The sequence below is a fragment of the Astatotilapia calliptera genome, chromosome 18 (assembly GCF_964374335.1).
Source record: "Astatotilapia calliptera chromosome 18, fAstCal68.1, whole genome shotgun sequence".
NCBI lineage: Eukaryota > Metazoa > Chordata > Actinopteri > Cichliformes > Cichlidae > Astatotilapia > Astatotilapia calliptera.
Window position 1 is genome coordinate 26,228,812 of NC_137439.1, and position 121,896 is coordinate 26,350,707.

General features: G+C 40.9%; 10 protein-coding genes and 1 long non-coding RNA gene across 22 annotated transcripts; 7 read left to right on the forward strand and 4 right to left on the reverse strand.

Annotated features, from left to right (window-relative positions):
- The first annotated feature begins 12,634 nt into the window (after positions 1 to 12,634).
- Positions 12,635 to 14,277, forward strand: rgs5b (regulator of G protein signaling 5b). 2 transcript variants are annotated; one of them, XM_026149838.2, is made up of 5 exons: positions 12,635 to 12,790; positions 12,913 to 12,999; positions 13,105 to 13,166; positions 13,263 to 13,426; positions 13,538 to 14,277. In XM_026149838.2, the coding sequence occupies exons 1-5, from the start codon at positions 12,747 to 12,749 to the stop codon at positions 13,712 to 13,714; spliced, it is 534 nt and encodes a 177-aa protein (XP_026005623.1). In that variant the 5' UTR covers positions 12,635 to 12,746; the 3' UTR covers positions 13,715 to 14,277. The 2 variants fall into 2 exon arrangements, with proteins under 2 accessions (XP_026005623.1, XP_080148658.1); XM_080292532.1 differs by having other exon boundaries at positions 12,681 to 12,799.
- Positions 14,278 to 24,639: 10,362 nt separating this feature from the next.
- On the forward strand, positions 24,640 to 47,038 carry LOC113010595 (carboxyl-terminal PDZ ligand of neuronal nitric oxide synthase protein-like). 2 transcript variants are annotated; one of them, XR_013903226.1, is made up of 11 exons: positions 24,640 to 25,183; positions 25,893 to 25,964; positions 28,097 to 28,189; positions 28,309 to 28,367; positions 29,642 to 29,750; positions 33,941 to 34,070; positions 34,513 to 34,640; positions 41,655 to 41,816; positions 42,792 to 42,960; positions 43,414 to 45,754; positions 45,802 to 47,038. XR_013903226.1 is itself a non-coding variant. In XM_026149736.2 (10 exons), exons 1-10 carry the CDS (start codon positions 25,079 to 25,081, stop codon positions 43,944 to 43,946), a joined length of 1,560 nt encoding a protein of 519 aa, XP_026005521.2. In that variant the 5' UTR covers positions 24,640 to 25,078; the 3' UTR covers positions 43,947 to 47,038. The 2 variants fall into 2 exon arrangements, 1 of the variants encoding a protein (XP_026005521.2); XM_026149736.2 differs by having other exon boundaries at positions 43,414 to 47,038.
- A 4,074-nt stretch (positions 47,039 to 51,112) lies between these two features.
- Positions 51,113 to 62,013, forward strand: LOC113010576 (discoidin domain-containing receptor 2-like). 2 transcript variants are annotated; one of them, XM_080292748.1, is made up of 17 exons: positions 51,113 to 51,726; positions 52,497 to 52,589; positions 53,756 to 53,858; positions 56,005 to 56,242; positions 56,594 to 56,741; positions 56,874 to 56,976; positions 57,077 to 57,284; positions 57,756 to 57,996; positions 58,113 to 58,178; positions 58,596 to 58,732; positions 59,199 to 59,409; positions 59,498 to 59,721; positions 59,977 to 60,104; positions 60,195 to 60,410; positions 60,501 to 60,735; positions 60,997 to 61,146; positions 61,301 to 62,013. In XM_080292748.1, exons 1-17 carry the CDS (start codon positions 51,339 to 51,341, stop codon positions 61,433 to 61,435), a joined length of 3,024 nt encoding a protein of 1,007 aa, XP_080148874.1. In that variant the 5' UTR covers positions 51,113 to 51,338; the 3' UTR covers positions 61,436 to 62,013. The 2 variants fall into 2 exon arrangements, with proteins under 2 accessions (XP_080148874.1, XP_026005484.2); XM_026149699.2 differs by having other exon boundaries at positions 51,114 to 51,726; positions 52,486 to 52,589.
- A 184-nt stretch (positions 62,014 to 62,197) lies between these two features.
- Positions 62,198 to 68,325, forward strand: LOC113010628 (3-keto-steroid reductase/17-beta-hydroxysteroid dehydrogenase 7-like). Its single transcript, XM_026149799.2, has 9 exons — positions 62,198 to 62,361; positions 64,834 to 65,037; positions 65,158 to 65,250; positions 65,358 to 65,472; positions 66,270 to 66,464; positions 66,572 to 66,676; positions 66,772 to 66,828; positions 66,923 to 67,021; positions 67,165 to 68,325. Exons 1-9 carry the CDS (start codon positions 62,327 to 62,329, stop codon positions 67,297 to 67,299), a joined length of 1,038 nt encoding a protein of 345 aa, XP_026005584.2. The 5' UTR covers positions 62,198 to 62,326; the 3' UTR covers positions 67,300 to 68,325.
- Positions 68,326 to 70,189: 1,864 nt separating this feature from the next.
- On the forward strand, positions 70,190 to 83,254 carry serbp1b (SERPINE1 mRNA binding protein 1b). Of its 2 annotated transcripts, none has more exons than XM_026149778.2 (9): positions 70,190 to 70,640; positions 71,375 to 71,555; positions 71,737 to 71,877; positions 72,520 to 72,591; positions 72,883 to 72,957; positions 73,201 to 73,378; positions 74,731 to 74,796; positions 75,010 to 75,198; positions 81,479 to 83,254. In XM_026149778.2, exons 1-9 carry the CDS (start codon positions 70,385 to 70,387, stop codon positions 81,536 to 81,538), a joined length of 1,218 nt encoding a protein of 405 aa, XP_026005563.1. In that variant the 5' UTR covers positions 70,190 to 70,384; the 3' UTR covers positions 81,539 to 83,254. The 2 variants fall into 2 exon arrangements, with proteins under 2 accessions (XP_026005563.1, XP_026005564.1); XM_026149779.2 differs by having other exon boundaries at positions 75,013 to 75,198.
- Positions 83,255 to 84,219: 965 nt separating this feature from the next.
- On the forward strand, positions 84,220 to 88,095 carry LOC113010618 (nucleotide sugar transporter SLC35D2-like). The gene is made up of 13 exons (XM_026149785.2): positions 84,220 to 84,546; positions 84,935 to 84,968; positions 85,046 to 85,132; positions 85,213 to 85,280; positions 85,366 to 85,437; positions 85,520 to 85,588; positions 85,698 to 85,800; positions 85,886 to 85,978; positions 86,094 to 86,161; positions 86,249 to 86,327; positions 86,411 to 86,493; positions 87,531 to 87,583; positions 87,761 to 88,095. The coding sequence occupies exons 1-13, from the start codon at positions 84,353 to 84,355 to the stop codon at positions 87,769 to 87,771; spliced, it is 1,014 nt and encodes a 337-aa protein (XP_026005570.1). The 5' UTR covers positions 84,220 to 84,352; the 3' UTR covers positions 87,772 to 88,095.
- A 74-nt stretch (positions 88,096 to 88,169) lies between these two features.
- mier1b (mesoderm induction early response 1b, transcriptional regulator) lies at positions 88,170 to 100,077 on the reverse strand. 5 transcript variants are annotated; one of them, XM_026149747.2, is made up of 13 exons: positions 99,968 to 100,077; positions 99,118 to 99,142; positions 97,521 to 97,669; positions 95,816 to 95,998; positions 94,845 to 94,974; positions 94,672 to 94,739; positions 94,261 to 94,333; positions 93,986 to 94,137; positions 93,795 to 93,876; positions 93,569 to 93,663; positions 93,142 to 93,188; positions 92,481 to 92,608; positions 88,170 to 89,933 (listed from the first exon to the last, which is right to left on the reverse strand). In XM_026149747.2, exons 1-13 carry the CDS (start codon positions 99,974 to 99,976, stop codon positions 89,638 to 89,640), a joined length of 1,437 nt encoding a protein of 478 aa, XP_026005532.1. In that variant the 5' UTR covers positions 99,977 to 100,077; the 3' UTR covers positions 88,170 to 89,637. The 5 variants fall into 5 exon arrangements, with proteins under 5 accessions (XP_026005532.1, XP_026005531.1, XP_080148876.1 ...); XM_026149746.2 differs by having other exon boundaries at positions 93,142 to 93,269; XM_080292750.1 differs by lacking the exon at positions 99,968 to 100,077 and adding an exon at positions 99,812 to 99,865.
- Positions 100,078 to 102,529: 2,452 nt separating this feature from the next.
- LOC113010670 (relaxin-3-like) lies at positions 102,530 to 103,086 on the forward strand. The gene is made up of 2 exons (XM_026149852.2): positions 102,530 to 102,710; positions 102,803 to 103,086. The coding sequence occupies exons 1-2, from the start codon at positions 102,530 to 102,532 to the stop codon at positions 102,937 to 102,939; spliced, it is 318 nt and encodes a 105-aa protein (XP_026005637.2). The 3' UTR covers positions 102,940 to 103,086.
- Positions 103,087 to 103,099: 13 nt separating this feature from the next.
- dynlt5 (dynein light chain Tctex-type family member 5) lies at positions 103,100 to 104,590 on the reverse strand. The gene is made up of 5 exons (XM_026149841.2): positions 104,435 to 104,590; positions 104,152 to 104,300; positions 103,880 to 103,971; positions 103,444 to 103,568; positions 103,100 to 103,368 (listed from the first exon to the last, which is right to left on the reverse strand). Exons 2-5 carry the CDS (start codon positions 104,244 to 104,246, stop codon positions 103,165 to 103,167), a joined length of 516 nt encoding a protein of 171 aa, XP_026005626.1. The 5' UTR covers positions 104,247 to 104,300; positions 104,435 to 104,590; the 3' UTR covers positions 103,100 to 103,164.
- Positions 104,591 to 105,604: 1,014 nt separating this feature from the next.
- On the reverse strand, positions 105,605 to 115,706 carry LOC113010575 (SH3-containing GRB2-like protein 3-interacting protein 1). 4 transcript variants are annotated; one of them, XM_080292754.1, is made up of 19 exons: positions 115,619 to 115,689; positions 115,439 to 115,450; positions 114,876 to 114,919; positions 114,081 to 114,099; positions 113,633 to 113,696; positions 113,427 to 113,497; positions 113,261 to 113,335; positions 113,104 to 113,172; positions 112,275 to 113,021; positions 111,505 to 111,626; positions 111,237 to 111,387; positions 111,031 to 111,087; positions 110,631 to 110,742; positions 110,248 to 110,403; positions 109,988 to 110,120; positions 109,693 to 109,895; positions 109,326 to 109,390; positions 109,035 to 109,199; positions 105,605 to 108,923 (listed from the first exon to the last, which is right to left on the reverse strand). In XM_080292754.1, exons 4-19 carry the CDS (start codon positions 114,097 to 114,099, stop codon positions 108,901 to 108,903), a joined length of 2,232 nt encoding a protein of 743 aa, XP_080148880.1. In that variant the 5' UTR covers positions 114,876 to 114,919; positions 115,439 to 115,450; positions 115,619 to 115,689; the 3' UTR covers positions 105,605 to 108,900. The 4 variants fall into 4 exon arrangements, 3 of the variants coding, with proteins under 3 accessions (XP_080148880.1, XP_080148878.1, XP_080148881.1); XM_080292752.1 differs by lacking the exon at positions 115,439 to 115,450 and having other exon boundaries at positions 115,619 to 115,706; XR_013903227.1 differs by lacking the exons at positions 114,876 to 114,919; positions 115,439 to 115,450; positions 115,619 to 115,689 and having other exon boundaries at positions 105,605 to 108,759; positions 108,832 to 108,923; positions 114,081 to 114,836.
- Positions 115,707 to 116,725: 1,019 nt separating this feature from the next.
- On the reverse strand, positions 116,726 to 118,322 carry LOC145421856 (uncharacterized). The gene is made up of 4 exons (XR_013903228.1): positions 117,915 to 118,322; positions 117,618 to 117,681; positions 117,228 to 117,273; positions 116,726 to 116,750 (listed from the first exon to the last, which is right to left on the reverse strand). It is a non-coding gene; the product is annotated as an uncharacterized LOC145421856 (long non-coding RNA).
- Between the last annotated feature and the right edge of the window lie 3,574 nt (positions 118,323 to 121,896).

The following is a 121,896-nucleotide window of genomic DNA, read 5'->3' on the forward strand; positions in this document are numbered from 1 at the left end:
TAAGGTGAGCAGAGTGAGCAGAGCCTCACAGAAAGAATTCAGTTTTCCTGTGAATTGTTGGAGAGGGCAACCGGCTGCGTTACATTCCAGGGAAGACGCTTTGTGATACAGTGATGATTGTGTAGCTTTTCTTGAGAATTCCTCCAATAATATGTTGCAACACTTTGATAAGTTCTTATTTTTTACAACTTGATTTAAGACTGAGCACCACATGGATACAATCATGTATTACACAACAGGGGCTGAATCACTTCAGGAGAAACTCTGGGATTAAGCTCTACATTCCTAGTTTTGCTGTGCCTTCTCTCTCTTTTTAACTCATGCACAACATTTTCACCTCTTTAACTTAGATCAAAGGCTTTTCCTGTTTGAGTGTTACATATCAGTGAGATTAACCTTAAACTCATTGGGTCATTTTAGGTCTTGTGTTTCCCACCAGCAAAATTCACATCTTAGTTTTGTGTTGCAGCTAAAGAAACAATCGTCCTGCATAATAATTCTCTTGAACTCTCTCCAGGACTTCCTGCAGTCATCTAACAAGTCGTCATAGATATCTGACTGTTGCATAATCTGTCTACAACATCTGATCCCTTGAGGAATGAGCAATGCTCGCAGGGATCACTTGTGCAGAGGACGTCGCATGAAAACAGAGGGCAAAAATGAATCAGGATTATGGACAGAAGCCATGGGATTCAATCCACATATTCATTTTCAAACCATCAGCAGGCAATTCGTCCCTTTTTGCACACTGCTGTGTGCTGTACGTCCAAAGAAAATGTAGATTTAGCAACAGTTTTCTTTCTATTTAACTTTAAAAATGAGGCATGTGTATCTACAGATAGGTGACAAAATAAAGAGCCTGCATTAAGAGTTTCATTAAGATGTTAGCCCACTATGTGCCACCAGAGCAGCTTCCATTTGCCTTGTTTTTTCAGTCTATAAGTCCCTGTGACCCTATCAAGCATATCTTCTAAAAGATGTTCTGTCATTTGGTGTTTTGATGACCGAACAAGAATTAAACCTGAAGTTTGAAAATCTCACAAATGCTGGGCTGAAATCTTGCTTCAGGGAAGACCATACCATCAGATTCACATTGGCTTCATACTAGAGGTGGGCAGATCTATCCGAATATGGATACTGTCAACACCAACACTGGTATTAGTTTCAGATGGATACTAGCGCAACATAATCGATACTTTGTACAGCCTCCAAAGTTGTTTAGAGACAGGCACATTCTAGCCCCCCAAAAAAGTTTAAAAATACATGAAAAGCTTCACAATATGTTTTGTTGTTTGCTAGTTGTGGAAAGTAAAAATCATGGTGATTCAGTGGTAATTAGTCTCATGAGTCATGAGCTGCTTTTATAGGATAAAAGAATCAGTATTGGTATTGGCAATAAGGGCCCAACCACTACTTCATACTTATCAAACCCTTCAGTGAGCGCTCCTCCCGCCCTATTGATTGGGCATTGTCATTTTGATAGAGACCCCTGCCGTTAGCAAAGAAATGTTTCATCAGAGGGTGAACGTGACCACTCAGAGCAACTGTGTATTGATTTGCACTGAACATTGCTTTGCTTGAATGTGCTAGAAAGAGCGTATTTATCGAATTGGCCACATAGAGCTGATTAGCTCTCAAGTGACCAAGCAACTTTAGCAACAGGAATCATGGTGATGATATAAGAATACATTTCTTTCCCCAAATATGATAAAATCCTGTAAATAATCTTTTTTATTATTATTATTATTATATTGAAACAAAAAAAAAAAAGATTTATCCCAATACTGTTTTTGTCATCACTTTGTGCATTGAGTATCTGCCTCAGGGATTCTGCAGCAGGAAATTGAACTATACTAGGACCAGTGGATTCACAGATTCATGGTAGGAGACATTTTTATAATGAGAAATATCCCAGCGGTATCTTTAAATATGAGGCTCTACTCAGTCACCTGAAGGTTAATCTTTAACTCTCCCCGCAATGGGTTTAGTAGCTTGGATTTTAACTCTAATGGAGAGAAATGAAGAACTCACTGTCACAACAATACAGGCTTTCCCAGTGCTTGAGAAGGAGCCTCATATCCCACCTTTGATTTTGTCTAGTAATGACAATATCTAGACATATCTCAGTACCTTACAGATGGACTTCCATGGATGGATTTCTGAATGTCTCAGATACACAAACACTTTAATGTTTCTGATAGGAGAGCGCGTGGCACTAAAGTAATCCCCTTCTTTTTTCGCAAAGTACCATCCTAAGTTTCACTTAGGTTTGTAGGTCGATACCAGGAAAATCTGATGTGCTCTAACAGCCCTGTTTGTCCATGTGTTTAGTGCTAAGTAGCAAATGTCAGTGTGCCAAATTACATAAGATGGTAAATATTATTCTTGACAAGCATTAGCAGGTTAGTGTGAGCATTTTAGCGACCTGATGTTAGATCGTACTAATGATCCACATTCACTGTTTATTTCCGGAAAGCGCTCAGCTCTTATTTCCCCACTCAAGTGTTGCCAAGCAGACCGAGCTCTCAGCGATGTGCTTGCCTAGATACATTTAACAGGCCTTTACCAGAATAGGCTTTACCCGACCCCAAAAACAGCACATGAGCACTTAAAAGCGGTCAAACATTTACTTGCTGTTGCAATGGAAGGAGAGGGGAAAACCCGAAATGCTACTGGTTAAAACTATATTAACAATGAGTGTTATTTTTATAACTCTGCGTACAAAGTGGGGGGTTTTCTCATTTTTTTCTTTTGTTTTTTTGTTCATTCATTTTTAATGTCTTTAATGTATTATGATGACAAGATAACGCTGACACGTTGCCAGACCCATTGACTTGCATGGTCTGAATTTAGCAAATTAAATGATAAATGTGGACTAGACAGCAATGAACAAATCGGGCTGACGTGACATGGATGTCTTGTTTCCAGGAACCTTGTGAACCTGCTGTTCCCGCTCACCAAGTTGTCCTAAAATACAGCCATATTTCAGAATTAGAGATGGCACATTAGCACTTGATATTGTTGCTTCTCACTTCCTATAAAAATGATTTTCTCTTGCCTGCATCTAATTTTTTGGCAATGTACCCAGTTAGCCATGTGTCTTCCCGACCTCCCGGGGGGGGTTTGTTAGCTTTGGAGCAGGAGGATATGTTTCAGTGCCAGCAAGTGCAGATTCATTAACCTCCTGCAGAGACTTCTTTGGAAAACTCCTTTTCTGCCTGTGACTATTCCAGGAAAAAGATGAAGCTCTGCATGACTTAAAAAAAAGGTCATGTGCATGATCAGGGGGTTCATAATTAAGCTAACCTAGTTAATTGAAGCAAGAGTGTATCAACAAAGTATGATGTTTTCTTAAATATGCTCATGAAGCTTGATACCAGATGGGTGAAAAATAGCTTGTGCATGTATTAATAAAAAAAAAATAGTGTGTCAGGATTGGAAATATGCTCAGTTTTATGAGCTGGTTGCAAGAGAAAGTTAATGAGAGACGTGTTTCTGGCACTGGATACTGTGACTCTTCTTTCACATGTGCAGTCACTGATGTTCCACTGAATCTGAGGCTAGTTAACACTGATTCGCTGCTTTATCTCCAGCTGTTCAATGGCCACTTGACATTTTGATAATACATAGATAGGATCACGTGCACCACTTGTGGCCAGTGGCAGTCTTAGTTGGAATGCATTAGGTAAGCCTCCACCTGCGTTGTCAGCTGAGTGAATATGCAGATCATGACTTCTCTGTCCACTGCCAGATGGTATCTCTCAAAAAAAAAGTAAATACATTTTTTTTAAAAACAAGATTTGCCCACAGTTTCTGTTGTTGTGTATTCCATCTTTGACTTGTTCTGCCTGCAAGCTCAAAATTTTTAAATATAAACATGCGGACCCAAGAGGAGAGAATAAGTTGGTGTGGTTGTTGGAAGTCTTCCAAATAGAGGCCAGGGTCACATCGACTGGGAAATGGCCAGAGTAGCTGGGAATTCCACGGTGCTGGTTACTTCCCGCAGTCGAAAACAAAGCTTCCAGAAAACACAGTGCGACAGGATGCAGAGTCAGTCTCCTCCTTACATCATGATAAGTCTGATTACAACACAATTTTTATTGTGAATTTATCCCAGATTAATCAGCTTAGAGTAAATTGAGGGTGAATCCACATAAATTTGGCATATTTATACTAGACTCAACAGATGAGCATGGGAACCTTCTTAACAGTGGAGTTATATTTGCATTCTCTGACAGTTAAAAGCTTTGGGGTGATTTATTTTTATTGATCTTAAAGGGAAATTAGCATTTTTTTCACCAAAATATACAAGTCTATGACAGAAGTTCAAAGGAGGAGCATACATTTAACTCTCATTTTCACCAAACTACACTGACAGTCACTAATATACAGTATATTAGTAATTTAGGCCGGTGTCAAGTCAGCAATGCTGTACATAGGTGCAAGTCCATCTTTGGATATTAAGAAGAAATTAACTGCATATAGAATCTATTTACGCTAAAATGCTGTTTAACAAGGATGTTGTCTGTGAAGGTTCTCAGTCATCCAGGTCATCATAGTCTGAGGAGCTTAGAAAGAAAAGCTCTTTCGAGAAGCTTCTTCAGTTGTTTAACGAGGATGTTGTACATATAGTGAGGGGCTATAAAGTGCAGATAGGCAAGCAGAAAGTACAACAAAGCTTCACAACAACATGACAGATGTGATTAATCTTAGAAAATAAATGCTTTAGAAAACAAAGCAAGCCTGATATGGTGAGGGAGGAAATGAAAAATAAAGCGAGACAGAGATTAACATAAAACCAAACCGTCAGTTTGACACAGAATGCATTTCTTATTATCATTCTAGACTTTTTTCTTTAGTAAATCCTCTTCTTCTGACACTTCTTTATGTGTCTGATATTTGTACAACCACTTATTTTTTATCTCCAAAGTCTTTTTGCTTGTAGAGTTGACAGCTCCTGTTACTTATGTACACGAGTTTTCTGTTAAGCAGTTTCTCTTGTTTGTGTCTCCAGAAGTGGACTTGTCAAATGAGATGGATTTTGTCTTCTTCTACTTCCACAATAAACGTGTAAATTTCACACTGCTTACTGCTGCAAACAACCCATTTTGTTTTTTCTAAAAGTTAGTCGTCTCCGATTTGCGTTGGACCCTTAAGTTTCTCAACTGCTTACAGAGAAGTGTGCAACTGTTCGCAGATGAGTCGATGCATAACAGGTGACAGTGCGGCCTCTTTACAATCGATCCCACGCCAGCAACTACCAGCGACCTCCAGCAACCTGCTAACTTTTCCCTAGTGAAGATGGTTGCCAGGGGGGTTCACTAAAGCCGGTTGACTGGGGCCTTAATTACAGAAGGTCAGTGTGTATGAATGATCTTGTAAATTTCATATATATATCAAATAGTATTTAGCATTTATTATCTCTACACTCTGATAAGAATGTACCATAGCAAGGCGTCCGCTCGTCTGTCCGCAATACACACAAATTGTGCTGAAGATCAGCTCAAAATGAGCTCGTCTGTCACTGTTGTTCTGGTTGAACGGCTTTGCATTCTGGGACCTGCAGCTTAAAGCATCAGCTGCACAGATAACCAGTAGGTGTTACCAGAATCATCCAGAGTATATGGAGCTGGGATAGTAGACTGGTTCGCAAACAGTTACACTTTAAATTAAAATGCACTTATTTGACATTACGGTGGTGCCCACCTGAGGACCATCCAGTGTTTACCTTTCTGTGACTTTCGTGTTTGGTTTCCTTCAGCTCTGAAGAAAAACATCTGCTGTGAACACTCTACACTATGTGTTGCTGTGTTTCGGGTAGGTAGTAGTAGTAGTATTTATTTATTGTCATTGTCAAGAACTCACATAACTCATATGAATGGTTTTAAAGGTTTTATAGTGAAACAATGAGTACTATTTATGTCATATGCTGATTTATCTTACTGGGAAATTTGCTGAACTGGCGTCTAATACATGCAAAATAAAGTGCATTTTGTCTAAAATTTCAATCATTAATAAGTGTGTCATATTATTTTAGTCTGCCAGTAAATTGACACACTCAGATAGTCTCCTCATCTTGCCTTGACCAGAATATTCTTATTATATTTTTCAAGCACAAAGGCTTTAATATTGCACCAAATCATATGCTTTTCTTCCTAAACAATAGACCTAACTGGGGCAGAGTTGCTGACTGTGAAAGATGAATGGTGAGGAACAAGACAGGTTTCATAAAATCAAATATTCTTTAAATGACCCAGTTTTTGCACAAGTTTATGGCCCATTAATTTTATCACGCTGTTGACTGTAATATCTTTGTGCCACTTTCTATCATCCTGTGTGTGTGTGTGTGTGTGTGTGTGTGTGTGTGTGTGTGTGTGTGTGTGTGTGTGCCACCGTTGTTTGACCCACACAACATCAACAGCAGTAATCACAACACGACGCGCATAAAGATGCAAGAAGTTCAGATCAGATCAGGCCCTCTGTGTGTCTGAGTCACTGGACTTTAATAGGTGCAGGGACACATCCAGGCCTTGTATAACTTCTGAATTTTCAGTGATATAACATCAATTGTATCATCTCTTGTGTCACTGATGCAGAATCATTTCATATCGTGAACTGTCTGTTTACAAAAAGGAGAGACACAGAAGGATGCAAAAGGTTACATAAGGATATACATGTAAGGCAGGTAACATTAAAGAGTAATCACTACCTTGAACTAAGGTAACACAAAGCACATTGTAGATCCAATACTGCTGAATGTATTTGATGCATTTTGAAAAGTCTTCTAAGCTACAGTACCATATATCACCACTGCATCACATCACATACAAAAGGCTCCAGCAGGTCAGCTAAAGAACATGATGAAACCACTGACCCAAGAGTGAGACTGCGAGGCACTGAGCTCCACCTCAGCGCTGTGTATTTAAGACAAGTTCACAGTGACTGAAAAGGCTTAATTCAGTTCAGTTCAATTTTATTTATATAGCGCAACATCAGTCGCTTCAAGACTCTTTATATTGTTAGCTAAAGATCGTTGGCGAAGCACTTGGTGAGAGTGGAAGGAAAAACTCCCTTTCAACAGAAAGAGTAACTTTCAGTTCATTATTATCTCTCTGCCTTTAAGTCTCTACTTCACTGTATTTATTCTCATTAGATTCCTCCTGGGCTAAAAGAGAAAGGGAGAAGTATGTGGAAAAAAGTTATTACTTGTAACCAAGCATACTCTCTAGTAGTAACTGCAACACTTGATACATTTTTGCACTCGTTCTTAAAGATGACTAAATGCTGCTTTCCTACAGCACCAAAAAGGAGATGAAGCAGTCGCTCTGCCTTATCTTTGTACGTTTTCCTTGCAGGAATGTAGCTTGTATTTCACTGGAACAAGCAGAAGAGAAGCTCATTAGTGTAGGCCCGTTACAGGGAAAGTATTGTTTGTGGCTGCCGCCAGAGGAAGGTGGCTCAGACACTATCAGTGAACTTTCTGCCTTCATGTCCGGCTGGCTGCTTTCCCCTTCCTGTCCATTTAGTTAAACTCAATGAGAAATGAGCTATTAGTGGAGTTTACTGTTTGCTGGCTCCCTTACCAGTCCAAAAATAGATTTCTCGGATTGAATAACCAACCTTTTTCTCGACCCTGGGGCTAAATATGGAGACAATTACCTCTGTTTAGTCAGGTCCTGGTAAGAAAAGACAGGCAAGGCTGGAAGTGCAGACGGCGTGTTTTTTCTATGACACAGGCTGAAGCTAAATGATTTCTCCATCGAGAAAAGATAATGAAGTGCATAAAGACATACATATGGGACTTTTGGTCCCAAGGAACAATTGCTGTTATTTTATATAACTGTGAGGAGAAATCTTTTGCTTTTTGTTTTTTGTATTTTTAGTACTGAAACCATTTACACGTTTTTTATTATACGCTTTAGTTTGTTTTTCCTGTTTTATAATTGATTCTTTATCTATTTTCCCATTAATAATCAAAAGCCTAACCCTCACCTGGCAGACACTATAGGTACTTGTCTTGGTCTTCTTTTACTTGCCTCCAATTATTGGGGTCATTTCACTCAGTTATACTCTATACTGATATCTGACAAAACAATTCCCTCCCAATTCTATCCTGGACAGAGAACGTATCACATGTATGTTTAAAAAGCTTAGAAAGCTAAAGTCAAAGCATAAACTATGAGAGTAATTAATTGGGGGGGAGGTCCTTATTTATCTCATATAGTGTACTTTTTACTTATTTTACTTGCAGTCCGCTTATATTTGATATCTAGATACTGAATATTTTGTATATGTAAACATTAGGGGTGCAACGATACACAAAATTCACGGTTCGGTTCGGTTCGATACTTTGGTGTCACGGTTCGATATTTTTTCGATACAAAATAAAATGTTCATGCCTTTTTAATTTGTCATTTATTAAAATTATAAATATATATTTTAACTCAAAAGTACAGTTTTTAAATTTAACCCTAACCCTTGTGCGTGTTTTTTATTTTGACAGCAAATGCGCACCTGCGGACCACTTATGTGCAGCCCTGGTTATTTAGCTCGTCATATTGCAGCCACAGAAATTCTTTTGTCCATGAAACCATAAAGCTGCACTTTCTTTTTGCCTTATAGTCTGATTTGTCATAACTTCTCCATTTTGTGGTAAGCTTTTCTTTGGCTGTCACTTCTTCACCCTGACCTGTCTTATTTGGCTCAGCAGAACTGAAATGTATATCTGTCTGTGAAGGTCATCGTAGTCAAATATATATCCTGCTGCTTTTACACACGCACTCAAATAAGCTCAGCGATTCTCTGCGCGATCAACCTCTCACATGTTTAAGCTTGCTGCGGGAGATTTCACTTGTCATGTTTGCATAGTAAGCTAACGATTAATAAGACGATGTCAGAGGAATTGGTGCACAAATTATCATCACTCACAGATCAGTGCTGTCATTGCAAAGTGAAAGCAAAAAAACAAGCGCAAATTCAAACGCGATTTCAATATGTCACATATTGACAGTGGCTCACCGATGCCAATGACATAATTACCCAGCTACATTTCTGAAAGAATGCAAAAGCATTGACATATATTTTTCCTACAATAGCCCGACGGGCAGGGCAGAGATAGATTTTGGTAGCCCGACTGAAAAGATCGCTAGCTCCGGACGTCGGGCTAGCGATATTGCAAGCCCTGTATCTGATTGAGGAATCACTCATCTTTGGAAAAGAGAGTTTATTACAGAGAAATGGCTCTTTCCAAAATAAAAGCTATACTATCCGCTTCTTCTGGGCTATATTCTCAGCAGCATATTAAACATATAAGGAGAATCATGTGCTAACAGCTGTCTAAATGACTCGGCTAAAGTTTGTAGCATGCATGCTTGTTGTTTTTGTCTTTGCACTAGGATGATGTCAGCATAAATGTGCAGTCATATTCATTGTGTTCCCACTAGTGCTTTCAGGTTAATCTCGTTGAAATGACCTTAACGCCACAACACGGCAAATCTCCGTTAACGAGCTACCGCCGATCGCCCGTGCATGGGGCTAGACAGCCAACACGTTAACGAGCTAACTGCGCTAACACACTAGTTCCCACCCATGTAATTGAGCATTGCATGGCACATCCAACATACTGTTTTACTTTAGTCCATGACTCGCTTACCTTCAGGGTCATACGTCACATGAAAACCAAAATAATTCCAAATGCCAGATCTGAATGAGGGTGGGGGAGGTCCATGTTGCAAGGAGAGCTTAACTTCTGTCTCGCTAGCTTGCCCTGCACTCTTCCTTCTGACTATGCTGTCTGTGTTGAGCGCTCAGTGGATCTGCGCTCGACTACTCCGCCTAGGCGGAGTAGTCGAACGCAGATTCACTGAGCGCTCAACACTGAGCGCTCAACACAGACAGCATCATCAGAAGGAAAGTTGATAAAATAAATTAAAAATTTTGTATTGTTCGATACATATGCGTACCGAACCGAAAGCACTGTATCGAATGGTTCAATATCGATACGAATATCGTTGCACCCCTAGTAAACATATACTTATTTGCCACTTCATTAGGTACAGCTGTTCAACTGCTTGTTACCAGTTACCAATCACCAGTCACTAGACAAAAACTGAGCATCAGAATGGGCTAGGGTTGCCAACCGTCCCTTAAAATACGGAATCGTCCCGTATTTAGAAACAAAAGTACACGTCCCGTATTGAGCTAATAAGGGACGCACTTTGTCCCGTAATACAGTGAGAATCAAAAGTAGTCTATAAATGTTTATGGAATTAACGCTTTGTTTGAAAACATAATTCCCAGCCCCTCTCCTGCTTTGTGACCAATGAGCTGACAGCACACTTATGACAATTCGAGTATGACAATTCAGATTACCGCTCATCTCATTGGTCGAGGAAAGGTCGCTTACGGAGAAAATACCGGAAGACAACAGATGACCACAACAAGAAGCATGGCCAACAGGGAAACAAACGCCGTCACTGCGGTGCAAGTCTCGGACGACAGTACACCTAAAGCTGGGCAAACACTGTGCGATTTTTTCAGTCGCGTTATTCAGCTCCTGCTCAAACTGCACGATTGACTCGCAGGGGTTAGAAGTTGGTAGGTCACGATGCAGGTCTCACACTATACCGCCCGATGCTCTGATGCGACCTGAGTGCTCACACTGTGCCTCCATAAAATGAAGGTTATAACAGAAAATCTGTCGCTCGCTCTCTCTGTCTCTCACTCACACAGACACACCACCATCAACTTTGCTAAATTGCAAATGAAAAACATGATCAGGCAGCTGTGATTTAGCAGCGATGTAGATCCAACTATTTTCACGGTTGTTGTGGTCGTGATAATTTTGTGAGGCCACATCGAAAAGGCTCGGATGAGCTTTTCAAAGTTCTACAAGTTGTGCCTCCATCGCTTGTGTCCAGATCACACGCTGCACAGCCGTGCTGCTCCGTCTTTTTCACGGCGTTTACGTGTTTGCGCGCGAGCAGTGTGAGCGGCTCACGAGCGATTGATGATCGGGAGCTGGTCGTGAGGTGTTAATCACTTCTCGTTACCCCACGTATACTACACGATGCACGATGAAGGCCAAAATCGGTCCGATCACTCAAAAATCGGCTCAAAATGGGCCTAAAACCGCACAGTGTGAGCCCAGCGTTAGAGCAGCAATGTTTGTTCCCCTCAGAGAAAGGGAAGAATGGGAAAAGGAAAACACCTGGCTGGAAAAAGTTAATATGGGCATGTGCAATGAATATCAGCGCTATGTGGCCAGAAGTGTGATAATATAATTTATTTTGTGTAATAAACGACTGCAAGGATAGATGATTACAACAAATAGATGACTAATACATAAAAGTAATACACAGATGAATAATGATGATGAGTTATGATGCGTAATCATGGGAACAAGCGGGTTTACAAACAGGAGCAGCTGATTAGCATTAGAAAAGCTGAAATAATACCTCAGCTGAAGCCAATTGTACTAAATGCACTAAATGTGCACTGTTACAAGAATATTTTTCTTTCTATTGTTTTCTATTATTTTAAGTTAAGCAGGACAGAGTTCTTTTAAAGAAAGATTTACTTATATTCTCAAAAGTTAAGCATGACAGGCTTCTGTTTAAGAAAGAGACCTGTTTTATGTGTTAATGTTGTCATTTTGAGCTAAAAATAAATGGCTAAATGATCATTTGTTTCACATGTGTTCATATCACAAAGAATACACATCTACTTAAATCAAATTCAAGTCAAAGGGTTAAAAAAAATAATTTCACACACAAAAAAAGAGCTAGAAAATTCACCACACTGGGAAGGGTGAAGACAACTGGGTCGCCCGGCCCTGGCCACGAGGTGTCCCTTATTTATTTTTCAGGGAGTTGGCAACCCTAGAATGGGCAAGAAAGGCGAGTTGGGTGACTCTGAATGTGGCATGGTTGTTTGTGCTAAATGCGCTGTTCTTGAGCATCTCAGAAACTGTTGATCTCCTGTGATGTTTACACACAACCGTCTCTAGTTTATCTTAACAAATCTGCAGTAACAGCAGCCAAGTGTACCTAATAAACTGGTTCACAAGACGCAGTAATAAAAGCTAAAAATTAGTAGTCATGAAAAAGAATTTCAATTATGCATAAGTAATTTTTGATGAAAATATTGCTGTATACTTTTTGTCTCTAATAAACAGACAAAGCTAATATTGTTCTGTAAAAACCTGTAAAATTAGATTATAAATAAACAAGCCTGTTTTTTCACTGATAATAAGCCGATATATTGTTTTGTACCTTACTCAAGTAACGGACACGAATTCAGTCCAGATTTTGGAAAGCACCGAAGGGCAGCCTTTTACGTATGGAGGGCCTGTTGACCCAAAAATCAACACTGTCAAAATGTTCTCACTTTAGGGGATCTTCTGTCCTTGTGAGAATGTCTGGTTCTCCTTTACAACCATTGAAATGCATTAACACACTGCCCTTCACCCCACGCAGACGCATTCTCACACCCTGGATGACCACGGAGTGTTGGGCAGTAATTCAGTCACAAACGTTGCTCATTTCTGAGGAAGTAAAGCCAGGAGGAAAAATCTGAGTGGAGGAGTCTCCTCATCTACCCACATCTCATTTCATTGGCTAAGAGGCATGATGTCACAGAGTGGAAAAACCTATAAGAAGTCACACTCCCACACAGACAGCAGACAAGCTGAGAGCTCATTCACTTAGAACAAGGAAGACGGCTCTGTGAACCACATACGACTCATCATGTGCAGAGGACGCGACTCGCTGCCTATCACCTGCCTCGAAAGGTGAGATATGTGAGGATGTTATATCAGATTTTTCTTTTTTAAACAAGAGATTATGATGTTGTCATCTGTAGAAAATACAGGACGGATTAATCTCACTGTAACTTTTCCTCCTTTTTTAACAGGGCAAAAGAGCTGAAAGCTCTGTTTGGGAGTTTGCTACAGAAGTCAGACAGCATCACTGGGCACTCAAAGAAAAGCGACAAACTGAGGTAAGACATTCATTCAGCATCTCTTTTTCGGCATTTCAGTTGAGTTCATGTGAATCCTGGATACTGTAGGAACATTTCCTAACTACTTTGTCTCTGCTTCTGCAGGTTTAATGTTGAGGAGCCTCTTAAATGGAAGGAATCATTTGACAATCTGTTGACCAGCCCAAGTAAGTCCACCAGATCACTCACAGAAGTAAATGTAAATAAGTTTTGAGCTTTCTATGAGATGTTAACTCTTTCTCTTCTCTTTCTCCTTTCTCCAGATGGGCTGTGTCTTTTCAGAGCATTCCTGGTGACAGAGTTCAGTGAGGAAAATGTTGCCTTTTACTTGGCATGTGAAGACTACAAAACAACTAAGCCTTCAAAACTAGCTAGCAAGGCAAAGAAAATCTATGATGAGTTCATTGGCTCCGACGCACCCCGTGAGGTAAATATCTGATAAGCAGAACTAGACACACTCTATCAAACTGCTGGTTTCTCTTATCTTGTTGTTAACTATTGATAATCAATTGACTGTTTTCCCTTGTCCCGTCTACAGGTAAATCTCGACCATGAAACCAAAGCGATCACCAAAGAGAACATGAAGCAGCCCAGCCAGTCCTGTTTCAATGTGGCCCAATCCAAAATCTACACCCTGATGGAGAAAGACTGCTACCCTCGCTTCCTCAAATCCTCAACATACCTGGAGCTCACCAGGAAAACCAAGACGGGCTAAAAGACTGGAAGATAAAAAATGATAAAACACTGCCCTACAATGCAATGACTCTTCAAAAGGACATAAGCTGACAGACACGCAGTGGAAACTGTCAAGTTTTGGACGGAATAAATACCTCAGTCCGAGGAGTTTTCATGCCCGGTTGTGGAATAACTTTAGAGACCGGAGACGTCCAGAGATTCCACATCGGAGTGAGAGGCGGAAGTTGCGAGGCTGTGAGGATGAACTGACCTGCAGGCAATGTCTGCCTCATAAGGGCAAACGTGTACTGTGCATAAAAGACTGGATGAAAGACAGCATGAAGGCGATACTAAAAAAATTCTGATATGAGTTGCACAACAAAAGTACCACTAGGAGAGATACTGCTGTGTAGCATGAATGCTTATTTATTCGTTATTTATTGAAAATAAATGTTTACGAAGCTAAAGTTTGCTGATTATTGAAAATTGTATGTTTTGTATTTATTTGCCTATTTTATTTTTTACATTGTATTTTTTTGAAGTATCTGGAGTACTGTATGGAAAAGTAAATGCATTGAATAAAAAAATCATGAGAGAAAGGAACTTGTTCCAGAGGAAATTCATTTGTAGAGATGGTGGAGTTTGTTAGTCACAGTAGGAAAAAGAGAGTAGAAGGCTAGTTCGTGCTTACTGTAATCTTAATGACTTACAGTTGCCTTGTTCCACTTCACAGATAGGTGGCAAGATGACCCCTCATTTTCTCTGAGGTAACAGTTAATAGATGATATGTAAAAAGCGTATGTTTGTGTAAAATCAGAATCAGAATCAGAATACTTCATTGATCCCTGGGGGAAATTATTTTTTGTTACAGTGCTCCATTATAAACCAACATTAAGACAAGACAGACAATACGCTAACTAAGAATAGTACAATATATACATATATATACATACATACATAAGTCACTCATAAATAAATAGCTGGAAAAGAAACATGTGCAGTTGTAGCAGCAAACAGTGTGTTAAGTGGATGCGTTGTACAGGGAGATGACCACAGGCAGGAATGATTTCCTGTGTCGTTCAGTGGTGCTTTTCGGTAATCTCAGTCTCTCACTGAACGAGCTCCTGTGACTGACCAGCATGTCATGGAGTGGGTGGGAGGTGTTATCCAACATTGTCTTTATCTTGGACAGCATCCGCCTCTCCGACACCACCTTGAGGGAGTCCAGCTCCATCCCCACAACATTGCTGGCCTTACGGATCAGTTTATTAAGTCTGTTGGCATCTGCGACCCTCAGCCTGCTCCCCCAGCATGCAACAGCATAGAGGATCGCACTGGCCACAACAGACTCATAGAAAATCCTCAGCATTTTCTGGCAGATGTTGAAGGACCTCAGTCGCCTCAAAAAATAGAGACGACTCTGGCCCTTCCTGTAAAGTGCTGTGGTGTTTTTAGCCCAGTCCAGTTTATTGTCAATGTGTACTCCAAGGTATTTATAGTCCTCCACAATGTCAACACTGACCCCCTGGATTGAAACAGGGGTCAAGTGTTTCCTGGTCTTCCTGAAGTCCACGATCAGTTCCTTAAAACCAGACTAAAGGTGGATAGATGCATAAATACATTCATTAATCACCAGAGGAAATGTCAGATCTAGTCACAAACACAAGAGTCAGATTAAAGGTCCAAGTGGCACATAAAAGGCAGACAGTATTAGCAGTATGCACAGACATGTAAAACACATACAACTGAAATATTTTTGTCCTAAATCCACTGACGTCCACAGTATAATTCAAATCCATTACATTTTTTTTCCATACAAAGTTCGAGGCTACATCCAGGTTTTTCAAAAGAGGTTTTCATTTTATATTTAAAAAAAAAACACACACACACAATCAAAGTTTCCTATGACCACTTTTTCAAAATTGGCCTGAACTTGAAATAGACTCAAGAACCTGGAAATTAAAAATAAGAAGAATGGCAGCTAAACAGCTGTTTTTAATGTATTTTTATGAGGTTTATTCCCACCAGTTAACCTCTGTTTCATTTTCTGTTGCCACGGCCACGTACACAGGAGACTCTAAGAACTGAAAGCCTTTTCTGGGAAAACTGGGAAAACTCCAAAACCGTAGAAAACGTAGCTGCAGGCAGCAGCCGGTTTGCTTTAGTTCTTCCCACCTTGCCAGGGAGAGAAATTGCCTCACACAAAATGTCACCTTGTGTTTTATTTTACATTTTGCTTCCTTTGTGAATCTTTAAAAATGGATTAAAGTACTTTAATGAACTTTGGAGGTTCTACAAGGTGGATTTTGCTGTTTAAACAGAGGCTAGCTGTTTATGTTCCTATGCTAGGCTACCCAGCTGTACGTTGCAGTTTATAGTTAGAATACCCATATGAAAGTAGCATTAAACTTCTTGTCTATGTGAATCTAAAAAATATACACTCCTATTTTGAGATGTGACCATCATCCTATCTGATGGATATAGCTATATCCAGTGGCCAGTTAGCTTAGCATAAAGGCTAGAAAGACAAAAAACTGCAAGCCAGGCTCATTCAAAATATACTAAATGAACACGTACACATACAGTTACTGTTTAAAGATTAAACAATCATGTAGTGCTATGTTTGCCATTCAAGAGAGTGGCATCAACAGACATTACAGGAAATATCAGATTTCAGCATCTATTTTGGTAGCATCTCTGGAAGTCATGTCAAGCTAACCTATTTACATACACGAGACAAAAGCTTTGATTTAAATTTTAAAGATCAGGAAATTTCTTGTATAAAGTCAACAATCCAATAAGCTCTAGTGTTATCCTAAAATGTTAGACTGTTGTTTAAAGATTAATAGATTTACAAGTGTGTCAACAGGCAGATTAGGCTTTCATAAAAGGTTTGAAGCTAAATGTTGTAAAATGCTAAGCCCATAACGGGCGGCAAATGTGTTTGTGTCCAAAACATGAGTTCATTTTCCCGGGAAACATCTGAGTGTGAAGGATGGTCACCATGGATACAGCAGCTACCTACCATGCACCTCCACTGGCAGGTTTGTTTACTAGCTCTACCTTAGGGCCCTGTGAGTCACAAAAGCCTCCCCTCCCTTCGGTAAATCAGGCTCATCCTTTCATACTGCCGCCATCCATCAGCGCCACCTCCTCGTTGCTCTCCCCTTCCTACACTGTCCTGCTGAAACAAATGACTCCTGTTCAAACACTTGGCAACTAAAACGCAGAGGGTGAAGTCATTAGCACCACTCTGACACTGACGGAAAAAGACAGTGGCTATCTCTCCACTCCATCCCTCTTTTTCTGTGTCACTTCCACACAGAAGTGATGAGTAAAAAGGGCCTCTTCTGAGCCTCGACGTACGGTAATTGAGATTAAGTGGAGAAAAACTCATTTGTTTTTCGGTCACTGTAAACTCAAACACTGCCATCTTAATTTCAGGGAACAGATGGACTTAATTTTTAACTGTTGCTCATGCTGTAACACATCATCTTACCCACATACAGTATTCAGCAGTATTGAATTTGAATTCCACCCTGTGGACGATATTTTGCTGGGTGGACATTCATGATTTATATCTAATTTAATTTAGTCAAAAAAGTATATAGAGATCCAATAAAGTAGATACATATGGGCCAACGGGACTTCTGTGGAAAATGAATGAATGAAAAAATCTGTTATCAAAACAGAGAGAGAGGTTTACTTTGTTTTTAACGTATTAGGATCAATATTTGGTGCACAAAATAAGAGATACAAAAAAACTAGAACTTTAAGTAACAAATTTCTGGCTATAACCGATATGGTGTGGAATACGTGTGCATTGTGACCCAAACAATACAATTTTTTGCCATGTGTTTGACTGCATGCAGATGGGTGGACAAAGAAAGTTAAGATGAATCATGATGTATTAAATGAAAGCCAGAAATACCTTCATGCCTCAATTTTTTTTTCTTTAGTGACGATAAATGAGTAATCGTCAGTGATACTGAAAGTTGTAGGGCCTGTTTCAGTAACTCTAGATTATGCTGGGTAGCATTAATCTGATAGTAATCTTTTACGCAGAGTGCTATAGAGTGTGTGTGTGTGTGTGTGTGTGTGTGTGTGTGTGTGTGTGTGTGTGTGTGTGTGTGTGTGTGTGTGTGTGTGTGTGTGTGTGTGTGTGTGTGTGTGTGTGTGTGGTATTTCTTTGCTTGTTCCTGTGTTTGTTTCTTTCTGCTCGTCTGTGGTCAGATTTTGACAGATTACGATTGCGTCACAAGTTTGCAAGAAGCATTTAGGAAACTTTACAGCTGCGGTTGTCAAGATTTTAAAAAAATTAGAGCTGATGATGAAGATGGGTGTAGTCTCAGAAATCATTATGTGGTGTCATCTGTACTTAATTTCTAGTTTAGAAATCTGAAACTAACTAAAGCTGTTCAATAAATGTAAAATAAATCATTAGATATTAGAAGTAGAAGAGCAAAGAAGCTTAAAATATTACTGATAGACATCAAATCAAATATCAATAGTATCGACATTAATGCTGGTATTGATATCAGATTAGTGCGATAGGATCGATACTTTGTTTCTAGTTGCTTTCAGCGTGTTTAAAAAAAAAGTTGAAAAAGAAAGCAAAATCCTCTTTATTATTTGATTAGCAATTTGATAAAACAGTTTCTTTGCCTGGTTAGAAAGACATCTACCATTCATCAAAGAAATGGTATTAATTGTAAAAAGTCCATCCTCAGCTAAGCTAAAACACTCAAAGATGAGCCACTCAGATTTAAGAGAAGCTCGGAAAATCATTTTCAGTGTAATAATGTAAAAAGCATGTCCAAATCTGATTTATCATTCTCCACAACCCATAATCGATCCATCCATCATCCATTTTATTCCGCTTCTCAATTTCAGGGCCGTAATGGGTGGGGCCGGGCGGAGGGGGCTCAGGCCTATCCCAGCTGTCATCGGGGAGAGGCAGGATACACCCCGGACAGGTCACCAATGTGGCGAGGGAAGCGACCTTGACCGAAAACATGGAGTGCAGGGCTAAATCTTTCTTTGATGACAGAGATCACAAATGTGAAAGAAAACACTGCTGAAATTCATAGTGACGCATCTAGTTTTGAAATAAATCCCCCAACCAGTTTACAATAAAACACATCATCTGAATAACACAGAAGGTGCAAAGATGGTAAATGGTTCTTAAATAGTGCTTTATACAACATGCATCATGCATCCATTCACACCAATTCACACAAGACAACATTCACACAGACTCATACTCTGATGAAGGCATAGGTGAGCAACTCAGAATCTTATCCCAGGAATACTCAAGCATGCAGACTGGAGACTGGAGGCAAACTCGGGGATTAAACCACCAATATTCCAAGTAGCATATGCCCTGCTCTACCTCCTGAACTGCAGCTGCGGGACATCAGTGAAAACAACACAGCTCATCAGTGCACAGATAGAGATGCTATCAATATTTAGACAAATATTTGGTTCACTTACTTTAAAGACATAAAAACCTGATCTTAGACTAATCATCAAATGGGTAAAAACTCTGCTTAAACTTCTTAAGCTTTTGGTATTCTTCTCCTTCACTTTTCTTCGTCTGCTTGATTTTAGGTGGGAAAAAGTTGTTTTGGCCGTCAGCGGATTCATAAGTAAAGACTAACATGAGTATTTACCGCAAGTGAGTAACAAAACTCTGCAATGACGAATGCCATATGCACTGGCTGGGCCCTTTGACCACTGTTAAGAGAGAACTTGAGGGATTTGAGGAATTTGGACTGAGTGCAAACTTGCTGGCCTCAAATTATGTCAGTGGTATCTTCAACGCATTTTAATTCCCGACATGAAGCGTCTTTACTTGGTGGAAACTCACTGGTTTTGTGACCAGAAGTACCCTGGCTGTAATGATGCAATGCATATATGATCAAACAGACACAACAGGCTCAGTTTATATGTCTGCAATCTGTTCACTAAGCATGCAGGATTATTCATTATTACAGACTGTTGACACATATAGATCCCACACCTGGATGAGCTGGCACGGGAGAGGCTTCACCAGGTATTTTCTGTATGAGTGTCTCCAAAGCACGGATCGTTTTAAGTGGACAGCTTTTAATGTCAGGAAGGTGAAACATAGTTCAGAACAAAAGAGGTGGAGCTCTGCTAGAGCATGGAACCGGATTATTAGAGCGCTGAGTGCTGTACTGGAAGTGAGTCAGCATGCTGATTCTAAAACATACTTGCTGTGTGAGTGGTGATTAATGGCTCTGCCATCAGAGGTTGAACCCGCTGGAGTGGTGTAAAAACAAAGAGCTGCAGGCATGGTTATCAGGTTACCAAGGTGACCAACCCAGCACAATATTCTTCTTTTTTTTTTTCATTTATTTGGTTTGTAAAGTAGGAGAAAATAGGCTACTGCAAATAAACTGCTTTGTACTTTGTGGCCACTTGTTAAATCATCATAAACACTTATGGACTCTTAGACTGAGACATGAGACCATAATTCAACATGTGTTCTGCATTATTTCATGTGACATACATAAAGCCAGCAGGAACTTAAAGCACAGAGGTCATTAGCAATAATAATGCTGACTTATCTAAGTGAGGTAAACCCCCATGTGGTTCTTTTACCATTACATTTCCAAGAAAACCGACTCCTCAGTGTTTCATGGCATTGTTGGTATGGTCCAAAGTTGCAAATTAGTCACACTGGAGACCTAAACTTGCTACACGTATGAGTGTCAGAGTATCCGGCATGCTGTTGGTAGCATTCCCCTTTTTACTGAAATGCTAATAAAATCAAAATGAAAGCAGTTTTAGGCAAAAACAGCAGAAAATACAAATCATAAACAAGGTGTGCTGTAAGCCTGGGTTATACTTCCTCTGTGGTTTTTACCATAAACTGAACGGATGCTTGGTTTTTCTGATTTATCAGAGAATATGGAGTTTTCACCAAACATCCTGACAGCACCTCATGATTCACTCCTTGCAGTGGAGATGAGACAAATTACTATCACAACACTTTTTGTGACTTGAAAGTTTTGTTCTTCTCTTCTTCTTCTTTGTCATCTTCTTCTTCTTATCATTATTTGTTTCCCACGATCTTATTAAAAAGATAATAAAAAGATTTACTTTGTTCGTTATTCCTTCATTTGTTCCGTGAGCTAGGCGCATTATTTTGATTTCAATTTCATCACTGACATGAAAATGATAAACCACACCACCTTTGTCACGTACACTTATTTTTGCAAGTAATAATAGTAATAATAATATTTTTGTATCTGACGCAGTTCTCACTTTTGCAATGCGAAACATCCGCACACATGCATGCCGTCACCGTTGTGACATCGTGTTGTTGTTGTGATACTAAACCAGATGTCTGACTGGAGAAACTGCACGTTCACATGGAGGCAGCATTGGTCATTAAACACGTCCTACATTATCATGTATTTGACTCTAAATGGCAGACATGATAAACTTTTTTGAAATACTAAACTTCTCAGACTTTGATCAAATCTAAACTGGCCCTCGCTGACCATGAGAAAGAATCCAGTTTTAAAGCATTTCTTCACTGGCTTCCCTTTCTGACCCAGTAGCTATGACCGTGTGTCACATATCATTGGTTGGCTGTTGTGCTTGTGCTTATTCACCACAAGGATGGAAGTCTTAAGAGTGTGTATCACAAGTTTACCATGAAAAATTCAAAGAGGAACGTAAAAATGAATAAGCAGTTTGAATGAAATCTACCTGAAGTGATGAAAAACGTAACTGATTGTTGCAGCTTTCTATAATCACAGCATGCAGCTATTATAGCAATTCTCCGAGGCTGTTTCCCCGTGGAGCACGACAAAGACACGGGAAGCGCTGTGACGTATAGCCTCACGACTGTGAACCTCATCCACAGAAACGCTGGCAAATGCGTGTGTCAATAACTATCTAGAGTGGCTTCCACGGTGACAAGGTAATTGGGTTTGTGGGAATGTCGGCTTTGAGCTCAGCTGCTTTGACAAACGCCGCAGGCTTGTGTGCTTATTGATCTATGAAGAGCAGCGAATGTGCCTAAGCAGATGATCTCGTGTCAGTCTGCACGTCGAGCAGCAGTTTGTAGATAACACAACAGCTGATTCCTTTTTACCCATGTGACACGGTATACTAGTAAAACTGCCCAGTGCAAGGTTAAAAAAAATGTCACCAGCAATCAGGACAATGACAGAGATTCAGAGAAAGCCTGCTTTCTTCCTCTGTTTGCTTGTGCACTCACAGCATGACTCAGTAGAACTAAACTGCAGTTAAATTCTTGCTTTCCAGGGAATTAATACTGATCACTAGTTTAGCTACCTGAAACTCATTATCAGTCTTTACTAATCCACCGTTTGGCCTCTAATGATTCAGAAAAAAGTAAAAACACCACCAAAGGCTCAGAGATTTGAAGACAAAAAAGCACCAATGTTCACATTTGAGAAGCTGGTATCAGTTATTATTTATCAGTTATTATCTTCAAATGAATACACAGAATATGTGAGCAGGGGATAAGATTTTATCAATGGGGATCTTACAAATTTCCATATCATTTAGTACTCTGAGTAGTGTATACCTAGTATGTCTGGCCTTTGGCTGCATGCAGGTCTGTGCAGGGAGTAATCTTGAAACCACTAACTCTTGTCTGATTTTATCTACATTCGTATTTGGACTGTAAAAGATCAGTGCTCTGTGGAGTCTTGCCCCAGATATCTGTTATCTGGACACCCGCAGGCCACCCCAGAAACCCTGATACATTAGAAGTTACCCCAAGAGGCTAACTTATCAGACCACATCTGATGAATTCCCTGATTGTTAGCTTTTTTCCTTTGGGATCCCTCAGAAGAATTCCCACTAAATACAGCCTCACAGAGGTTGGTTTCCAGCTCTTTCCATGTATTATTTTTTTTATTAAAATGTAAATCGGTAAACAGACATTGACGTCACATGAGAAAGAAAATCCTACTGCACCCACATATGACATAAAAGAAACGTAAGAAGAAGAAGAATGCACCTGCATCTTATCTCTTACCCATGTTGCATCTCATCTGAACAAAGCTGCTTTGGTTGTTTACCTGCAGCACCAGATTGAACCCTTGTGACATGAAAACACGTGAGGGCCATGTCACCGGCCACGGTAAGGGCTTAGAAAAGATGGCAGGTGCACAAAACTAGTTATCATCTCTGGAGGAGACGCTGATCTTAAATACCTGAAATGAGGCAATTTAAAGACAACAACCTCAAATGCCACAACAAATAGTCCCCAGAAAACAGCAGTCAGACGCTGGCATTGTGGAAAAAATGTTTGTGTGTGTGTAGTGAGAGTTAGTGTGTGCCTTACACTGACACAGAGAGCACAACAGTTACACAGTGTCTTCTGTCACAGGTCAGTGAAAGACAAGCTGCATACAGATGGATATGGAGAACGTGTGTGCCTGGTATTTATTGGGAGCGTTTGACTCCTCCTGAGCGTGTAAAGAGCTCTGTTGCCCCCTGCTGGGGAAATGGTGTGACTGAATTCAAAACAGAACTAGTTGAGGGCAAAGCACATCTGCACAGTTCACTTCAGAATATCTCAAATCTGTGGAGAAGGCTTGTCACACTGTATAAGGTGCATGTGAGGACATGAAAGCTTTTTAGGTGATGGCAAAAAGCTGTGGATTCAGGCGAGTTATCTCCTCCTGCTGTGAAAGGACGAGCAGCTCCACTCACCTTTTCCAACTGTCAGTATTCATTCGTTCATTCTAAAATTATCAATTTCAGCTCATCTAAAAAAAAAAAACACTCATCACATATTTTTTTCATTTCATCAGGTTTGACTCCCCTTTGCTTCAGAACTGCCTTCATTCTTCATCACATAAATCCAACAAGTTCCTGGAAACATTCCTCAGACTTTGGTTTATATTGATATGACAGCATCACACAGCTGATCCACAGATTAGTCAGCTCCACCACACCTGTGACATGAATCTCCTGTGACTGTGGAGACCGCCTTGAACTCCAGGCCGCCATCAGGAGATGGGTACAGTGTGGTCATAAAAGGATGGACATGGTCAGCAACATTACTCAGGGAGGCTTTGGTGTTTAAATAACGCTCATTTTGTACTAAGAAAATAAGAAAAGATCATTACACCCACACAAACAGCCTGAATCACTGGTATGAGGCAGGATGGAGCCACACTTCCATGTTGTTTACATCAAATTCTGTCCCTACCATCCAAATGTGGCAACAAAAATTAAGATTCATCAGACCGGGCAATAATTTTAGTATCTTCTGTTGTCTGACTTTGGTGAGCCTTTGTGCTCTGCTGCTGCTAGCTGCTCTTCTGCATGCCATACCTCAGTTGTATGAGAGGTAATTTGAGTTAATGCTTTCTGTTTATTTAAATTAATATCTGCTGGGACATCATAAGTTGTTGTTGTTGTTTTTTGTTTTGTTTTTTACAAAAAACGAAACAGGTCGGTCTAATTTATTCAGCAAATATTGTTGTTTTTCACCCAAGAATGTTTGTCTCTATGTGGCAAAATTTGAATTCCTGAATTCTGAAACTGCATAGTGAGAATTTTTATGTATTTTTACTTACTTACTTTGTCTAATCTATGTCCACATGGAAAATCATATATGTACATTTAACCCAAAAAAATATCCAGCTGGTCTCCTTAATAATCATGCTCTTTATAAGGGTAAGAGTTAACTGATAAATAAATATCAACAGTGTGTCACCAGACGGTTAAAGGCATGTGTCGGGTTATTGATTGATTGATTGATTTTTCTGTAGGTGTTTGAGCTTCTCTGAAAATGCTGGCGACATGAATTGTCACTCTGAGGAGGCCACACAGCCCTGGATAATCTCGAATCCACTAAACTGTCTTCAGGGTTTTGTTTGTTCCCTGTGATGCCGCTAGATGTCACACAACCAAACACCAGCAGCAGCTGCTGATATAACCTACACACCACTGAGTATTTCTCCATCTATTAGGTGTCATGCATCCCGTTTAATAGCTAGTACACGTGCAGACAGTGAGTCATTAATTAATTCTGAGGGAACTTGAAGAAGAAAACGATCCAGTGTTGAGATCCGTGCGTCACCGGGTCCCCGGCGGTGGCGACGCGTACTGCTCCTCAGTCGTGCTTCGCTTCAACCCGGCTTTAAAAAAAAAAACGGGCCAGTGAGACCGCTCACCGATCGCCGATTAACACATTAATTGAGCCCATCAACCAATCGTTCGGTCGCGACCGTGGCGCCTCGCCCACGGCATGACCTCCGGAGTGACGCGTCTCTCCGATGAGAGGGCGGAGGGAAGAGCGCCGGAGGAGATGCGCATATCTGCAGGTCTCTAGCGCTGTCGTAAAACAAGTGTCGGGAGCAAGTGAGCTAAAATTAAAGCGATGCCAGGAGTAACCAAGTACAATTTAGTGGATGACGCGCAAGATTTGAGGATCCCCATGCACAACGAGGAGGTGTTTAAGCATGGGGTGTGCTTCGAGGCAAAGGTAAGAAGCCTCTGCAACAGATTGTACTTTCTGGGCAGCATTTCAGGCTTGAAGACCAGCGAGTCCTAATATGCTAAACACTGTTATGTGGGCTTCTTGGGTTTCAGATGTCGTCTTATTTTTCTTTTTTCTTTTTTTTCTTGCATAATTGTGTGTGTTAGTTTATTGTTGCGTCTTCTGATCATGCAATAATTTTATATTTTATATTAAATTTCCCTTTATGACTTTATCATTTTTAAAATTCATTTTCATAATCTTGTTTCAAGGATAATACAAAGTTTTGGTTTAGTGCAGATGAATGAGACTGACTGCACTGTGGGAATTATGAACAGTTCTTTAAGTTTTACTGTTTTGTCTCTGGTCTGCACTAATAACATCTGTAAAAAAATCCACATAGTTTGTTCGGATGTGTTGTCCTCTTTGACCAACACTTATATAGCCAAATTCATAATTTTATGTAATGTAAGACAGATTAAAAACTGCAAATTGCCAAATCTGAGAAGGTAGAATCGTCTATATTTGATATTTGCTTGAAAAAATAATGTGCAGTGTAATTACAATTTTATACGTAGTTGTCTGCTTATCCAAAACTGTAAAAAAAAAATCTGCTGACACAATCTAAAGAGGAGACAGTGTGTCATCCCAGCACTCCCCAAGTATTCACTTCCTTAACAATCCCGTCTTTAAACATTTCTCTTATGTTTTGCAGTACATAGGCAGTTTGGAGGTGGGCCGCCCCGGGAGTCGAATGGAGATAGTTGCAGCAATGAGGAGAATCAGAGTAAGATTTCCCTGAAGCACACACACTTTGCCTCTTTGACAAAACCCACTTTGAAACACTGGTGACGTTCGCTGCACGTCTTTGTGCACGTTCCTCACAAGTTCCTTTCTCTGTGCTCGGCGTCCCCTCTTTACACATAAATGACCTGTCTGTGTAAAACTACACAGTGGGCAGATTCAGTGGGCCGTCAGGAGCAGTTTAAATCAGGGCAGGATTCATAGGGCAGCTTGGATTTTCTGGCTGAGGAGAGACACGGCGCACAGGGATATGTTTGATGCCATCAGGGGGAAAAAAACAACATCCTTCAAGCCTCCTTTTGTTACGATCATGCAAGGCCGCTGGAAACAACACGCGGCCTTGTCATTAAACATCACTGCAGTGTGACAGAGACACTCGGGGAGGAAAGGATTTAGCTGCTTGTCAGCTGTTGCATCTAATCTAACAACCAAGTTTATGGTGTCACTCGGAGATCGGCCGCCTCCCCAGTGACACCCAAGGAAAGACTTAATCCTGATCCAGCATCCCATACAGTGGGCGATGCTGGACATTTGATCACACTGGCAAAGATGTAGGGATGCTGTGTGTGTTTGGATTCCCCTTGTATTTTCAGGCATCCCAGTAGTGTGTGTGTGTGTGTGTGTGTGTGTGTGTGTGTGTGTGTGTGTGTGTGTGTGTGTGTGTGTGTTTGCACATTTTTAGAAAGTAGATTCTAAACTTGCTTTTATGCATTTTGGAGAAAATGACAGACACGTTCAACAGAGCAGCTCAAATGGAGAAAGAAGAGAGAGAAACCCACACAATGCACAAAGCAATCCAACCGCTGAAGGCTTTTCTCCTGCATTTTAGCTTTTATTTATCTGTGCTTAAGCAGACAATGTTAATTTACTACAAAGCTCCTATCTAAAAGACTGTGAAATGCTTTGCTCTAAGTCTTTGAAACAAACTGATAATAAGAAGGCAAACGAGGCAAAAAGAGACAAATGATGAAAATACAATAAAACTGGGAAAAAAAAAGATTGTAAATGTGTGTGGGATTAAGATGGATAACATAAAAGCAGGTTTGTAAAATGCTCGGGCTGTTTTTGAACTCTGTTATCACACAGTAATTAATAGTCTCTGCTTCTGGGGGAGACAGACTGTGAATATTCAAAAGCTAACTTGTAAAGCACTCGCAGTGGCTCAGGGGGTAAGACGAGAGGTGAGCTTCCACAACCTGTAGCATTATTTTGTTCGGGGGCGGTTTCAGCGTGAATTAGTTTCAGGCTCATGTGCGTGAAAACGTGGCGCGAACGCTTCATCTCCCTCTGACAGCAGCGTGTGCGGAGATGGATGGTCCTGGTTTATGCAGAGCTGCATTAGCCTGGATTGCACACACACACACACCACAGAGATCAATGTCCTTCACCTGAGCACCTGCATCCAGCCTGCATGTGGGGAAAAAACTCACACAGCAACAACCAGATGCATTAACGGGACAAGACCAGATGACAAGGACACAGGTCGCAGGCTCGCATGGTCAAACCTCTCTGGACTAAAATCAGCTCCGCCTCCAGTTTCTGATGAAACTAAGAGAAAGCTCTGTGTTCTCATATTTACACAAACCAAAGGAAACTTGACAGAGAATATCCAAGCCTGCTGCACACGCTGGGCAACTGTGTGTGTGCTGGAGAGTGATTTCATCAAACCTTATCTGATCAATTAATAATCTGATGTTGGACTTTGTGTTTTCAAAGCCAAACATGTTATTTCATACAAATCTTTCTGTTTTTTGTTTTTTACCCTACATCCTATGACTGTAAGATTTGGAGGACACACTGTTAATCAAGCAGAGGGATGAAAGCGTCCCACACATGTCCGCCTCCCTCTGGGAAGTCAGCCTTTGAAAACTTAAAAAGCTCCCAGAAAGAGAAACTGACAGTTTCTCGATGTTTACGCCATCCCAGTTTTCCTCCGGGGAAGAAGACAGTGAAAAAAGATAGCTCCTGTCTGTGTGATCCCTCCGCTTCATCGAGCTCCATCTCTGCAGGACCATAAATATATTTAATGCGAGTCAGACCGGGTAGTACTGTAATCAGTTTGCTTTGATTCAACTTTTGGATATGTTGTTTATTCTATCTATTCTTCCTTCACAGTATGAATTCAAGTTGAAGAACATAAAGAAAAAGAAGGTCAACATTGTCGTATCTACTGACTTCGTCAAAGTGATTTTGCGCAAAAAGAGGAAGGTCGGTCTTGCACAACCACATATGATTTTTCCATTTACTTGTTTTCGCACCTTGAATGACATCTTTGTTTTAAGTCACAGTTGTCAGCGTGAACCTGTGTGATTTTTGTCTTGCAACAGAGAAAAGGGTGGTCGTGGGACGACAACACCATCTTGGTGACACAGGATCCTATCCACAGGTGGGCCCTCTCGACTGTAACAACGTGTACATGTCGCTCTGCTGGAATATGTTTACATGCATCCAAAACACAACCTCCCTGTCAGGCTGTGCAACGAAAAGCTTCATTTTAGTACCCATCTCTCGAAAAGTCCAGACGTCTCATTCCTCATTTGATGTGACAAAAGCTAAGAAACGCAGGCTCATATTTTAAGAGCTGCCATCATAAAACTTTGGTGAAAATGAAGTCTGCGTGTGGCTTTTAACTTTTCTCTCAGTGATCATTTTACTTGTCAGATCCTAAATCAGCATAAGCGATTTAACTTTATGTGATTTTTGATAGGGTTAAAAAATAAATCAGGTCATTAGCAGGGCAGAGCAGCTGGTTCATACATATCTCAGGTTTATGTGGAAACTTTAAAGTTAAACTACAGTAAGCGGTGTAGCGCTTCATACATTTGCTTGCATATGAAAAATTCTCTGTTCGAGACCAGGAGGAAACACAAGGTGTCGCGGATAAATAAAACAAAATAAAAGTAGTACCGGTACCGAAAAAAATAAGATTTATTCATAACACACGTGAAAAGACCCAGGAAAACCAAGTTAACAATAAAAACGATAACAAAATAACGCTGAAAACCGATAAAAACCCTGAAAACCATACATTTCACACCTGAGCCTCAACTCTCGCGGCCCGGTACCAAACGACTCACGGACCAGTACCGGTCTGAGGCCCGGGGGTTGGGGACCGCTGCTCTATGTGACCCATATCCGATCATGGTATGACAGTGTGAACGGCGCAAATCCGATATTTTCAAATCCAATCTGGGTCACTTTCATATGTGGTACTGAATCCGATACATATCCGATGTTTTTGAAAGCGACTGCTGTTTGAACAGTCATGTCACATTAAATCCGTCTTTTACGTCACTGACACAAGACAGTGCGACGTCTTCTTTTGCGCATGCGGGCCGCTTTGAGCATTCACACAAGAGCGCGTTTGCTGTCGCATTTTATTTGTAGTGTGAACGAGCAGACAAAAAAATTGGATTTGATCAAAAAATCTGAATTAAGCATTAAGACCTGCAGTGTGAACGTAGCCATAGTGACCTAAATAAGTCCCAGAAGAAAGGCCTGGATTACAAAACAAGGTCTTGGAGGCTGTTTAGTGGCAGCGTTTTCTACTGAGGAAAAAAAGCTACATAGCAGGGAGAAAAATGAGCACTTTACATTAAAAACCAGCTCAATCAAACACCCAATTTACAAAAAAATTGACATGTTTTCTTGCCTCAACAGGATCTTTTACGTCTCACATGATGCTCAAGACTTAAAGATATTCAGTTATATAGCCAGAGACGGACAGAGCAACATTTTCCGCTGCAACGTGTTTAAGTCTAAGAGAAAGGTAAGCCTCACTGCTCACAGATCCCAAAACTACTGCAAACATAAATGACACATTACCTTTCATTACAATTTAGCCCTCTCCTCTCCTCTCTGGAGATAATGGTAATGTTAGCGACATTAACCAGGCATCTTAATATTTCTACTCCTGTTAACAGACGTTACTTTCAAAAATGACAATTAGCCACCGAGTCTCCATTTCCTTCATTTTCCTCACAAATGCACAAAAAGGGTTAGTTTGCATTATTTAAAGGCTGCTTTCAGAATATCTTCACCAGTTTACCTTGTTAGCAAATAGCTCTCTATGCTAACAATTTGGTCATTTTAGGAGGCTCCTAAACTCTCTGGCTCACAGTCTGATGAGGGCAAAGATACCATTTACCTGAAGATAGAGCTTCACAGAAATAAGGGAAGCAGCAAGCCAAACTCTATTCAGTGGAAACAGAATTAACCCTGCCAGGATCTCTGAAGCTCGCTAATTGGCGTGCTGTTTGTTTACTCCAGAGATAAATGAAATGTTAACTTGACAGCTGCCGTTCGTTTGGACTTTTTTTTTTTTTTGGCTGTTGGGCTTGCTCGTCTTGTGGGCGCTGTGACGTCACGCGCTGAGTTTTGTGCTGATTAAACAAGATACAAACAGAATGTGTTAATCAGAGCACTGCTCAGAGGCTTGTAGGGTTTTTTTTCCCCTTTTTGTTAGAGGCAACATGTCGACTCTCTTTTTCCCAGTCTTCAATCTCTGTGAAAGGCTAAGTTGACGTGAAAAAAACTGGATGGTTCTGTCCGTCTTCCCATCTAAAACCACCTCTGAGCGAATGACTGAAAGTATATTTTCCAGTGTTTTACTGTTTTAGCGATTCAGAAATAGACAAACATCTTTTGCAGATTTTTTTTTCTTTTTTAACATCAACAAAAGCACATTTATTTGCATTTCCAGTTCAGCTTCTGAAGCATCTGTTAATAGCGTTCATGTCTGTAATCTCAGGGATGTATAGCCATAGCGCGCACTTCTAGAATCAGACCCCAATGGCTGTGCTAGTAAATAACTTATAAAAAATGAGAGGCGTGTTCTTCTCCACATATCTGCATATCAAGCAGTGTCAATTTTTCCTCCACGACAAAGACTGAGCATCACTGAGGTTGACTCCCATCCCTTCACCATGGATACCAGACAGACAGTGGCTTAGTGAAGCTGAATACTAATCGTTCTGGTGGGAAGCGAAAAGAAAAAGGGGCATTTTCGCTCCGCGCTTAAAGACATTTTCACTACAGCTGAACCAAATACACATCACAATGTTAGAGACATGGTCTGTGGTGCTTCTCTACCTCCTTGGGGCTGTTGAGCCTTATCTGGTTGTTGCAGGCCAAGCATGTGTGCTGAGTAGGAGGAGATGGACCAGCTGATAAGAGGAGATTTGATTTATTTTCGTCACGGCATGTTGCAGCGTAGCAAAGCTTCGATGTCAGCTCGGTACACCAACACAGCCTTTTGTGCTCAGCCCTCGGAGGCCTGTCAGTTTAACCTGACAATTTTAAAGAAGAATTAAATTCTGTATCGATTGAGAAATATGACAAATTTTCTTACAGTGTTTTTGCTTTTGCTGTTTTATATTGCTATTTCACTTGATTGAACTACTTTCAAGCTCGAGTTGCCTTGAAATTTAAAATGAATGCCTGGAGGCAGGATGGTCCTCTAGAGGCAGATATCAATAAATGCATTTCTGTGCCACTGTTCAATATGGAAAGCGTCACCTGTAATGAGACTGGGGAAGGATATGGTGGATAAAGTTTAACTCCGGTGGTTTAAGGTTGCTGCCTCTGGACTGCATATTAAGGCTTTATGGAAAAAGAAATGCGAGGTTGAGCTGTAGATAGATAGATCTCCAGGCTTTCCAAAGGCTGCTTTTTCACTTGTTTTCACTCAGAGAAGTGTTGTTTTTTTGGTTTGTTGAGCCATCCAAAAATTAAAAAGACACATAGCTCAAAGGATGAACCACTTTGTTATTAGCAGCCAGTTGCAAAACCCAAAACTTTAGCTTTAGCACCCATTTCTTTAGCTGAATCTACTTAAAATACCAAACATAGCACAGTTTGACAGGCATGAAATAGTATTTTTGAAAAAAAGCTTTCAAAGACCTATTAGTTGAAAACTTGTTATCTTGATATCTTGGCATGAGGAAAAAATCTTTAGTAGAACAACATCTGAAAGTCATGTCTTTAAGAAATAGAGAAAAAAACCAGGACAGGCCTGACAGAGGACCTGAGAGATGCATCTGCACAGATGAGGTCAGGAGAGTGGTGTAGCCAGTGAGTGTCTACAGCAGTCTGTAAAACACGGTGGAGGCTCTGTCACAGTTTGTGACTGTGCTGTTGGAGAGCATGTCAAAACTGATGGATTTATGAATGCAGAACAGCGCCATCGGGTGTCATTTTTCAACATGACACTGATCCCAAACGTACTGCCAATGCAGCAAAAGAATGAATGGAAATACATGTTGAGGCCAATCCATCAGTTATGGATTGGCCTCAACAGACTAACGAAGCAGTGTGAGAGCATGTTGACAGAGAACAGAACAAAAGGCAGAAACATCCAAAGAAGAGCTTTGAATGTCTGAAGAATACTTAAGGCAATTACAAGAAAGCTGCCTAAGAGAGTCCAGAGTTGTACAAACTCTTTTCGCCTTTTATATCGTATTGCCATATATGGTTGCATTTTTGAAACACTGATGATGTAGAAGTCTGGAAAACTCATGAATCAAATATTGACACATGACACTTGTTGCAGTTCTCCTCTTGTTGAGCTAAACCACTTTGCAACCATTTGGGTTTTTTTTATTAAAACACTAAAACAGACAAATATGGACAGATGACAAATGCAGATCTGGCTCTGACAACCTAAAAAAAATCAAGAAAAAGAAGCATTAAGCTGTTTGTTCTTAAGACTAAAAACAACATGTAAACTAACTATTTATTTAACTTGATGCTTTCCTCCGTGTTCGATGTTTCACCATACAACAGATTTTGATCTGAATGTGCATCAGTGAAAACAGTTATACACAAGAAATCGTGAATATGACCATTTATCAGTTAATAATTAACTGAGAATAATATTCCTAATCATGGGCAGCGCGGTGATGAGCACTGCTGGGTTCTTTCCGTGTACTCTCTTCCAGCTTCCTCCCACTCTCCATGCTTACCCTAACAAGGATAAGCGGAAGAGAATGGATGGATGGAATTTCTTTCGTTTTTGATGCCAGCATGTACATTTGTACTTGCTTGATTTTTATTTTTCTATTCAAAGAGGCTTATTGTAGGCCAGTCATTTCACTTCCCACATTCGTGGCGTTTCACATCATTCAGAGCTAAGTGTGTTATATTTCAATTGTTTCAATATGCAACCCTTTCCAGCTAACTGTGGAGATAAAACAAAGAGATTACAGTAAAATAGTCGACATTTTTCAACCGAGGGTTAATACTGTGTAATTTTTTCTGTAACTCTCTGGGCGTCTCTCCTCCTGTGTATAATTAGGGTTTGTAATTAGTGGAAAATCAAGTTTTAGGACATGCTTGTAAATGTCAGGGTTAATCTCTAATGGCTTTTTCTTCAGATCAGATCCTAACCCTAGCACAGTTACCAAACATTTAAGATGAGTTGTAGTCCTTACTGTAGCGCCATTCCTGCGACCCAACTAAAAAGATCTTAGTAGTTAATATTTGTGTCTAATTCAAATTAAATTGAACCTCCTATACTAAAAATGGCTTAATCTTCACTCTGCCATCAAATTTACTTGCTCCTGAACTACACCAATCATCGCTGTGACAGCAGCATGTATACAAAAGAGATACACAAGGACAAGCAGCTCAAGTCCTCCCAGCATTTGCTGTCCTAATTTGTTTTCTTTCTCCTCCCTCCGTTTCCGTCTGCCTTCACCTCCTGCTTTGCCCCAATATTCCCTTTCCTCCTCCTGCTTGCATTTTTCATCTTCTCTCTCGTTACCTGTGCACAATGTTCATACACTCGCTCTCTCTGTATTCGCTTTTCTTCCTGTGCAACTCCTCTGGGGCCTCATTTTCTCCCCAACTGTGTACTTTCATTTGTGCATCCACCCTCGTTGGCCTCCTGCTGCTGTTCTCTCAAAACTTCAACACACACACACCATCTTCTTGGTGTCTCCACCCCACCCCCTCTCACAGTCTCAGGCCATGAGGATTGTGCGGACAGTGGGTCAGGCGTTTGATGTGTGTCACCAGCTGACCCTGCAACAGAAAGACGACGAGCAGGAGGATGAGGAGGGGAAGGCGGAGGAGCTGCAGGCGGTGCCAGGTGACTCACACCGACAAACGCAAACACACAAATCTGCATCCGCAAAACCACTCCCTTCTCTCTCACGTCTTCCCGTTCTGCTTCTGTCACACAACACAACGCACACAGGCCTGCGACTCCTGTTTCTCTCGCTTTCTCTGTTATACAAGCTAAAACTCGGAGTGAGGCAGAATCAAACAGTGGCAGTTGAGCACACCTCTGTGTGAAAAGATGTCATTATCCTCCTCCATTTTTTTTTCAACTTGCCACGTTGAATGTTGAAGCTGCAAATTGGTTTTGGTTAGTTGTGCGAGCCCACTGATCAAAGCCCTTTTTTGTGTGGGCTGCTGCCAGCCGACACTGTTGCTGTCACTGCCTCTAGATATGTTGCGAACTTTAAAGCACAATTTATTTATTTTTTTATAAAGCATGACAATCCATCCTGTGCATCTGGTCTCTGCAGCAAAGAAGAGGTTTGCATTGTCAGAGGAGACAGACCTTGAAGCCACTACAGAGGAGAGCATTGAGTGCGTCTCATCATCAGACCCGGAGAAGAGTAAAAAGGACGAGGCTCTTGGTAATGATGGAAAGGTACTGTTGCCCTTCATCATTTCAGCATCGCTGTTATGAAACATGGAAACACAGAAATCCTGCAGGGAGATGATATAGGCACACTTACATTTTATTTATGGATGGATATGGCACATGGGTGGGTTTCCCATGATGCACTGACCGTTTCTCCTTCAGTCATCTCCTGTATTTATACACCAAGTTGCATTTAGTCCATTTAATTTTTAGTAATTAATTTTAAACTCTGGCTCTTTCCCAATGTGTGTCTTTTGCTGTCTTCCTCCTCTCATCCCCAACCGGTCATGGTAGATGCCCCCCTCCCTGAGTCTGGTTGTGCTGGGGGTTTCTTCCTGTTAAAATGAAGGTTTTGTCATGGACTGGCCGTGTAAAGCAGGCAAGATAGGACCCAAACGTAGACTCACAGAGGCAAAACAGAACTCAAAAACACAGCAGAAAATGCAAAACTAACTAAACTTAGAATATGCATGAGACTAAAGAGGCAGGTAGGCAGAGCACACGGCAGGGAATGAGGGAGAACATGACACTGAACAGAGGGAAGGCTTAAATACACAGGGAATGACGAGGGAACAGAAAACACATGGGAAACTCAGCTGAGACGAATTAGACACAACGAGACCAGGAAAGCAAAAACTAAACACACTGAACATGGAACGCACGTCTTTTACAATAAAACAGGAAACATGAGCTTGACAGAGGTGTGGAGGAAAGGCAGACAAGAGGTAGCGAGGGAACACGAGAGCGATATGACGAGCTGGAGAAACACGGATAAACATGATAAGCGGGGGGAACATAGAATAAAACACAAGGAGGGAAACCAGACACACAGTGGACAAAGACACAAGGGGGAATCTAATAATCAAGGAACTAAACAGGGAATATGAGAAAATATAAAACAGACTAAGACTACTATTGAACCTAAAACATAATACAAAATATCACTAAAACAAAAGAAACTCAAAATGCTGGGTCAAAGGGACCCAGAACCATGACAGGTTTTCCTTCACGCTCATAGACAGCTGAGGTGTTCTCTTTTCTCTTTTTATGGTCTCTGCCTTGCAGTGTAAAGCATCTTTAGGTGAGAGTTTAGGAGATGTATAAATAAAATTGAAATGACTATAATAAAGAACTATAAATGAGTCAGTTTTACTATTAATAAACAATTATTTTGTCTTGTAAGCATTTCATTAGGATTACTGTTAGAAAAATAACCAAGGGCAAGTTACCTATAGTAATCTACACTATACTACTATTATAATAATGCTATAATAATGTGGGTGGAGCTTTCTCAAATTTCTGAATATAGCCCAGGATGTTATAGGAAGTCATGTTTAGATATGACACATTTAAAACAGTATGTAGTATCATATTGTATTTGTAGGCAGTGTTTTTCACAGATCTTATACTCTTGAAGTCAGGTAACCACAAAATATGATCTTTAAATCAGAATGTGCAGAACAAAAAAGGGACTTTTTCTCCTATTTTGTACCTTAGTTTAGTTAAAATACGTCAAGCACGTTCCCATCCTTCAAGTTTCATTGTTAAAAATACCAACATATCTTTAATTTTTCACAGAGGTATACCTCTGGTTTTTGGCTCCATTGTCTATAGCTTTAAATGCCAATGAGCTGATTCAGGCCATGACATATTCTAGAAAACCGCTCTCCTGTTTTTTTCTGTAAAACCTTTTTTCATTGATACCAACGGGGCATTTTCATCTCTTGAAAAATCAAGCCAACTGCAGTTCCTCTTGGTGCCACTGGAGGCTACCTCCAAAGGGAGTGAGCCCCCGATCCTGCCATGTTGAAATAACAGCTTTACAGCATAAAAAAACATGTTTACAGACTGGTACAGCGTGTTTTGTCCCTGGATAGTTTCCCCCTGAATAGAAAGTGTGAGTGTGGTAAAAAAAAAAAATAAAAAAATTGTGACTCATTCGCCTTGATTATTGATTTGGACTATTCCGATATTAATATTATGCCTTGCTGTGTGATAGCAACCATCCGATACGTTTGTGCTTCTGTTTTGGAGAATAAAAGTCTAATATTTCATTAGTCTATTACATAGCACTAATTAACAGATATGTGGGGGACACACATGTGTCCCAGCAGACTAAACCACAAACTGAGCCTCCAAACTAGATAGTTATACAAGCAAGGTATCTATTTACAGTTAAATATTTACGGTTAATTTAAAGCATGAAAGTAAATACAAGGGAATTATATGAAAGGAAGCAAATTTGACATCAGTATCTCAAAGACAAAAGTAAAAGCAGATATTTGTGTCTCTGCATTGCAGCCATACAGTTTATGAATATGGCTTACTACCCAAGGAAAGGTAAATGTACATTTTTAGCTGGTAAATTTGCACTGCACCCTCTCATATAAGGTAAAATAAAAGAAAAAACAACTGGACAATGGCCAAAACGCCAACAAAATAAAGCTTCAAAATGTATCCAGTACCAAAGTGTGACGTCACTGTGGTTACATCCATGTTTTAGAAGAACTGGTCTGAGATATTTAGGAGTGAGCAGAAGCAACTTGTGCATGTTAACTATGGGTAGGAGTGGCTGTAACTCTGGTTTCCTCCAGAAATGTTGATTAGTTAATCGGCTATAAATTATCCTTAAGTTTGAATATGAATGCAAATTAACTGATGACCAGAGTCGACGCCACCTCAAGCCCAGTGTCCATCCACCCATTTGTTAATCCTGAATTAGGTTACCAAAATATATAGATGATGGATGGGATTTTAAAAAAAGTCAAAAATATTGTATTATTCAGTGCTTCCTGGAGTCCCACAGCTCACAGATGGGTAGTTTGCTAATTTTAAAGTTTGTCCTCATAAAAGCTCAAAAGAAGATCAGAAAACGGCTCAGAGCTCAGAGGGATGTGCGGTCTTGTAAGCAATCATGTCTTTAAGGGTTGCTTGTGAAGACGGGCTCTTCAATATTGATAGGATCATATGGTTTATTGATGAAATCACAGCCAGGATTTCTAAGTGCTGCTCTGCTCGTCCTGTGATGTCGGACAAGCCGCTCTCTGCTATCTGCCTGTCTGCTCATTTTCCCACCGAGTCTCTGAGGAACTGTCAGCTTTATTACTCACAAGAGAGAAAACCGGTGTTGTTCTGATGAGGTGTTAATTGGTTCGAATCGAACAGTTATTAAGTCTCATTGCACAATGACCCAAGAACAAGGGAATTTAAGCGTCATAGTTTTTGCGTTATTCATTTTCCTGCAGCATTTCATCAGGTCTCACGTGCAACCTGTCTCAGTCCTGTGTTTGTAATCTGAAGGTCAAGTGTCCTTCACAGTGAAGTGTTAATGACAATGGAGTCCAACATATTGATTTCCCATCTTTTTCTTGACAGATGAGACTTTCATGTCAACAATTCCTGCTGTAGCACTCCAGCATAATTGTGTGAGTCATTCACCCCAGCAGCAGCGGCCCATACAGTCAATACACATCTATTTATAGAAACCCTAATTAAAGCACTGCTTTCACATTTTTTTTATTCTTATTGGACTAAGGTCATTTCTTTACAGTATAATTATCATGCTTATGTTAAAAATAATGCCAGTCTAAATATTAGACTTTGATTTATCACAGTGCCTCACACACTTCAAGATAATTCAATCTTCAGCTCTAAAATGTTGGTAAATTTCATGCCTGTCGTCAGGACCTCAAAGAAAAAATCAAACACCAAGTAGTAGAGAGTTTACAGAAGAACAGCCAACACTACAGAATTCTCCATCAGCAGCAACTTCAACAGAATAGCAGCGTTTATTGATTTTTATTTGCTGTGAAATACAGTTCCCACTTTGATATTTTCTTCATTTATGCAACTTGGCGTGGTAGATATTGCATTGATCGCTTTCTCGCTCGCTCCAGGCTTGCTGCACTTCACTCTACCTGCCTGCACTTCAGCAGCATTGAGCAGTAAAAGTGGATTCACATTATACACACATTTTAAGAGATCATCACAAAATTCCTTGTAGACACCCTAAGCATCAAGCAGTGAGGATATCTAAGAAACCATCTGCGGATTTCTCCATTGGGATGAAAGCACACAGGCTCCTTGCTGTCAGTGCAGCATCTCTTTGCATTTTCCTCCCTGAGGAGCTCAGACTGGCAAAGAGAGGCTTTCAAACCACTGCTGTAGACATGCTTTTACACATACAAACTTTCATATATTTTTTCTTTCTGCTATTAGTCACGTAGGATTGTGGGTTTTGCTGCCTTATACTTTGTTCTCTGTCTGTGGCCAAGCTCTGTTTCTTCCTGATGTCAGGGACTAATGCCGACTTCAGCCTACAGCATATCAGCTTAACACAGGTTGGTTATTCGTGTCCGGAAAGAAACCAGAGTGTAAACTTGGGGCTGCACGATTAATCGTTAGAAAATCGCGATCTCGATTCATACTTATGTGCGATCTCATTTCCAAATGACAACGATTTTAAAAAAAAAAAGAAAACAAAAAAAGACGACGACGATTGGACCGCATTTTGATTCGGGACGTACTCTGCATGAAAACAAGCGCTCACTCTTCTTGCTCAACAAATGACAAGGGCGGAGCCTTATACCACGTGATACAGAAAAAACAACGGAGAGCACGTCAGGGATGACGAGAAAGTGACAGGAGAAAATCCGTCCCGGTCAACCACCCAAACATCAATAACGGGAACCTTATACAGCGCTTCCCTATAACCGTCGAACTCCTGCAGGCATAAAGAAATTACGGAGGCTATTACTTATCACCTGACCAAAGATAACACTGTGCAAAACGAGGGATTTAGGAAAATGATCAACACCCTAGACAAACGCTACACAGTGCCGTCCCGCAACTATTTTTCTATTGTTGCACTACCTGCTCTATACACGCAGCGTCGAGCAACGGTGGAGACAGAATTTCAAGCAGTACAACATTTTGCGGCAACAACAAAACGTGAGACATTTGTTGTTTTTATGTTTATTTATTGTTTTTATGTTCAGTCTCAACTGTTACGAAGTTGATGTGCAGTTAATAAGTGCAATAAATATTTATACTGGAAAAGAAAATCGTGAGAGAATCGTGATCTCAATTCTAAGCCAAAAAATCGTGATTCTCATTTTATGCAAAATCGTGCAGCCCTATGTCAACTTACCAGTGTGCCTCGTATAATGTGGCATAATGGATAAAAGCTAAAGCCAATTCATGGGCAGACCAATATTATCGGCTGATATCCGATGTTTAAGTCTGATGTCATTACCCGTTTTCGGGTCCAAACTCTGCTTCAGGTCCCAAAGTCAAACAAACACTGTGGCATCACTGAGAGTTACAAACTGTATAAATTCTTTCATCTTTAATAAAATAATCAGTGTTGCTGCTTTACCAGGTGTAACAATTAAGTTTAAAATCCAGGCATCCATGAAAACAGAATTTATGAAGTTTAGTGGAGTTAGATGTTAGCAGGGCGTTAGCTCGCTAGTTTCCACCTAAACATAATATACTATTGTCTGACTGAGTGATTTCTGAAAAAATTTAAACGTACAGCTCTGCTATCACTTCCAACATAAATGAAGACAGGAAACTAAACAGCAGTGACGTTTGGAGGGTTACTGAAGTTGGGCTAGCTGGTATATAATGATGTGCTACGTGGTGGCTAGCACAGTGAAGCTGGAGGATGAACGCTAACTTTGTTTCCACTAAACGGTCCAATCTTCAGTCAGGAGAACAACTGAGATAATTCATCCACAATACAAGGTTAGTCGTCAATATATTGCTGCCTGGGCTGGGCTGTAGTTATTTGTCTGTGAAGGTTCTCAGTCATCCAGGTCATCGTTCAAAGATGGTTGTTTACAGTGGACATTGATAGCTTCTTTCACTCCTCTTTCAAAGGTTTTAAAAACACAACCGCTTTAATAACCGAAGAGTAGTTCCAGACAATTACACTGTTGTCTAACTATCTCTCTTCTATTAATGCATTAGTGTAATACAACCAAGGTATGTGGGATCCACTTGGACAGGCAACCAGGTAGCAAACTGGACATTGTCTAAAACATCATTGATAAGATAACCTTTATTAGTTCCACACGTGGGAAATTTGTTTTGTTACAGCAGAAAGTGGACAGTGCAAAGTTATATAGCAAAAATTAGTGAACACTGGAATAGAATAAGAATAAGATACTCTACACAACTGTAATTGAAGACAGTATATAGCGTAAACAAAGCAAGCATAATGAAAGAGCTGTCCCCAACACACACGGGGGTGTTGAGGTGGCAGATTTTTAAATCACCAAATATTGTTTCGCTGTCGGTTTTAAAACTCCTACATCAGTCAGATTCTGACAGATTCAGTAATTTAAAAGCAATCTCACTTAAATGTGATGTATAACACTGCTGGATCATTTGTCCATGATTTTGTTAAAACCTACTGCTCTATTCCACGATCTCAGATAAGCATAACAGCGTTTACTTATTTCAGGAGTCCTCTTCACGCCCTTCAGGTTTTGTATATTCCAGCTTTGTCCCTTTGAGTGTTTTTCACGAGTCACTAATAAAAAATCACTTCCATAAAGGATAGAGCTGTGCAGCTTCAATCATAGCTCCTCCTGTGAGACTCATCTCTCCTCACTCCTCCATCCTCTGGGTGTATTTTAGGATTTGAGACATCCTTCATGAGGATATGCTGAGATGGATTTCCAGTTCACAGGTAGGAGGACAGAGGGAACTGAGAGAGGAATCAAAAGAGCTACTTTGGTTGCCGTTGTCCGATTGTATTCTTTTCTTGGGAAACGTTGATTTGATCCCGAGTGTGTGTGTACTCCTATATGTCTCTCGGTCAGGAAAAGCCAAAACAAGTCTATAATTGCCTACTCCTACAAAAATACTGTGTAGTCTGATCCCAGCATAGTGGTTGTCAAAGTTTGTAGATAGCAGTCTTTATGTGTGTAGTGAATGACTAGTGAAAGTACTTCAACTCAGCTTGTAGAAGTAGTGGAGCCTAAATGACCATCATTTTATTATTCATTATAGGTATCTGATAACCCATCTCTTCTGCTGAGCTCGCCCATCCTTGGAGCCTCTGTGCTGGCTCATGCTGCAGCAGGGGGATCCTGCTCTGCAGAGCACCAGGTCCACTTCCTTCAGAAACAACTGCAGCAGCAGGAACAACAAGCACTAGCAGCTTCAGCGCAGGTAATTTTCCCCTTCTGGAACCTCAAAGAAGATATTTTCACCTTTTAAGTTTGTGTGAGTCTCTTAATGGGAAAATGTGTTCATGGAAAATTTTACCGTAGTGCAAACTTCCACAACGGCAGTTTTGAGTATAGCAGCTGTTTATGTGTGTTTGCCTGTCTGTGGACAGATCTTGTCAGCGCGATGGTGTTGAAACCACGCGAGGTAGCGCCATTAAAATGTCACGGAAGTGCAGTTGAGATCGAAATGAAGCTTGCATTTAAAAAGGGGTGTGTTCCGACCCATAAGTGCTGAGTAAATGAAGCTAAAAATATCCCAAGTATTTTTAAAGCAGGTGATCTCATGCCACTGTGACGCTATCGCACAATTTTTTTCTTCTCTTCCTTTTTGTGATGAAACTCTCACTAACTGTATTGATGCACACAGGGTTTTTTTTTTCTTTTTTGTGCACTGAATCATCAGCTGTGATTCATTTAATAAAAAATCACAAGCCTTGAAGAATTCACCTGCCTGTGTGCATACCAGCATCAGTTGTTTTAACCCTTTAAAGCCGAAACCCTGAAATAATTGGCAGAAAAATTGTAATTTGTTGAAAGTGGAGTGGTTATTGAACCTTCTGGACATTTTTTTAAAGGAAAAGATTTGCATTTATGAGTCTTCATTCTGGGTTATGTAGAGGTATATGTCTAAAATATGATCTGCTTGATGTTACGGGGTTAAAATATGCTCAATAATTAAATGTGCTTTACTTAATGTAACTGAGCAAAGGCTGTTTGACACAAAACTTCCTGATCACATAAAAAAATTATCAAAACCTCCCAGGAAACAGGACATGAGTATCTGTATTTATGATTATGAAATTCACAGAGCGCTTTCAGACACTAAACCTTTACATAAACTTTGAACAGTTTCAGGTAACACTTAATATTCCCGGGCAGTGGCATTTAAAAGTTGTATGTCTGTGTGTGTGTTTAGGTAAATGTTTTGCAGGAACAGCTGTCGGTGGAGTTGTGTGCTCGGACTGAAGCCCAGGCCAGAGTGCAGAGGCTGCTGCAGCAGAACACAGACCTGCTGCAGCACATTTCCCTGTTGGTCAAACAGATCCAGGAGCTGGAGCTCAAAGCTGCGGGCCAGTTAACATCCAGTGAGTGGCTAATACACTTTTGTAATTGACTTTCCACTCAGATCATTTTCTCCTTTAAAGTGTAGTGTAGATTTTTATTTGGCTGCCTTTAATCTTCCTGTTTACCTCCGATCTAATCTGTAATAAAAACGTTAAAATTTCTCCCTATTTTTCTTTACTTTTAATTAGTTTCTTTCTTTCCCATTGCGCTCATGTTCTTCTACTCCGTTTTCTCTCCTGCTTCTGGCACACAGTTAATTATACTATGACAGCCCTCTTAGAGGGTACCGCTCCCCGTTCTCCCGTTCCAGCACAGACGTCATCCCACTCTTTGTAATCTCAGCTTTGACCAGTCCCCTCTTCTTACATGATCTGCATCTCTGTTTATATGTGATAATGAAATATCTTTTGTTCTTTGCTTAATCCATTATAAATATGTCATATTTGATCTCTTCTCATTTCTGTTTTCCACAGTGGGTTCCCAGGACAGTCTTCTGGAGATCACATTTCGTGCAAAGCCTCCCGGCGTTCCTCATGAACCCCCCACCCCTTCGTCATCTACAGGCCTGTTAGCAGCTCAGTCCCAGCTTCAGATTAGCAATAGTGCCTGGGTCTCTGTCCTGCCCAGGTCTTGCTCTCCAGGCACCATGGGCGCTGACACCATCCCCTCGGGGCTTAGCAGCAGCGGAGTTAGGCTTGAGTGCTTCCGCTTTGCTTCCCGAGCGGCAGACAGCCAGGAACAGGGACAGGACACAGGGGAGACTCCCAGCGACGGGGCCCCCGATGAAAGCTCGCTGCTGGGGGACCAGGTCCTGGGAGCCCTGGAGTTGCTTCGTTTCAGGGAATCTGGGATTGGATCAGAGTACGAATCAAACACAGATGAGAGCGATGACCGGGACAGCTGGGGCCAGGGGGAGGGAGCGGGGGCCGACGGAGGAGCCCGACTTTTAAATGTGCTGAATGCAGAAAGTCTGCCAGACTGCTTGGGAGATGAAATGGCTGTTTAGTGGTGCTGTGAAAGCTGCACTAGGCAACTTTGAATCTATGTAAAAGCCCAATGGGAAATAAGTAAAATTCAGAATCTGAAATTATCTGTATAACGTGACAGAAAACTGCATAATCTGCAGGAATAAATTGCTTGTCGCGCTCACTCACCGCTGTCCTGGCAAAAGTTTGACATTTTTTGCCCTTTTGATTTGCACAGCTTAAGAAAATGTCCGTCTGGTTCACTGGTAGCTCTGTGGATTGTTATTTCTTGCTATTATGTAGTTAATATGTCACACTTCTGCAACACAGAAAAATGTAATGTATTACTTTAGAATCCGTGACACCCAACTAGGGCAGTAATATGATAATAATAATAATAATAATAGCAGAAATGTCTTAGAATCATTGAGCATGCTGTTTGCAAATCATCCATATTTTTGTTAATCCTTGGTAACTGCTATATAATAAATTTAGACATCATAATGTCTAAAGCCATGCTAGCTGCTCTATGAGGGTGAGCTAAATGCTATGCTAATATGCACACAAATGCTGTGTCAAAAATTGCTGTACTTCCATAATTACACGTGATCATTTGAGTACATGTTCAGAGTGCACTATAAGTACCCAGCTGATGGACTCAAAAAGTTGAGTGTGGAAAACTACAGTTTACAGTTAAAGTCGTTAAGAATGGAAGGGACTAAGCAAAACACTGCCTGAAAAGTGGAGGTAACTGAGTAGTTTCTCATGCATAAACTGCACCAAACAATTGTGAGTGAAGACTAGTCTGATTTTTTCATGCTTGCTTGACACAGCATGTGAAACCAGTATAAAGTTCAAAATGAATTTTTTTTTCACTTTTTTTTTATTGTTTCCTAGACTTTCAAAACCTGTAGATTTTTTAAAAATGGATTTCATCTATCCATTTTTGTTTATTTTCCATTAATTTTTAACTAAAAGATGTCAAAATGAGTCTCTTATTTCAAGTACTGTGGTTTAGTGAAAATGGAAATAGATTAATAGCCATTGGTAGCACGCTAGTAAAATTCTGATTCTTCTAGGTTTTAAAGAAACTGTTGATCCGTCACGGTCCACACAGCTTTATCGCCACAGGCCAAATACAGAAAAGGTGCTCGCGTTACTGGGGCAGGTTTCACTGGCTTCCTGGACAGTTTGCGCCTCGAGGCATGTGTAGGCCTGCTGAGCGAGTGTTTTCCCCTCATGGTTGAGAGGTTTGCTGTTTAAGAATTTCATGGAAAATACTGTGTTTTTCATTTGCAGTTTGTGCACCAGAAACTGTTCATTAAACAAGATTTTTCTGACAGTGAAGTTGAGAAAGCCCCATTGTTCAGTATTGATTGCGTGGCGTTTTTTTTGTGTGCAAGCAGTGTGGGAAAAGCCTGCATCTTTATCCGGCGTTTCCCACACTGCGTCACAAATTTGGTAGAAACATTCGTGCTGATGCTAGCTAGCAAGCTGAAAGTGGCATTCTCTGACCTAAGCACTTATATTTGGCACTGTGTGATGTTTAAGTGCTAAACTGTCATCTTCCAATAGAATAATATGTGATTAGAGACTCAACGGATTGGTGTTCACAAAATTTGGCAGCTAGCATGACAGTTGCACTAAAATGCTAATCTGTGCACAACTTGCCATGTTCAAGCAGTTAAAATTCATGTTATGACAGTATGTACATAGTGTATTTCATGTGAGCATATGTTTAAATTCAGCCTGAGGCACAAGGGCAATTATTTAGTGTGTTATCATGTTCACAAATTTAACAAGTAGCTTTTAGCTATTATGTTAGCTAATAACTAGCTAAGTTTAACAAGTAGCTTTTAGTTATTATGTTAGCTAATAACTAGCTAAGTTAAACAGTTGAGGCTGGAATAATGTGACTTGTTTATTTGAAGCAGTTCATAAATTTGCCAATTTCTACAAGTTAATATTAATTTTTCAGATTACATTTTTATCAAATCAACACTACATACATGGAGTAACATTACGTACTGTAATCCTCAAAACTAAAATGTACCTTCTGCTTTTCGGCTTCAGTGCAGTGGGACATTTAGCACAGTGCAGCTTCATTCAAACCCTATTAGTCAGTACAAGTGCTGTGGTGTTGCAGGCTGTCTGAAAATCTCTGCTGTGTGTGTGTGTGTGTGTGTGTTTGATGATTGTTGTAATGTTTGGTTCCTCGCCTCTGAGAGCCACTCAAACGGCTTTTTACACTGTGGTTTGATGACATGTCCAGCATGGACACAGTCATTTTTGCTGTTTTTTCATTACCGTCAAGAAAGAAAAAAGTCTGTTTAAACATGTTGACATAGTTGGCTTTCTTGGGGAGGTTTGAGTGGGGACCTTGCTAACCCTCGCTGTGACACTCGTCTGTAATCTCATATAAGAAATGGGTTTAATAAGCAGCTATACCTCTGAAAGTATGACCTTTTTTTCTGTACATTGTACATAGTAAAGTCTGATTAACTTAGCTATTCTATATATATTCAGCATGATTTTGTTCATAATGGTCTTCGTTCTAATTATGTAGTTAAAGATGATTTTCTCATTTGATTATTCTGTGTGTCAGAGGTGCACATATCACCGGGCAGGTGCTGCTACAGTCTTGTCTATGCTGTTAAAAACTGTAGTCGCTCCATACTGTAGGGATAATTCATTAATGCCGTATTGCGGCAGTGATAACCTGCTGTGTCACTGTTGCAACACCCTTTAAAGAAATTGTTTTGAAAATGACCTCAAAGTACAAATTCCAAAAAATATGTGATCTAAAAGACTTCTGGATGCCTTCATATTCTTGCAGCCAGCTGCCGCACCGGCTCCATCACGCTGACTGTGAGCCAGCTCTTTAAATCACTGGATTGGGGATGTGTTTTTGAGTTCTTTCCAAAATCAATTAATCTCGTCTTGGCCCTACTCCCTCCCCCATCCTCTCCTCACCTTCCTTTCCTCTCTTCCCTGAAGCTTATCACCCTGCACCGTCAGTCTCTTAACATTTCTCTTCAAGGTTATGTCTGTTCACAAGAAGTGTGCTGAAAATGAAAGTGCACTTACATCGATGTTTCTCCTCGTGGAATTAAATGCCCTTTCTCAAATGCCATCGGTTGTCATGTGTGTCCTCTTCGTTTGGTGAAACTTACAAATTGCTGAAATGTATCCAGGGTTGCTTCAAACCTAAATATGTCCCTAACATAATAATAAGCCGCATCAGTTTCTGGGCTGACCTTTTAGAAATGTTTTCCTCGTTAGTATTTCCAAATGCTTGAGAAAATGAGATGTGGTCCTTCGTGAGGCCGATGGCCCCCTATTATCGTCAGAGACACACCAGCTGTGGTCGTTAAACAGGGTCAGCTCCCATTAAGCACACTGCAGACAGAAGCAGCTTGATGTAAGCAGATAAGGTAGAAAATATAAATAACGTTAGCCATTACCCTCCCACATCTTGCCACGTTACCCTGCAGCTCCGGTAGTGCAGCTGCTGCTGACACAGATAGTGGGTGGCCTCCAGGATTTGGTCTCTACTTTCATTTGGTTGATTATACTGTAAAGAAAAAATGGTCTGCAGGCAGTGTTATTCTGTTCACACACACCCCTTCTGAATCCTTTCAGTCCCTTTCTCTGAACTCTGCAGGTGAAATGGATTGAAAAGCAGTTTTACTTTGTGTGCAGTGTTGTATTTATCCTTTAGTTTTGGTCTTTTGAGACAGACTGGAATGAAAATATGAGCCCAGATTGAAGTATCTCAATAACACTGCCAACAAAGCTTTAACGCATTCAGTGAAATATCTGAGAGTTTCAAAAACTGAACGCCATAATTTGTTATAGGAATTCACGTTTCCTCGATATTGACAACTACTGATTGGTAATCCATCCAGGCTCTCACCCCATAACGGCTGAGATAGGCTTTCCACCCCTGTGACTCTGAATTTAGTAAGCAACAGAAAGTTTTGCAAGTTAGACTCACTTTTATTTTGTAGTTTGTGAGTTAAATGTTGCTGGATGGACTGCCACGAATTTCACTACATTTATGCTCCCCACAGGAAGAATACTGAGCAATAAAAATTCCTCCAGAGCATTCGTCCCTTGAGGTCACAGTCTACTTGTTTTTGGACTTGTAGTCAGACATTTGGGCCAGCTTTGTTGTACTTTAATCAGCCAACCAGAAGCAAGAGGTAGATCTGAGGGAGAACCAAAAGTTTTTACTTGCCAATCACAGGGTAGCCTCACCCTAATGCTGCTTTAGCATCTATTTACTGTGACTGTTTAGTATTAAATAGTGACGTCATTTTCTCACATTTATAAGAGAAAGGACGTTTTTTTGCACTTCTTTCAGAGTTCACCCTGTTGGATGTTATTAGGAATGTGAATTTAAGGCTTTTTTGCACTGGCTTCTCTTTTCAGCTCCAAAAGCATCTTTTGTGTACAGTTTTTGTTCCAGTGGCTGAAATGTATACATTACCTGCTTAATGTTTACAATTTGTTCTAGTACTCCAACCACATGCAGTGAATCTTTGCATTGCCATGTTTCTCTGTTGTGATGTGAAATAAGTGTATCAATGGAAAACAGTTGAGCTTTTAAAATGAGTTTTGAGCATGTTAGCATGTAGCTCAAAAACCTGCGATACCTTAGCTCATCACTAAGAACCAGAATCAGAAAAGATAATGTACAAATATTCCTCACCTGTTTTTTTCCAGTGCATCATTATTCGTTCCGATTAAATGCACCATCTGGGTGATATTTGTGCCCTCCTACAGATGTGAGTAGCTCCATGAGCCATCGCTGTGCGTCATGTATCCATGGATACCTGAGGCAGTCGGCAGTGTTTCCATCTTTTATTCCCTCTCTCACTCGCTTCCTGAAGAATAGCTCAAGCCCTGTGACCCCATCATGGTCAAGTTCCACACTGAAAGCCTGTCAAACAGAACAATGTGCTTTGACTCATGAAAGGAACACGTGAGATATACTTGATGGAGCTAGCAACTAGTTACTAAGATCATAACCCTGTGAGGGTTTTTTAGGGCCCGAGCACTAAAAGTGTGAAGGCCAAATTGTATCTGCTCCCCTTATTATCATTACTTGGTCAAATGAATCGCCTTTTTGAGGGTCTGAAGACACTTGAAAGCGCATGAAATTTTGCCCACATGTCAGGCCTGGTGAAAATTCACGTATGGAGAGGATGAAATGGCTCCACAGCGTCACCTATGAAAGTATGAACCAGCACACAGACTGAGCTATTTGAATGAAATTTCTTACAGAGGTCCAACAACCCACGATGTACGAAAGGTCAATGAGACCTATGATCCAAACATGACAGGAAGTCCACCATTTTTACTTTACTGTGCCATTTTGGAGATTTGCTGATGTTATACCTTTTCAAAATCCTTGGGATTTTATCAAATCAACTTCACATTTCAATCTAAACCAAAGACGCTGGTGAATATAAATTGCAAAGCTTTTGAGGTTTCACTGAAGCGTGTGTCCGCAGGATCATTTTGATCATTTGCCATGAAATTTTAATTTGCTATCTTTCACACATACACTATCCAGTCTGGATCAAACTTCTCTAGTGCATCATATTTCATACATGAGTTTTTGAGGCTTCTACGTCATCAGTGTGATTTTTCTTTCCCACCAAAAAACTGAAATAAATTGCATAGTACACTTTTAAGGAATATATTCCCCCCCAAAAAAGCCTGATTTAGGAAATCAGAATCAGAGAGACTTTACTAATCCCATAGGGAAATTGAGTTGTCATAGCAACTAATATACAGCAAACATCAAACACTCATATAAAATGAAGTCTAGAAACAAAGATATTGATAGATAAATATTAAAATAAACATATATATATATATATATATATATATATACACATATTTATACATATATATATATACATATATATACAAGGACAAGTATGTGTGAAAAGGGAAATATGATACAACTTAAAACGTATATGTGCATGTAAATATTTGATTCTTTTTTATTTTTTTTATTCGCCAGGAGGTTCACTAAACACTATTTTCAAAAAACATTTTCTAGCAATTATTTCATGATTCAGGCAATTGTTATAGTGCCACCTAGTGGTAACAGTAAAAGTTGTCTGGGACCAACAACCACGACATGTTAAAAGTGACTTATAAGTCAACTTTTTCTCGGTTATGATGCTCAGCTGAACATCTTGACCACATTTACATGCTGGAATCCACTGAGTCGCTGCTACTTCAGTACATTTATTTAAAAATTAAAAAAAAAAAGCTGGCACACTTTAACTCATGACTGCGTGATGCCATACATCATATGGTTTTGGCGCTTTCATCTCTTTGTATGTGATTGATACACTATTAGGATTGCCTTTCATGTGTTACAATTTAATGTTGCTTTAATGCTGTTTGAAGGCTCGCAGTGGCATGAAATGATAACTCCCCTCAAATGTGTTAAATTGAAAGTAACAAACCTGTTTTGAAAATGTAAGAAATTGAAAGTACAGATAGCTGTTTAAAAATGTATCGAGTAAAAAAAAATACTCAGGTAAAGTACAGAACACAAGAATGAGGCGATGTAATGAAATCTATACCATAGGAGCGTCTGTTAAAAATCTCGCTCCACGTGGTGAGAAAGAAATGTTCAGTAAGAGATGAGGAAACAATGACGTCCAGCCAAAAACTAAAATTGGAGCTCGGATAGAGAGCGTTCACATCTCTAGCTTGTCAAAGGTAGAATAAAAGACCAAAATATATCTTATTTTAAGATATGTCAGCCTACCAGGCTAAATTACCCAAATTCTGAATATGTTTTAAGCAGTGCTGAATACAGGAACGATTCTGATTGTTCTGTTTTTGTGGTCTAGTTTTAATTATATTCTGTGCATAATAGTCACACAGTGATTTATGGAGTTAATTTGTTTGCTTGAGTTTTTCAACATAAGTGATGTTTTTATGCTGATGACTGCTTTGCACAGGCCAAATTAAGCTGCAAGAAATCCTAGTTAAAAATCAATATCAAAGTACTTTAGCTCAGCATAAAACCCCTAAATGATAGCATATGCTAAACATGAATGTAAACCCAGAGCTGGTTGGCTTTCCAAACATTTTTAAATAGGAGCTTTATGCCTGGCTGTTGCAACTGAAGATAAAACATGTAAAAAGCAATGCTAAACTTGCAATAGCTGAGCATAACGAATGCAACAGCAACAAAAGTTTATCTGGATGCTTCTGGGCTTTCATATGAAACTGTTAGCAAAGAAGGCCAATTTCTAATCCTTACCTGTAAGTACACACACGTGCGTGCACGCACACACACACACACAGAGCATGGTCCATTTAAATGTAAGAGCAGTTTGAGGGTTTTTTTTTCCTACTCAAACATCACGTCTCCTTCAGTTCTAGTTTATCTTCACATGAAAATGACCACCAGCCTGTTTCTGTCAGCAGCTCTTGGTGAAAGCTGCCACTGCAGCTCTCAGCTGCCTCTATACACCATAATTGAAGCCATTTGTGGATCAGGTGGAATTCTGGGATTTTGGCCTCACCTCAAAATCCCAAAGCGTGTTATTTTCTCTCTTTCTTTTCTCGGGCCAGTAGGACTCTTACATCAGCCTTCGTTTCCGCTCGCTCTCTCTTTCCTTCTGCGTCTCTTCCTCTCCTCTCTCTCCTTTCCCCTCTCTTTGCTATTCCAGAAAGAAGTCCTTCAGAGGCAGAGGTCACAAACTTGTGGTCCTGAATGCATCGGCGCACAACAGATGTGGAATATTTCCCGAGAAAAACGGTTTGTTTTGAAGTTCAAAAGTAAGTCAAACATATATTTTTTTCTTTTTTTTCTTTTTTTACATATGTGGCTATTAACTCAAATGTCCACGTAGACATTGAGGGAATTTAGTGTCAGCTTGCCTAAGTTTAGTGAGAGACAACATGAAGGAAGACATTCACTAATTAATCTTATGTTCAAGTAAAAGTAGCAACTGGCTGATACTCAGTAAGGAATCAGTTACTGTAAAGTTACTCACTGATTATAAAAACGCCTCTACTGGAATGAGGGCTCTCAGGGATTCACTTCATTGGTGTTACGCAGTGTGTTAAATTCAGTTTTTTTACATTTCCCTTCACATTTATGTCTGAAAGAAGCCCTGCTGCATTTTTGCCACTGTAAAAATTTTGGTTAACGCTTCACATCAGTGACAGTAAGTGCAGTTTCTGAGCAGACACTGACACGCGTCTTCACGTGGTCCATACAGGCTAAATAAAATACAGGCACTACGTACTGTCGTGGGAAAGAGCAGGACTCTGGGTTACAGAGAGGTCTGTGTGGGCATTTGTTGCTGTGGCTTTTAATAGTCTCCTATTATAGAGCAATTTGTAACGGCAGAGTTGCAAATTATGCCACCGTGCATCTCTGTGCACATGCTGTTGTGGTAAATGAAACCTTTGAATTCATCCCAAACATCCAAAATGTAATTACAAGTCCCGGACTTTTCTGAGGAGAATTTGCAGAGAGGATATTTGAAAAAGTAACACAGTAATTTACACTGGTTTATCTGATTTCACAAGCTTCCTTTCAGGCGTCCGTGAGATGAAACTGAAGATCATGGAGGTTAAATTGATCGCCTTCGTTCTCCTGCAGGCTGTCACTGTGAGATCTCAAGTCAACCCAGGTAGACGTTTATCTTTACCCCGCTGGCACTACGCTGACAAATACCCGCTCTTTATCTTTATTAAGTTAAGTTGGAAACAGTGGCCATGACTGCATGAGCCAATCAGAGTGCTTTTTTAATTTTCTTCATTGTGTGATCAAAGCAGTGTAAGAGTCAGATGTATGGATATGTTATATTCAAGCTTAAAATAACTATTTCATATTCCTGAGGGACAAGCATGTTGACAAGATGGAGAGGAGGGAAGCAGGTTGAGGTGGGTGGGCTCAGAAGGCAAGCGTGTGTGTGTGTGTGTGTGTGTGTGTGTGTGTGTGTGTGTGTGTGTGTGTGTGTGTGTGTGTGTGTGTGTGTACGGTTTAGCTGTTGGTCAAGAAAGCAAACATCTTCAAAACAGGCAGACCTTTCACAGGCAAGGGGGAGAATTCGTGGAAAAAAAAAGTTAGAAAATTTGTAGGCGTAGTTGTAGGTGATGCACACACACACACACACACACACACACACACACACACACACACACCTACTAACACACTCCCTTACACATATGAACTCATTTCACTTTCCTCCCTAGAATATTTTCACAGTCAAAGGCTCGCTTGTTTGCCCGCTCTCTAAAAATCCGAGTGAGGGATTTCGCCGGAGCTCTAACTAAAACTCAAATATAAGTCGAGATGGTGGGAAGTAAACAATGTCACTCTGCTCCCTCAACTGACTCTACAGTTATGGCGTCTTACTTGTATCAACGCAGGACTGTAATCTCTTTTCACTGCTTGTCAACCCGTCGCCACACGCACAACATAAGAACAAAGGGAGTCAGGCTTTTCAAACTCAAGCGTTTCTCATGCTAGAAATGATTTTAAAAGATGAAAAATGAAGAGTGGGCAGCTCTAATACCACTCCCTTCTCATTTTGCTTAGACTGGCACCTACACAGTGACGCTTCTGTTTGGCTTTAGAGGCCTTTGCAGGGCTGCAGGAAGAGGGCTAGAGGGGGAAGGGATGAGCTGTGACCACCTTACAGTCAACTACTCAAAGTCCAGAAAATGCTTTAAAATTGATTTTATGTAAAAGTAACCTTATATTACCCTCATATGTGGAAAGACTTTAACCATATCGCACATATGAAAGAACACATCAGACATTTATGTGTATGTGTGCTTCGTGTGCTTGTAGAAATGTGCCGCTATCCTCTTGGTATGACCGGTGGGCAGATTCAGGATGAGGACATCTCTGCTTCCAGCCACTGGTCTGAGTCCACCGCTGCAAGATTTGGAAGGCATGTTTGTGCTCTTATACTCCACTTTCCTTCCTCTCATTAGATGTAGAGATTATAGTTTGTCAGGGATAATCCCTAAACTCAGTTTCTTTAAATTTGAAGAAATTTCCTAAACTTAACTGCTGCTTTCTTTTAGTAAAAAAGCACCGTAGACTTTGTGTCTGAACCAACATAGCAAGTTTTGTTTTAAATTGGTTTATCTTTTACTCAAAACATTTAAAGTTATTCACCAGATGGATTTGTATTTGTTGAATTGCTGATATATTTCATGATGGAAGTTCATCTTTTAACGTTCCAAAGCTCCTGAGCAGTGACACAAACAGGCTTGTGTTGAGGGTAAGGGGTAAATAGTGTTATAGCACATATTTAGAATACTTTCTTTCTCATAAGATGATCTCACTCAGCCTAAGAAAATATACTTTCATCTTTCAGCAAGCATGTTTAAGTAGCATGCTGCAATCAACCACTATTATTAGCAGTAGTAGTAGTACTGACCTGGTGTGAGGTGTGCTGTGGGATCAGGCTCCAGTCTATTCGCAGCAGATTCTTTAAGTGGTTTAAATCAAGTCTCCATTGAGATTTGATTCTTCATCACATCTATTTGAAATGAGATCAAGGGGATTTGAAGTCCACACTCTTCGCCATGTTCTTCAAATCCCTGCTGAGTATTTTTTTTTCCAATGTTGTTTGGAAATGAGCGAATGCCACTGCAGTGAATGAGCGTGCATCTCACGTGTGAAAGCAACATCCAGATCAACGCAGGGGCCCAAGGTTTCATGGCAAAACTTTGCTGGCTTCACTGGCTGGCTCCGTCCCCATAGTGTACCCTGCTTCCATCTCTTCCCTTGGTAAACAACACACACGCATGCACGTGGCTTTCAGCGTGATGTAAAATAAAACATCATTCATTAGATGAGTTCTCTTTCCAGGTTGCTTCATGGCCCGATTCTGGCACTCACTGTCTGTTGTAGGGTCTACATGGGTACTCTGGCTGATCTGTGGCTTATGGTCTGCGACGTAGTTCAATCGTTGCCAGCACTGCAGTAGCTCTATTGCTATTACTGACACCAGCCTTTGATCCTAAAGTATAACCCTGGGGATCCAAGGCTCTGTTGCAGGTTCACCAGCTGCCAAACCAAAGCATACGGAAACACTGCGTATGAGTATTTGTTCTGGCAAAGCTACAATCCAATATCACCTAGATCCCTTTTCCTGCTTCCAAAATATGAGTTTCAACTGAGTCTTCATTTGCTGCCTAATGCATCACAATCCCTACAAAGTAATTATGGCTGATTAGTCTATCTATCATGTACTGGTGAACTAATTAGAGCCTTTTAACAATGTGTTCAGTGGTAACATGGAATAACAGGAAGTGTGCAAACATGATTTCTTTCAGACAGGAAAAATCAGGTACATAGGATATAATTTCATTATTCCTCACTGCTTTTTCCTCTGTTCGTATCTTGTAACATTTTTCCTCGCTTTATGTCTTTTCCCCTGTGTTTGTGTACCTGAACTCTGTGACCTCGGTTTCCGGTGTTGTGCCAAAAAGTGATTGTCTGCCAAAAACTGATTTCCGGTATTTGCCAAAAACTGATTGCTCGTATTTAAACTGCTATAAGTAACTTGTTGGGCTATAATATGTGAAACATATGTCAAATGCATCCCTCATGGATGACATAAAGTCATCTTGAGCCACAAACAACATTCGTGTAACAAGGTAGAAGCCGCAATCAGTTTTTGGCAGTGACTTTTATATAACCTTTATTTAAACAGTTAAAAAAAAATCTCATTAACATTAAAAATGTCTTTTGTAAGAGTAAGTTGGCCAAGAGGACAGCAGAAATGGCAGCAAATATTACAATATTTCTGTAAAAATATTTTAAGTGGGGATAAAGGACCGGATTGGTTATAATGTAAGTACAATAGCAGAGAGTTGTAAAGATACTTGAAAAACAGATATTGTTTTAATTCTCTATATAACCCCTTTGTAAACCCTGTTCACCGAAGTCTATTTACGAACATACGTAAAGATATTACACATAAAAAATACACAGAAACATTGGAAATCAGTTTTTGGCAGACAATCACTTTTTGGCACAACACCGGTACCGACTCTTCCATTTATTTTCCTGCTCACCGTCAGACTTGACTTTGACAACGGAGACGGTGACGGGGCTTGGTGTCCTGACATCATGTCAGAGCCGGACGGCCTCAAAGAGTATCTCCAGGTGGACCTGCGCTCGCTGCACTTCATCACGCTCGTGGGCACCCAAGGTCGGCACGCCGACGGCATGGGTAATGAGTTTGCCCAGCGATACAGGATCAAGTACAGCCGTGACGGCAGCAGCTGGGTGGGCTGGCATGACAGAAAGGGAAGGCAGGTGAGCGTGTAAAGACGTAAAGATGTGTTCTTCTGATTCAAATAAGGTGTACACGTAATACTAATCTGCTATTTATCATCTTAATTTGTTTAACATTGTCCATGATAGTGAAAAATTGAGCTACTGTGTATATTTGAAAATCATTTAAATTTTATCTTTTATCAAATGTTAACAGATCAAATACTATATATGAGCATTTGTTTTTAATATTTCAAATGTTCACTTCTAACTGAATGCTAGCAACATGTTTCAAAAGCATTGTAAAAGGTGCTTGTTTACTATTATAAATGGGGAAACACGAACAACTTGAGTATTTGTGGGAAATGAGACATCTTTCCTCACCTCTGCCAGATCATCGAAGGCAACAGTAATGCATATGACGTGGTCCTGAAGGACCTGGAGCCTCCCATCATTGCCCGTTTTGTCCGCTTTATGCCCGTGACCGACCACTCCATGATCGTGTGTATGAGAGTGGAGCTCTACGGCTGTGAATGGCTCGGTTAGTCATGACACTCAGAGTGGAACATGAAACTTCAACCAAACGATATATTTTACATTACACTTTATATATTAATATGATGTGAGCAAACACTGAATCAGCTGCGTGTTCTCTTTGACCTGCCTGCTTTAGATGGCCTGATGTCCTACAGCATTCCAGATGGACACCAAATGATCTACAGAGGCCTGGATGTCTTCTTCAATGACTCTGTGTACGATGGAGCATCAGCTGAAAGGTCTGAGTTTAACAAACTTTCTTTGAACTAAAACAACATTTGTGGATTTTAAAAATGAGCATATGTGCAAACCTTAAAAAAACCCTATTTCTGTCTTCAGCTCAACCATAAATCCTTCCTCAAGGCTGACGAAAGGGCTCGGCCAGCTGACCGATGGCACCTGGGGTCTGGACGACTTTCTCCACAGCCACAGCTACAACTTTTGGCCTGGCTATGACTATGTAGGGTGGAACAACAGGAGCTTCCCCAGAGGTTACGTGGAGATGATCTTTGAGTTCGACCATGTGCGAAACTTCTCGTCCATGAAGGTAAGAAGTCAGCGCAGGGGGTATTTTAAGCGAGCGGGATGAAATTGTAGAGCTAACACTTTGCTGAATTGAGCTATTCTGCACTATGCTGGGCAAGCACCCACCTTCTACAGCTGCTGTAAAATTTATTGGGGCATTAAAAAAAGAACAGGACAGCCTTGCTGGAGGAAGAAAAAAAATTACATTTTCTGTATAATTAGCCTGATCTTCGTGGATAAGTGCCGTGGCAAGAGATCAGAGATGTAAGATGAATGATATTTCTGCTACTGCACAGCTAGACAGATTAGTCATGGCTACACCTTCTCCTGCACCATCATCTCAGTCGGGCTCTGACTATTTTGAGCACTTTTAAGTAAAAAAAAAGAGAGAGACAGAGAGAACTGCCAGGTCGGTAAGGGCTGCAGAATAATAACAGACTATTTAAGTACTTTAATCATGCTTTTCTTATACTTCCACATCTCACCTTCGCAGGTTCACTGCAACAACATGTTTAGCCGAGGGGTGAGGATGTTCAGGCAGGTTACTTGTTACTTTCGGTCAGGATCAGAGTGGGAGGCAGACCCGGTGACCTTCAGGCCTGCTGTTGATCGTGTGAGCCAAAGCGCTCGTTTTATCACGGTGCCCCTCGGGGACCGCACAGCCAGCACCATTAAATGCCGCTTCCACTTCAGTGACCTTTGGATGCTGTTCAGTGAGGTGGCCTTCCAGTCAGGTAAAAAGAAAAAGAAAAGCAAAGATCAGGTGTAGCCTTTGCTTTAGAGACTTTAATTCAATAATCTAAAGGGAGCATGTGCCGTGTCCCACCACCTTTATTTCTTTCAATTACAGGCTCAGCAGTGTACAATACATCAATGGCTCCTCGCAAGCATGGACACCCGACAAAAATATTACCAGGTGAGCAGCCAAACATCTTCTGATATTTTCTTATTTAAGTCACTGTTTTCATTTTTGATTATAGGGTAAAATATGAGATAGAAGAAGACATGAATGTGTTGTTACTGTTTGATTTTGATTTCATGTAAAAATCTGTTTTTATATTTCCTTGATCGTGTAATGCACCTTATTTTAGATGTGGTTGGACTTCTAATGCTTTAAAAGGTTGCATGACCTAAATTTCTCCTGGCTCAACACTGCCCCCTGCTGATAATAGCAAGAATTACTGATTATTGTTAGAATAAATGGCCGGTTTCTTATAAAATATAATGAAACAAAAGCATTATGTTTGAAAAAAAATTTAATTATTTTAGAATTTGATCTGTAATGAATTACATTAAATTCATGTCAACATCCAACTCTAATGTGGTTTGTTAGGGGATGATCCTACACATAAAGTGGATGACAGCAATACAAGGATCCTGATTGGCTGTTTGGTGGCCATTATAGCCATCCTATTGGCTATCATTGTCATTATCCTGTGGCGACAGGTCTGGCAAAAGATGCTGGAGAAGGTGAGAAAAAAATGTATTTTAAAATCATTTAATCAATTTTAGTTATTTGAACTTACAGTAATGATTCAACATCCACAACTGATCATATGGTGTGACGTGTGCACTGAACCCTGGATGCACAAAAACATCATTCATAATTAGTTGGCAAACTTAAATTTGTTCCCAAATTTTAAAAATATAGAACAAAGGTAAACAAGAAGTAGACTCAAGAAGGCGATAAGGTGATCTATACTCAAATCAGCATTTTTACTGCTACGTTCTTTTGGGTTTCTTTGGGGGTTTTTTGGCTTCAGATATTATATGAAAAAAAGACGTCATTATCAAAAGCACCAGAGCTTTCCTTTCCCTCCATGTCAGTTTCTTCTTATATCATCACATGACAACACTGATGTCCTGCAAAACCTCTCAAGACTTTCACGTTGTAAAAACACCGCAGATACCAACTGCTTCTCTCTTGCATCTTCAGGCATCTCGTCGCATGCTGGATGACGAGCTCACGGCTCGTCTCGCCATCCAGACACGGGCCTTCTCCTTCCACCACTCGTCTCTCTCCAGTGAGAGTGGCTCGACCTCCAACTCCACCTATGAAAGAATCTTCCCCCTCTGTGCCGACTACCAGGAGCCCTCACGTCTCATCCGGAAACTGCCCGAGTTTTCTCAGTCCACTGAACGCCTCGGTAAGCTGTCTAAAGGAAATAAGTGAACATCTTTGGAGGTCAGCTACAGCGACACGTCCCATCCTCCGTCTTTTCTTTTCCAAATAAGAATCGAGTACCCCCTGCAGAGCCTTTGCAGCCGGAGGCTCCGATGGTGCCCCCCACTATGCTGAGGCAGATATCATCAGTCTGCAGGAGTCTTCGGACAACAGCATCTACTCCATCACAGCTGTCAACATGAATTTCTTTGCTGGCACAGATTCATCCATGAGGGAGTTCCCCAGACAGAAGCTCACCTTCAAGGAGAAACTGGGAGAGGGCCAGTTTGGAGAAGTATGCCCAGTAGCTCTAATGTTTGCTGGAGATGCTTTAAGGGCTTTAAACTCATTTTCTCTTCGCCGCCATTATGCTGTTGTAACTTTATAGCTATCATTTATAAAATTCAATGACAGCGCTTGCTGCCTGGTAAAAGCAGCAGACTATGAAATCACTACATGCTGCCAGATAGGAAACACTTAGTGGTATTAAACAGATGGTTTCGAGGGATGCCAAGTGGATGATGAACTGACAAAGTGCTCCTCTAAACAGGTCCACTTGTGCGAGGCAGAGGGCATGCAGGACTTTTTGGGTGAGGATTTGTCCATAGAGGGAAACAATGAGTCCCCTCTGCTTGTTGCTGTTAAAACACTGCGGGAAGATGCCAACAAGAACGCAAGGTAAAAGAAACTTTTACAGAGATGTACTGGTACGGCTTTTCATTCAGTTGCCAATCAAGTTGTAGATTACGTGACCCTGTCGTTCTGCAGGAATGACTTCCTGAAGGAGATCCGAATCATGTCTCGTCTGAGGGACCCCAACATCGTCCGTCTGCTGGCAGTGTGTGTGGACACAGATCCTCTGTGCATGATCACTGAGTACATGGAAAATGGTGACCTAAACCAGTTCCTCTGCAATCTCAGACTAAAGGCCACTGATGAAGATGAGATCGAACAAGAGGAGACGGAGGGGAAGACCATGGTCAGGTAGGTGTAATTCACATGTAATTGAAATGATCATCAGGGAAATGACACAAAGAGCCACTTAGCTCACACTATTTATTTTCTCTCTCTTAGTTACACCACGCTGATCGGCATGGCAGTGCAGATTGCATCTGGTATGAAGTATTTGTCCTCTCTTAACTTTGTCCACCGTGATCTGGCAACCCGCAACTGCCTGGTGGGTAAGAAATACACCATAAAGATCGCTGATTTCGGCATGAGTCGGAACCTTTATAGAGGGGGCTACTACCGGATCCAGGGCCGAGCTGTACTGCCCATTCGCTGGATGTCATGGGAGAGCATCCTACTAGTGAGTAATCTATGGATTTGGGACATTATCGCCTCCATTTATCCGTTATTTATAGACTAAGGGAAATCTGACATTCCACTACAGTTTTATTGGGTTTTTTATTGTTCTACGATTATTGCTAATCCACATATATTTAAAAGGTTAGTATAAGTTCTATACAGAGGTGACAGCAGATCAATTTTAAATATTTTATACATTTTAATTTAGAATTTTTAAGCTTTAAATTTATACCAATCTGTCTATGATCTTTTTTTTCCTCAGGGTAAGTTCACTATGGCTAGTGACGTGTGGGCCTTCGGGGTGACTCTGTGGGAAATTCTCACTCTGTGTAAGGAGCAGCCGTACTCCCAGCTCTCTGACGAGCAGGTCATTGAAAACACAGGAGAGTTCTTCAGGGAACAGGGCAAACAGGTGAGCTTCACACCACTGTACCTGACAGTCCTCCTGAGTGCCACTGTGGAGGATTTTAGGATGTAATAGTTCTCAGATATGTATGTAGATGTGTCTTGTAACACTTATAATACTCATAATACTGTATTGAGAGTATTGTGCTTCATCCTACCAGGTGTACCTGCCGAAGCCTCCCTGTTGTCCTGACAGAATTTACAAGGATCTCATGCTAAGCTGCTGGAGGAGAAACGCCAAGCAGCGGCCGAGCTTTCAGGAGATACACTCTCAGCTGTTAGAGAGCCTGGCGTAGCAGAGGAGATGTATCGTTCCACTGTGCTGTGCAGGGTCTCGGTTGCTTCCTTTGGTTTAGATTCATTTATTTGGAGTCAGACCCATAAAATATTCACTTTTTTGTCAATGCCTGCTTCTCAAAAATTATGCTCTAAATGGAGAGATATGTGAAGGTACAGACTACACTTAAATATAGCCTCCTATTGTAGATATAATGCAGATAGTTCTATTCGTACAGTGCATTCAGACCTCTGTGTATTTATTATTTTCTTATGATTTGTTATGCTGTCTATTTATGCAATAATATCCCCCCTCCCTTTTCTTTTCCATCATATATCTAATCCTATTGCACATTTATTATGTGAGCACTGTTTTGTGTTTTTGTCTTTTATATTTGAATTTTGTCATGAGGGAAAACGTTTTCCTGATGAGATTGTGCTTTCGTATGCAGAAGCTGATGTAGATTTTTTATAAACATGTTTATGTCCTTTTTCAGAAATGAATTTATTGTACATAGTGGGGGAAATAGCAAAGAACAACGTTTTAACGCCTGTTGGACCAAGGATACCTGTAAATAAAGAAGAAATGCTATTATTATCCTTCGTTTGTATCTTTGGTTTTTAATATACGATAAGTTTGACACTTTTTAGCCTGCTGGGGTTGCTAACACGGCTGTACTTTCAACCGTTGCGCTCTTTAATCGTTTTGGACCACCTCGCTCTCTGTAGTGAAATCTGATTGGCCAGCTGTTTGTTGACATCCAATCACACCACGCAGCTGCCTAAGCAATAGGCTGACTGTTTTCAACTGCATCGGACGAGGGGCTGAACGTCCCCGGTGAATACAGCAGGTTTGAAAATTTGCCCCCGGTGTCTGCTTCCTCTACAGCCGCTGCTCATTCCGCTCAGGCATGGAAAAAGTCGTCATCGTAACGGGTGCCAACAGGTAAGTCCGCTAAAACTGTTTTATAACGGTTCATACGGACACCGGGTGCTGTTAGCTAGAAGATGCTGTTCGGGACTTCTACTCTTCATTTTAAACAATGAGTTTCAAAAAACATGTTGGACTTGTTCAAGTATAACCTGTTTTCGGTAATGGAGGTTATTGCAATAGTTAGTTACACTACAAAGTACCACCTATGAACTGTATCAGTGCGTCTTAGTAAAAGACATACTGTAGGTTCATACAGCGAGAGATTAAAGGCCTCTAAATCTTTCATAAGCTGTCTTTCTTACTCTGTAATAATGTTTCACTAGCACATATATTCAAATGTAATGTATGTGTGTCACAAGTTAAAACTAAAAAAGAATGTCGTACTCATGAATATGCATTGATTCATCTTTTGCATCTTTCGGCAAATTGATGCGTTCTCATGAACTTGGAATGTCATATTGAATACAGTGGCTGACCACTCTGAAGCGGTCTCGTAGGAATTTGCATGCCGTGAAGGGAAATTTCAATTTGTGTCTGTACCTTCAAACTCAAGATATAAGGGATGATACATATGTTTTATCGTCTGCAAAGGGGTTTTCCTAACCAAAGAAGCAGAGACATGAAGGAAACAAACAAGGCGACCAGCATCTGACAAAAACATCATCCTCACCTGAAGCCTCATCTCCCGAACTGAAGTCAGGGCTCTTAAACACGGAAACATGTGTAAACATGCTCATTTATTCCCGATATTGTCACAGTTTCTTATTATCAGCCGATCAGACATGCGACTATCCTGTCCCCGGAGCAGCTAATGTTGGCCTCAAGTGTCCTAAAAATCACACTTTTCCTCTGATAACCAGTTTGATTACATTCTCACTTGATATGATAGATTATTACCAAGTATCATATTACTCCAGTTTTAGCCTCCCTTCACTGGTTGCCTGTAAGTTTTAGGTTTCATTTTAAAATTTTAGTTCTAACCTTTAGGGCCCTACATGGTCAAGCTCCTCAATATTTGTCTGACCTGCTGAAACCACATTCATCTTCTCAAGCTTTAAGGTCATTAGATCAGAGACTGCTGGTGGTACCACGCACTCGTTTTAAAACTCGTGGTGATCGGGCCTTTCAGACGGTGGCACCACATTTGTGGAATTCTCTTCCACTGTCTCTACGCTGCACGGACTCCATTGACTCTTTTAAAAAACAGCTGAAGACATTTTTATTTAGAAAAGCATTTGATTAATTTCCTCTTATGCTGTTTTTATAGTTTTATTATATTACATTGTTTTATTTGCTGTTTTATTTACTGTTATATTGTTTTATATTTCCATTTTCTGTGTTGTAAAGCACTTTGTGATTTTTTTTATCTGTGAAAAGCGCTATATAAATAAATTTTACTTACTACTTACTAAGTCCAACACTAACGCCAGCTAACAACAACTAACAGAGTCTAACAGCAGCTAACGTCACCAAAAACTCAGCTCTTACTGACAGAAAGGTCAGTATATCCTCAACCACACACCTCAGTATCACCATCATCAGACAGAAGTGACCTTCACAGACTTATCGACTCGCATCAAACTCCTTTCACAAACTTTGACACCATCCTCCTGAGTAAATGGATGTGGAAACCCAGCTCAGCACCACGACTGTGGTGAACAGCGTACTGACTGTTCACCACAGTCAGTCCGCTGTGGCTATTCTTTTGTCTCATAGCCAAACCAGTTCTCTTCATATTGGTCTTCCTCAGTAGTGGTTTCTTTACAGTATTCTGACTTCATCGATCCATGTAGATGCTCTTCCAAACAGTTGTTGTCTAGTTGTATATGTTACTTATATGGGCTCTAAAAGCGAGTCCCGGGGGGTATAATTCTTTCGATGATGTCCAGATTCTCCATACTGGTTGACTGCACGTGAGGAAACTGTCAAAATCACCCCACATTTGCTTGCTTACAACTGTAGTTGTATAGTATTGATGTCTAAAGTATACTTATGCAATTGCTAGACTGTATTTATAAAGGGAAACCTTTAGGATAACATCATTCAGCATTAGAGTCTAAAGCTCAAGAATAGATTACTAGTGGAAATAAGTCTGCTTCCCTGTGAGACTAGCTGTTTCTTCAGGTTTACAGCTTTATGTCGAGATATAATAACTGCTTCCTGTAACCCTTTACTTAACATACAGCTATAAAAGAGACGAAACAGAACACTTGTATATGTTCCTTTTCCCCCCCTCACGTTCCACACACTAGTTAACTTATCCACTAAATATCACTTCGGAAACAAAGACCATAATTAACAGTACATGAAAATGGAAGCTTCACGTCACTTGAAAATCCTTTTTCATTATCTCTTCTCCAATAACGTGACTCCAGACTATGTTTACAGTTTGCTTTACTTCATCTGTGAGGTAATCTCTCAGTTGTTCAGGGAAAGTTTGTTAATACGAGTGCACGGCTGTGTTTGTCTGCCATCTGTCTGCAGCGGCATCGGCTTGGCTTTGTGTGAAAGGCTTCTCACTGAGGACACACAGCTCCGGCTGTGTCTGGCCTGCAGGAACATGCAGCGGGCAGAGGCCGCCTGCAGCGCCCTCCTCACCTCTCACGCCGGTGCCCATGTGGACTTACTACAGCTCGACGTGGGCTCTGTGGAGTCGGTGCTCGAGGCTGCTAAGGTGGTCAAGTCCAGGTGAGAGATGTTTGATGCCGCGTGCTGACGTCATCACACTGGTGATTGTTCTCTTTGTGATATGAACTACAAATAAGGAACTGATAGCTTAACCTTTAATACACATTCGTGTGTTTCCAGATACAACAGAATTGACTTTCTCTATCTAAATGCTGGAATTATGCCCAATCCACAAGTGGACATCAGAGCTTTTTTTAAGGGTTTATTTTCCAGGTACATTTCTAAAGCCAGTTTATGATTTCTTTGTTTTGTTTTGTTTGATATTGGATACATTCAAGCTGTCTTTGCTGCTCTATAAGAGTGTACCTTCCCCACTGCAGAAATGTCATCAACATGTTTGCAACAGCAGAGGGTCTCTTGACTCAACAAGACCACCTCAACTCAGATGGCCTACAGGAAGTTTTTGCCACTAACCTGTTTGGTCATTTTGTCCTGGTACACCACAAACACACACACACACACACACACACACACACACACACACACACACACACACACACATACATATGTCTTTTAACCTACAGTAGCATAAATAAACTTCAGGATACTGACTTTAATATGCGGATGCGTTTGACACAGAAAGTCAGCTACAAACTTTGTTGCTGTTTGTGTTGCTCTTAGTTGCATTGCTTAGTGCAGCAATGTAAACAATATGTTTGTTTAACCCAGTTTTTGTCTCTCCAAACCAAAAGGCACCTATTAAAGCTTTGAATATCTGTCTTCAGCAGGTTGTTTTGACCAAATTTGTAATGCATTGAGGTGATTCTATGGGATTGGTTAATATGATATTTGGGCAAACATGCAGTTGAGCGGGTGTCTCTAATAAAGTGGCCAATAAGTGTGATGTAGTTTTTAATGTTTTGAACTTGTTCTTTCTTGCAAGTTTTGTTCCTGATGTTTGAATTATTATAAATTATTATTTAATTAGCATAATAAATGTGTCATTAGGATTGTAGGATCACCATGTAGTAGTGAAGCATCCATCATAGATTGCTAAAAATAAAATAATAATTTTAAAGATAAAATATCTTTTGCTTTTTATTCTCTTACAAAATTTTATAAAATGAATATTTGATTTGGCTAACACAGTGAATTATTAATGCCTGCCTCAGGCTGATCCATATATTCTTATGCTGGCCTGCTTAAATCAGTGATTCATGCACCCCTCCTACATCACTCCTTACTGTGCACTTCCACCTTGGACCTGATATAATTCTCTCCTGGTTTTCCAGATCCGGGAGCTGGAGCCTCTGCTGTGTCAGACAGGTCATACGTCCAGGGTAGTGTGGACCTCTTCGAGTAATGCCCGCCGGTCTGCCTTCAGCATGGATGACATTCAGCACAGAAAAGGGATGGAGCCCTACAGCTCCTCCAAATACGCTTCAGACATGCTCAGCGTGGCTCTTAACAGGCGCATGAACGGCCAGGTTTGTCTGTCACGTACTCTGATGTCAGTGCGGTAACTATCACTGCAAGCTTTGTGAAGCTCTTACGAGGTCACTGTGATTTATAAATTCTTTCTGTCTTGTGACAGGGTCTGTTCTCCTCAGTAGTCTGCCCAGGACTGGTGATGACTAATTTGACCTATGGTATCCTCCCCTCCTCCTTCTGGACTCTAATCATGCCCATCATGTGGTTGGTAAGTGGTAACTTATTTTATTTTTATCTTTTAACGTAACCACAGTTACGTATGAAAAGACTCACGTTCATGTATTTTCTAATTGTGCAAAACAGATTAGGATCTTCACCAACACTTTCACCCTTACACCGTACAATGGAGCAGAGGCACTGGTATTTCCATTTGAAAATTATTACAATCATTTGAATATTTGCACTGTAAAGGCTCTGTGAACCCAGATTCATGGCCTGGTGTTTCTGCTCACAGCACTGGCTGTTTCTGCAAAAGCCAGAATCTCTGGATCCCAGAGCAAAGTATCATAGTTTAACATCAGGGCTTGGGACAAACTACACCGAGCCACGACAGGTGAGTAACGAGAGCCCTGTATTCCACAGAGAAAGTGCTCAGGCCTGTGTTACAGAGCGTTTTTTAGAGTAGCAGATGGTATTTGTGTGATGTGTTGCTTTTAACTTAATTCAGGTTTTCTCTGCTTTGTGTTCACGTCTCAGATGGATATTGATGGTGAAACGGCTGACGTCCTCTTTTCAAAACTTCTTGAACTTGAGAAAGGGGTCAGAAGGAAACTGTGTGAGAGAAATGCTGACAATGAAGCTCATCAGCGGTATCTCAATGAGATAGAGTAAAAGTGATTCTTTTGTACCGGAAGGTTTTGCTCTCTTGAAATGGATCCTGTGAAATCTGAGCCAGTGTCACTGCCCTTATTCATCCCATCCTTCCCAGGTGGACCACTGAACAGAGGGTGAAATGATCACGCTTGTTCTACCTCAGCCAAGGTCAAAGCTTTGGTTTATATAAGTGATTATGTTAACTCTGACTACTTCTGAGGGGACCCCATGGAAAGATTTTCCCTGAGTCAAAATGTTAAAGAAAGCTCTGTCTCAACAGCTAATGGCTTCTTTCTTTGATCAAGCTGCACCTCTCCACCAGGTCAGACAAAGCTTAGCTTGGTTGTTTTTATGTAATTAAACAAATCAGTTATGAAGGAAATGCAACTGTTCCTTTCTTTTTTTTAAAGTCCACCGATATTCCCTCAGTCCTCTGTTAACACTGCTCTAAAGACTTTCCAATCATACGGTGAACTTGAAGCACATCACACTGAGAGGTCTAATTTAAATAACTGTGTGGGCAGGAAGGGCCTTTTTGATAAGCTACTTTGAGCTCTCTACAAACCTCCTCACATTACTCACATTGTTTCATATTTCAACATGTTAATAATAGAAACACGCTTTGCATTTCTTGAAACCTTGTTAAAATAATGAAGAGATTTTATGTTTCATGAGCTGAGCCTGTCACGGTTTCTGAACTCAGATTCACAAGAATCACTGTTTTTAAACAAACAGTGGAAGTTCATTGAGGGTCAACAAGTTCACGTGAGATCAGTAACAAGAAAGCGCTTTCCTGTTGTAAAGTGGACCCTGCTGTGTTTTCACCTGATAGCTGCATCATGTTTCCTGCCCCACAAAGTTAATTAGGTCTTTGTTAATGCCCTGAGGCCACTGACTAACCATCAGCTCTGTGTGATCTGGAGATTGTTTCCATACAAATAATAAATTATGGAAGGATTGTCAAGTAAATAAATGGAAAAACTTATAGTTTGCAATAGGACGAATAAATGTTCAAGTAAATAAATCAGCTGCTTTAGACCAGTATCAGCATTTTTTTTTGCTTATTTATTTCATTACCATATATCCACAGCATCACACCCCACTGTTAGATTTTGTTATCTTTCAGTCGCCTCAGATATCGACTCTTGCATTTACTAAACTAAAAACAAAAAGTCAATCCAACATTTTCTGAGGGAATATACAAAATACAACCAAGTATATTTTTTCTTTGTTAGGCGACTAGTAGGAAAGGATGTTTAGTCCTGTCCATTATCCAATGATTTTTCTCTTTTTTTGTTTCCATTTTTATTTGTAAAAAATGTATATGTGTAAATTTTATAAAGTACTGGAGTCCAAAATCTAAAAAAATGTTCAAATAACTAAATCTTCTGTGCCAGTTTTGGTGATGAATAGACTTTTAAATGACCTGAAGAATACAACAGTGCCTAACAGTGCATATAGGTAAAAAGTTCCATATTAAATATATTACACATTCAAAAAGCGGTGTGACATATTAAATGCCACACCACTACTATGTGCTACTATGTAATGGGGTCATTCCAAATATTAACTTTCAGCTCATTTTGCCTCTTATTTACATGTGTGTTTGCACGTTTCAATGAATTGCTGTACCTATTTTCCCCAACTGGTTAAAGCTGATGGCTGCCTGGTTCTTCCTGTTAAAATTGAGTTTTTCCTTCCCACTGTCGCCAAGTGCTTGCTCATAGGTGGTGGTCTGATTATTGGGGTTTTCTCTGTATTGTTGTTGGGTCTTAAAATATAAAGAACCTTGAGTCAACCATTCCTGTGATTAAATAAATTCATTTAATTTTCCAAGTAAAATATAAAGAAATGATGGATGTCAATTCAAATAGAATTTCATTTGCTAATAATAGCACGCCTTGAATAAAAGTTATTACTTCGTCACACAGGTGCACTTCTGTACACTGTCATATTTGTCAGACACAATGCAGAGTGGTGAATTGGTTCAAGTATCGATATATTTTGGCGACTTTATTTTTTATCCTTCATCGTATATCCCTCTGAAGTTTTGCCTTAAGTAAAGGTGCGCTGACCACGTGCGATGCATGTCTCCTTTTGGTTTCAAGCTCTTCTTGTAAATTACAGGAAAGTAGTGGAAGTAGTGTAGTAAGCAAATTAAAAGTACATTTTTTCACATTATCATGCCTTGAACTCCGGACACATTTCAGAGACAAAGCCCAGCTTTACAGTTATGCAGAAATGTCCCTCTAAAACGATATTTTATCAAACCTATTAAATGTTTAATGGAGAATCTGCAGACTGTAAGTGTAAATCCAGTGGCACACTGTACCAGTTTTCTCTTGTTATTACAAAAATGAAATGGCAGAAAGCCGACTCTTCATCTGGACAGCTTCACTTTGAGACTGCAGAAGGATAAAATACAAAAATTGAAAACCTAAATCCAAGTGAACACAGTCAACTTCCTGTCCATTTGAGACACTCCAGGACAAACCTCAGCACACTTTAAAAAACAACAACAAAAAAAAAAACTGGGCCAACATTTAATACCTGGAGATATTTCCTCGATATTTTTGTTCAACCCGTGTGACAGCTTTCTCGGTGAACCTAAAGAGCTGATTCTGCTGTTACTCAGCATGTCCCTGTTGGCCCTACCCACACCACCCTTTTATTATTATTATTTATAAACTGGCAAATCCGACTTAATCTGATGATGTGCCTGTCAGAAGCATCAGGATGAGGTGTAGCTGCACATACAGATGTATCCAGGTATAAGTGGGCACAGTTTAGGCCTTGTGTTTATTCTGCATGAAGTCTGCAGTTATAAAGTTACTTTCATCAGTACCTGTAACTTCTATGCATGTGACACCTTCTCAGAAATGCGGATTACTCGCGGAGGACATGAGCGTAGCGTTACGTAATGTAAATAAAAACATTGCAGCCGACGCGTGCACACATTGGTGTGCGCTGCACGATGTCCCGGATGATGCTCGCACCGGAAGAGAAGGGGCAGCTTTCCCAGCCATCTTGTGGCAGCATCCAGCGAACTGGTCGCATCAAGCCTCGTAGAATCGGAGGTGAATCCCGTTGAAGGGGCGCCATCATGCCCGGACAACTGCAAGAAGGCTTCGGCTGTGTCGTGACCAACCGGTTCGACCAGTTATTGGACGATGAGTCCGACCCTTTCGAGATCCTGAAGGCTGCCGAAAACAAGAAGAAGGAGGGGGCCGCCGCTGCTTCCACCAAGACCGCGGCTCAAGCCGCTAAGCAGCCGAAGAAGGAGTCACAGAAGGACAGAAAGAACCCTCTGCTGGACAAAAAGGAGGAGACCCAGGCGCCAGTCCCCCTGAAGAAAGAAGGTAATGAAAAAGAAAGGAAGGGAAACAATGCACCTGCTTCTCTCGCTAATGAGCGATGCATGTTTATTTTTGCTTTTCGTAGCAACTGTCATGTGCAGCTCCCGTTAGCCACGTTAGCTCGACTCGGCTGAGCGAGACACAGCGTGAGGTCAATATGGACCCTGTGCTGCTGTTATTAGAGGACAGACTAAAAATAAAGCCTCGCAGACGGAACGTAGCTGGACTTGAACACGTACCGAACCAGAGCGGGTTAAAGCCAGCAGCGAGGTGCAGACTGGCGAGCCTGTGTTGCAGAAATGGTTTCTGCTAGCGTTTGACAGGAAGGTGCAGTGTTGGGTTTCTGTGTGGAGGATACAGCTCTATTAGCAGCTTCTGACTTTGCAAAGCAAATGTAGGGAGAAAGGAAAAGGCATCACCTGTGCTGGGAAGACTAGACAGAGCGCTGCTCTTGTTATTATCCCCAACTAATCTTATTAGTGTATTGGTCTTAATTGAATTCATCCAAAGCAAGTAAATAGAGCCATCTTCAGTGCAGTTACATTAAGTTCTCATTGTGTGTACTGCTGAAAGGAGATGATGGGAGACCACACATCAGGTGATGCATTTGTTGTTTTCTCGTTTTGTTTAGCATTTTCCCACACACACACACACACACACACACACACACACACACGGTCTAAAATCTAAACAACACAGCTGAGCATAAATTCAGCTTGTGCTCCTTTGATTTGCAGGTATCAGGCGGGTGGGAAGAAGAGCAGACCAGCAGGGCCAGTCTGGTTCCCAGCACCAGGGTGTGCAGGGTGAAGGGCGACCTGGAGACAAGAGGCCGGACCGAAGACCACCCCGCGAGCGCCGCTTTGAGAAACCTGCTGAGGACAAACCCGAGGGGGCTGGAGAGTTTACTGTGGAAAAGTGAGCAGCAATGATGAGAGGGATGGAGGGCTTATTTAAAACATGCCGGCTGGTGCAGATGTAGGCGCATTGACAAGACGTGTGCAGGGTTTGAGAGCTTGCAACTGTTGTTGGAGTGCATGTTTCTCTTAACATCACGTTCATCCTCGTGTTTTAAATTGCATCTGTTTCTGTGCACCAGGCCTTCTGGAGACAGGCCCCCGAGAGGGCGTGGTGGCGGCCGGGGCGGGCGTGGTGGAAGAGGGCGGGGCATGGGCCGAGGCGACGGCTTTGACTCCCGTGGCAAACGAGACTTCGACAGACACAGCAGCAACGACAAATCGTAAGTATGCGCTGAGCTGAGGTCATGAGTAGAAATCGCCTACCAGTGCATGAAAGCTATTATGCTTTATATTATTTTCCTATTTTGTCATGTAAATACTGTTACAACAATAGATGTTTATACTAAATATGCGTACAGTTTCTAATAATGAGATCAGCATACACGCCGGTAATCTCTGAGCTCAAAGATAAATAAACAAGCGCTTATTTTTTCCAGTCTTTGCTGTGTATGATGTCAGAAACATAGGTTGTGTCAGGCACACTGCTGTTCACTCCTTCTGTTTATGAGGGGCAGCCAATCAGAAGAAAGCTAGTTTAAAGGGGGAAGGGGCTAAAATATAGTTTTGATTGGATAATCAACTGAAGGGCTTTACCAAGGCCCTGTATAAGATTACAAAAAGAGATTATTTTGATCTGTAAATCATGCAAAGCTGCTCTACTAGAGTCCTAGACCCAGCAGCTCCTGACTATATGGGTTCTGTGAGAGTCCAGGGGGAACAGCATCTCAAGAAAGTGGTTCTTCATGTTGTCTCAGGCTGTAATCAGCACTTCCCTTAATGAGAAGAGCCCCTCACTGAGGTCCGAGAGAATTTAAGAGAACTCATACACCGTTGGCCGTCTTCCCTTTCTGTTTTCGCTGCAGCACTCCGAAGAGCGAGGAGAAACGCGGCGGAAGCGGCTCGCACAACTGGGGCAACGTGAAGGACGAAGTGAGGTGAGTTTCCCCAAACAGACACATGGCCTGTTTGTCGGAGCGCCGCTGTCAGCAGGATAATGAGGCGCATGTGATATTTTTACAGACTGTGTGCACTCTCTCTCTTTTGAAGTGCTTCTGGTTTTGTCATATCACAGGATGCTGCAGTTTAAGGATGTCTTGGGATGTTTCCCTGTTCGCTTTAAGCTTGAAGTGTCGCTGTTTCCTTTATGAAGAGGCTCAGACAGTTAATGTTTCAGCTAGAGGACGCTTACCATTACTCATACAGAGGTTGTGCATCTTTGTTCCCAGTGAGGCTGAACAAACCGCTCCCCCTGAGACGACCCCAGAGGGCGAGGAAAACGCGCCTGCTGGCTCCGAGAACAAGTGAGAATCCTGTGTCCTTGTGTTGGATGGATGTTGGATGTTTGGATGAAAAAGGATCCCCGTGTGCAAAGTTAATAAGTTGTCACATTGCGTTTCCGTTAGCGTTTGCACTGCTGTTGTGACGCAACAAGGGCGATTTTGTTAAACGCTGCCTCTGACCTTTTGGCCTCAGGATTAGAGGGCATGTATAGAGGTAAGAGGATTGGCGAGTTCCTACAGTGTTGTGTGTTCCTGGCATTGCAGAGAGAACGAGGTCGAAGAGGTGAAAAATGAAGGCCCCAAAGAGATGACCCTGGACGAGTGGAAGGCCATGCAGGACAAGGAGCGCACCAAGGTGGAGTTCAACATCCGCAAGCCCAACGAGGGAGCCGACAGCCAGTGGAAGAAAGGATACGTGCTGCACAAGTCCAAGAGCGAAGACGTGAGTGTGGTGTGCTGAAAGCTTTTCTCGCCCGCAGCTTAGACCTTTAAGTTTTAGTCCTTTGGCTCCCTGAAAAAGACCTTTGCCATCTACACTTGGGATGTTCCTGGGGACTAATTTACAAGTCAAAAACTATTGCGCATATATTTAAAAGCCATTGGAAACTGTTAATCAGTTTATATAATAACTGGAACATATTGCTTTTGGGCATGTGCATGTTGAAACAGTCATTAAGTTATTACAAAATAAAGAGACTTTTTTTTTTGTCTGCAAACCCCATTATATAGACTGTTTTCCCTTGGTTTTTACTGGTGCTTCATAGGATGTAATACCCTAGTACTGTCAGCTTGGGCGGTGATGCAGGTAGAAGCTCCTTGCCAACTGTCTTTAAACAACGCAGGTTACTAACCACCGTGCATCACCAGCAGTAAAGCCGATGAGATGTGGTGAGATTGTACAAACGAGAAACGTGAAAAGCCAAGGACGGCTGCTATAAGAAGGTCTTGTGTGGAGCTTCAGCTAGTTAGTGTGGATGTGTCTCAAAGTTGCTTTTCTGAAATGTGTAGCGTTGCACACACATTATTAGATTAGCTTGGCAAGTGCAGCCTTCATTACATGCAGGTTGATGTCCACATGCATGTGCAAAGTGTGGTTACGTGGTGCTCTGACGCCACCTGCATAAAACAGGTTATTTTCTCCATCAGAGTCACGCACAATCATCCTGGCTGTCATTTGTCTTACTTTCCACCATGATTGGTTACATTTTCTGTCGTACATCTGTTGAGGCTACAGTTGTACATCAATACATTCTGAACAGTCATTCAGTAATTAACTGTTCTGCATCAGATCTAGTCAGGCTTAGACTTGCACGCTGATGATTTTAAGTTTATTGTGATTATTCCAGTTGTTTACTTTGAAGTCAATCAATCAATCAAGGCTTTATTCGCCACGTGCAGGTTGCCCTGCAGTGACAAGCCACAGGGTTGGGTAGGGGGTGAGGAGTAATCCGAAGCAAACACAGCTGTGTGTGTGTGTGTGTGTGTGTGTGTGTGTGTGTGTGTGTGTGTGTGTGTGTGTGTGTGTGTGTGTGTGTGTGTGTGTGTGTGTGAGAGAGAGAGAGAAATCTGGCTATAGACACTGACAGGTCACAGCTGATATAGCTATTTAGGTTTGTTTTCCTTAACCATGTTTAAAGTGGACAGCATGTATCCTTGTAAGTAACTGCATTTAAATAGGCAATAGTGACAGGCTTGCTGTGATGTGCGTGGTTAGTGTCAGGTAAACATGCTCAGGCTGTTTGGTTGGTGGTCACTCTGCTGTCTAAAAATAACTGTGGTTGGTTCAATTTCCAGAGACCTGTTGGGGCTTTGATCGACACCGCAGAGACAGAAGCAGAATCGCACAATCTCTACCACAAGGTACCTGCATTACTCACACTTGTTTTTTCATTCACTCAGCCCATGCAAATGTTCAGTGTTAGCTGCGACTCAGTGGCGATACCTTTTTAAAATACTGAGAAGACATTAAAGCTGAAGGCATGGTAAGAAGCAGAGCTCACTGATGGAACGCTGCATTTCTGATCCGAGCACAGTTGACATCTAGCGTGATGGCCATCTACGGTTCTTTATCAGCAGGCCGCCGCTGACGAGTCCAGTGACCACCATTTCCGCAAACCAGCCAACGACATCACATCTCAGCTGGAGATCAACTTCGGAGACCTTGGCCGCCCCGGTCGCGGGCGTGGGGGCGCACGTGGTGGGAGGGGAGGCCGCGGCGGGGGAGGCAGCAGGACGGCACGCGGGGGAGGACGTTCCGAAAAGGTAATGGCAAAAAAACCCAGCTGCCATCACTGCCGACAACAAAGGTTTAGTGTTCTGCACAAAAGAGTTGGCTCTCTGACCGAACCGGCTGTAAAATCACTGAGTTGGAAAAACCTGCTGTGGATCACTAAGACCCTGTAATAACAGAGCACTGAACACATGCTCCACCACGCAAAACTCCGTTACTGACCTCATGTTAGTCAAGCAGGGAATTGTCCTAAATACTGGTGTCTAAATTTGAATAAAGCACCTGCTTTTTCCTTTCTTTTCTTTTTTTTCATTGTCAATAAATTTGACATTCATATTAATAATGGGTTTCAGGCGAATGTTAGTCAGTCTAAGATATTTTTTGGCAAAGCTACACCCAGTCTGTATCACAGAGTGTGTGTATGTGTACATCTAAATATACGCTATAGTTGTTAGAACTTCATTTAATGTCCATGTATTTACTAGCTTAGTAAAGACAATAAGTCAGTGTTATCCTCTTTGACACATCTATACTGTTTCTTGTTTGTTTTTGACTATTTGAGCAGAAATGTGGATTATGCTTGAATTAATTAACAAAACTGGTTAAAAGCTGAAAAAAATGTTATGCTATGGATAAAATATATGGAACGCCAGGACTGCCATAATGAATTAATTAAATACACCATTAAATAATTAATTAAATGTGGCAATAATTAATTAAAATTGGAATTAATTAATTAAATAAATAGTTATGATATATGTAATTAATTAATTATTGACACATTTAATTAATTATTTATGTATTTCACGTTTTAATTAATTATTGACACATTTAATTAATTAATTATTGACATATTTAATTAATTATTTATGTATTTCACATTTTAATTAATTATTGACACATTTAATTAATTATTGACACATTTAATTAATTATTGACACATTTAATTAATTATTTAATGATATATTTATTTATTTCATTTTGGCAGTCCTGACGCCTGGCTCTCATCATGAAATAATTTTATCTGTCAGCCTCACCCATCAAACTCAGGGGGCGGGGTTAACGCTGATCGAGTCAAAACCATTGCTTTGGCCTGGTGGCCATTGTTTCTAGCACACAACAACCGGCATGTTGAAACTAACAGAACTGAGCTTTGAAAAACCCTGTTTGTGTGTTACCAAATACCGTTTTAATATTTTTTTAGCCGAGAATGTAGTGGTTTAATCTTCATGTGTCTGGTCGGTTTGTCAAGATACAGCCTCTTTGCAAAAGTGTTTCGATGATTTCGGAGATGTCGTCCCAGTCTCACGGCAAAGCGTGGGATAGACCCGCTCGCCTCGCAAGCAATCCCACCGACAAAGCGCAGGCCCCGGTACACAGCTGTAGTAACCCCCGCTGACTTCTTTTACTGAGGTTATATTTATCGGTGTTTTATTTCCTGATGTTCTTATGTGTCCTACGTGTTTCAGTCGCCAATTCTGAATTATAACTAACATTAAAAACATGTTTAAGGAGGAGAGAGAGCAAATAAATCTGTTTAACATCTGATCTTTGGGTTTTTGTTCAGTAATCAGCGTGACCTGTGTATAAACACATAAAAGAGATAACGTTGGTGTTTCCGTCATGTAGTAACTGCTGGCTTTAACTGTACAAAGGTTGTTCGACACTATGAAACACATACAGACTTCATGATGTTCGGCTAATATTTTTATTGTGAATATTAATCATGCTGACCTCGCTCTGTACACCACGCAGCGAGGTCAGCATATCCACGATATCCTCAGCTCCATGAGTTAACACAAAGTTTCCCAGCTGACTATCTAACTGCCAACTATTCCAGAGACGTGAAAATATACAGCATAAAGAAAAGTGTAAGAGACCCAGCAGCAGATTAGAATAACAGTTTGTGGCGTGAATAAGACACGGCGGGACCACGGAGCAACGTTCAGAGTCATCTTTATTTACATCTCACCACACCACAACACCCCCAAACCCCTCAGTCCCCGTGTTTTTAACTAGGCGGGCGTGATTAAGGATGCCGTGCAGGTGCGTCCGCCCTCCCTGCACGGCACCGCAGACCACGCCCCACCACATACCCCCATCGCCCGATTGAGGCCGGGGAGCCATCCGGCCGAACCTACTCCCCCACCGCCAGTGGGAGAGGGAATCAGCCCGGACAGCTGGCACCCCCAGGCCCCGGCCAAGCGACGGGGAGGTGCGAGTTCAGGCGGCCGCCCGCGAATCCAGCGGCGCAGGCAAAGCTGGTTCGGAAGTCGGACACGTGACAGGTGCACCCGGCGCGGCCGGCACAAGCGTGAGCCCCAGCTCACAGGTGGCTGGGCAGAGGTGTGGCGTGTACAGGCCTCTGGTGGTGGTGAGGCCGGTCTGGCGAGCATGGCGATCTCAAGCGTGGCGCCCGCCTCGCTCGCCAGTTCCACTCGAGCAAGCTCCCCTGGCACTGGGACCTCCAGCTCCTTGCGCGGCCCCTCCGTCACCGCTGTCGCTCCCTGCTGGAGCAGCCCATAGCGCGACTCCTCCGTCACTACTGCTCCCTCCGCCGCCACTCCCGGCTCGAGCAGCCCCTCGTGCAGCTCCTCTTTCTCCAACCGGCGCAGACCCTCGCGCACCTCGTCTGCCGCCTCCGGTTGGAGCGGCTCATCCACCACTCCCGGCAGGAGCAGCCCTTCACCTGGCTGTTCCCCCTCCTCCGGCAGGCGCAGATCCCCGCGCGCCTCGTCTGCCACCTCCGGCTGCTGAGGTGCCTCACGCGGCTCCTCCACCGCTTCACTGTCCTCGGGACACACCTGTGGGGGTGGCGCCCAGGCCCAGAGCAGCGCCGCCAGCTCCCCAATCCTTTCCAGGTGCCGCTCGGACTGGTCCTGCAGCTCTTCCTGCTGGCGACGCACCTCCGCCGCCTGCTCCCGCTGGGCGGCCGCCATTTCGGCCACCCTCTGGGCCAGCTCCTCCATTCCCTGGCTCCGATATGGACCCGCCGTGCTGCCTCCTGGGTTTCGGCACCAATGTGGCGTGAATAAGACACGGCGGGACCACGGAGCAACGTTCAGAGTCATCTTTATTTACATCTCACCACACCACAACACCCCCAAACCCCTCAGTCCCCGTGTTTTTAACTAGGCGGGCGTGATTAAGGATGCCGTGCAGGTGCGTCCGCCCTCCCTGCACGGCACCGCAGACCACGCCCCACCACACAGTTATACATTTAATAAATCACCAAATGAATCCAAGAAACGAGCAAACCTGTTCCGACAATTTGAATTTGTATTCCCTCAGCTGCAGACTCGCTGCTGTTTAAATGTTTGAAAAGGAAGATTAGATATAAACAAACGTCAAACATAGACTCAGTCTGCCTTCACATTTGATATGAGGCCAGCACGTATAGTGGCCTCAGCAGGCTATTACTGAAATACACGTGCTATATCATAAACTATGATATAAATAGGGAGGTCCTATTAACATGTTTAGTTTTAAAGGACACCTTCCTGCCTTTAGTCTCATTCATGAGCAGTATTAGTTTTCTTCTAACATCCAGAAGTCTGCACGATGTGTTTCATAGTTTGTAACAAGCCTTTGACAGGTAAACATAACATGACCGAAAAAGCAAAAAAAAAAAAAAAAAAAAAAAAAGAGAGAGAGAGAGAGAGAGAGAGTGTTGACATAAGAAGAGAAAATGCTCTCAATTATGGAGACAGACAAATGGTTCATTTATGTTTGATGTGTGTTTATTCCTCCCTAAATATCGTCGGTGAAGTTTGCCATGCACGTCAGATTTTCCTGCGCATTTTTATACCTCTGCCAACAGAGAGAGAAAAAAAATCACATTCTAACAGACAGCTGGTGCTTAGAATACAGTTGAATAACTATTAAAAAACAGATGATATTTAGATGATAGTTCAGTCTAACACATGTGCCAGTGGTTCATTAAACGTCTGTGAAACTATGCAGTTATGAAACGTAACTTTAACCTCAGCCAAACCGATTTGCTCAGTTGTAAATAAAACAGCGAAGTAAACGTGACCCGACAGACAGAACCTGAGTGAATGAAGTCCAGCGTTTAACCACTGAGAGCTAAAACTCAGCTGAGGTTTGAAAGCTGTGTGCCGGTGATTGGACATCAGCCGCTGATGAAGCTGTTCGCCTATAAAGTGCTCTGTAAGGAAACAAGCTCCAGCAGCTCTGCACTCGGGGAAAATACTATATTTACTTATCTTGTGCAGTTAAACTGTGACTATCACCAGGTAACTAGGCGTGTTTCTTGAATTAGCAGCAGGTGTTAAACAGCTGACAGATGAGGAGGAGGATGCATGCAGGTAAACTGAGGGTCTGCTGAGCTGATCGCTGGTTTCGTGAGAAAAATGTCAGCTCGTTCTTTATGTTACAGAAGCACAGAGACACAAGACCAGGCGGAAAGAGACGATCGTTCGGTGAAAATGAGAATCTGCGAATGCAACATGTGGAACACGGAGAGTGGAATATGTAAACAAACCGGTTAACGTAACCCCCTGGGTGCACTCTGCATGCTAATTGTTAGCAGAGCTAGTGAAATCTCTGAAAACATCTGAGCACTTTTGCAAACATGTTCTATGTTGACAACCTGACCAGACATACGGCGCGACATTCGCGGCTAAAACACTGTTAAAAGTGTAGCTGGTGACAGAAAAACGGCCTGTGATTTGATCTGCATTCTGGGATAACTGGCTGCCCCAAGTCTACACAAGCAATCGATTATCTAGGATCGACCTGTTTTGACTTACTTTGCACGGCAACCAATCAAATGTTAGAGAAGCTGCATGGGCAGCGTTAACCCCGCCCCCTGAGTTTGATGGGTGAGGCTGACAGATAAAATTATTTCATGACGAGAGCCAGGCGTCAGGACTGCCAAAATGAAATAAATAAATATATCATTAAATAATTAATTAAATGTGTCAATAATTAATTAAATGTGTCAATAATTAATTAAATGTGTCAATAATTAATTAAAATGTGAAATACATAAATAATTAATTAAATGTGTCAATAATTAATTAATTACATGTGTCAATAATTAATTAAAATGTGAAATACATAAATAATTAATTAAATGTGTCAATAATTAATTAATTACATGTGTCATAACTATTTATTTAATTAATTAATTCCAATTTTAATTAATTATTGACACATTTAATTAATTATTTAATGGTGTATTTAATTAATTCATTATGGCAGTCCTGGCGTTCCATAAAAATGTCTTAGAGGAGTTCCAAATATTTTCCTCTATGCAGACAAAATCATAAATATACATGTTTATAATATGTACAAATCCAGGTACAGTCCCAGCAGAAGTGTCAAAAGCCTCTTGTAACGTGAAAAACTTACTTTTGAGCCCGAAAATCAAAAGTAAGCTTTAAGATACTAACAAGCTCCCTGTAACTGAAGGGAGCTACAGAGGTGACTGATGGATTCAGCACTACAGCTGACCGCATATAAAGACAATTTACATACACTCCATTGATAGGAGCACTGCCTCCTTCACTTTACACCTACGTCAGCTGCTCATCCATAGAAACGCATGTTGTGAAGGTCACACGGTTATTGAGTCTGCAGGACATTGCTGACTTTTTATACACCATGTGCCTCAGCTATCACCAACCCACAGCCCAGAATTCGTAGATTAAACGCTGTAGCTACTCCACCCAACTTGTCTCTGGGTTGGGTCGTTCCATTTTTTAAAACCTAAAATTTTGCATTATGCGAGGTGAGATCTTTTTGCTGTTGTTTAGTTTGATTGAGAGATAATACGCGCTGTTGTTTTTCCAGCTAACACTTACAAACTTGATAGATTCACACACCAGATCAGCATCCTTGGACTTTTGATTGTTAACCGTACAATCAAAAGTACGGTGTGACTGTAGGCCCGAGCCCTACAGACACACAGTGATACAGTTCAGTGACTTCAATTAATAGAGGTGAAGCCTCCCAGGTATAATAGTAGCCACAGACACCTGTGTAGGCATCTGCCTGTCACTCAAAGTGGCCCTAAAACTGCATTATTTATGAGTATTTTAACAGCTTTAATGGGTATGTTACAGAAGGAGTAATGATGGGGGTTATTGGTTACAGAGATGAAACTGTTTTTGTAGCAGGCTGTAAATGCTTTTCTTCAGTGAAGTTCTGCATTTTAACATGCGAGTATAAGGATTGACTCCCTTTTGGAGCCAGCCTCAAGTGGCCAGTGGAGGAACTGCATGTAAACCAGCTTCATTTCAAGCCGTCCTAACGTTGTCCTGGTTCTTGTGTGCTTGTTCCCACCAGGCTAGTGGAGTGTCAGTCCCCAATGTGGATGATCCTGAGGCCTTCCCGGCCCTGGCCTAAAAAGGCTCCCTCTTTCACCACCAGCCCACCCATCAGCCCTTCCGGGCCCCTCCTCTACGAGGCTTGCATGCTTACCACATCTTCAAGTATATAAGAAAAACAGAGGAAAAAAAATAAATGACACAAGAAGACTGTCATCCCATACCCCACTCACATCACCCAAGGACTTAAATTTTACCTGTTTTAAAGGAGACTAAAAGACAAAAAAAAGGGCAGAAAAGGACCTCTTGTTACACTGAAGTTTTGTATTTAGGAACATGAAAGCAGGGATGTTTTCATACTTTTTTTCTTTTCTTTTTTTCCCCCAGAGATTACGCATACTTCATTGATATTTTTTGTGCTGCTTGAATTTCTGCATTTCTGCAATTAGATTGAAGTGTGTGTATTCCTCTTCTCCCTGTAACGACTTCAGCTCAGTATTATGGGGTCAACTTTAGAAAAGGCTTTGTACTGGAGTGTATTTTTTGGCCCTCCCAGTAATACACGCTGATGTGGTAGCACTACACTACATTAGAACCTTGTACTTGTACTAGATGTCTGAAGTACGGCTTAACATGCATTTAAAGTGTAATTACTTGGATCCTGACTATCCATCCCTTTGTGAGGCACAAGTTGAGGATGGGTAACCAGGTTAAATGTGACTTCTACTAAAGCTTGGTATTTTTCTGCTTGTCGTGCAGTGAAAGTTGATGCCTCTTATTGTTTTTTGTTTTGTTTTGATAGTTTGCCTCTTTTTTGGTGGACCAGTGGTTAGTAGTGTTTCACATCCCCTGATCCAGAAGTGCTACCCACTTATATTTCTTTTTTCCAAGGGTGTACCGGGGCCCAATGTATCTTTAGGCTGGTCCTCTTAGGTCATACAGGCTATACAACTTGTAATTTCAGGACCACTAAGCAAATATTGTTTTTGTTTTTTGTTTTGTTAAGAATATGCGTGCGGGCGTGTGTTTGTGTGAGTGTGTGTTGTTTGCAGCAAAGCGTGAGAGCGTGCGTGTGATTTTTGACAGCTAGTTGCTTAGGATTGAAGCATTTTCTCTGCTGAACTTGGCGTTCTCAAACAGGAGAGTGCAAGTTGTCGCCTGAAGTAGTTCTTAATGTCTTTTATGAAGTGATTGTTGAAATGTAGGTGAGAATGATAGCGTAGCTAGACCATGAACATATCTCGCTCTTTTAGAGTATCTGTACTGTCTTTCAGATCTCAAAGCACTTGGTTTTATTAGCACCAATTCCTCCGAAGATTGTTTTTCTTCCCTTTTACTTTAAACCATATTTGGTGTTTTATTTTGTTTTTGGATTTTTTTGTAATCTTATTTTTATTTTAATCTGTGAACAAGCATCGATGCATAATTTGTCTGAAAGAAATGTCAGCGGTCATTGTGGAACAAGCTACAGAATGTAAAATGTGAGTTAAAGGTGCTCTCAGCTGCCTGTCTCAGCATTTTCCAGCAAGCATTTTAGGTTTTTTTTTTTTCTTTTAATAAAAGCAGGTGTGTGGGTTGGGGTGGGTGCAGGCTGGGGTGGGGTGGGGGTGTCACACCGAAGACCTGATGGAGTGAATTTTTAAAGCTTTACTTGTCGCGCTCTGCAAAGACTTGCTGGCGACGCGCTGATACAACAGGCTGGAGCAGTTTTCCTCGTAGGACCGTTTGAGCCACATGACATTAAAACTTTCTCTGCAAACATCCCTGTTCTAATAAAAATGCTTTAGAGGTGTTACGTCTGCTCTGTCAGTGGCTCCTTTAAATGCATTCACAGATGTGCTGTTTTCAGTAGTTTATTCAGTGCCAGTTCCTCATTTAGGCTAGAGTGAAAGAAACAGGATGTTGTTTTTATGGGAATTTAAACTGTTGTAAATGACTTGTTAGCCTGTAATCTGTCAGACATATCTGTCATGGATAATATGGAGTCATTTTGAGCTGGCAATAACACTCCTGTCTCAAGGTAGAAGCTGAAATCAGTTTTTGGCAAAGTGACTGTTGTATATATCCTTCATTTATCCGGGTAAAACATTTCATTACTGTTAAAAATGCCTTTTTTTAAAAAGAAATCAGGCCAAAGAGAGCAGCAACACTGTAACAAATGGATATTATAGATGTTATAGAGATACTTTTAAGGGACCAAAAAGGATGAGAACGCAACGCAGTCATAAAGATACTTGCAAAACAGGTAATTATCTTATATATAACCCCTTCATAAATCCTATTCACTACAGTCTGTTTACCATTTAAAGTAAACATATTAGGTCTCAAACATACATAAATTCTGGAAATTACTTCATGACAGAAAACCTTCCATGTTGCAAACATGAGGTTGGGGTTTATTCAGGGCCTGTCTAGGCTGGAGTGAAAGAAAGTCGTTTAAAAAGTCAAACTTGTAGGGATTACAAGGATTAGGGGAAAGCAGCAAAACAAGTAGCCTGATACTACACACCTGAGGCGAAAAAGAAGGGTTTACTGTCATTTTTCTTGCCCGTGTGGCTGGCACTTTAACAAATCCTGGTTATTTCAGTGGTTATGAAGGTGGTTAGCTTTTTTGGTTGTAGCTAGGTGTGTTACTACAGCATAAAATTAAGACGCTATTTTGTGGAAGTCATGCTTGCACATAGAAGTTAAACCAGCTTTTATTTAGGTCAATTAAGATAGACATAGCTGAATTAAAACATTTTTCAAAGAGTCTTAAACATTGGGATGTTTCCCTCCTTTCCATTTCCTTCTTCGCCGACGGGATTACCGAGCACAGTCTGTCACGCATGCGCGGGAAGACCTATTGGAGTTCCTTTTTTTTTTTTTTAAACAAACTTTGTCGACCCCTCTGATGGCGGCGCACGTCAAACGTCGGGGTGAGCCCGGCCAAAAGAGCTTGTCGTCTGAGGGAACATCCTCCACAACCGAAAGACAAACATCCGGGGACACCTCAGCGGTGCTGCTGAAGCTGTTAGCGGCGGTCTTTTACGGAGTCAGCTCGTTTGTCATCGTCGTCGTCAACAAAAGCGTCCTCACAAACTTCAGGTAAAGGTGCAAAGTCTAAGTTAGCTGCTGATTGGTGGGGCACGTTTGACCAATTTTACACCGTTATCAATAAGAAGAAGAAGAAGGGGTGTCAGATAAACGAAGCTGGACATCTGAAAACTGTCAGAGAAATGGGTCCAGGTGAAACTTTAGGTACCACAGGACACGCACCTTTGACGTAACCTTTGCCCCACTACAAATGCGTAACACATCAAACCTCAATATGTGTGAGGGTCAGAGTTGGGCATAAACAAGATGAAAACCAGAAAGTCCTCCAAAAAAGTGGACAACTTCCAGGAAATGAAGCTTCTCATCCTCATATCGTCTGTAATGGAATGTCAGGTAAAGCATCATTCATATGACTGAGTCGTGTCGTCTTGTTTTACAGATTCCCGTCATCAACATGCGTTGGAATTGGCCAAGTAAGCATCTCTTTAAAGCTGTTTTCTGTTTATGTGGTAGCACCGTCTGATGTGCCGTGCCCCCCTTTCCTTTGCAGATGCTGGCTACGGTTGTAGTTCTGAGGATTGGGAAGATGTTGGGAGTTATCTCATTTCCAGATTTGGATTCGAGTATTCCACGCAAGGTGAGGTGGGGATTTATAAAGCTGAAAATCAAAAGATGAAGAACTGGTCATCGCATTTCACACATACCCTGTCTTTCCAGATGTTCCCGCTGCCACTGTTGTATGTCGGGAATCAAATATCAGGACTGTTTGGGACCCAGCGCCTCAAGTGAGAACTTCATAGAACATGACACGAGACGCAGCGTCCCAAATGTGACTTGCCAAACTTAACAGCTTGTATTTTTCTGCCTCAGTTTACCCATGTTTACTGTGCTGAGGAGGTTCAGTATTTTTCTTACCATGGTGTTTGAGGGATTCTTGCTAAAGTAAGAAAATATTTTTCTCTCTCTCAGATTTTCTGCATAAATAACTGATTTTAACACTGCCACCCGTCTACTTTCCTCACAGAAAGACCTTTTCTACCTCCATTAAAATGACGGTGTTCACCATGATCTTTGGTGCTTTCATCGCGGCCAGGTGAGACGGTCACATACACAGACACCGCCATCCGCTTCGGGCTTTATGAAGAGGCACGTGTGTGATTTTTTTTTTTTTGCCACGTTCTGTGGCGTTTTTTGCTTTGTAGCGCCGACTTAGCTTTTGATCTGGAAGGATACGTATTCATAATGCTGAATAATGTTCTGACAGCAGCCAGTGGGGCATATGTGAAGCAGAAGCTGGACTCCAAGGTGAGCAGAGCAGCAGGTCACACAGTATATACACTGGCTGTTTGTCATGAAGACTTTAAAGGGTCATCTTCTCCCATCCACACAGGAGCTGGGCAAATATGGTCTTCTTTATTACAATGCTTTGATAATGATTTTCCCCACTCTGGCGTACGCTTACTACTCAGGGGACTTGCAAATGGTAAGTTTTCAAACACTGATTGGTTTGTAAGACTTAAGAGTCAGAGAGCTCAGATAATCAGTGCTGTGTGTGTGTGTGTGTGTGGGTGTGTGGGTGTGTGGGTGTTCGGGTACAGGGGCTGGAGTATAATGGTTGGTCTGATCGCATGTTTGCTGTGCAGTTTGTGCTCTCCTGTGTCATGGGGTAAAGTAGACGCCTAATCGTCATTGTTTATTCCATGATTGCCCACTTTGGTCTTTTCGTCTAACTCTGCTTCGCTTCATTGCACAGATTTATTTTGATGTACTCCATCATGCTGTGCACACAGTACAACTCCGCACTCACCACCTCCATCATTGGCTGTATTAAGGTGAGTCATCTCAGGCTGGCTCACGCTCACAGTTTGATGTGTAGTGCGTACATGTGCAGTGACTTTCCCTGCGACATCCACAGAATATCCTCGTGACATACATTGGAATGGTGTTTGGAGGGGACTACATATTCACCTGGACTAACTTTATAGGTCTGAACATCAGGTAAGACAGATTGAACAGCTGAACTGTTGAGCTGATTTAGGACCAGTGCAGTTCAAAGATGATCGAGATATTTTTGTTCTGGGGCTTCCTTGTGTGTCCAGACATAAGTGGAAAGCGTATGAGAGGAGATTGGCAGTAAACTTCACTGAACACCAGATAGGGCATTGATTCATTCAGATGCAGCAAAGAGAGGAGCTGAAGAGGGTTGCAAAGTGGCTTGCAGAAGCATAGCAGACATGGGTGGAGGAAGGAGCTCAGACTTCATTCTCAAAGGCTAAGAGGGCTAGAGATTGGATGGCAAACCCCTAAAAACTGTGTCCCGGTGTAGTCCCCAGCTAGCTGGCAATTAGTTTCTGAAGACTGCTGGCTGTTGCCAATGAAATCAGTTGCAAAGAGGGTGCTGCACCAAAAACCTCCTTGTGATTGCTTTGATAGCCAGTAGATCGCCAGTAGTTTGGAATAGTTTGTCAACTTGTCAGCAGACACTTTCCAACTAACTGCCAAGTGTTAGTGAAACTTGAGAAAATGATGACACAAATCGAAAACAGATACAGATTTGCCCAAAAAGTACAAGTTGTAGCTTACCACCACAATCAAAAAGCACAAGTTTGACTTCGAAGGTGAATGCTTTTTGGTGTCATGATGTGGGGCGGGTGCACCGTGAAACCAGTTATATTTATATAAATAAAATCAACTGAATAAACGATTTGTCACCACAGATAATCCTGTTAGAAACTGTCCTAATTTCATGTTATGACCAATATTTATAAAACAGACTTTATTTTTTCCCCACTTTAGTATGACCCAGCGACTGAGCCATAAACTCATCAGGAAAGTGTTTATTAGAGTGGTCAAGGAAGAAAGCTGTTAGGTGGCATTCAGATAGAATACAGGTTTAAGCCACTTCCACCTTTACTTCATTTTTCCAAACTGGAAGCTCTGCCCATGTTTTAGAATGTCTGTGATAGGAAAAAGTCCAATACTCGATTAAAAAAAATAAATACAGGAGCACATTTTCTCATCTTTGTTTCCCACAGCATTGCTGGGAGCTTGGTGTACTCCTATATCACCTTCACACAGGAGCAATCAAGTAAGAACCGTTAAAATGAGTCAAAACCACACAAGGTTTCACCTTATCGATGTTTGGAATTTAACAATATAGTTTTTACACTGTGAAAAACTATATTGTTTTTCACTGTACGAGTTCAGAGGATCCTACACAAAGTGGACGAGTCTCTGAAGTTAACTGCTTTTTAAATTTTAACAGAAAAGGCATAAACCAAAGAGTGAAACCCCGCCTGGGACGGAAGAACTTCAGCAAAATTTTCGTTTGTCGTCTTCTATGTGGAAATGTTTTTGAGTGGTGGCAAACACAGAAGACTCGTGGATGTAGTGAAAGAGGACACACAGAGAAGGTTGTTCAGCCATGAGAGAGGACAATCTGCTGTGGTGATCCCTGAAAGGAGCAACCAAAAGACTATATGAACTTAATTTTTATAATTGTTCATTTTCATTCATTTCCAAATTAAATATCTATTTTCCAGTTCTGTTTCAATACATAACTCGGAATTAACTGTACATCATAAATAATTTTCTAATGAAGCTGTTGTTATTCTGTTATTGACTCTATTTAGCACAGTAATTAAATGAAATGTCAGTATTATTCAAGTCATAGCCAGCCTTGGAATACACTTTATTTTTATTCACGCCATCATTTACATAGAAATAAAAGACAATATTGTCCAAACAAAAAAACCCATTAACATTATTTGAGACAAACTCCTCTTATCTTCTGAATGCACGTTCAGTGATGGAATATAAAATAAAACATTTAATCGTTACGCTGAACAGCTACTGTACCAAAACATTAGGTTATTTCAGGTGACACCTTCACATCAGCCAGGTCACTTTTACTCCTGGAAATCTGCTGTGTGGAAGCCAATTACTGAGGAATGACAGAAACTAAGCTCTGGTTTTAAAAAGAATCTCTGCATATTCAAAGCTGCACACAAGAGGAGCTTTTTTTGCAACGAACTCTCTGAATCAACATCACACAGAAAAGGGAAGCACTGCCAAACAGAAGGAAAGAGGAATGGCTACTTTGTTTTTTATTATTATAACCGTTTTGGAGAAACAAAAGTAGGAACAGTTTTCCAACAAAAAGCACAGCCTACAAGGAAGACCAGAAAATACAGACAAACAGTTATAAAACCGCTCGAGGTAAGAAATCTATACAAACTTTACATGAAAAATCACATTCTGACTAGTAAAAACAAAGTGTTGAGCAATGCACCGACTATGAAAATTCAAAAATACAGAGATCTTCTACATGGTGACTTATAATACAGGACATCACTGATGTCAGCTGCTTTACACAAACAAACCTGCAGGAGGAGTCACCCTCTGGTTTATTTATCTGAAACAAACAGCCAGAGAAAGAAGTGAAGGAGTGAACATGGACTTCTGCTGGGTTCTGACGCCACATCTCATTGATAGAGATGGGAAACATACAATCAAAGTGCAACTAAAGTGAGAACTAGCTACAGCACCAGCCTATTCCTCTTGTTTTTACTAAGCATCTTTATTCTAGCGTAAGCATGTAATCACTTAGACATGTCCTGTTTCATCAAATCCTTATAACAGCAAGCAAATGGCTTCAATGGCAATCACCCATCATTAGACTAGGATTTATTTACTTTTGTTAAAAAATATAAATATCTTGTGTAAAAAAATATCGAAGGTGATTTATTATCTTTAAGAACAAATAGAAAAAGGGAATTCTTGGCAAAATTTTGTCAGGCTCCAAAAAGGGAGGCTGGGGATGTTTTGATGGACGTTATCTAGCTATGATACTTTGGGATGAGCTTGGGGGGGTTGATGGGATGGAAGGACGTCGGGTGGGGGGGTAACTGCCACCCCTCCTGGAGGACCTCGGTTGGCTGTTCTTCAAGATGTGATTTTCAGTGACCTTTGACCTCAAAGCCAGTCTGTCTCTCTCTGTCAGGAGATGCTATGCTCATGGGTCAGTAGGGTTCATTTTCCTCATCCTCTGCCCCACTAAATCTACCCATCACTGGAGAAGTACAAACATTTTTCACCCCCAAGTCAGTGTCTGTTAGTCAACGCTGCTCAGCTGTGAAGCCATCAATTCTCCTGCGTTCTGGATGGTTCCACTTCGCTTTGGCACACGGGCTCTGCCTCCGTCCTGCACCTCTTGGCCGGCCTGTCGGGTGCTGTGTCCCTGTGGTCTAGCAGAGGCTCCAGGGAGCCATTTCTGTCGAGGGTGGGTGCAGTGGGCTGGCTGCAGCCGTTGGAGTTGTTGTCTGAAGGTGGAGGCGGAGCTTCTGGCGGATGGGACGGACCGTTGGACTGAACGCCCTCAGATTTGACTTGGTTTGCTGGTGGCAACTGAGCACCATCCACCGTGTGGCTTGCAACACCTAACGAAGAAAGATGAAACACGGGGTTAGACATATTTAACAAGTTTAAGAAAAAAAAAAAAAGCCATTCAGGTGTTGTCGGATGTTTTCGATCAGGTTCCTGAGATTCCACCATTTACAGGAAGTGCAACCTTCATGCAGAGTATTTACAGACGTGATCATGGCACATTACTTGTCAGCCATTTTGGACATGTAATAATCCTAAAACACAGTGAAAAACCTACTAAACATTATGTAGATGCGATAAACCATGGCATCTATGAGTAAACAAACAAGTGTATCTACTCAGAGGAACGTCTTGATGAATTCTCAATCATCCAGGTAGGTAAATCTGGATGTAGCGTTTTCAGTGGGAGACTGCCACTGGAAAAGCTCCAGTTTGCTGCCATTCACAGGTGTTTCTGACACTTTTTTGAAGTGGATCTCACACTTAGCAAATAAACTCTTGTGATGTGAGAAGGTAATCAAGCTGTTTATAAGTACTTAAAGAGTTTTAGGCCGGTGAAGTCTAATATTAGCTGAATGTTATGTTGCTATTTAGCCATCTCTTGTCAGCTGTCCGGAGACGGGAGGGTTATGTGGCTGATCTGCTGACGATAACTAATTCATGTAGGATTACTTCTTTTAGAACTCTAACTTCAGTTTAGGAGGAAGGGAATGAGATGGAGACGGTGAGGCGAGAGTGGAAGTGGAGGAGACAGATGAAGGAGATAGAAAGAAACTAGCAAAAACTGAAATTACAAATCTAAAAATTTTAAATGGTCATATTGTTTGAAATGACTGGTGATTTTAAAATTCAAGTAGCTTATAATTGTTTTACTGTCATACTATTTATCTGATGTCTGTATCCGTTAACTGTTTTGTTTTTTCATGGTCTCTATCTGAAACAACAGGAAAGTGATTTAAAAAACATTCTTTCTGTCCTTGATGATTGCTGCACCCAATCATGCAGCAGAATAGAGGTGTGAGGGGGACAAAAGTGGTCTATGTAAACTACATATGAACAGTGTTGGGCAAGTTACTTTGAAAAAGTAATTAATTATAGTTACTTCTTCAAAAAAGTAACTGAGTTAGTAACTGAGTTACAACATTCTAAAAGTAATTAAGTACTTGCAAAGTAACTACTGCGCTACTTTAAAAAAAAACACAAAAAAAAAAACGTTTAACCCTCTGGGGTCCAGGGTATAATTGGCCATTTTTAACTACTTTTGATTTTCCCTCCACATTTTACCTTTAAAAACGATTTACTTTGCCTTGTTTGGTATCATTCTTTTCAGCACAAAAAACATAAAATCAGAGTAGAAAAAGTTCACTGTAACAACCACAAACATGTTTAATGAATCATATTTCATAACTTTAAATGCAAATATAAATTGTCAATTTTAAAATCCTACGCACAAGTTTTGCAAAAAACAAAGTTATTTGCATCATTTACCTTTTATCGAACTTTTTTAAATAACCATTTCAAACTATTTACAGAACAATCAGCAGTTCTGCATTCAATAAGATGCCACACAAATTACCATTTGTGCCACTCCAAACAATAATTTCTGTCCACTATAAAGGAGAACATCACAGCCTGATACCTGCAGGTCTGACAGCAGCAGGTGTATCACTCCTTTTTCTACCTGAAGACAGTAGTCGCCTCATTGTTCTGACACACAACACAAAACTATCCACAACACTACACACTAACTACACAAGACAACACATTAACTACACACCCAAAACACGCTAAACGTCACAAATCTCTCACATCTCAAAACTCGCTCTCTCTCTTTTTCTCTCGCCGTCACTCCTAAAACTTCCCGTTTTGTTTTGTTTTTTTAATTTTTTGCTCATAAGCGGAGCGTGCTTGCTGCGCTGTCCTTAGACAGTAAACGTGACGAAACTATTGAGGAAAAAACGCCGCATATATATTGTTTATCATGACTCTGGTTTTACGTGGCCTATCAACACAATTATAAACTGGTATATATCACCTTGTTGCTTTGTCTTTAAGTGGTCATGTGATTGGCTTACCACGACTCCTTTATTCTTCCTCAATCAAACAGCAGCACTCATGCCATTGTTTTGCCCCCTCAGCTCCAGGTGTTGTGCTAGACAGTGATCGTGGTTACCGTCCGCGGGAGCGCGCAGCTGCTTAAAGCTGTAGTATCCAGATTACTTACATAGTCAGCTACTTGCGTGCAACTGATAGAAGATGCGGTAAGCTGAACACAGCTTCAACCGTCTGTTTGTTGAAAAATAGTAACGGACCGCATTTTCTTGTTAGTAACTGTAACGCGTTGTAACGATAGGAATAGTAATTAGTTAGATTACTCGTTACTGAAAAAGTAACGCCGTTAGTCTCCGTTATTCCCATCACTGCATATGAATGACTGTATTGAATATTTAAGTGATGATTAGAGTAACTTTGAGTCAGTTTTCAAGCACAGGATCATAGTTTGTCTTAAATTCTTGTCATTTACCCAAAACTCTCATTAAATGAAAGGCTGGTTATATTTTAGGATAAACGTGGTGCACTCATCATGTGTATCAGCTCACCATTCTGACTGCTGCTGTCTTCTCTCTCCGAGTGGCTGGCGCTGCTGTTGGAGGTGGTGGGAGGAGGCGATGCTGCCCTGCTGGATGTCGCACTCTCCGTCTCATCCAGTAATCTGTCCATATAGTCACTGATGACAGAAAGCAATGCACACAGTCTGTTACACAACCTAAACTGTTCATATGGTTTAGCAGTCTGTGTGGTCAGGTGTCCCTCCCCAGTCTGACAGTGACTGTGGGTGGTTTCTACGACATTAAATCTATAGCTTCACTTATGCGATGGCTTCTATAAACCGGGTTTGATTCTTTCTGCCAGTCCACTGAACTAACCGTAAAGAAGAGACAACTCCGAGAGATGTTCAAGCCAGAAAATGAGAACAACTGATGACCACTAAGGAACAGAAGGAAGCAGCAGACAAGGCACAACAGAAGATCAACAACCAGTTTCAGGTACGCTGCCTCAGCAGACTATTTTATAATAATGTGGCCATCACTGGTGACAAAGGAAATTTAACCAAGCATTTGCAAAGCTCTTAATACTTAAAAAAGAAGATTTTTACATAAGCAACCTCACAGTCGGTGGAGGTTGCACATTCTTCCATTACTAATTTTCTATGAGCAATGTTCTTCAAAATTGCATACACTTTTTTAAAAGTTAACTTACGTGACACCGGGGTGAAGGTTGTATTTCCTTTTCCCAAGTCTGGTTTGCTGTGCAAAGAAATCATAACGCTCAGACTTCTTCCACATGTAATAAAAGGCCACACATTCTCCTACAGACCTAGTTCTCACCTGAAAGATTTAATTCAGCAGACATGAAATGACCATTATTACCATCACCTGAAGACACAGTTTCAGGACAGATTCAAGTAAGAGACAAATCAAATAAGAGCTTAGCAACTGGACAAAAGTCAAATGATTTGCAGACATTTTAAAATCTTAACAAATCAATTTTACTGGTCTCAAAAAGCAAAAAGGTTCAAATGAAGCAGATTCCAACCCTAAGTATCCAGAAAACACCTGACAGTAAACATCTCATGTTAGCGCCATGTTAGAAGCAGAAATCTCTAACTAATGTGTTTTTCTCTCACCTTGTTGGCCTGTATTAAATGAAAGTCTTTCCCATAAGCTTTCAGTCCTTGTTCAAAATTTCTACATTCTTCTTCAGTCCAGACAGAGAGCTCCTCTGTTACAGAGAGTCATAAGTGTTAATGTTTCATTTGAATTCAACTGTTTTTTAAAAGAAAATTCAAAATGCAGAGGGCTACATAGACAAGAACAAAATGTGAAGAACATCTGTGAGCATAGGTTGCTTACCTCTGGCTGCTTTTACATTAAATCTAAGTCTTCTTAAAGCTTCCTCTGTGTCAAAGTCACATTTCACCAGTTCATACAATGCCTACCAGCAGGATACAGACAAGCAGGTTTAGATTAGACGACAGTTATACATAACAGCACGTGATCTGCTTTGTGTGATTTGATTCAAGCTACAGAAGAGCTGCTGTCACCTGTTCATTATCTTTGATATGGGATCCCTCTGGGATTGCATCCACTCCTTTCTCCTCTCCCGTCCGCCTGGAAGCCTCTGTCAAGAACTCCACAACTTTGCCTTCAGGAAGACACTCGGGGTTCCACAACAGCTGGTCATCGTTTTCGTAAACTGAAAGTACAGGTTCAAATGAAACGAAGGGCAAGACATCAACATTTTTAAGCCTCCTCAGTTTATCTGGATCCAGGAAGGCTGAGAAAGGTTATGGTGTAAATACACAAAAACCCAACTTACCTTTCTCATTGTCTTTGTATTTGCACAGACCCACAGGAGTTTCTGCCTGATACATGGAACCCACCATAATCTCCTATTGGGAAAAACATCATTCACACTGAGTGTAGCCCCATGATTATTTCAGAAGTGTACTAAGAGCACAGAAAAAGATCTGGATTTCTTTTATGGCAAATATTTGTATTTATTTTATTAAATGTTTACACATACATATAAAATTTATCAATTCACATAGCCTAAATCGCTGTTTTTTTACAGTTAAAATAGATACATAAATAACATATAGTATTCAGTATTAAGTTAACAACAAACTCATAATTCTGCAGTGGTGACATTGTAAGTCAGCAGCTCATCACAGAGACGGCCAAATGAATTCAGCTTCATCTGATGGTGCACATGTCTTTTTTGCTTTACCTTTTTCCAGTCTTCAGACGGAACATAATCTTCATCTTCATCTGACTCCTCCTCGGCATCATTATTGCCTGAGACATAATGTGATATTTACTTATCCAGCTGTTTACAAATATAAAACAACACAAGTAAAAAGAAGGAAGATAAGAAAAATGTATTAGCAGTACAACACATACTTTCAAAGTACTTGAGTTTCTGAGGGCGAATAAGTTCTGCTGTGCCGAGTGACCTGACTGAGCGCGTGCGACCCTCTGAGGCTGCCTGGGTCTCACCTGCCTGTTCCAATGAGTTCTTCACATCCTCACTCTGAAAAACAAACAAACAAAGCAAATCACAAAAAGTTAGAAAAGTTTAAACAATTTCAAAAATCATCTGCCACTCTTGACAAAAATCCAGCATGCATGTGTAGCTCTGTGTGGGTGCTTCTTTCTCTAACAGAACTCAAAGCCCCCGCATGTTTGTGTGATTTTATAACCACAACTTTACCTGACAATATCACATAAGTGAAAGATAATGGCTGATTTGCATGAATGTCTCATTATATTGTTTTTATCCCTTCTTTTACACAGACCACACCCTTAGTCCTCACTTACTCAATAGTACAGAGAAACAGAGTGGCAACAACGCCCCCATCACAAAGCAATACTGCCCACCAGAGTTGGGCGATTTGCTTCACAGTAGATTCTATTGGCCCAATGAAGCATCATCAAAGACTGATGGCTATGCTGCCTGGTGGCAAAGGAGCCTTCCATTATAGTAGTGCTAGCCACACTCTGTGAGGTAAAAAAATTTTACCAGCAGCCCCCAGAGCCATTCCTCAGCCTCCAGCACCTATGGTATAAATCTGTACGTAAGTTTCAGAAAAGTTTACTTTTGATCTTGACCTTGAGGTCACCAGGATTCTAATTCAACTGAGATTTTTCGTAGATGCACTTATGGTATGAATTTAAAAATCTTATGTTGCCTCATTCTCATGTTATTCCCAAACTTAGGTGTCCACGCAGGACTCTTGTGCCCCCAGGCCTCTGGTAGAGGACCCAAGCTTAAAGGATAGACCTTTAACATTCTGTTCAGAGGAAAGACTCACAAGATGTACATACAGTTGTAGGCACAGAGGGGAATGACACACAAGCCCTCCAAAACATACCTCATTTCTTTTCAGCTCGCCCGTGCTTCTGCTGCTTTCATCATTGTCAAGTTCCTCATCCTCTTCCTCATCCTCCTCCTCTTCTTCTGGTTCTTCCTCTTCCTCCTCATCCTCATCTGCTGGTGATCTGTCGCCCCCATAACCATACAGACTCAGCAGCTCATCAATAGGCATCTCTCCCTCCTATTAAAAGCAGATTGGTTTACTGGGTGTTACATTTAAATACATTTAAAGTTTGATTTTTCTTTGAAAAAACTGAACAAAATAGACTTTAAAGGTTCAAACTGTTAGGTTCAAACCAATACAATGAAAATCATTGCTGCATGAACTTGTCTTAAAATGTCTACATACTTACACAGTGAGACATAAACAGAAATTGAAGTTCAATTATACAGAATAAACATTTCAGCCCTGAGCAAGCTATGCTGTGAAAAACATGGAATAACAACAGTTACAATTTCTTCAACTAGAAATGAAAAATAATCAAATTATCGGGGACCTGTGCTGCATTTCCCACTACCCAGTTATTCATTATCTATTCTGTGTAGTCAGTCAGTGCAGGTGAGGTTCCACAGACTGTGGCATCTACTGACCAAAATACAAAGTAGTGCAAAATGGAGCTTAGAGTGCAACTCTCCCTACAACCACTACCACACGGTTGTTGTTTAATTATTCCACCATGAATTAACTTAAATGGAAAGTGAAATTTTGTGGTCTGCTCCTATTTCCCATTGAGTCACACTGGTGGATGTTTGATTTGGCATATGGCAGATGCCCTTCTGGAAACAAGCTTCCCATTTATCCAGGCTTGGGACCAGGATTAGGTAGAAACCAACCCAATGCAAGATGTTATTTTAGGATTTTAAAAAAATCTAATATAGCAGCTGATTTTTTTTTCTTTCAGAAATACGAAACAGGTAGATTTCCCTAACACAAGTTATATGTATTTATTAGTCCTTAGAAGACAACACAGCTTAAAAATAAGATTGTTTTACTGTTAGAGGTGTGGATTACTCTTTATTGCTCTGCCTGACTCTGCTCAGATGTTTTTATATTTATGGCATTCCAAACAGGTGCTGCCAACCAAGAAGTTGCATCTGATGGATAAACTATACAACATCAACAGTCAGAACACGGTTGAGGCATATTTGTTTTGTCGGCCATTAAAAATGCCAATATGTCTGAAAACGGCTAATACATAAAGATATAATTAGTCCGGCTTAAATACCAGAAGCACATTTACGTTACGATTCCCTGAGCCTGGATTTGTGTCTCCTCCCAGAAACAACCTAGGGATCTTTCATGTGTAAGGCAGCTGTGTTAACCACTACACCGTGGAGCCATTGAATAAGTTAGCAGAATTAAACAAAGTTAAACAAAAGTAAAAAAGTAACTGGAAAACATTATGTTTTAACACTAGTGTACCTTCAGCTAGCCAGCTGTTATCCATTCACTCAGTATGGTGGTATTTACAACTAAACCATTCAACTCTGTCTCTCTCTGTACTGCCTGCTGTAGAGCTACACTATTGTTCTGGCTGGGTCAATCCATTACCACCACCACCCCCAAAAAAATAGTGTTTTCAAACACTATTTGAAACTCAGGATTATTCCCTTACAGACTGTGAAAATAAACATTGAACTACACTAGTGTTTTATTTACCCCATGGGCCTGACCAAACCAAATATGATCTCCTGACACAAACCCGTGTAAGATCTTCAATCTCATTGGCATTGGTCTCATCTGTTGCCTCCATCATTTCCTCCTCCTCCAGGGTGCGCTCATCGTCAAAGTCATGGACAAGCATTTCAGCTGATGGGTCAAAATCATGGTCATCGGAACCTGCTGAACCTCCTATGAAAGGAAGCATGAAAGAGGCAATGGAAATTTAGAAGGAAAATATGACAGAATTTAATCTTCATTTAAGGAAATTGCAACAAATTGTAAAGCTCTAAAGAATCACTCAGTATTTTTATTTGCATATCTTCACATATACTGTATGAGTGTGGGCAGCTGAAATGTTACTTTATGGTTTAATTTGTTAAATATTATATTCTAAATTATATAAATGTTGAACTACTTACAAACTGAATACCCACATAGGATTACTTGAAGTACTGTGCACTAAACTAAGGACTTTTTACTTCAGTACTGCAGAGGACTGTAGTACGGACAGCACTAAATCAATCAGTGCCTAATTTTAGCCACTGCTCTGCTCTTTGCTACATCTGTAGTGCAAAATGCAAAGCTGGCCACAGTAACACATCTCATCTGAGAAAACACCCGGTCAAAGGCAAAATATATCTAAAAGCTGAAGACTATATTGTGCTTGATTCACCAAAGGAGCTTCAGCTAACATTAGCAGATCTGTCTTTAACATATAAGAAGCTGAACACATGGAGGATGATGATGAAGCCTTTTTCACAGTGCTGGCTGACAGTTTAACTTCAACTTCATGGGGTTTTTTTTTAAACTTTTTACACTGGCTGCACTGCAATTTCTTATCAGACAGAGATCCTTTATGAATCCTCTACACAAAATTACACTGCCATAGAAGTTTCAACACAATCATAACACCACATATCCCAACCAGCAAAATATTAACTCCTAAATAAATCAGTTGATAATATATAAATAAAACTGCCAGCTAACATGTTCAAATATGCAAACATATCAATAAAATCATTATTACTATTATGCATTAAACATTCTTATAGTAACTGTTATAAAAGGGCTCAGACTTGCACATTGATGCAATCAGCCTTTTACTGAAGGTGCTATTGTTGATAATCTCCAGGGTGTGTGCGTGCAGAACTGAAACGACCACATTACATGAGATGCCACATCAGAAATCTTATTTAGTCTAACATTGTTATTTAATATCGTAATATACAAACACTGTGACAGTGATGTCAAGATCACAGAAATTTTCAGATGATGAAGGTAGCTGGTGTGGTGAGTACAATGCTTAAAAAAATACTAATAATAGCAAAATGTACCGATTAAGAAGTACGGACTTATTTTTTAAATTAGTATTTTGTAATATTAATTTCTCACTTCAAAATAAGTACAGGAAAAAACAGTGTTGTCTTAAACATAGAGGGTACCTAAGCCTAAAAACTTGATACATTTATTTTCCGTTTCAAACTAATCATATTTTTTAAAACAAACAAACCACAGAACACGATTAATATCGATCAATGTCAAAATCAAAATGAATCCGTGTCTGATAGACAAAAGATTTCAAATCAGTGTCTTTCGACCAAACAACTACAGAAAGCCTCCAACTGCATGTAAATTACCTGGGCTCGAATTCCCGAGGGAGGGCTGAAAAACAGAAAAAGAGCAACAAATTAAAATATAATTTATTTATTTTTTAAATACTATTTAAAAAAACTGCATCAGATGCAATACGTCATTAGATGGACAACAACAACATAAAAAAAGCTCACTCCTGATTAACTTGACATATTCTAGTTCCTTTGACAGAGGACTGTAAACGGGAGCTGGGGAAAAGCGCGCCCGACCCTGTCCTAAAGCTGACTGCAGTTCAACACAAACTGAAACAAAGAATACTGTCACCGGTTCCTGTGGGGACATTTATTTAGCAACTCGCTGATTGAAATGTCACAGGTACAGCGCCGTGTATATCACCGGCAATCACCCAAACTTAGCGCCAACAGCCAAGTGCTTACTAGGTTAATTTTCTCAGCTCGCTAACTTACAAGAGAAGTTCCAAGCTAGTTAATTCTCCTTTAGATATTTATGCTAACGCGTCCAAGTTAGGCTTGGTATCAACAGGCAACAAATAACGATTAAAAATAACCCATAAAATATCTCCAAACATAAAAATCCGCCACACGGCTGAATAAAAATATCATACACAGTTAAGTATTTTCGAAGAAAACCGCGGAGTAACATCGCTAACGCTGCTGCTACCTCCAAACGGGGCTAGCGTCGCTAATGTTAGCTAAACCCGAAGTTTAATAAACATGCCTGAGTCGAGAAATGCTCATTATTTAGCAGCGAAAACATCCCACAGTTAATTTCGTACACTTAAACTACAACACACAAACAGTGTGAATATTCGACTGAAGTAACTATCCCGTAGTATAAATTTATTTTTTCCGAATATTTATTTCACTTTCTTACCTCCGCCATGTTCGCAATCCTACAGGGTCAAGTCGGGGGTCAGCGGTAGTTCCCGTATGTGGAGCCCCGCCCACCTACGTCTCCATAGAAAAACTGAGTGACCGCAAGCAGTGGTGTAGTAATGTACTCCTATAACAGCAAGCTTAACGCAAAAATAATTAGTTTTGTAACGGAAATTTTTCATTGTGTTTTATTTAATTCGGAACATTTAAATTTATAAAGCCTTTTACTGTATTATATTCAGCTTTTATATTTAAAATTACTTTCAGCTTCTCACTTATTCATAAAGGCTTCCATAGGCATCAAATACCACTATACCATGGAGCCAGCTTTTAAATGTAAATTAAAAATATTGTTTTCAAATGTTTTCTGTAATGTCTCCACTGTCACATGTTTCTTCTTCTGATAGTGGTTTTATGTTCTTATCAGGGAGAATACAGACACAGAGGCTAAAGGTGATGGCGATGTATGTGACAAAGAAGGTGTGCAGCCAGTGTCCTGGTGTGGAGGTTCTAACTGGTTTGGACCTAGGCTGTCCACCAGAGCTCAGATACAGTTCTAAAGTTTTGCAGGAGATATTATCAAATTGTGGAAAAGCTTTTGGAATAAACTGAAAAATATTATATGACCACCTTTATTCTTCAACACAGCATGAACTCTCTTAGGGAATGTAACTTATTGAAGTAGTCTTCAGGAATAGTTCTCCAGGCTTCTTGAGGAACATTCAAAGCTGTTCTTTGGATGTTGGTTGCCTTTTGTTCTGTTCTCTGTCAAGATGATCCCACACTGCTTCAGTAATGTTGAGGTCTGGGACCATGGGAGGCCATTCGATGACTGACTGACTGATAACTTTTGTACTGTGTTTTTTTTTTTCTATTTAGGTATGCTTTTACTGAATTGGCAGTGAGTTTGGAATCAACATGAATCAAATGCTGTCCATATGCTCTTGCATGTTGGTACAAAATCAGATGGCACTTTTTTTTTTCATAATTACATCAATTTTGACACCAATGGTTGAATTTCAGCCCCAATTCATGACAGTGCCCCCACTCTGCTTTACAGATGGCTGTGACACTCACTGTTGCACCTGTCCCCTGACTTTCTCTGTATATACTGACATTGATTTGAACTGTAAAATTCAAATTTGAATTCATCACTCTATCAGACCTGTAGTCACTGATTTTCAGTCCAGTTATTGTGTGATCTGGCATACCTCAGCCCTTTCTCCTTGATTCCTTTCCTTAAGAATGGCTTCTTGGCAGCCACCCTTCCACTGAGACCATTTCAGATGAGGCTTCAGTGAACAGTAGGTGGATCAACTGTAGTGCCAGATATATCTCTAGGATCCTGTGTGAAGTCTTTGCTGGATTTTTTCCTATTTCTTAAGGACATGACTTTCAGATACCGTTCATTTGCTGGAGACACTTTTTCAGGCCGGATTCTTCTTTTGTCCTCCACTTGTCCAGTTTCCACAAAAACTTAAGGACACACAACACACTATGAAGAGATATGCAAAGTTTGCATTTAATAGTTCTTTAGTAAACACCTTGCTGGTGGAAAAATACAACTTTATGTCTGCCAAAGTATGTTATCTTTTTTATTTTCTGTTGATTCAGCTAAGGAAATAGGGACAGTTTTTTGCAAAATGCTGCTAGTAACAAACTGCATATAGACACAGTACATATGTACCACTGGAATTCAGTCTTGTTATATTAATTTGCTAAATCAGATAATTATTACAAGGTGTATGTGAAATCTGTTTAACTTTTTCTTTTGTGGGTTCTTCTCTGAAGACACAAGAGAAATTACTATGCAAACAAGAAACCCACTTATATTTATAGAAAGAAATCCCCTGTATTTTAAAAAGAAATACCTGTGTCCGCTACAGTAATATTAAAATAACATTTGTGAATGTGTCACAGTTTACAGGAGTGCTGTATGTGTAAACTCCCCATAAAACCCTGAGAAACATAGCAGATGTTATGAATAACCTTAAATGTCATAAAGAACAAACGAATTTTAGACTTTTTCCAACTGAACCAGGCTATAAAACATCGATTTATAACACCACCCCTCCACTGTTGACATATAAAGACGGGCAAGCAATGACAACTCTAACCCAGAACATAGGTTCGATTTAACAAGTGTACCGGTAATAGCAACTGTCTTTCCGTGGAATCACTGATTTATGCCAGTGATAGCGGCCGTGTGTGCTTCTTCGTTGCTATGCAGAGAGCAATCACCTCTTTATCTCGTAGGGCGCATATCTCAAGAGATCCATTATGAAATACTTTGCTGAATCCACGGCAATAAAAACCCTGCAGTTCGTACATAAAAGAGCAATTCTTTCCCTTTAACATTTACCAAAATGCAGTCAATCAGCGATCTTTGCAGTGACTTAGATTCCCACACATATCCCAAATTGGCAGATTTACATCCGCTGTTAAAAAGCACACGATGATCACCAATGATAATGCATAGATAATGCATTTACTCAGGAAACACCTGAGGAAGGCTGTGCGATATAAGACCCGATCGGGACGTGTCCTGAGAAACATCAACATGAGATCCCTACCGTTGGTCATCGTGCTGCTGTGCATGTTGAGTGCGGCGCAGGTTCAGACACAGGAGAGCGCCAACACACTGAAGCTGTGCGGTCGAGCTTTTCTAAGGGCAGTGGTGTTCAACTGCGGAGGATCCAGGTGGAGAAGATTTATGGGAGAAGAGGATACTTTCCCAGAAGGTCAGTATGGACTCACCTCTATTTTCCTTTTTAAATTTATCTAACCTAAATTAGAGACTTCTAGTAAACAAATATTTTTACCTCTTTGGCAGTCAACAGAGAGGCAAACCTCCTAAAGTGGATAGATGTGTCAGTAATGGAACGTCAATTGCGGGACCAAAACGCGGCCTTGATGAGAACGTGCTGCCAACAGGGTTGTCAAAAAAGCGACCTGTCCATGCTCTGCTAGAGCAGAGGAACATCTCAAGGAAGTTCTCAGTCTGTCACAGTTACTCCTAATTTGGCATAATCTCTGTTGTACAGAACACTGTAAGGATGACATCATTTCTGAGTGCAAAAATGTAAAAAAATAAATAAAATGTAAAAAAAAAAAAAAGCACACTGTGAGGTTTGGTTAAGATTTGTTTTAAATTTCTTTACAACTACTCAAAAACAGAGCACAGAAAGAGAGAATTCACTCAAAGTAAACAGCATAAACACTCGCCACGCCAAACAGAGAACTGTTCTTGAAGAAGTGCGAGGCGAAAGTGTCATTAGACGTGTCCCAGAGACAGCGGCTGCTGATCTGCATGCATTGCCCGGTGAGCTGGCCGATGTGGACCAGGATGACAATTTTGTATCTGGGGATCATTAGTTCCTTCACGCGGGCTCTTATTACCTGGAAGAAGAGTCAGTCTGAATAATGGAGAAATTTAAACATGTTTAGAAAGAGTTGCATCTATTCTTCATTTACCTCGCACAATGTTTTGGTCATTTTTTGAGACCACTCTACTTCATATTTCTCCTCTTGGAGGTAACTGGTAAGGACGTCTTTAAGTATGTCTGTGGCCGCGTTGGCAGGGAAGCGTTTGTAAGGTCCTGTGGTGCGAAAAAAGCCAGAAAACATTTATTACTAACAAAAATCCCATTTTATATTTGTCTAGTAGTTTTGATGGTGGGGTAAAAACATGATGGATGCATGTGAACAAAAGAAAAATTCATATTTTTGTCCATCTCAATTTATATCCTACACAAAACAGTAGGCCACTCTTTACCACCGTGAGGCTGAATTTTTACTTTTCTGCTTAAAATGATCAAACAAAATATATTCAGTTTATTTGTCAGTTCTGTGATGCCTAGAACCTATAACTCAGCCCCAGTTTTGTAGGCAATTAAAAAGGCTAACTCACCCATCTGGTAGGTGTTCTCCATTGTTGGAGCAAGGCGAGCATTGTCATCATGGTGGCCCAGTTCATCAATGTATGACACAGTGCTTATAGAGCTGAAAGACATAATCATGCTGAAGAGAATACCAGGACAGATGCCATGTGGACTGACCAGCAGTTTCACAACCAAACATGCTGCACTGGGAATGCTGTTTTGAAAATCATTCATAACCTACCAGGAAGCTAAAAAGCTAAAAGATGGACACTGGCCCATATTATCTTAATAGTCTACTCACTCCTTAGTCCTGCCAGTTGTGTCTTTGCCTCTCCCGTTAGAAGGCACCTTGACTACCCTCTTCTCTTTCCTTTGCTGTTTTTCTTTATCGGACATCCCCACTTCTCCTTATTTTTGGGTTCTGAATGACCTGAATGTCGCACGTAGACCCTAACAAAGTACAAAACAATACGCTCATAAATGTGTCATTTGCGTTCAGAGTCACTAGACCGAGTTTGAAAAGTAGAGTTTTTAATTACAAAATCGATTACAGATTATAAAATTAGAATACTGAGCCAAATTACCAGTTTACCAGCCTTGAACTAAGCCGAACCAGTCGTCTGGTATGGCTTGGTGTTGTTATGGAAACGGTCCATTAAGCTGTGGGAGGGGTTTCCGGTGAAGTGCTTGTTAAAGTCTCGCGAGGTGAACGACCGAGACAAGCTTGGAAACGAGAGGCTGAGTTAATTACATTTTACAGTAGATATAATTTTAAGGCTCACCTTACCTTACGTTAAAGGCAAAGTTGTGTACCCTTTTCATCTCCCATCTTCTTCCCTTTTTAACGTTGTGTTGTGGTAAACTATTTCCTGTAAAGCACTTTAGGCTCATGTCAGTAAAAAGTACCATTTCTGAATATTTCTTGCTTGATACCCCACATTTTATTAAAGGAGGCCAATAATTATAATAACAGTTACAGAAGTGGCAACAATATACCTTTTTCACAAACGTTATACTGACATGAAAAAGATAAACACAGGAGCTACAAATAATCTAATAATATCATATAACACAATAAAAAAAATAAATAATATTCATGCTCTGGCCAGTTTATGCACAGATCCTTAATTTATGTGATTAGCAACACCTGTGTTTTATGGCAAATAGCTGCTGTGGAAAAATTATATCCTTGAATGCATCCTTAAAAGAAACATATGTGGGGGAAAACACTCTTCTAAGATAGGATAAGAGTGTATTAAATACATTTTTAAAAAGAATATGGAATAGATGAAAGAAATATTAAAAGATAATTAAATCAAATTAAGATAACTATTAAATTAAAAGATAATGATTTGTAAATAACTGGATATGAGTAAATTAAGCTTTTTATCTATATCTATGTATATTCTTATAATACAGTTTATTTTTAACTAACTAGGCAGCTCATTCTCTTTTTCATCCTTCATCCTGCTTCATAAACTGTCGTCATGTGCAGGAATAAGACCATGACGGGGTAAAAAAATTCCCATAATCCCACTAAGGACTGTTTTTGTAGTTGCTTGGGAGTGTTTATTTATATAACATGATGACTGATGATGATGGTTTTCAGCCTATTTGACCTCACTATTAAGTTATGACAGACAATAATTTACAGTGTCGCTGAAGCGCCAGGTTGTACATTTAATGTTACGGGTTATGTGCCTGTAGGTGTTATATTTTTACATCTTTGAACAAATGAGAAGGAGATAAATGACTCTTATTTCCTCTTCTTTATTACCAAGTAAAACAGGTATTACATTATAATGACTTTTTTTTTCATATATTTTCTCTCAAAATCTTTGGATGGGAAATTTACATGAAATGTTTGCATATTCTGATCCTAATGCAGTGAAAGAATACATACAGCCAAAAAAGTTGTAGAAAAAATAAACTTACAGAAAACCTCTGGTTTTGGAATATTAGTGTACACTCAAAAATAAGGCAAAGAAAAATATAAGCATATTCAACAGAAGAAAAACAAAAGTCGTTCTTACTCAACCAAAAAAAAGCCATGTTTCTTTTTCTAAGGAACTGAATTTCGCCCGAGTCCAAAGTGTGAGTCAACACATGGAAACGCTCTGTAAAAAAGTGAAACACACACATGTGACATGAAGCAACAATTTGTTTCATGAAGAAAATTGAAGGTGTGCTTTTGTGTGCAAGTCAAACACAGGAGGATGTCAAACACCTATATCGGATGCATGGGATGGGTACGTCATTGAACGCATGCCAGATTTGATTGACAATGAGTTTCTGAAGGTGCATCACCAGCAAAATAGAGAATGGAGGCGCAAGTGAAGGCAAAGGAGTCTCTTCTCAAAGCACACTGATACAACAACACACACATCATGACCTCACTGAAATGGATAAAGTGGTATTGCATTGATAAGACCGGCGATGGACAGGTGCAGATTTCATGCGCCACTGTTTGGAGTTATTCATCAACACCTTTTCTTTCTTTTTTTTCTCTTTGTTTTTTTGTTACAAGAAACCTACGTTAGATGAAGAGAGTGTTGTGTGTCGTTACGCAGAACCAAATGCATTATGAGCGCTGACATCAAGAAACCAAGAGACGATCACAGACACGTCCATATGCTCAGAGAAATATTTGAAACATAGCTTTTTATGTACACTTTTTACACTTAAGTCTTTTAAATATTGCTATTAGAAAATGATAAAACATTTATTCGACATGGTGGGAAAAGGGAGAAAATAAAGCAGGGAAATAAATAGTGCTGTCTTTTTGATAGACACTTCTTTTCATTGCTCTGTGATGTCCTCCATCAAAGATTATTGTCAGAGTTTATAAGCAGCATCAAAGGCAACTCCTACAATCCATAGCCCTGGTCCCTTTAGATTTCTCTGGAAACTTAAAGGTCCTTTTCCTCAGTGTATGGCACTCTTGCATCTCTAGACTTCCTAATATAATTTCTGGATAAATTACCCAAGCTGTCCCAGTGAAAGTAGCAGCTTCACACATAAGCGTCAGCTCAGTATAATGCAATTCTACCCACAAAACACCACCACAAACTCCACCTGTGTCCTGTAATGTGAGACCTTTGATGTATCTCAACATTGCACTTGCCCTTTAGTGGTAATTCGATGCGTTTGTTGTGCACCAGGTCACACTGCTCTAACTCTCTGCCAACACGACTCGTTAATGGTAAAAATGCTTCCAGTAGTAGTGTTTAAAGGCTGTGTGTGTGAAAGTATGGCGTTATGTATGCGCTTCAGCCCTGAGCACAGTCTTTCCAGCACATCAAGTGTGGTTTGTAAAGAAACTCTTTTGCACTCAACAAACTGAGGCCTGATGTTTGACTTTGAAATGACCAAAACTGCAGTTCCTTTAACGTCCACTCGAGGCTGCCTCCAAAAATGAGTCAATCCCCATAAACTAGGAGGTGGGGGAAAAAACCGACACTGCATATTATTGCAGTATTTTATCAATACGTAAACACCAAATATCGATATTTTACGAAATGAATGAAAATACTCTGAATACTACGAACAAAAGCGCTCAGCTCAACCACCATCATCCTGAGATAACGTTAGTTAGTAAACTCACATCGGCTCAAATGTGAATTTGTCTGTGAAGACATCAACAGATATGTGACTTTCACCCAACCGTCTGGTGATTTCCACCTTTAACATTTACAGTTTAGTAAAAAAAACTTTTCATTTCCAATGACAGTGGTGTCCTCAGTGGACTAACTATGCCACTCGTTTTCTGCAAGGCACCACCTCAGTTAATAGGAACTGGACCCGTCGTGCATGTGGGTGTCTTTTTGATCATTCTCTGAGCCATCTGCCAAATCTCCTGCCGTGTTGCACATCATGTCCTAGAAGTCTCTGCTCTATATTACTTGAGTGAACCTACAGCGAACTTAGCCCGCAACCCTGTCATACAAATATGGCCACAAATATAGCTCCAATAATCCAAAACACTCACGACGACTATAAATCAAAATGTAACTTTGCTAACCAAGTCTAAATGGTTCATTCAGTCTAAGGAAGCAAAATAGCATTAAGTTTGGATCTTGGTTACCGTGGGCTTATGATGATTAAATGGATCAAGCATACAAATCATAGAGCAAACAGTTTTATTTGCTCTAATTATTATTGTGACAAGTTTCCCTACAAAATCAATTTGATCATGACCCATGATCAAATTGTTCCCTAAAGTTCCCAGGACTGAGGCGCAAACATAATTCCATGTCAAGAGCACCTTAGGATTCATAGTGCTGATGTTCTTCCAGTGCTGCAGGTCATTTTAAACTGTCACCTTTAATCATAAGACAGATAAAAGGGATATGACGGTGTCAAAGCTGTCCACACAGAGGAATACATTCTGCTTGGACAACAATCACGACAGTCACACATGTTGAAAATAAACAAAAAACATCTGATTTAAAGGTGGCAGTGCAAATCAGACAGTACCATGTGACTATAACTAATTGGAATACATCTGCAAAGCAAACTTATGTTAAAACGTTTTCCATCTTTTCCACCTCGTTTAAGATTGTTTTGTCATACAAATTATTCACATCATCTTTAAGAGTGCATTCGAAGTGATAACCCGTGAAACAAGAGGAAAATAGAACAAATAAAGCTGGATCACTGTATGAAATCCACAATTATTTTTAAGTTAACAAGAACATAGACTTGGGGTTTCCCTAAACGTTACTCTATATAAGCTCATAAGTGTTCCAAGTGCACAAAACTAATGACTTGTATTTACTTGCATAAACTCAGCAGCAGTCAGTTGACCGAGAATGTCACATTTCACCTCTGTGTTGTTATCTGTTACTCTAATGAACTCCAGCCATTAAATCTAATGGCTCCTAAAGATAAATTTTCAAATGCACTAAACATGATGCAATGATCGGGGACCATTCTTAATTTCGTTGTTCTCATGACAATGACAATAAAGTTTCTGATGATGATGGGATGATCCATAGTCTTCACAGTCAAAAGCCATTGATTTTCTTGGTTCTGTTCGCAAACAGGTCCGCTAATTATCTGCCAAATATTTCCCTGTGAAACACAATAAGACATGTCAGATAGTTGGGAAGTGTCCGTGTGCATTTATATTAACAAACCACAGACTGAAGACAGTCAGCCACTGTTTCTGATGCTTAAACTGACCTGCAGCAAATCTCTTCTTGACCAATGATAGCCGGTAGCCAGTCCCGACCAGCTGGATGTCACAGCCTGACAGAGTGCTTCCTTCGCTTGTGAACTGGACTGTCAGCTGGGAGGGTTTACAGGGACCCTCGATCATCTGGAACCGGCCCAGGAGAGCCCCTACTCCTGCCAGACATGTGATATTTGTGTAACGGGACCAAAAGATTTTACTTTTAAAATCCAAAGAAGAAGAAGATGAAGTAGAAATTAAAAATGTTAAATAGTATGAACATGGCAAAAATGAATACTTGCCTCCATTCTCAGACCTGTGAGACAGGCTTGGGATTTTCCACTGTATTGTCTGCTGCTCCGGATTCCTATATGAGGAAAGAAATTCCATGTTACATGTTACTCTCTCACATGTACTCTAAAGAGCAGATATAATAATACTATGAATGCAGTGCATATCAATAATACACAGGCAACTGTGCCAATATTTATACACACTCATATAAATACAGAGTATGAAAATAATATAGCCTAGTTTCTACAAATAGATGGTAAAAGGTAGACGGTTGATGCACTAACATACACGTCAGTTTGCTCAGTTTACAATACTATCTCGGCCTTAGCCTCTCAATACCACATACTAAGAGTCCTTGTCACCAGGAATCCTCACCAGGTGGCAGGTGGGATCATGGCCTGTAGTTTGGCAATGCCTCCATCAACAGGAACCAGGAAGTTGATGTCGTGAAGCGGCACCGGGGCAGCCAGAGCCTCCGTGTTGTATTTGTAGTCTATTCTAAGGTCTATGTTGGTGCCATCGCCACGCCAGCTCACTGCCAGGTTCAAAGGAGTGGACTGGATCCCGTCTGCTGAGACCTAAATGGCAAAGACAAAGAAGACAGTGAGATAACTGGATAGATAGAAAAAATATAAAAACACATCCGTGAATATTAACGGATATTATATACCTGATACTTGATCATATCCACATTGTAGTATGTCGCCTGAGGCTTCTGTTCAGCCACTTTCTTTAGATGGCTAATCAAGTTTGGCATATTTACCCAGAACTCCTTTCTGTCTACACTGTCTGTAGTGGAATCACTAAGGGATGAGAGGAACATCTTTGATTCAGCCAGCATGAAGTAACACTATGAATCTCTTTTGTTTGGACTGTAAAAATGGGCAACTGTCCGCTCCAGTATATGTTTGTCTGTAATCTTCATCTTACCAGCACAGCAGCTGTGGATTAGGGAGGACCTGCTCCAGTCGGTTGTAGTTGCTGATGCTAAAAGTGAGGATAGGTTGAGCTGGGTGGCTCGCAAAGTGCCTGGTTATGCCAGCGGGGAAGGACAGCACCATCTCCCCTGTGATCTTCACAACACATCTGAGGCAGAGAGAGGACTCAAACTAAACAAAATATAAAGCTCACAGATCCCTCTCAGTATAAAAACCCTGAATACAAAGAACTGTGTACCTAATTAGGCTTAAAACAACCTAGCCCAGTCTGCCTTAGAAACATTCCCCTGTCTGCAATTATTAGCAGTGCAGTGTTTCAGTTTTAGCATAAATCCATGCTGACATGATGTCAGTGCATTTTTAATGTAAGCCTACTTGCTGGGGTCAGCGCCTTTAAAGTAGGCATTGATGGTTTCTGTGAAGGCAGCTGCCACTGGCAGAGTGTCTTGGGGTCCCATGGTGAGTGGACTGGGACCTCTGGAGCACCCTAAAACACACATAAACACAAGCGACACTGCTATAACATCTCCTTATAAAACCGTAGTTGGGTTATATCTTACTTGCCTGAAAGTAGGTTTCACACACAGAGGACAGAATAGTTCAAAAACAATTAAAGCAAAACCAAAGCCTCGATCATGGATCTGGATTCTAAGTAAGTGAGCAGGAGATGGGGATGGGTGGCAGCACTCTTGTGGACACAGCCAGTAAAGAAACGGGGCAGGTGCGTACAGTGCATGCACTGGTGTCACTAAAGCAGCACTATAGCTCAACTCACCTTCAAAAGCTAAATAAAACCTGCCGTGGTCAAACCATACCAGAGGCTGCGAGGCCTCTGAGTGAGCAGAGACATCAGGAAGAGAGAATCATGGAGAGGGACAAGACTGTGAGGCAAGGACACGATGAGTGACAGACAACATGTGGACTGAGATGCGCAGCTAAGCCGCAGAGACGAGCATGACAGCCATCTTGCTGGTAGCATACCTGTGGTGGACAAGTTGAGGTCCCTTCCTAAAGTTGGGGTGGACGCTGCACTCTGTGAGGTAATGGAGGAGATTGATGAAGAGCTCTCTGCCCGGGCCAGGGGGGCAAAAGGCGGGGGGCTGCTTGAAACTGGCGGACTGAATGGCCGGGTCTGGAGATGTAACACAAGTTATTTTGTTCAGAATGAAAAAACACAGTCTCAGGAACAAAAGATAAATGAGGGGGGGAGAGAGAGGGTAAAAGAAAAGAAAGGGCTTTTCCCACATACCAGGTCTGTGATCGGTTTCCCCGGGGGCAGCTTTGGTCGGGAGGACGGACGAGGAGGAGGAGGCGGAGGGACTGGGCTGCCTCGAGACTGAGGTGTGGTAGGACGAGCTGGAGATGAGGGGCCTGTGGCACATACCAGTGTCTGTGGTTAGCACAGCCTTCAGTTCACAGTGACGGAGATTTTTATTGCCGCACTTCCCTTCTATCAGCTGTGTTTGGAGAGAAACTGTTGTGCGAGACTCTGGTTGGTTCTGGCATGAAATAAAATTGCTGTTGAGATTTTTGTAGGTGTTCTTCTGATTCACGTGAAAAAAAAATCTGTAGGAAGACGTTACCGCTTGATCTCTGTGCTGTAATTTTCATACTGGTCTGATGTGGGATGCTTGTTCTCGGTATTCACCAATTGAATGATGGTATATTGAATGATGGTATATGTTAAACAAGACCATTTAAGCATTTTCAGCAGTCCCCCTTTAAAATATCAACATTATATTTCCTTATATTTCTGGAAAGATAAGACCTGTTATGCACTACAAACAAAACGCTGTCATTTCAGAATCACAACACTAGATGTCACTAAAGTTTGACCTGCTCATCTCTGTGATTTTTATTTTTGTGGCTGTGCTGGTGGCCTCGTCATTCTCACTTTTTTCAAAGCAAACAAAATTAAAGGACACTGCAGAATTTAAATAAAAAACATTAATCGTGCTTGGTGTAAATGAATCTCGAAGAGGCCACTGTGCGTGTTTGCAGCAACACAAGAGTACTCACTGCTGCCTGAGTAGGGTCCCGGGGAAGACATGATAGACCTGTAGGTAGTTGGAGGAAGAGGAGGTGGCGTGCCCCTGAAGCTTGGCGTCAGCTCTCTGGGGGAACCCACAAAGTCTGGTACATCTTCTCTCAGGTTTACACCTTCTGGAGTCCTCTTACCCCCTAAACCCCCAAGGACCAGTGGAGACGTGACTCCAGCACGAGGGGATCTACGCTCCGCTGGCAGAGGAGGCACAGGGCTGATGGGGGCAGGGGAGGAAGAGTACTCTGCAAACTGCAGCATCTCCTCATCAATAGCATCCTCTTCAGGGCACCCAGGAGGGGAATTAGAGGGGGAGAATTCTGGGGGCAGAGGAGGGGCTGGTTCATCTGGCGGAGGAGGTCCGAGTAGAATGGAGGGAGGCGAGTCTGGCGGAGTGAAACGAGGAGGAGACCCAGGAGAAAACGGCGGAGGTGAAGGTGGGGGTTCGTTTGGAGGTGGTCCAGGCGAGAGGCAGGGGGTGGAAGGGGTGGATGAAGGTGTGTCTGGCGGAGGAGAGTCGGGTGGCGGAGGTGGAGCCGGTTCATCGGGCGGTGGGGGCCTGTCATCAGTGAAAGTAACCCATCTGGGAGACATGGTGTCCTCACTCATGGGTCCAAAGACATCGTCTAGGTCGGGGGCAGGGGAGCCTCGGTAAGAGGCTGGGGAGAGGACATTCAGGTAGATTGGTGCCGAACTGCGAGCCGCCCTCCCATTGGGTAGATCGGCTGCAAAGAGTATATTGGAGAAGTGAGATCACAGCTGACTGATCTAACTATATTCTTGACTGATGTTTGAAAATAAATTTACCAGCAGATTCTGAAGGATAGCCGTAGTGACTTCTCGATGGAATGTTTTTTGGAGGGAGTGGAGGCGGAGCTGCGACAGGTGCAACAATTCAAGGTCAGCACAACTTCTTTAGAAACACGAATTACAACAGAGATAAAGTTCACTCATGTTTGCTCACCCCCTGTTGGAAAACTTCTGCTCAGCTGTGATTCTGATCGGGGTCTAGAATCTCCCCACGCATCCGAAGGTACCACTGTCATTGGATAAAGGGGGGAACAGTGTCACCTTTGTAAAGGGAGTTTATTCATTTGGGTAAAGTTATGTCTGATCAATGGAGGACTGACCGTCATATCTGGCATATTTTCTCTCTAAAGGCAGCTCAAAGAAGGCAGGAGTGTTCTGTGACAGCCTGTCACTGCAAAAAAACACATGCAACAAGTAAAAAAATAGCACACATAGCTGCTCAAGGGACATCTGAAGCAGAGCAATAGCATACCATCTTAATGAAAGAAGCGTTTAATTTGCCAACATTGCTAAAAGGATGACAGACCTTTGCGTCTCTGGGGCAGGACTCGGTATCGGGGTTGAGCGTCTGGGTCTAGCGATCTCCTCACCTATAAGAAAAATAACAAACGCTCAGCTCCTGCTCTGCTGAGACTACTGTTATGTTGTTCTGGTTAGGAGTGGAGAAGTCCATCCACCAACTGTTTAAACCTTTTGTTCACAAGTGGCAGCCAATCAGAAGAAAGTTGGTTTAAAGGAAGAGATGCTTAAAAGGCTTGTTTCAGACATAGAATTTAAAAAATGACTACACAGAGGCTTAGAATAAGTTAAATAACGATTATTTTGAACCCTGAGTCATGCAAAGCTCCTCAAATAGCTGGGTACGAGCATAATATATCCTCTTTAATATGCGTGCAGTAGCAATGTGGTTATGAGCACAAGTACAGGAATACGGGAGGAATTTTAAAAAGTGATTTTTAGAGATGTGTACTTACAGGACAAGTTCCTTTTCATCTGCCCGTGCAAAAAAAGAAAAGAAAAAAAAAGAAATCCAAACAAAAGAAAAAGTAAGGCTACAGATCATATTATACACCGTATACAAATACACATGATCTTCAGTCCTTTAAGATGTTCTTCTTTCTTATTATATCAAAACACAGTACGATTATAGGAAATCTAATTTGTGTATTACTCCTCTGGCTTAAGTGCTCTTCATCAGTCTTGATAGTTTTGGTGTGACTTGAACAGAATTGGAGACATCAGCTTGAGAAGTCTGTGCTTTGTCTAGTGCTGCCAAATCATAACTACCAACTCCATTCGAAAAATAAAAAGCATCTGAAAAGCAGAAATGCCTCCTTCCAGAAATGATCATCAGAAAAATATACATACTTTCTTGTGAGTCTTTTCGTGAATGAAGCACACATGCTAACTGTGTCAGTCAGCAGAGGGAAGTATGCATCTACCCGTGATGGGAGGCTCATGCTGACATGACAGCATGACAAGGTGTAAACATTAATGGCGTACCCCTTCTGCAGAGCTGTGGTACATTTTTTGGAGCTTTGAGAGGCAAAAGTCAAGTGTCACGTATTCATGAGAAGGCGGAAATTTCTCCCGTCTGTATCTCTGGTGGACAAGGCAACTCGCTAACTAAACAACGGATGAACAGCACTACAGCCTGAGGTAAAAATGTTTCTCTTTATTTTCTGCATTGTACAGAGTAAGGCAGCGGAGATCAGAAAGCTGCATTTGGGGCTATCAGTGGTAAAACAGCCAGCAGAGGGAAAACTTACCGGACTGTGTCTCTGAGACCAGCAAAAAGGAAGAGAGAACAGACCTGGGTCAGAGAGTGAGTGACAAATCAGTCAAATGGACACTAACTACAACTACACACACCGCATCTCTTTACTTTAACCGCAAAGCCTCAATAATGCAGCATGAGCCGTAACTCCCTGGAGATTATGCGGACAATACGAGCATCACCTACAATCAGCACGCACACAGCCTCACACCGAAGACAGCAGGGTCTCTAGATCAACGGGTTTGGAACTGTATGTGTGTTAGCTTTGCTTTGCATTATGTAACGCACACGCTTTGCCACAAAGGTTTAAATAAAGCTGTCGCTGAGCAGGAAAAAACTGAAGGAACAGAAGCAAGAAGAAAAAGAAAGTTGTGATTTTTGTGAGGCAGTGAGGTTGGGAAAGAAAGTGCATCCAGGAAAAAAAAAACGAAAGCCAGCGAAGACAGTCTACGAGATCACTACGACAGGAGGGAACACGTTATCAAGCGTTTTCACCACATCTCATGCCATCTGTCAGGGTGCTGATACAGATGTGAAAATGTGTGACAGGCTTACCGGACTTCTCCTCTACAAGAGGGCAGCAAATAAGTGAGAAGAAAAGACAAGCGCAGGCAGAGAGTCAAACAGATTTGAGAGAAATTAGCAGCTGGTAAAGTATATGAACTGCATTGAGCGTGACTATTGTGCTCTTCACAACTGTGCAGCAGAACAGGACTGCAGATCAGCAGCACTCACCAGAGACGGGGACAGCGCCAGGCCTCCCACTGACGCCTTTAGCTCGTCCATGGATGGAAGCACACACTTGGCACTGTCTGATACCAGCGGCTTGATCTTAATTTTGAACTTTTTTTTGCTGTCCTCGTCATCCTCTGAGTCGCTGGACGAGAAAAAGTGCTTTTCTTTGGAGGCTGGTGAACACTTGTAAAGGGCAAAGAGGAGGAAGTACAACATGCTGTACAAAAATGCAGATAGTTCAACCTTCTGTAGCATTTAAAGCAAGGACAACGGTGCAGGACAGGAGTGAGATATCCATTCTGTGTCCCAGTTACCAGTATTACAACTGCTGTAACTGACACTCCTTCTCCACCTCCACTAAATCTTCCTGCTCAGGGAAGGTCTCCACAGTGTCAACTATCTATGAATCCAGTTCAAACATATACTCCCACTGCTGACACCTGTGGGAGCAGAACTGAGCGTCAGTGGTTAATGAGAACTGTGGTTTAGCGACAATTGTAAAGCCGGTTCGACCTAATGTGGCTGTGTCCGGCTGCCTTGCAGCAGGGGTGCACATACGCAGGGATTTGGCCTATTTAATGCTGAAAAGCACTCAACCAATGAGTCACAAAGCCAAACAGATCAATAGTTTTTGCTGGCGAAGACTCCTAAGAGTGCTACTTCTCCTTCCGACTAAAAGGATATCATCACCCTCGTCACCAGGCCGGAGGCTGAAGCCCTCCTCATCTACATCAGGAGAGGCCTGCAAAAGAGAGACAGCGAGAGGGAAATGGTGACGGTTGTTTCTAGCCACTCTCAAACTCTTCAGCAGCGCATAGAAATGCAGATTAGATTTCACAGATGTCTTGCTGGAGACGTTCCACTTGGTAGATGAAGCTCCTGCTGACTCACAGATTATGCACCGCCATAACTCACACACATTTGTACCCTTTACTCTGTAATTTTAAACCTAGCGTCACATGACACTGATTGCACAGCACAGCACTGCAAGTATTTCCAATGCCAGAGCTGCAGAGTCCATGCAAAAAGAGAGACAAAGAGAGAAAATGTGCAGGTGTAGGCTGTGGATACTTACATATCTGTCCCAATCAATCTCCCCATAGAAACCATTGGGAGCCCCGTTGGCCTTTTTCTATCAAAACGGAGATCATAAAGAAGGCAAAACGATAAAAGCTTATGACGTTAAACTAAAATTCTTTTAATATCAAAATTATATTTTTTTAATATACTTTTAGATTTTTTTTAATGTACCATAATCAGAATAAATTATTGCTGCAGGCCCAGTTCAGTTAAATGTAATTTTATTCATAGCACCAGTTAACAGTCTTCCCAAAGTGTTTATATGTCCAGGTAAAGAAAGAACCCAAATGAAATTTTTATCCCCAAAAAGCAGCATTTGGAAACAGCGGTGCAGAAAAACTACCTTTTAACAGGAAGAGACCTCCAACTAATCCGTTTAAATCTTGTTAAAGTCACTGTGCTGTAGTTTCCTGTTGTGCTGTTATAATCTCCTAGGTATAGTTTCCTCTGTTAAACAGTCACAAACACTTAGAGGGCCAAAAAAACCCAGGTAAATTAAAGGAAACACTTTCATTGTGTATGTACGTACGCTTCCTTTCTTTCCACTTCCACTTCCTTCTTTGTCAGGTGAGCTCCTGTTTGACAAAACAAGCAGATGGAAAAATTAGGTACCAGTATACCAGTAGATTTTTCTTCATTTGTATGTGGTTTTAAAAAAGTGGGTCTTGTTTTAAATTATTTAATGTAAAATACCCATGTTGTGGTACTCAGATTATTTTTGGTATCTTTTGCAGGTACCGCATAGACCTATAGCACAAAATTTCCTATAATTTTATAAATCCAACAAGAACTTTATTAGTGTCATAGCAGTAGTTTGGGTTGTTTTACATATCTATGCATTCACATTCTCAAACCAATGAGTTCTCAAAGTGTTTTAGGGATTTTCTCCTGTTACCAGTGAGTGTCTGAGGAAACTCACGTTGTTTCTTTGTCCTTGTCTTTCTTTCGTAAGCCCAGGGCTTTCCTGGTTCGGTTTTTCAGTCCTAGCATAGAAACACACACAGGAAAGGAGCGCGTGAACATTATCATTAAGAACTCATTTTAAGTTGTTATAGCCAAATATAAAATTAACTATCTAGACATTAAAATGCACTTGAAAGCAAATAACAAAGAAGAGTAATGGGCTGGGTGTATAAGAGCCTGGGGATGAGTACGGGCTAGTGGATACAGAGAAGTTACAGTAAGATAAAAATTAACGTATTGATTTGGAACAAACCCCAGGCAATCTGGAGAGAGCCTCCACATAAAACGAAGCAGTGTCCCCTTCCTGACTATGTAGGCTGTTAAGAAAAAATGAACAACCGTTGATCAATGTGTTCACTTCATTAGCACGATTCAGAGCAGAGCAGCCAGGGATCTAGTACAGCGTCCCATCAGCCAAACTGAATGCCAAAAGTCCTGCAGCACTGTCGGCTGGCAACATGCAGCGATGCAATCAGAACGATAAACACAAAGAAAAACGTTTTTTCTGTTTCACCTTATAGTGATTTTTCAAAGGTTTTTGAAATGATTAGGACACAGAACATGCTGTATGCAAATGTAATTTGGAGCACTTATTATCAACTGACAATAAAAATAACTGGAGGTTGTTTAATGATGCTCCATGCTGCAGGAGTGTATTGATTTAAAAATTACATCAAGTCTATAGCCATGCTAGCATGCTAACAGGTCCGTGAGGCTACCTAGGCCCGACTAATAATAACTTTAGCTTAACGTGCATTTACAGTGTTAGCATTCTGATGTTTGGAGTTCATCACATCTATTAACATGTTAGCAAATTAAAGCATAAAATGTTAGCATACTAACATTCTCTAATTAGCAATACAAAGCGGAGAGAATTAGCTAACATGCTAAACAAAAATTCTCTGGGTGTTATCTATGAAGGCTGTTTGCTGGTATAATTAAAGATAAAGTACTCTTTTGTTTAATGAGTGAATTAATGGGTCAAAAGTGCTCCAGTCCAACATCACTGGTCTAGAGCGCTTACTGTGATAGTCACAGTAATGAATCACTTATTCTGGCTCAATAATTCAACGTACTTATATTCCAGAAAGTGCAGTTAACCAAGATGAGTGACTTTAGGTATTTTAATGTATTTTGACTTGCGTACTATTACACTATAACATGTAACTTTTCACTTAAATAAAAAGTCTGAATAAGTGTAAAGTTAAATGCACTCCACTTAAAAATCTTTGAAAGACACCTTAAACAAATTCTGACAAAGAGCAGTTTTCTTTAAAAAAAAAAAAAAAGTCTGTGTGTTTGAGTGTGAGTTTGAGTGCGTGTGCACGCATTTTCTTTTCCCCCCCAATAAGCAACCGACAGGTTTGCATAACTGTGTTTTAGAAGAAGTGAGCGCAGTTGATAGTCAAATCCAGAGCGACAGGGACACGTGTGATGAACAGTTGGGAGGATGAACATTTTGTGCCACTCAGAAGCAGCTGATACCGTTTGTGTGTTGCTCTGCTCATCATCCCTTTGTGTAATCTGCATGCTGTGCTTTAAACTGGATCACATTTTCTAAACAGACTTACCGCTTTTAATTTTTTTTTTGTGCCTTACTTTTTTAATTCATGTCACAGATATTGTGTCGTTAAGATAAACACAAAACAGGAGAAACTCATTTCAAAATTAAATTAATACCGAGTCACTGATGTGGTGATTACCTTCACTCATACTTAAATCCTAACAAATATTATAAATGTTAATCAGTAGCATTCACGTTCTTCTGACAGGGTCTGTGATGTGACGTATTAGTGGCTCGATTGGCAAATATTATTCCTGCATCCTGTCTCTTTGTTAGTCAATCACAGGTCTGTACCACGATTCTTCTCTCCAGTCCTAACCTGCATGTGACATTGTTGGTAAAGATCAGTCCCAACACTGATGAGTAACAAACCTGTTGAACGACTACGTATCACACGCCGAGCGAGTACAAGAGGTCTGGTCAGACTGACTGCAAAGCGATGCAGATCACACTGTGCGTCACAGCAGGACTGTGTTGTTTTTGTAACCCATTTACAGAGTTTGCCTGAGGAGAGCCTCATTAAACAGAGGCATCATACTAATTAATGATACTAGCTGTAAATATAGTTGAGTTAGGGTCTCCTTCATGCCAACTCACAGACACACAATCTTTAGACACAATTCTGCAAAACATTTCCAAGGACCAAAGTGATGGATTCACACGTCACCCTACTTACTCACAAATAACATGTTCTTCACATTACTGCTGATAATTTAACTATGTAACTTCCCTATAGTGCCATTATTCCACTTTCAAAATCGAGGATTAAAATTCAAGTTATTTTGGGTTTTTTTTACTCTGCACGTGAAATACAAATGGATTTGCATTTATTGGTAATGTGCTACAAGACTTTCAGCCTTTTTACAGCTATATCATTTTCTTAATATGACCAAATTTAACCTCAGGTATCCTTGCAGTGTCTGTTCTGCAGCTTGTAGTCTCTTCTCTACTATATACTGTTGTTCTACATTTTACACAGTTAATTAGCAGATGATACAGCTGGAAGCTCAAGAAGAAAGCTACACACTGACATCTACACACAGCTATTTACAACAAAGGAAACTGCATCTAGGAAAGAAGATAAGACTAAAGCTGTAGGAGAAATGTTCACAGTGGAAACTGACTAATGTTTTTAGACAAAGTATTGTCAAGAACGATGCCTTGGATTCACTGTCAAGTTCTTTCAGACTATGACACAGTTTGTATAAACGCAAACCTCGATAAACAGAAGAATGGCATCCATAATTTGTGTAAATCCCTAAAACAAACAGCTAGTCAGCTATCTTGGTTGTCAGTTGCGTGTAGCTCAACTAGCATGCCGCTGTTACCAGTGACACAGAGGAGGTTTCAAATAAAGAAGGAAAAAGAACAGTTCTGCTCCGATGAGCGGTTTGAACAGGTTTTCTCTGCTTTCTCTTCACATCTTATCCTCTGACTTTTGTTCAGTATTTTAGATATTTACAGTTTCTTACAGTAGCTTAACTTTATGTTAGCAGACAATAAATTCTGCCCTTTCCACGACGTCCATCCTTTCCACCCACTCCCTTGGTTTTCTTCTTTTTACGCGCTTCCAGCCCTATCTCAAGTAGGTTTCAAGTTTCTGCAAGTTGATTTTTATACACTCCTGACATTTACTCCTGCCTGGAAGAAAAGATCAATTTGATACCTTATGGTATGCCATGGAAAATGATCAGCAGGAATTACATTTTTTTAAGTGTCTGAAACTTGTAAAACTAGCAATGTGGTCTTTAAAGCATAAACTTCTAGTACAAATAGGCCACCTGGCCAAGATTACTGCCCACACTACTGCAATTAATGATTCTGATTTATAGAGAGGACCTGCACATTTTATCTTAAGCCCAAGAAGCATATTATTACTACACCTATATTTTAGTCCAGACCTCACTAAATGTCACTAACTACATGCTAACACTGTGTGCACATGTAGCTAACAAAGGCTACGGTGAGCTTGTGACATCTGTGTGAGTTTCCTCCAGCTTGTGAACCGAGTACAATATCATGTTAGGTTGACTGCAGGCCCTCTGCTAATAATAGCCACCTTCCATTACCACGTAGGCACAAATGGATGATAAAGACCCAGCATCTCTCATGCAGAGCAGGATGGTTTATAATGTACTTCACCTAACTGTAGGACAGCATCCTTTACTTCAGTTTATATGAGACATGCACTAAATGCTCTGAGGCTGAAGGATCACCTGATAGCAACAGCTAGTAGTAATGAATGAGTACAGCTACTTGGAGTGGTCACATGTCTCCTTACATACACATCTATATGACATAACTGCAAGATTAGCATGCACACACACATACACACACAGGCACACGCAAAAACAAACACAAACCCAAAAGGACATTACTCTGTACACACTTTACCACTGTGAATGGCAGCTCCCCCTTTCTACACCACAAACATCTTCTCAGGCATTACAGCTACCTTTCTATAAATCTTACACACACACACGCATACGCACAAGTACTCACAATAGCCACATTGTCACACTGGTCATGCATACAGCTCAGTCGTACCAGAGGTCCGCACGGCATGACAGATCACATCACTGCATTCACTTTTTTTAATGGCCCAGCAGGACACAAGAGGGCAGGAGGAGGACGCTGAGAAACAGGACGTGGAAAATAAAAGGAGTGCACA

Coding starts and splice junctions, on each gene's coding strand:
- rgs5b (XM_026149838.2), top strand. CDS start 12,747: ATGTGCAGAGGACGCGACTCGCTGCCTATCACCTGCCTCGAAAG. Junction 12,791..12,912: donor CCTATCACCTGCCTCGAAAG/GTGAGATATGTG, acceptor CTTTTTTAACAG/GGCAAAAGAGCTGAAAGCTC. Junction 13,000..13,104: donor AAGAAAAGCGACAAACTGAG/GTAAGACATTCA, acceptor CTGCTTCTGCAG/GTTTAATGTTGAGGAGCCTC.
- LOC113010595 (XM_026149736.2), top strand. CDS start 25,079: ATGCCAGGAGTAACCAAGTACAATTTAGTGGATGACGCGCAAGATTTG. Junction 28,368..29,641: donor ACACAGGATCCTATCCACAG/GTGGGCCCTCTC, acceptor TTGCCTCAACAG/GATCTTTTACGTCTCACATG. Junction 41,817..42,791: donor CACTAGCAGCTTCAGCGCAG/GTAATTTTCCCC, acceptor GTGTGTGTTTAG/GTAAATGTTTTGCAGGAACA.
- LOC113010576 (XM_080292748.1), top strand. CDS start 51,339: ATGAAAATGACCACCAGCCTGTTTCTGTCAGCAGCTCTTGGTGAAAGC. Junction 52,590..53,755: donor GAGATCTCAAGTCAACCCAG/GTAGACGTTTAT, acceptor GTGTGCTTGTAG/AAATGTGCCGCTATCCTCTT. Junction 53,859..56,004: donor ACCGCTGCAAGATTTGGAAG/GCATGTTTGTGC, acceptor GCTCACCGTCAG/ACTTGACTTTGACAACGGAG.
- LOC113010628 (XM_026149799.2), top strand. CDS start 62,327: ATGGAAAAAGTCGTCATCGTAACGGGTGCCAACAG. Junction 65,251..65,357: donor TTTAAGGGTTTATTTTCCAG/GTACATTTCTAA, acceptor TCCCCACTGCAG/AAATGTCATCAACATGTTTG. Junction 65,473..66,269: donor TGTTTGGTCATTTTGTCCTG/GTACACCACAAA, acceptor CTGGTTTTCCAG/ATCCGGGAGCTGGAGCCTCT.
- serbp1b (XM_026149778.2), top strand. CDS start 70,385: ATGCCCGGACAACTGCAAGAAGGCTTCGGCTGTGTCGTGACCAACCGG. Junction 71,556..71,736: donor GGAGAGTTTACTGTGGAAAA/GTGAGCAGCAAT, acceptor TCTGTGCACCAG/GCCTTCTGGAGACAGGCCCC. Junction 72,592..72,882: donor AACGTGAAGGACGAAGTGAG/GTGAGTTTCCCC, acceptor CTTTGTTCCCAG/TGAGGCTGAACAAACCGCTC.
- LOC113010618 (XM_026149785.2), top strand. CDS start 84,353: ATGGCGGCGCACGTCAAACGTCGGGGTGAGCCCGGCCAAAAGAGCTTG. Junction 85,281..85,365: donor TTTGGGACCCAGCGCCTCAA/GTGAGAACTTCA, acceptor TTTCTGCCTCAG/TTTACCCATGTTTACTGTGC. Junction 85,438..85,519: donor TTTGAGGGATTCTTGCTAAA/GTAAGAAAATAT, acceptor CTTTCCTCACAG/AAAGACCTTTTCTACCTCCA.
- mier1b (XM_080292749.1), bottom strand. CDS start 99,850: ATGTTTTCGCTGCTAAATAATGAGCATTTCTCGACTCAG. Junction 95,999..97,520: donor AGATTGAAGATCTTACACGG/GTTTGTGTCAGG, acceptor TGCTTTTAATAG/GAGGGAGAGATGCCTATTGA. Junction 93,877..93,985: donor ATATCAAAGATAATGAACAG/GTGACAGCAGCT, acceptor TCCTGCTGGTAG/GCATTGTATGAACTGGTGAA.
- LOC113010670 (XM_026149852.2), top strand. CDS start 102,530: ATGAGATCCCTACCGTTGGTCATCGTGCTGCTGTGCATGTTGAGTGCG. Junction 102,711..102,802: donor AGAGGATACTTTCCCAGAAG/GTCAGTATGGAC, acceptor CCTCTTTGGCAG/TCAACAGAGAGGCAAACCTC.
- dynlt5 (XM_026149841.2), bottom strand. CDS start 104,246: ATGTCCGATAAAGAAAAACAGCAAAGGAAAGAGAAGAGGGTAGTCAAG. Junction 103,972..104,151: donor ACAACTGGCAGGACTAAGGA/GTGAGTAGACTA, acceptor TATGTCTTTCAG/CTCTATAAGCACTGTGTCAT. Junction 103,569..103,879: donor GGAGAACACCTACCAGATGG/GTGAGTTAGCCT, acceptor TTCGCACCACAG/GACCTTACAAACGCTTCCCT.
- LOC113010575 (XM_080292752.1), bottom strand. Junction 113,173..113,260: donor CAGAAGTTTTCCAACAGGGG/GTGAGCAAACAT, acceptor CACCTGTCGCAG/CTCCGCCTCCACTCCCTCCA. Junction 111,627..112,274: donor GGGACCCTACTCAGGCAGCA/GTGAGTACTCTT, acceptor TATGTGCCACAG/GCCCCTCATCTCCAGCTCGT.